The sequence below is a fragment of the Sciurus carolinensis genome, chromosome 11 (assembly GCF_902686445.1).
Source record: "Sciurus carolinensis chromosome 11, mSciCar1.2, whole genome shotgun sequence".
In the NCBI taxonomy this organism is placed as follows: Eukaryota; Metazoa; Chordata; class Mammalia; order Rodentia; family Sciuridae; genus Sciurus; species Sciurus carolinensis.
In genome coordinates this window covers 64,789,008-64,933,186 of record NC_062223.1, presented here as the reverse complement: position 1 = coordinate 64,933,186, position 144,179 = coordinate 64,789,008, and the positions used below count along the sequence as shown (strand labels likewise).

Genomic DNA, 144,179 nt, shown 5'->3' with positions numbered 1-144,179 from the left:
TTTGGACCAAGGACACCCCTGACTTATTTTATCCTGAGGTTGACCCCAGAACACCCTACAGCCTAATTTCCTTGGCAGGAGGGACTTCAGATAGAGAATGACATTTCCCTACTAGGTCACATTTTCTACCTTTGGGAACATGAAGACAGTCATGGACTGAACTGCCCCAGAAGTTAAAAATTAGTATGCAGCCTGCAGACCTCTTTTGTTGAAAAACTACACAGTGTTGACCCACACCATGCTTAGTGACAGTCAAATTCCCTACCAATGCTTACATATCAGATTTCGCCTAAAAAGGTAGGGTTTTGACACGTTGGGAAATCTGAAGATCAGGCAACACATGACCCACATTCCTCCATGGCAACTAACTGAGGAGGAAATGTCTCCTTTAGCCTGAGTATGCCCTCCCCAGTTTGACACACTCCCTACCACTCCCTTTTGGATCTTTCAATTAGGTTTACTCTGTCCTGATCCCAGCTCTACAAAAAATTTTGTCTCCCTATTCCTAAACACAAAGTCTTGCATAGAGAAGGATGGCCAAACAGAGTGGGATATGTGAATTAAAGAATTATTTATACCTCAAGTAATAATAATATTAGTAGTAATTAACAAGCACTTAACTTATACCAGGCACAAAGAAAAGCATTTGACCCTAGCTTTTTGACCTCAAAGATATTTTCATTCCCTTGTGCATTCAGACCTTACATCTTTATTCCATTCATTTCACTTCTTCTCTGTGCCACAAAAGATAAAATGACTAACGCATTCCATTTGTAATAAGCATTACCTGCTGAAATAATCTATACCAAGTAAAATGAGTGAGGCAAAATCTTCAAATAATGTAATTTGTTATTTACTCAAAAAGTGAACTCCCCACAAAAAAAATCACCTTTTAGATAATATTGAAATATTTATTTACATTAACGTGCCTTGTTTTTACTGAGATTTGCCTTTTTCTTGCATTTATAAGAGTTCTTGGCATATTTTCATTATAAATCTTGTATCTGTCACTTGTATTACAATTATTTTTTTTTCCAAACCAATTGTTCATCTATTGACTTTTTCTCTTTGTTATGCTAAAGTTCAAATTTTTGTATAGTTAGATGTAATTAACTTCTGATTGAAAGAATCTTCTCCCATCATCATATATTTTTAGAAAATCTAGGAATATGGCATCCTAAATAATCTGGCAAGATATTATTAATTTTCATATTCAGGGTTTTTTTTTAGTACTTTTTGTTTTGGTTTTGATTTATTTTGCTTTGTTGGTTCTGGGAATTGGACCCAGAGGTGCTTAACTACTGAGCCACAGCCACAGCCCATTTTTTTAAATATTTTATTTCGAGACAGGGTCTCACAGAGTTGCTTAGGACCTTGCAAAGTTGCTGAGGCTTGCTTTGAACTCGTAATCCTCCTGCCTCAGCCTCCACAGCCACTGGGATTACAGGTGTGTACCACCACATCTCTAATTTATGGAATATACATCCCATATGTGTCTTAGTTTTTATTCCAAATGGATAGTTAGCATGCTAGGACCATTTATTATAGAATGCACCCTTTTTCCAAACAACTAAGCTACCAACTTCTTAGTATACAAGATACTTATCTATTACAGGATCTGTTTTGAGCCTTTACCTAGTTATCTGTTCCTAAGCCAAAATGATATTTAATTCATAGTACTCAGATATCTTGTAAATTCTCATTAGTATTTTTATTATAATTTTCTAGACCATCTTTGGGCATTTATTCTTCTATTAAAAACTTTAAGACAATTTTATCAAACCATCCCACTCCAAAAGCCATTAGGATCCTAATTAGAATTGTATTAAAGTTATATATTAATTTTGGAAGAATTGACAATTTTTTAATATTGTCTTCCCACCTGAAAACATGGCATTTCTGTTTGTTTACATCTTGTTTTACATCCTTCTATAAAGACATACAACTTCTAGTGAATTATTTTCTTCACATAAGTCCTATGGCTTTCTTGTTCATTTCCTTCCTATTTTATCTTTGTTGTTATTAATCCAATACTTGCTAATATTTCCATTGGTAGGTGTTTATTTTTGTAAAAGATTTAAAATGTACTAATTTTTATATGTTAATCATTCATCTAGACACCTGGCCAAATTTTCTTATTAACTCTTGGAGGTTTTTGCTATAGCTTTCTGGATTCTCTATATGCATAATGATATGGTGAGAAGAGATTGTTTTCTTTTCCAATATTTTTACCAGTTAGTAATTTATTTACTTTATTTACAAGATCCTTCAGATGATTTTTTAATATTTTTTTTAGTTGTAGATGGACACAATACCTTTATTTTATTTATTTAGTTATTTTTATGTGGTGTTGAGGATCAAACCCAGTGGTAGGCAAGCCTCACACATGCTAGGCAAGCTACACCACCCAGTCCCCTTCAAGATGATTTTAAGCAACAATGTCAAGAGTGGGTCTTCTTGTCTAGTTTGGGTTTGAATTAGAATGATTTTACTATTTGACCATTTAGGATAATATTTGCTGTTTGGTTTTGGTAAATAATTTTTATTTTAGTGAAAGCCGATTAGGAATAGTTCCTAAATTTAATCAGATCTTTAAAACCGATAGGTTGATTTGTTTTTTTCCTTTATTTTGTTGATTAATTTCTCCTTTATTTTAATGATTATGTTGATCGATTTCCTAATAGTAACCAAGTTTTGCCTTCTTGAAATAAACTACACTTGTTTTATTACTCATAAGATATTGCTAGAATCTATTTACTGGTTATTTTATTGTGAAATTTTGCATCTGTATTCACATGTGATCATTTTCTATGACTTAATTAATCTAGTTCATCAAACACATAAATTATCTATTCTTTAAAAATGAGCTAAAACTCAGTTGTGAATCTGACTGGTTCATCATCTTCTTCAACATGGCCCTGTAATCACCTTTCTGATTTCCTGACAGTAGTTGGTGCACACACATTTTTCACTTCAGCTTATTACTTCTGAGGATTTCTATTTTTCTAGGAGATCAACTATTCTGTTTTCAGATGTTTGGCCGCAGAAATGCATGGAACACTCCTTACAATTACTTTCATCCTATCATTTCTAATTTTACAGAGTTTGCACTCTTTATTTCTTTAACCAGAGAAACAGAGTTTGAACTTCAGTCCTTGTTTCCAGTTCTAGTTCTCATGCCACCTCCTTTCCATACCCCTAACGGATAATTAAAGCTAAATCTGTAAGTGTAAATTATTTGGGCTTTCTTGATTGAAAAGATGAGTCAACTGATTATAATTATTCTAATTTTTACTTAAAAATAACTATCTTGGCATGAGTAGAATTGGCAATAACATATTCACACTGAGCAAGATCTTGGGGGATTTGAATTGTCTTCATTTAACAAACAGATTCATTGTTTCCTTCATCCTGAAACTGGTATTTGACCAGCACCAATAATTTAGAAGAAGGCAAAAATTGTCTTTGAGACTCTGAATGTTATTTAATTCTTGGAAATGGTATTCAAACTAACATGAGATTTCATTCGGTTTAATAAAATACTACCTAATTAGGAAGAAGCTTTACTATCTCTAGAGATATATTAATATCATTAAAAAGAACATATGCTTGAAAGTTGTATGTACATTTATAATTTTGTTCCCTTCTGAATGTGAAAGACTATTTAATTAAGATTATTACTATCTTTAAAGCCTTTTCTCAAAGGAAATGTTCTTCATTTTAAGCTACATATCTTCTTTGGGAAAAAAAATATTTTAAAAGAAATTTTGAAATTCTACAAGTGCATGGGCTCTGGTTGTATCCTAGGGAGGTCTCCCTTCTTCTCCCCCTCCCTCGTTACTCTTCCACAGTATAATATAAACTAGGGCACATGCATATGCTGGCTTTATTTCTCTCTGGGACAATTCTTTAACAATATTTTTTCATGAGCAAACTGGAGAGATAAACCAATGCCCCATATCGTTCAGATAAAAAAAAAAAGGGGGCGGGGGAAGAGCATGGGGCTTGGCAGGAGGTCAGAATAGTCCACCTGCTGCGATCCACACAAGGACACAAATTAGCACTCATCCGTCCATTTTGCTTCATCCTCAGTATAAGCATTTTCTCTGCCCTCATGTTCAGCATACTTCACCATTTGTCCCACACTCTTCTATTTCCCTTACATTTCAGAGTTCTAATTGTTTTTATTTCCCTACCCTGTGTTTCATCTGGCTTTTGCTGAAACTCTTCTCCCAAAGACCATCTTCCCCTTATTATTGGCTAAATTATGTCCCCACAAAATTCACATGTTGAAGTCCTAACCCCCAGTGCCCCAGAATGTGACCTCATTTAGACACAGAGCAGTTTCAGATATAATTAGTTAAGATGAGGTCATACTAGAGTCAGGTGGGCCCTAATCCAATGTGACTGCTGTCCTTATTTAAAAAGGGGGGAATGGGGATTTGAGCACATCAGGCACACCAGGAAAAATGCCTACTGAACATGAAGTCAGAGATGGAGATGATGCAGCTCCAAATCAAGAGGTGCCAAAGATGAACAGCAAACTCCAGAAGCTAGAAGAAAGGCATGGAGCAGACTCCTCCCTTGCAGTCTTCGGAAGGAGCCAATCTTGAGGACGCCTTGATCTTGGACTTCTAGCCTCCAGAACTGTGAGACAATAATTTTTGGTCATTTAAACCAGTTTGTGATACTTTTTTATGGAAGCTCTGGCAACCTAACATGTTCTTCCACATTTAATGGTATTTCCTCTATACTCTTTCACATTAACTTCTCACCTCAATTGAGAAGCTAACAGTAGCTACCAAGTCTTTCTTCCCTAATACAGAAACACCCGAACCCCAAAGTCCTCTCCTACAGTTTCCTCCTATCTTCGCTGATTTCTCTTCCTCCACTCCTAAAAATTCCAAGTTTGTGTCCATGATCATTTCCCTCTTTAGTGGTAATGTTTTTAAATAACTAACTTATTGGAAACTTTATATGCCCAGCATCCTTCAAAATATTTTTCATCTATCATCTGATTTAATACTTACTACCCACTCTAAATAAAATGGTGTTTTCTGTGTTATTTTATAGATGAAGAAACGGAGGTTAAATAACTTGCCTACTGTCATAACAGAGTCTGTGACAGAACTAGATTCAAATTCAGAACTATCTGATTCCAAGCCCAGAGTCACTTTCACACTACCTCTCACTCCCAAAGGAACAGGTTTCCCTTCCTATTCCAAAATCTCACTAAATTCCACCGCTTCGCTTTCTCCCTGGTGCATGTGATCCTGTAGTCTATATCCAGGGCCATCTCCCTTCCATACTGCAAGTCTGGATTTCTACCGAAACATCCCAAACTCCTCTTGTCCAGAATGGAACTCCAAATATGTTTTGCTTCTGTACCCCCAATTAATTCCACAGTCCTCCCGGCCACCCATGCTTAAAAACTCATGGCATTTTTTTTATTCATCTCTGTCCCCTGTCCCTTTTTAGAATCAGTGGCCAAGTTGTGTTGATTCTACCATGAAACATGTATTTAGGTTACTGTCTCCTCTCCGTTCCACTGGCCTAAACTATCCTAATAGTCACCTAATGTCTCTCCACATTCCATCTTTTTCTTCCTGTCATTCATTCTGCTTCTTATCACCAGCTCTTCCTAGAATACTCTTCAGGTTGCATTCATTTCATAGGTTTTGCTGTCTATGGGATAAGATCCAGACTCCTTACACAGGCAATAGGACTTGTTGGGATCTATCCTCAATCTATCTTCCCAATCTTCCCAATTGCATCAGATACAATTTCCAGCAGTTTTACACAGAACCTGGCTTTCCTGACATGGTTCCATCTGGCACACCTCTGCACTGCTAATCCCTTAAAGTTCATTTCCAATGCTTCTTGCTCTAAAGATTTACTCCAGATTTTTCACCAGCTATTGGATATCTCCCTCCTCTGAATTTACTTTACATTTTATTTACACTTGTCTTGAGTCATTATGATTTTCCACTCTCTATTTCAGTTATTTGTCCATATGTTATAAAATCCCAACCAGACCATGAATTCATGGAAGGCAGGAGCCATAATTCATTTTAGAATTTACTACAGCACTTTACACAGTATCTAGCAAATTATAGGTATTTATTGGCTTGGTTTTTAAAGTCACTGAGTAAATTCATTTATTAGCTAAGCTATCAAACTACTTGAAATTCACAGAGCTAAGAGCTTCTAAGCCTTTAAAGTAGATTCAAATCACCAAAATCACCAGATGACCTGGTCCCCAGATTTGGTCAAAGTTTGTCATTACCCACTAGCAACCCTGCTTTTTCTTCTGGGGAGCACTCCAAAGCTAATCCATCCAACCGGTTCCAAAGTCCTTTTCTCATCTTTCCCACCACACCCTGGATGGTAAGAACATGTCATTATCCTTCTTCATTGCTTGGTCTACAAGACGCTAGCTAAGTGGATACCTAAACCCCTTTGCAGTGATAACAAGATAACCAGTGCCAGAGTACTTTGAACTTGTCAGGTTCCATTCACCCTGTGGCCACAGGCCACCACCAGGAGGCTCCAGCCTGTCCCTAAAGACCAGCAGTTCAGCAAGGCCATGGGAAAAATTGAAGGGAAATCTCAAAGTCTTGGTTTTCAATACTAAATCATGGGAATGCTGTGCAATCCAATAGCTCCTCCATCCAAAGCACAGCCAGAGTGGGTCTGTTGGGGTTTGGATATGAGGTGTTCACCAAAAGAGACAATGCAAGAAAACTCAAGGGTGAAATAATTAGATGATGAGAGTTGTGACCTAATCCATGCATTAATTCACAGATATGAATTAACTCGGTGGTCACTGTAGGCAAGTAGGGTGTTACTGGAGGAAAGAGGTCAGTGGGGGCATGACTTTGGGGTTTATATTTTTGTATCCAGTGAGCAGAGTGCATTGGCATGTGCTCTCTCTCTCTCTCTTTCCCAGTTGTCATGTTCTGAGCTGCTTTTCTCTGCCACTCTTTTCCACCATGATGTTCTGCCTCACCTCGGGCCCAAGCTATGGAATTGGCCAACCATGGACTGAACCTCTGAAACCATGAACCAAAATAAATTCCTCCTCTACATTGTTTATGTCAGGTCTCTTGGGTACAACAACATAAAATCTAATGAATACAGTCTGAAAACCCAATGAAGAGCAACTATTGTCTAGTCCTTTCATATTTGAGAATACGGGTAGGAATTATGAGTCTTGAGATTTCTAGGCAAGAAAAGAAGAAACTAGTCAGAGGATTATCATATTGGATTTGACTATTTGAATTTTTAACTAGCTCTGATTATTTCTCCATAAGGCAAACAAGTCACAAAATTGCTAGAAATCCTACACTAGTTCTACCATATTATTATTTAGCAGTATTGTTGAGAATATTAACATTGCTGATAAATGTAAGAATAATTTGTTAAGCACATGCTATACACCAGGCATTGTACTTTACTTTGTGTAAAGTACATGAGGGTCAATTGACCCTCATGCTAACCCTATGAACAATTATGATTATTAGGAAACTAAGATTCAGAAGAAAAGTCAAGGTCAATGTCACCAGCTTCTAATGCCATGCATTCCAAGACAAGGTGGAAAACAAGAGAAGAGACTAAGAGATGAGGGAAAACAAGGTATTCACAGAGATCCACCAGCAGCTGGATTTTCCAGGAGATGAAAGCAAGAAGAACTTGAAGAAAAAGGGTGACCTCAAATGCCATGTTAGGCAATTGACTTTATCTCATAAATGACTGGGAACTTTTGAAATGTTTTAAGTAGGAGATGACACACCAGAATTGTGTTTTAGCAATTGTGGTGGAGAATGGATTGAAGGGGACGTGATCAAAGATAGACCAGTTGGGAAACTGTAGAAGTTACAATGGGAAGACATGACGACAGCTATGTGCCTTCTCAGTCTCTTTGATGATAGAGGGAAAATGTTGGAATAGATAAATACTTTACAGATGAAATCAGCAGGTCTTAGTAAAGCATTGCATAAGGTTTCAGATGATCACATCTCCAGTAAATTCTACTATGTCTCAGACTCACATACACAATTGTCTTTGGTTTGTTTTTGGACATTATGTAAAATTATGAAGCAAATACAGAAATGGACAAAGCAAAGTTTCTGATGACTTCAAGTTAGGACAGAAAACATCAAAAAAGAAAAATATCCAATATAGAAATAAGTGTTATACAGACAATTAAAATGAAGTGATACAGTAGGTTTGGTTTCCTTTAGAACAAAGTGGTCAGGGAAACGTCTTTGAGGAGATGCCATTCAGATTTGCAAAAACCATGTAAAAAGTAGAGAAAGTCGTATCTTTGGTTGGAAGAATCCAAAGCATTCCAGTGCAACTGGACAAGAATGGGAAAAGGACAAGAGAGAGCAAAGCAAAATCAGGGAGCTAGGTAGTGGCCAGAAGACACAAGACTTTGTAAGAAAGATTAACAAATCTAGATTTCATGTGAAGTACTATAGTTAGCTTGTGGAAGGTTTTAATCAAAGGAGTGACCCTGTCTAAATCAAGTTGCTAAGTGATCACTCTGGCTTCTCCATGGAAAATGTAGGCAGAACAAGTGTGAAAACAGGGAGACTTTTGTAGTTGCTCCATCAAGAAATTATATTGGCCGGGTGTAGTGGCACACACCTGTAATCCCAGCCACTTGGGAGGCTGAGGCAGGAGGATAGAGTTCAAAGCCAGCCTCAGCAAAAAGCGAGATGCTAACCAACTCAGTAAGACCCTGTCTCTAAATAAAATACAAAACAGGGATGGGGATGTGGCTCAGTGATCAAGTGCCTCTGAGTTCAGTCCCCAGTATAGTACCCCTCCCCTAGAAAAAAAAAAAGAAAGAAAAAATGATACTGACTTGGAGAATGGTTAATAGATTGAGGATCTGTTTTGATAGATTAAATGTGGAGAGTAAGAAAGAAAAGAATCAAGGGTAACTATTCTGACTTGTGCAACAAGGACAGGGAAGACAAAAAGGAGCAGTTTGGCAGGGAGAAATCAGGAGTTTCATTATGAATTTGTTGAGTGCCCATCAGAGATCCCAGAGACTAAGCCAGGTAGACAGCTGGAAAAACAAGTTTGGAATTTAGGAGAGATATTGAGGCTAGAAATGTACATTTCAAGAATGATCAGCTTATAGATGAGATTTAAAGTCCTAAGACCAGATGAGATTTCTCAGTGAACAAGAAAGAGCAGAGAGGAGGCCAAGAATGAGTTCTGAGACACACATTTTAAATTTGGGAAAAAGAGAATGAGGTATGGAAGGAGATTGAGGTGGAGAAGCCAGTAGGTGGGAAGCCAAAGATGGTGCAGTGTCCCCATATCCAAGTAAACAGAATGTCAAGAAAGGGAAAGGAAACAAGCCAGTGGTCCATGCCTGTAATCTCAGTGACTTGGGAAGCTGAGGCAGGAGAATCACGAGTTCAAGGTCAGCTGGGGCAATTTAATGAGACCATGTCTCAAAATTAAAAAAAAAAAAAAATTATAGTTCTGGAGATGTAGCTCATTGATAGAGACCCCTGAGTTCAATCCCTAGTACCAAAGAAAGAAGGAAGAAAGAAAGAAAGAAAGAAAGAAAGAAAGAAAGAAAGAAAGAAAGAAAGAAAGAAAGAAAGAAAGAAAGTAAGAAAGAAAGAAAGGAAGGAAGGAAGGAAGGAAGGGACCAATCGTGTTACATGCTATTGACAGCTCAAGTGGTCAGAAGACTGAGAACTGACCTTTGGGTTTCATAGCATTGGTGGCTATTGATGCATTTGATCTCAGGGTAATGGTGGGGACAAAGCTCAGATAGAGTTAGTCAAATGGAAAGTCAGGTAAGGAAATGGACAATATTAGTTAGCTTTCTGTAACTGCAACAAAATATCTGAGAAATCAACTTAAAAGAATTTATTTTGGTTCGTGATTTCAGAGGTTTCAGTCTATGGTCCGTTGGCCTTGTTACTATGGGGACTTTGGTGAGGCAGAACATCATGGTCCAAGTGAATGAACACTGTTCATGACAGTCAGAAAGAGGAAGAGGAGGACCTGGGGTCCCAAGTAACCTTCAAGGACACATCCCCAATGACCCAACTTCCCTCCACCAGGCCCCACCTCCTAATGTTTCTACCACTTTCCATTATACTGGTGACCAACCTTTTAACACATCCAAACCATCACGTGGCCTCACTGTCGTTAGCAAGAAAAATTACATACCAAAGAGGAGCCATGGGGGGAGGGGTGGCACAGGGCTTGAGGAGAGCAGTGAAACTAAGACCAGAGAAGAGCCTTGAAAGGGAAGCTAAGCAGGATGTGCGCGTGCGCACACACACACACACACACACTCACACACACACACTCAGATGAGGCTAGAGACCAGAAGTGAGTGGCATAGTCCATCTAATTTTATGTTTTCTTCCAGGAGCATTAGCAACCCTCAAACAGGAGCTGAGAAGACAGGGGTCACATCATTAGTTTTACAGTCAGTATTTTGAGGAGGATTCCAGCAAAAGGAGAGAAAAGTAATCCAGAGTTCTGACGAGGAAGCAGCTCAGAGAATCAGCCATGAGGATGCACAAGGAAAAGTGTCCAGGCAGGACTTGTGGGCAGGGACAAAAAGAAGAACTCTGTGGAAGAACAGGCAGGGAAGGAATGAGGTCCCAGGAGAGCTGGTAAGGAGTGGGTCAGAGGTGGGTTTCAGGTGCTAAAGGAAAAACAGGAAACTCAGTCCTACAACCACATGTGCAGTGGCTCCATCTTCGTCAAGGATATACTGGTGCTAAGACTGGTCCCCAGAGCGGTCCTATTCCTGCCTCTGCACATACAGAGACTGGCGGCAGAAGAGCTGAGCAAACTGTGCTGTTTTAGTCGGCTTTTTCATTGCTGTGATCAAAAGAACTGACAAGAACAATTTTCGAAGAGTAAAAGTTTATTTGGGGGCTCACAGTGTCAGAGGTTTCAGTCCAAAGACAGCCAGTTCTATTCCTTGGGGCTCAAGGTAAGGCAGAACATCATGATATGGAGGAGCGTGGTGGAGGAAAGCAGCTCAGGACATGATCAGGAAGTAGAGAGTTCCTCCTACTCCCCATGAACAAATTATAAAACCCAACGCACACCTGCAGGGACCCACCTCCTCCAACCATAGCCAACCAGCCTGCAATTACCATCCAGTTAATCCCTATCAGGGGATTAAGGCATTGATGAGGTTGAGGCTCTCATAACTCAATCCTTTCACCTTCTTGTATGTTTCACACATGAGCTTTTGGGTGACACCTCATATCTAAACCATACCATGTGCCTTGCATCCAATGGGTCCTGGGCTGTTTTTTTTTTAACAGTATGTGTGTTTGTTATAGGTAAGATCTGCCAACTAAGATATAGGGAATCTTTTCCTCACCATTAGAAAAAGCATTTTGTTTCAAGGACGATATTGAATAGGAGTGGTGAAAGAGGGCATCCCTGCCTTGTTCCAGATTTTAGGGGGAACGCTTTCAGTTTTTCACCATTTAGAATGATATTAGCCATGGGCTTAGCGTAGATGGCCTTTACAATGTTAAGGAACGTTCCCACTATCCCTATTTTTTCTAGTGTTTTGAGCATGAAGGGGTGCTGTATTTTATCAAATGCTTTTTCTGCATCTATTGAAATAATCATGTGATTCTTGACTTTAAGTCTGTTGATATGGTGAATTACATTTTTTGATTTCCTGATGTTGAACCAAACTTGCATCCCTAGGATGAAACCCACTTGATCATGGTGCACTATCTTTTTAATTTGTTTTTGTATGCGATTTGCTAAAATTTTGTTCAGAATTTTTGCGTCGATGTTCATTAAGGATATTGGTCTAAAATTGTCTTTCCTCGATGTGTCTCTGTGTAGTTTAGGTATCAGGGTGATATTGGCTTCATAGAATGAGTTTGGGAGAGTTCCCTCCTCTTTTATTTCATGGAATACTTTGAAAAGTATTGGAATGAGCTCTTCTTTAAGGTTTTGTAGAACTCAGTTGAGAACCCATCAGGTCCTGGACTTTTCTTTGTTGGTAGGCTTTTGATGAATTCTTCTATTTCATTACTTGAAATTGGTCTATTTAAATTGTGTATTTCCTCCTCGTTTAGTTTAGGCAATTCATACGTCTCTAGAAACTTGTTGATATCTTTGAAATTTTCTATTTTGTTGGAGTATAGATTTTCAAAATAGCTTCTAATTATGTTTTGTATTTCACTCGTGTCTGTTGTGATATTTCCTTGTTCATTCCGAATTTTGGTGATTTGGGTTTTCTCTCGTCTTCTCTTTGATAGTGTGGCTAAAGGTTTATCAATTTTGTTTATTTTTTTCAAAGAACCAACTATTTATTTTGTCAATTTTTTGTATTGTTTCTTTTGTTTCAATTTCGTTGATTTCAGCTCTGAGTTTAACTATTTCCTGTCTTCTACTACTTTTGGTGTTGGTCTGTTCTTCTTTTTCTAGGGCTTTGAGCTGTAGTGTTAGGTCGTTTATTTGTTGAGTTTTACTTCTTTTATTGAATGCGCTCCATGAAATAAATTTTCCTCTAAGTACTGCTTTCATAGTGTCCCAGAGATTTTGATATGATGTTTCTTTGTTCTCATTTACCTCTAAGAACCTTTGCCAATCATACTTCAGATAGAGCACTAATCTCCAGAATCTATAAAGAACTCAAAAAACTCAACACCAAGACTACAAATAACCCAATCGACAAATGGTCTAAGGAAATGAACAGACACTTCACAGAAGAAGACCTACAAGCAATCAACAAACATATGGAAAAATGTTCAACATCTCTAGTAATAAGAGAAATGCAAATCAAAACCACCCTAAGATTCCATCTCTCCCCAATTAGAATGGCAATTATCAAGAATACAAGCAACAACAGGTGTTGGCGAGGACGTGGGGAAAAAGGTACACTCATACATTGCTGGTGGGGTTGCAAATTAGTGCAGCCACTCTGGAAAGCAGTATGGAGATTCCTTAGAAAACTTGGAATGGAACTACCATTTGACCCAGCTATCCCACTCCTTGGCCTATACCCAAAGGACTTACAATTAGCATACTACAGAGACACAGCCACATCAATGTTCATTGCTTCTCAATTCACCATAGCCAGATTGTGGAACCAACCTAGATGCCCTTCAGTTGATGAATGGATAAAGAAACTGTGGCATATATATACAATGGAATATTACTCAGCCATAAAGAATGATAAAATTATGGCATTTGCAGGCAAATGGATGAAATTGGAGAATATCATGCTAAGTGAGATAAGCCAATCTCAAAAAACCAAAGTAAGAATGATCTCGCTGATAAGTGGATGATGATACATAATGGGGCGTGGGAGGGGTTAGTTTTAGGGTTAGAGTTAGAGTTAGGGAGGGGGGCAAGAATGGGGGAAGGAAGGACTGTAAAGAGGGAAAAGAGGGATGGGAGGGGTGGGGGGAAGGGAAAAAATAACAGAATGAATCAACCAACATTACCCTATGTAAATTTATGATTACACAAATGGTATGCCTTTACTCTATGTACAAGCAGAGAAACAACATGTATCCAATTTGTTTACAATAAAAAAAAAGAAAGAAAAAGCATTTTGTGAAATTCTTCTAAAGCAATACCCCATCTTGTGTTTTCATTGTTCCCAAGAGACAAGCTTGGGTTCATGAACAATACTCCCCTCCAAAAAATTGGGGACTGAGAAATGCTCCTTCCTTCCCACAAGTGGGGTCTTTTTGACCAAAATCCTCTCCATTAGGAGGAACATCTTTCCTCAACCTCAGAACAAATCAACAAACTCCACATAAGCCCGCATCTCTTTATGTGCCAGAGACAATTTGTCCCCAAATGGAAAACATCTGTATCTCAAGGTGAGTCTCTGCTATATTGATATTTTTCACTGCCCTGTGAAATTGGAAGGGAAACGGAGATAAGAAAATGCACTATTTCCTTGAATATAGGAAGTGTGTGGTTTGGATAAGTGGCCCCAAAGGCCCATCTGTTAAAGGCTTATTCCCCAGGGAGGTGGAATCTCTAAGAGGTGAAACCTGCTGGGAGGTGTTCTGGTCACTGGAGGTGTGCACCCAACTCCAGTGCCAGAGATCAAACCAAGGGCCTTGCATGTGCTAGAAAAGTGCTCTACCACTGAGCCACATCCCTAACCCCTGGCCGTATGCCCTTGAGGGGGGACATTGGGACCCTAGACACTCCCTCTTTTTTGCTCTTTTGCTTATCTGCCATGAGGTGAATGGTTTTGCTACATGCTTCACCACGATGCACAGAAGCTATGGGGCCAACTCACTATGAACTGAAACCTCCCAAACCGTGAGCCAAAATAAACTTTTCCTCTTTTTAAATTGATTGTCTCAGGTATTTTATTATAATAACAGAAATCTGATGAACATAAGTACTCAGTAAATATTTTGTATTGAAATGAATGAAGGAATGAATGAATGTCCTTAAGAGAAAGAAGAAACAAAAAAAGAGGAGAAGAGAGAGACATCAAAACCCTTGAAAAAAATTTAAACAGGGTCATTTCTACATTTTCCAAAATTTTCTTCATAATGTACCAGTGCACAATTTTTTTTACTACTTACTTAACTATTTTAGAAATAAATACATAACTGAAGATAATTACATTAAAAAAGAACTTTTTCTGGCATGATGGACAACTAACATTTCTATTTTTACTCTTACTTAAAATTAAGGTCAGCTGACACTGCTTTATCTATATTTGCTGATAACTCAATGTTAACATCCCAAGAAATTGCTGTTCCACATTATTCACAACAGCTCATATATAAAAATCTAATATAATCAACAGATGAATGGATAAAGAAAACATAGCGTATATATACAATGGAACACTAGTTAGCCTTAAAAAAAAATAAGGAAATCCTGCCATTTGCAATACCATAGATGAACCTAAAGGACTATGCCAAGTATTCTTTTTTTTTTTTCAATTTTAACTTATTTTTACCTTTCTATCTTTTTTTATTTTTTTAATAATTTCTTTACTTTGATTCATTGTAAACAAATAGGGTACAACTTGTTTCTCTGGTTGTACATGAAGTAGAGTAGTACCATTTGTGTAATCATACATGTACATAGGGTAATGATGTTTATCTCATTCTGTTATTTTTCCTTCCCCCACCCCTCCCACCCCTCCTTTTCCTCTCTACAATCCATCCTTCCTCCATTCTTGCCTCCCTCCCACCCCCCATTATGTATCATCATCTGCTTATCAGAGAGATCATTAGCCTTTGGTTTTTTGGGATTGGCTTATCTCACTTAGCATGGTATTCTCCAACTTCATCCATTTGCCTGAAAATGTCATAATTTTATTCTTCTTTATGGCTGAGTAATATTCCATTGTGTATATATACCACAAGTTTTTTATCCATTCATCAATTGAAGGACATCTAGGTTGGTTCCACAGTCTAGCTATTGTGAATTGAGCAGCTACAAACATTGATGTGCCTGTATCTCTGTAGTATGCTGATTTTAAGTCCTTTGGGTATAGGCCAAGGAGTGGGATAGCTGGGTCAAATGGTGGTTCCATTCCAAGTTTTCTAAGGAATTTCCACTCTACTTTCTAGAGTGGCTGCACTAATTTGCAACCCCACCAACAATGTATGAGTGTACCTTTTTCCCCACGTCCTCGCCAACACCTATTGTTGCTTGTATTCTTGATAATCGCCATTCTAATTGGGGTGAGATGAAATCTTAGGGTAGTTTTGATTTGCATTTCTCTTATTACTAGAGATGTTGAACATTTTTTCATATATCTGTTGATTGCTTGTAGATCTTCTTCTGTGAAGTGTCTGCTTATTTCCTTAACCCATTTGTTGATTGGGTTATTTGTATTCTTGGTGTAAAGTTTTTTGAGTTCTTTATAGATTCTGGAGATTAGTGCTCATCTAAAGTATGTGTGGCAAAGATTTTCTCCCACTCTGTAGGCTCTCTGTTCACATTGCTGATAGTTTCCTTTGTTGAGAAAACTTTTTAGTTTGAATCTATCCCAATTATTGATTCCTGCTTTTATTTCTTATGCTTTGGGAGTCTGATCCTAAGTCGACATGATGAAGACTTGGACCTACTTTTTCTTCTATAAGATGCAGGGTCTCTGGTCTGATTTCAAGGTCCTTGATTCATTTTGAGTTGAGTTTTGTGCAGGTGAGAGATAGGGGTTTAGTTTCGTTCTGCTGCATATGGATTTCTAGTTTTCCCAGCACCATTTATTGAACAGAAAATCTTTTCTCCATTGTACATTTTTGGCACCTTTGTCTAGTATGAAAAAACTGTATTTATTTGGGTTTGTCTCTGTGTCCTCTATTCTGTACCGTTGATCTACATGTCCATTTTGGTACCAATACCATGCCATTTTTGTTACTATTGCTCTGTAATACAGTTGAAATTCTGGTATTGTGATACCCCCTGCTTCACTCTTCCTTCTAAAAATTGCTTTAGCTATTCTGGGTCTCTTATTCTTCCAAATGGATTTCATGATTGCTTGCTTTGTTTCCATGAGGTACATCATTGGGATTTTAATTGGAATCACATTGAATTTGTATAGCACTTTTGGTAGTATGGCCATTTTGACAATATTAATTCTGCCTATTCAAGAACGTGGGAGATCTTTCCATCGTCTAAGGTTTTCTTTAATTTCTTTCTTTAGTGTTCTGTAGTTCTCAATGCAGAGGTCTTTCACCTCTTTTGTTAGATTGATTCCCAAGTTTTTTTTTTTTTTTTTTAGGTTATTGTGAATGGGGTAGTTTTCCTAAACTCTCTTTCAGAGGATTCATCACTTATGGATAAAAATGCATTAGATTTATGAGTATTGATTTTATATCCTGCTACTTTACTGAATTCATTTATGAGTTCTAAAAGTTTTCTGGTGAAATTTTTCGGCTCCTCTAAATATAGAATCATGTCATCAGCAAATAGGGATAGTTTGAGTTCTTCTTTTCCTATTTGTATCTCTTCAATTTCTTTGGTATAATTGCTCTAGTGTTTCAAGGATGATGTTGAATAGAAGGGGTGAAAGAGGGCATCCCTGCCTTGTTCCAGTTTTTAGGGGGGAATGCTTTCAGTTTTTCTCCATTTAGAATGATATTGGCCATTGGCTTAGCATAGAGAGCCGTTATAATGTTGAGGAATGTTCCTACTATCCCTATTTTTTCTAGTGTTTTGAGCAAGGAGTGCTGTATTTATCAAATGCTTTTCCTGAATCTATTGAAATAATCACGTGATTCTTAACTTTAAGTCTGTTGATATGGTTAATTACATTTATTGATTTCCAGATGTTGAACCAACTTTGTATCCCTGGGATAAAACCCACTTGATCATGGTGCAGTATCTTTTTAATGTTTTTGTATGCTATTTGCTAAAATTTTGTTAAGAATTTGTGCATCTATATTCATTAGGGATATTGTTCTGAAATTTTCTTTCCTCAATGTGTCTCTGTCTGGTTTTGGTATCAGGGTGATATTAGCTTCATAGAATGAGTTTGGAAGGGTTCTTCTATTTCATGGAATACTTTGAGGAGTATTGGAATGAGCTCTTCTTTGAAGGTCTTGTAGAATTCAGCTGAGAATCCATCTGGTCCCAGACTTTTCTTTGTTGGTAGGCTTCTGATGACTTCTATTTCATTGCTTGAAATTGATCTATTTAAATTCTGTATGTCCTCCTGATTCAGATTGGGTGGATCATATGTCTCTAGAAACCTGTTGATGTCTTTGAGATTTTCTATTTTGTTAGAGTATAGATTTTCAAAATAGCTTCTAATTATGTTTTGTATTTCAATAGTGTCTATCATGATATTTTTCATCCCGAATTTTAGTAATTTGATTTTTCTCTCTCCTTCTGTTTATTAGTGTGGCTAAGGGTTTATCAATTTTGTTTATTTTTTCAAAGGACCAACTTTTTATTTTGTCAATTTTTTGATTGTTTCTTTTGTTTCAGTTTCATTGATTCAGCTCTGATTTTAACTATTTCCTGTCTTCTACTACTTTTGGTGTTGATCTGTTCTTTTTCTAGGACTTTGAGCTGTAGTGGTAGATCGTTTATTTGTTGACTTTTTCTTCTTTTATTGAATGCTCTCCATTTCCTCTTAGTACTGCTTTCATAGTGTCCCAGAAATTTTGATATGTTGAATCTTTATTCTCATTTACCTCTAAGAATTTTTTTTATTTCCCCCCTGATGTGTTCTGTTATCCATGCATCATTTAATAGCATATTATTTAATCTCCAGGTGTTGGAGTAGTTTCTGTGTTTTATTTTGTCATTGATTTCTAATTTCATTCCATTATGATCTGATAGAATACAATATCTTTTTGTATTTGCTAAGAGTAGCTTTGTGGCATAACATATGGTCTATTTTATAGAAGGATCCATGTGCTGCTGAGAAGAAAGTGTATTTGCTCATTGATGGATGGAATATTCTTATATATGTCTGTTAAGTCTAAATTATCAATTGTGTTATTAAGATCTATGGTTTCTTTGTTTAACTTTTGTTTGGAAGATCTATCCAGTGGTGAAAGAGGTATGTTAAAGTCACCTAGTATTATTGTGTTGTGGTATATTTGGTTCCTGGAATTGAGAAGAATTTGTTTGACGTACATGGATGAGCCATTGTTTGGGGCACAAATGTTTATGATTGTTATGTCTTGCTGATTTATGTTTCCCTTAAGCAGTATGAAATGTCCTTCTTTATCCCTTCTGACTAACTTTGGCTTGAAGTCCACTTTATCTGATATGAGGATGGATACCCCAGGTTTTTACTGAGTCCATGTGCATGGTATATTTTTTCCCATCCTTTCACCTTTAGTCTGTGGGTATCTCTTTCTTTGAGATGAATCTCGTGAAGGCAACATGTTGTTGGGTCTTTCTTTTTAATCCAATCTGCCAGTCTGTGTCTTTTGATTGATGAGTTCAGGCCATTTACATTCAGGGTTATTATTGAGATACGATTTGTATTTCTGGACATTTTGTCTTATTTTTGGTTTTTAACTTGACTTGGTTTCTCCTTTATTTGGCTGTTCTTTTAGGGTAGTTTTTCCCTTTGCTGACTTACATCGTTGTTTTTCATTTCTTCCTCATGGAATATTTTGCTGAAAACGTTCTGTAGTGCCAGATTTCTATTCATAAATTCTTTTAGCTTTTGTTTAGCATGGAAGGATTTTATTTCATCATCAAATCTGAAGGTAAATTTTGCTGGGTTGGCATTCTTGGTTGGCATCCATTTTCTTTCAGAGTTTGAAAAATGCTGTTCCAGGCCCTTTTAGCTTTTAGAGTCTGGGTTGAGAAATCTGCTGATATCCATATTGGTTTCCCCCTGAATGTAATTTGATTTTTTTCTCTCATAGCCTTTAAAATTCTATCTTTATTTTCTGTGTTAGGTATTTTCATTATAATGTGCCTTGGTGTGGGTCTGTTGTAATTTTGTATATTTGGTGTCCTATAAACTTCTTGTATTTGATTTTCCATTTCATTCTTCAGATTTGGGAAATTTTCTGATATTATTTCATTGAATAGATTGTTCATTCCTTTGATTTGTTTCTCTGTGCCTTCCTCAATTCCAGTAATTCTCAAATTTGGTCTTTTCATGATATTGCATAATTCTTGGAGATTCTGTTCATGATTTCTTACCATCTTCTCTGTTTGGTCAACTTTGTTTTCAAAATTAAATATTTTGTCTTCAATATCTGAGGTTCTGTTCTAGGTGTTCTATCCCATTGGTTATGCTTTCTGTGAAGTTTTTAATTTGGTTTATTGTTTCCTTCATTTCAAGAATCTCTGTTTGTTTTTTTCAGAATCTCTATCTCTTTATTGAAATGATTCTTTGCTTCCTGAATTTGCTCTTTTAACTGTTGATTGGCGCGATCATTCAATGCCTGCATTAGCTCTCTTATTTCATCATTTGCTTCTCTGATCATTTTAATTATGTACATTCTGAACTCCCTTTCAGACATTTCTTCTGCCATGCTGTCTTTGGATTTTATTGATGTAGCATCTAGGTTTGTTTGGGACACTTTTTTCCCTTGTTTTCTCAAAGTGCTCATGTATCTTCCCCTCTAGGAGAGCAAATCTGAGGTATTGCAGTTTCCCCCCTATAGACTTATAGTGTCCCTGCAGGTTTCCAATAACTCACCTCCTAGTCTTCAGTAGCCTGAAGTCTTGGAGGAACTTGAAAATGCAGTGACTCCAAAAGGATGCTGCCCGTCTAGGGAGGGTGGCCTCCAGGTGGGGTATATTCCCTGCTAGTGGGCAGAGGTGCCTCCACATGTTGACAGATGGCCAACTGCAGGGGCACTAGACTGCAGGCTGGGGCCCAGATAGTCTGGGTTCAGCTCTCTGGTCCTCCAAAATATTCTTAAGAATAAATACTGTGTGATTCCACTTACACTTAGAATCTAAAATAGTCCAACTTGAGCTGGGTGCAGTTACACGCATCTGTAGTCCCAGCTACTCAGGAGTCTGAGGCAAAGAATCACCTGAGTCCAGGAATTTGAGGCAACCTGAGCAACATAGCAAGAACATGGCTCAAAAAAGATCTAATTAATTGATTAATTAAAATAGAATAGTCAGACTCATAGAAGCAGAGAGTAAAATGGTAATTGCCAAGGACTGGGGAAAGGGGAAATTGGAGAGGTGTTGACAAAGAGGACAGAGTTTCAATAATGGAAAATAAATAAGTTCTGAAGATCTACTGTAAGAGCTATTGTTAGCAACACTGTCATGTTCACTTAAAATTTTCTAAAAGCATAGCTCTTATGTTAAGTATTTTTACCACAATAAGTAAAATACAACATACTAATAATAAAGGGATGCAAGAAAGCTTGGGAGGTGGTAGACATGTCTATGACCTTGATGGTGGTGATGGCTTCACAGTTGTATCCTTATCCCCAAATTCATCAGTTATATACATTAAATATGTACAGCTTTCTACAAGTCAATCATATCTTAATAAAGTACTTCCTTACAAAAAGAAATTGATGTTTCCCCCTTTTCCCACCCCATTTTCTCCAATTACTACCCAAAATACTTGATAAAATTCAAAACGATGTATATGTGTTATGTACATCATGCCAATGTTGTTATTTTCTAACACAAAATAACACTTCAACCTAAAAAAGCGAAAATCTCCATTCCAACATTTGGATTCACTCACATTCCTGTATTTAAACACTGCTTCTTGTCATGGTTTTTACTTTCACTAACGACTCTTTAGGAATATTGGTGCCAAGTCTGCTTCAAAGGGAAAGAATGAAATCAATTTTGTCTGAATATATTTTATTTCATCTGTGTTTTGCAACTTGACACAAAGAGGCATATTTTCCTTTAGCTAGCTTCACTAAGGATGGTAGAAAGTATACCCACAGCGTCATTGTTGTCTTCTGTAAGGCTCACAGTCTCCAAAACATTTCTAGGAGTCACATGAACTTCATCACCAGCATCCAGCATGTTACAAAATACACTTTCAGCCATGACCTACTTTTTCCAGGCAAACTCAACCCCAGAGGCTGTTCATCCAAATTTACTTTCTTTCTCTCTCTGAAGAGCAAGAGAGTAGCTCTGGCTGAAGAATGAGAGAAATCTTACATCTGGCTGGCCTCTTGGGTGCCCACCTAGCTTCTGACTCTGCTGGAGGGTCTTGGGCTGCTCTGAAGGGAGATGGCTGTGCTCTTGAACTATTTCTGCCCTTGAAGATCTCTTCCCAACTTCTGCAGAATTACTGAAATATGACTCACTTTGCTTCTAACTCTGACATGTTTGGAAGTGGTTAAAGACAAATAACAACAGTGACTGCTGGGGACAAGTCCTGCTTCTTTTTTCTTTTATAGGTTTTAAGTTAGAAAAATCTCCAGACTGTAATCAAAACTGCTACCGCCTATTTTTTCAGGACTTAATGTGCCTGTTTGAGAAGCACTCTTATCTTTCAGGCTATAGACCCAAAATTCATCTTCTGAGTTACATGTTTCCAATTCAAGCACAGATGGACCGGGTGACAAAGGAGGCTCTATGCTACAAGGACAGCTGTTTATTTCAGGGATGGCAACTCCTAATACAAGGCCAACAATGACTTCCTTGTGTGCCCTTTCCTGCCTTTGGAACCTGCTAGGATCCCATCATCAAAACAGTATGAAGCAGTTCTAAGATCTTCATTGCAATTATCTCTGGAGATGCTGACTACCTGGTGTTCACTGTCCTCATGGAGACAGACAAGCATCTATAAATACGAGACCCTTTTGGCCTTGTCTTGGTTTTACTTTTCTTGAAAGAAATGGGATTTCTGCCAAGTCTTTTAGAAGTTAAGCTTGACACAGAGTCTTGAGGAATGCTTTTTCAATGTGCTTTTTCCCATATTTCCTTTCTTGTTGATAATGAACAAGAACGAAATGGAAAGAGGAAAAAACTAGATATGAATAAACGTCATTTTTGGTGGCTTCAATTTTGTCTAGATTCTTTTTGTCATGTTTAGAATGTCTGCTTTTAGGAGTTTTTTTTTTTTTTTCCATTTTCCTTTTATAAGACAATGGCATGAGGAATATTTAAGATACCTTTTAAAAAGTTCAAGTTTTCTGAAAAGTGTATTATGACTTTATTTTTCCTATGCAGCTGAGGCATATTTTGATAATCTGTGTAATTTTTTAGCTTTATATTTTCTCTGATGATGACTTACTCTTAATTTTCCCTAGAATTATTAGAACTGGTGCTCATCTGGTTACAACTCAGAATACTTCAGGCAGAGAAAAGTTGTCTTGATTTCTCCATGTAGTAAAGATATAACTAACTGGTCACTGCAGGCACACAGCCCTGCACTAGAAATGATCTATGATCAGATCTTGAGGGGTTTAGCTGAGGAAGGGGAGAGAGAGATCCTTGAAAAGAAAAATAATCAACTAGAATATGAGCAGGGGGTGATCAGACAATGAGAGCTATGTCTAAAAGTAGATCTGTAATATTCTTTTAATAAGATTACACACTGTACAATGATTTGATTGTAATATAAGTAGCACTGGATATGTCTAGCAACCCTACATGTCACATGATTCCACTGTAAGCAGCAGGGAGTTGATAGAAATGGTTACTTTAACCTCAGCTCAACTCTGTGGCGCTCGCCTATAATCCCAGCTACTTGAGAGGCTAAAGTAGGAAGCTGCAAGTTCAAGGCCAGCCTGGGCAACTTAGTGAGATCTTGTCTCAAAAGAAAATATAAAAGAAGGGGTTTGATCACTCAATGGTAGAGCACTTGCCTAGAATGTGCAAGGCCCTGGGTTGGATCCCATCCCCAGTACTGAAAAAAAAAAAAAAAGAAGAAGAAGAAGGAGAAGGAGAAGGAAAAGGAGAAGGAGAAGGAGAAGAAGAAGAAAGAAATGATTACATTCTTAAGCATGTGTTCCCCAAACAAAGTACCGACTGTGATTTGACTTTTAAACAGAAAAAAAAAAAAAAAGAAAAGTTTCTGTTGCCAATTTAGTGAAGTTGAAAGAGACTATTCTTATTTGATGACATTTATTAAGGTGGTCTGAGATGTTTTGAGTAGGAAAACAGAGGATCAGTGATAGAACTTCACCTGGGACCATGAACCTAAAGAGAAAAGTCAGTTTAAAACTGTAGACATATGCTGGACACAGTGGCGCATGCCTGTAATCCCAGGAGATTGGGAGTCTGAGACAGCAGGGTCTAAAGCCAGCCTCAGCAACTTGGTGAGGCCCTAAGCAACTCAGTGAGACCCTATCTCTAAATAAAATACAAAAAAGGATTGGTGATGTGGCTCAATGGTTAAGCGCCCCTGGGTTCAATCCCCAGTACCAAAAAAAAAAAAAAAAAAATCAGGTCACCAAAAACTGAAGGTGCCAATTTACAATATCAGCTATATTCATCTAGTAATGCATCAGAAAACCAACAAAACCATGCTCTGCTGGAAAGTTATGAGCAAAATCTACATAAACTTCACTCTAAGAACTGCATATCATCCCTGACAACAATTTACATTTGTACGATTTGTTTCTACTTTCAGAATACTTCCACAACTCATACCAATAAATGACAAGGTATATCATACAGTGTACCAGATGCAGTTATCATGCAAACTGAGGGAAAACAGCATCTGGACCATTAGGGAGTGGCTGTATCAGAATAGCTCTGTCTTCCACATGCTGAATTACATGATGATAATCCCCACACTATGAAGCAGGCCTCCAGTCAAAACAAAATCAAATCTGGCTGACAAAAACCAATGAAAAGACCAGGCAAGAAAAGCACATCGGGTATTTGAATCCTACTTCCAATCACTGGCCCACACAAGCAGGGGGAAGGAGTAAACACAGTGTACATGCCTGAATTCCACTGGTTAATTTAAACTGCACATCACTTCATCTTTAAATCTGCCACTCCAACGCATCAGGGCTGGCACCAGATACACAGACTGAGGTTTTCCAAAAAGGACTTAAAAGAAAGGAGAGAGAAAAGTCATGCACCAACATACTGAGCCTTGTGGAACCTCTCCACACAAAGGTAAACAGAACAGATCCCAGGAAAGAAAAAAAAAAAAAAAAAAAAACACACACACAGAGCAAACCAACACACAGAACAAACCTAGGAAAGCAAAGCGGCAAAGACGGTCTTCCAGAGCACCTCCTTTGCTGGGCTCTTTCTCATTTAATACTACCTTCCTATTTTCTCTAGGCTCCCTCACCCAAGCTTCAGCACTCCCCAGAGTCCCACCGCTGGGCCATACAAGTAGGATTAGACCTTCAGTATGAATCTGAGATCAGATATTCTTAATCAGAATGTAATGCCCAGAATTAGTATCTGGAAGCCACTTTAGAAGTCTTTTTCCCCTAAGTTTCCACCCTCTGCATCAATTTTCCTGTAATAATCCCACATGGGGTGTAGACTCTGAATAAACACAGCTCCTGATTGTAAATCAAGGCCTCCTGGGGCAGCCCCTTCCATTTCTGGATTGTTCTAATCATTAAAAGTTCTCAGTCTTGCTAGCCAAAATTAACCCCCTGCAGCTTCTCCACACGTGAGAGATATCAAACAAGCCTGTCTCCCTCCTGGCAGCCTTTCACTTTGTTTGAAGCCAGCTGTCACCTCCCCAGGGAGTACTGTGTCCCTGCTCTTTAAATACGCCCAACTGCTCTTCCTATGACATGATTTATAAGCTCCTAACCACCTTGGTCAAACTCTCTTGAACATGTTGCAGTTCAACAAAGTCCTTCTTCAAAAGTGTCATCCATAATGAACAGGATATTGCAGGAATGGCCTAAATATGGAATGGAAGCCTTTATCTACTGTTAAAAGAACTGAAGCACCAAGGATCACATGAATAAGAAGGAGCAGGGGTATTGTTGTTATCAGAATGGGGTTTTTCTTTGATTTTGGTTTTTGCAGGGATGTAGAAAAGAGGGCTTCAACCTGCTTTTCATTCTGAGATTCTGGAATTAAATTTTAAAACCGCACAAATGAAAAATTGGTTATGTGCAAGGCTCTCTGCTGGGGATGGTTAGAGAAATTAATAAATAAGAAAGATTCAACCCTGAAAGAGTTCTCACACACTGTCGACCCTTGTCTGGTCCCTCCCCATGTGACTTGCAAATCACACAGTGATTTTTAACAAGGGAGGTTGATTAACATGTCATCCATTTTCAAGTTCCTAGTTGGGCATCCATGTCAAGTAGGAGATGAGCTTGACCTGGCCCCAGAATGTCTGGTAAAGCCTATTCCCTGGAACCACAGCAGTATTTCATAGTCTAGCATTGCTCTCTCCACTGACTCCCACCACTCAGCCCGGTTCTTATACTCTCTGCCCCATTTTCCCAGCCTGGGAATTCTCCCTGCTTTACAAAACCTTTGGCAGGACACCCAGATACCACATAACTAGTATCCCTTCTTTCTGGTCCTGAGAGCTCTGAAAAAACAGGTAAGTTTCTTCAGTCTCCCTGGGGCACAGGGTTTTTTAGTCGTCCAGAGAAGCTCCAGCACCTAGCACTCATTTTCTTTGCCTAAATAACAATTTGTTGGTGAAATGCTAGGAGGTTTGCAGCCATCGTCCTATGATCAAAGACACAAAACCCAGGTTGTTCAGCTCACCAATCTGCCTTTTAGAGAATCGTACAACTGAAGTCTTGGAGATCATTCCTTTTACAGGTGACACAATGAGAGAATCCCAAGAAGATAACTGACTTTGAGGTAAGGAAGGAACTGAGATGGTAGGAAATGAACTGCCTGGATTCCTGACTTAGCATCCTTCTAAAATGCAAATACTTTGGGGTACAGTTGTCCCTCAGTATCTGTGGGGGATTGGTTCCAGGACCCCCAAGAATACTAAAGTCCTTGAATTCTCAAAATGACTTAAGCACATCCTCCTGCATACTTTAAGTCCTCTCTAGATTACTTATAATACCTAAGATAATGTCAATGTCATTTTATCCAAAAATAGACAGGCATGGACACTAACAGATAACCTGACCTAGAGTTCACTTAATCCTGGTAGTTGGTAACGAGACAACACAGAACAAAAATGAAATAATGGATTCATTTGTGATTTTACTGTTTACAAAATCCACCATGGTTTTTGAATCATTTTTAAAACTTCATTAATAAGGTTTATTCATATATAAACATTTTGAAATATTTTTCATACTGTTTGACCAATGTCCTAAAGAAGGGAATTAATGATGACCAGTCCCATATTCTGACCTTTAAAATTACAGGCTCAAGGCCTTAGAAGAGGGGCAATCATAGAAGACATGCCAGCTGCTGTGTGGCATTTCCGATACCAATGGACACCGTTATGATTAACGTTGTGGTATTCAGAGAAGCTGGCCTGCAGTGTAGACATTCCAGACCTAGTACTCTGGCCTGAAGGACCTGAGTCATGATGACTGGTGGAAGAGGGTGTTGCCCATAAGTTCAGGGCTAGTGGGCTGATGAATGGCCTCAGTCTGAAGCACTGGGTCTCTAACCCAGAGAGATCATTCGCTCCCAGCAAACGTCCAGCCTTTGGAGGTCATGGTTATCATTACAAACCAATAAACACATGAATAACATAAAACAGAGCAAAGGGCCTTTTTATATGCTGGAGATATTTAAAAACTAAGCTGCCTGTTTCCATGAGTACAGATTCTGTTTCTAGCATAAATCTCTCCTTAGCTTTCACAAAGCAAGCGCAGAGACCATTAAGAGAACGGTAATTCACCATCAGTGTTGCATTAAATTTTAACCACTGCAGTCATGTTTAGGAGGATATTTTCATTATAATCCAGTCTTCTCAGGACCTCACAACTTAACTTTGTTTAACACCCTCTTTAGGCAAATTATTTTCACATGGCTCTTATTTAAGGAATATTGACAAAAACCAGTCCTTAAGATTATTTAAATGTTAGAAAAGGCAAGATACACACACACAGAGTAATGTATGTTACATAAGGAAAATACTCAGCCCTGTAGGAAGGCAACATTGTTTGACCACTATTTCTTGGTTATTAAGCACAGCATGTGCCAGTGAAAAATGCTTATGGGGCCACTATAAACTTGTAATATGTGAAACGAAACCAAAAGCTGGTGCCTACTGGAATCATGGCCCTATATGTCTCATTTCTACCTCGCCTGTTCTTCAGAGAGGGGAGAAGGGAGGGAGGAAGAGGGAAAAAAGGAGAAAGAGGTGAAGTGGTTTACAAAAAGAGATGAATACAATGAAGGGGGCGTGATGAGGTGAAAAAAAAGTCAGACCGCAGTTATTTCTATCACAAGGACCATGGTAGTTACTGGATGAGACCAGGGATCTGCTCTCCCCAGGGACACTTGACACGATGCCATAACAGGCAGCAGGAAAGAGAAAACGTGTGAGGTCCTTCAGGAAAGCCAATGGTTGCACTCGAGAAACCCACTGAAGTTTAATCATGTCCTGTTGTTTGGGGCCAGTACACGGTGACATCTTAGTGACACCTTGTTGTGGATTGAATTGTGCTCCAGCAAAACTCATAAGTTAAAGCCCTAGCCCCCAGGGTGACTGTCTGAGGGCAGGGCCTTTAGTAGGGAAATGAAATTAAATGAGGTCACAAGGATGGGGGTCTTGGTCAGATAAAACTGTGGCCTTATAAGAAAAGGAAAGTATCAAGGTCTCCCCGCCTCTCCCCTCTCCCATGTGAACACACAACCAGAAGGCAGCCATCTGCAAGCCAGGAGGAAAGCCCTTACCACCTCACTAGAATCCAACCATGTTAGTCCTGGTCTTGGACTTCCTACCTTCAGGATTGGGAGAAAATTCTTCCTTTTGTTCAAGCCGCTCAGTCTGTACTATTTTGGATGGTAGCCATAACAAACCAATGCACACTTGGACATAACCCACCCTGTCACCCTTAAAACCTGAGAACACACTGTACCATCAGGTGTCAGGAAAACTGGATCTGTTCCTGGCTCTGTATTTCCTTCCACAACTGTTATGGAAGACAGCAGGATCTCAACTGTCCTATAAACTACAAAACAAAAAAATAATAATTTTTTTTCAATATCATGCATGGAAATTATAGATTTTCTTAAAAAACTATATGGTGAGTGTATTTCAATGTGTTTTTAACAAATTTAAAAAAGGTGGAGCATCTACACAGATATACATAAACTAGAGACTAGTAAGCATGGTACTTTAACTACCTACCAACTGATACTTTGGGAGAGTTCTAAAAATAAGTGTGATAAAATATTACATAACAAATTATAAGTGACACAAAAATTATAAGGATAATGTAAAGATGAAAATAATTTTAATAGATGGTTGAAATATGAATCACTTTTCCCCTACACATTTATGTTCTGAATGTTGGCAAGATGTTCTTTTTTGTCATTTTCAATTTTTTAAATAAATACAAAAGAACCTATGTAGAGAACCATCTTTTATGATCAAATTGACTATCTTTTCTTAGCTATTGAGAATTCCAATTGTGATTAAACTTTCATTTGATTGATAGTGCTGTCATTTTAAGTACACGGAGTCAAAAATGACTAAATCAAACCAAATGTTTCAATTTTAATGAGGTCTGAAAGCTCTCATTTAGCCAAATACCTTCAAAAGACTGTTGTTTCAAGATGAATATTTTGGGTAATTAAATCTATTCATCTTACTATGAATATCAAGATTGTAAAGCACTTCAAGAGAAAAACAAGAAAAAGGAAAGCATGCACCCCCTCACCAGAGCTGGATCCGGGTCGCCAAGTCTGGATAACAGATGCTTCTTACTATTTATTCATTCATTGAATCAATCCACATCTATTAATCACATATAGGGTCCTGATTGAAGACAGGGGTTCTAGAGCCAGTTTACTTGGGTCTAAATCTCTACTCCTTCTCCTCCTAGCATCCTGGTCCTGTGTCAGTCAAGATGAGTAAGGTTTGCTATGGTAACATTAAAACTTCCATGTTTTTTTCTTACTCCTGCTACATTTCCATCATGAGGGACAGGGAGCTGTGCTCCACATAATCCCTCAGGGACCCAGTGTGATGGAGACTCCAGCATCTGCTAGCTGTAGGTGTACTCTGACTTTTTTGAACGCCAGAGAGTCTCCGACCAGCAATTAAACGCTTCAGCAGCGAAGTGACCTGTAGCACAGAAATGACGCAGATCAATTCTATTCAAGTCAATGACCATTTTCAGTCGCAAGGCCACCTAAGGGCAAGAGGATAGAAAAGGGCTCCTCCCTAGAAAATGCCTGGAAAGAGAGGAGACCCAGGGAAGGACTGCCTCTGCGACATCTTAAGGCAAATGACTTAATCTCTTAGTAGTGCCATTTCTTCATTTGTAGAGTGAAAATAATAATAGTGTCTGTCTTATAAAGTTACTGTGACAAGGTCCCTTAGATGATAGAGATATCTTTTTCTTTTGGCAGGTGGGTGGTACCGGGGATTGAACCCAGGGGCACTCAACCACTGAGCCACATCCCCAGCCCTATTTTGTATTTTATTTAGAGACATAGTCTGAGTTGCTTAGCACCTCGCTTTTGCTGAGGCTAGGTTTGAATTCGTAATCCTCCTGCCTCAGCCTCCTGAGCTGCTGGGATTACAGGCATGTGCCACCATGCCCAACCATCTTCTTATTTTTATTTGTTCTTTTAGATATACATGACAGTAAAGTGTATTTTGACATATTATACACACATGGAGATAACTTCCTATTCTTGCGGTTGTACATGATGTGAGGTTACACTGGTCATGTATTCACATATGAACATAGGAAAGTTATGTCAAGAGAGACATCTTTGAGGTACTTTTAGTTTGCACACGATGAGTTCTCAGATCTCTCATCACACTCCTGTGTCTTTGGTTGAGTATTCTGCTGTCATTCACCTCTCATCTTGTGTGGTTGGGCAGATAGTAGCACAATCAGAGTGAGTATTCACTTCCAGACAAAAGTTATTTTCTAATTCCACCAACCGGATGACCCACTTCTATTACAGGTTTGAAAGAAATGACTTCAAGTACTGTGAAATAATGGTATTTTCCTTTAAAATAAATTCCTAATAAATAATTATCCACATGCTTTTGCATTGTATAATCCCTAAGAACCTTCAGGCAATCAGTAAAGATGTAGCACTATCTTATAACACAGCACTACATTAATAATAATTAGCCTTATTGAAATATTGTCAACAGAATCAGAATTAGCTTCTCAGGCACCAGCCTGGTTGTGACACCATAAACACCAGGAAGCCAAGAGCATAAGAGGATCTTAGGCCCAAAGTTCCCTCTCTCATCCATTTGACTCCCTGGCAAACTACTAAAAGGTCAGGGAGGGTGCTCAGACTCTCCTGTTGCTCCATTCCTGGGCACTGACAACCACCAGACACCTCACATGTTGCTTTGGCCCGAAGCCCACTGGCACCTCCGTGACACAGTAGTTGCCCTGGGGAGAGTTTAGGCCTTTGGTTGAGGCTCAGCTTCAATCTTGTCCCCAGCCTCGGGCTGTCTACTCAGACCTGCCCTTGGAATCCTGGGATGTCTCAGCAAGATCTGTCTGCCTCTCCACCACGCCTGCCGCGTTCAATTCTAGTCTTTCTTCCTCCTTTCCTAGTAGGTGGCGTGGAGGACGCACAGAACAGTGAGCCCCAGGGAACCTGGCCAGGGTGCGGCTATACTTTCCTCCATTGTGGTGGTTCCTTTAACTACCCCGTCACCTGATCTGAGGAGTTCTCCGCTTCCTTCCGCATGGTGTGTTTCTCGCTGTACCTGCAGGCTTTTGCTCTTTCCTTTTTTTTTTTTTTTTTTTTTTGAGAAGTACAGAATGTGTGAGTGTATGAGGGTGTGTGTGTGATCCTGTTTCTCAATATCTATATCATGTTTATTTATTAGTTCAATTATTTGCTTTCATAATTTGAATTTTGCCTTTTGTAACACACAACCTTTGATCTTAAATATCATCAAAAGCTTTGACAATTCATTCAAACAGATATTTGTTCTTGCTAATGCTGTGACGGTGATAAATCAGGTATTTCTAATAGAACTTACATTGTGTTGGGGTAGACCACACATTGAACAACTAATAACAGAAGTGTTTGATTATAGGGCCTGGGGTTGCAGCTCGGCACCAGAGCACTTGCCTAGCACATGTGAGGCACCACATAAACATAAATACATAAAGGTATTGTGTCCATCTACAACTAAATTTAAAAAAAAAAAGAAATATTTGGTTACAATTATGTTAAGAGCTCAGAAGGAGGAAAACAGATTGATAAAAGAGGATATGACAAAGCATCTGACTTGATCCAAAGTGGGAGAAAGGCTCCCTCAAGGGCATGCCATTGAGAGAAGCACTAGGACTGAGTTGAAAATAACTGGGCAAGGGAGGTGTGTGCAGTGGAGAGAAGAAGAAAGCATTCTGGGAAGTGGGAACAACATGTGCAAAGGCCCTGGGGAAGGGAAAACTGACTCCTCTCAGGACCTGAAAGAATGTAGCTGAATTGTAATTATCAAGGAGGAAATTACCCATGAGGAAGCTGGTAAGCAGAGAGGGGACAGACCATGAGGAGACTTGTTAGCCACGCTAGAGACTTCAATGATTGAGAAGGATGGTGGGTTGGTATTACACTTTGGATATGAGGTATCCCCCAAAGTTCCTGTTCAAAGCAGGAATATTCAGAGGTAAATGACTAGACTATGAGAGCCATAACCTAATCACTGACTTGGGTCACATTCCTGTTGAATGTTGGGCCTCCTAGTCTGGTTGGTTTTCTTGGGAAGTAAAGAAGTAGTTGGAGAATATGTTTGTATTACATAACTTAAATTGTTCCCCCCAATATAATTCCACTCTGCTCTTCCTCATTCCTGAGAGCAAAGGACGCACAGCAACTAAAACCACTGGTTGCAAGTGAGGTCAGACACAGAATCCAGCAGTTGGAAAGCAAAATCTCTAGCTGTCTTCGTTTTCTTCAACTTTCTGGAGTCAGATTCGTTTCTGGCTCTTGAGAAGGTCTGAATGGGGAAAGATGAACGGTGACCATCTGGTACTTCTGGGAAGGTGCCATTAGATCCTGAAGACAACACTGGGCTTGGAGTTAGGAAATAAGAGTTCCAACTCCAGTTCTAGCCCTGGCTTTCTGGATTGCCCTGAGCGGATGACTTCGCCTCTCTGGGCCTTGGCTTTTCAGCTGTGGAATTTGGGGTAGATTAAATCTGAGGTTGCCGTAACACTCATTCTATGATTCAAAGAGAAAATATGACGTCTCCCACCTAACATTTCACATACATAGTTTCTTTAATTACTCATTAGTTATTTTAACAAACAAGAACCCATCAAGTGCCAGTATTGAAGGAGTCAGGCACAGAGCAGTGAACAAAATCAGACAATATCCTCATGGAATTTATATTCTCATGTCTATAGCAGTTTTACACCAATCCTGGGTCATTGATAGGAACATCTTTAATAAACAGTTAAAAGAAGGGGTTTTATTTGCTTGTATTAAACATTCAATAAGGAAAATGGTTTTTCTTTCAATACTTCTCCCAGACACCACCTTCTTCCTCCAGGAAACCGTTCCTCTGAAAACTGCTGTGGGTTAGAGCATTTCAGGCAATACTATTTAAACAAAGAGTTCCCACGGAAGTTCTATGCTAATATTATTTATCTCTATCAGTCTGTAGACCCCTTGAACAAGTGACCACTCAGTTTCAGCACCCTTCCCACTGCGCTGAGCCACACAGTGCTCAGTAAATCCATAATGTGCCAAGCGGAGCTGTACTATTGGATCATGCTGTATCTGAAACCCAAGGCCTCGATGACTTACGTAGGAAGAGACTTTGAAACAGGATTATGCTATGCCTGCAGCTATCTGACTCCTGAACTTTGGCCAGGTTTCCTTTGCTCTGCCTGCCCTTTCTTGTTACTGCATTTTTCTCCCTCTCAAGGTTCAGCCTTGCTCAGGTCCTATTCCACACCCCTCAGCTCTCCACGGCAGGCTGCAGGCCCCTTTTCAGTGGATCTGCTCATACAGGAGCCGCCCAAGTGGGATGAACACAACACAGGGAATACCCTAGAAAATCCACTGAGGCATGAGAAGAAAATAATAGGAGATACATACATATGTGTGATATATATTTTTCTAACACATATATACACATGCATACATATATACATATGTACATACATATATACACACATACATCTTCACATACACATATGCATATACATAAATATATGTATACACAGCACATAAACATACATATGTGTGTGCTCATATATGCGTGTATATATGTACACATATATATGTATAAATACGTCTGAAGATGCACATGCATGCATGTATGTACATGTGCGTGCATATATGTTTATACACACAAACACATGCATGTACATGCATGCACACACAGATATGTATACATGTGTGTATACACATCTTTACTTTTTATTAAAAAAAGAAAAATTATATTTACTAACATTTTCTATGCAGACTGACATCGGCACCCCCAGGCACGCACGTCTGATGGCCATTGGACATATTATACCAGGTCACTTGAAGGGAAGGGCCAAGGGAGCTTCCACAGTGAGGAGAAGAGTCACTTTGAGTTCAGTGAGGTAGATTTACAGATTATGTTATCTGGTTTTAATTATCTTGCTTTCACAAATAGGAAAGTGACTCTAAAAAAGTTCTATAAAAAATAGTTGGAATATTATGCCAATAATATCAAATTATTGACATCTAAGGCTTTTATCACAGGCCAGTACTGTTCTAAATGCTACTCACTCAGTTAACCCTCCCAAACACCATTTTTTATTCCTATCCTAAACATGAGAAAACTGGGAAATAAAGAATTTGAGTTGCTAGTCCTTCAAGTCAGTATCCTTAACCACAACTCGACCCTGTCTGTAAACAGCAGGAAACAAGAAAATGGCAACTCAAGTGTTTCTTTTCCTGGTGGTCCAGTATCTCAGTCAGACATCTCAGGAAACTAAAAGCCACAGCAACATCGAGTCTGAGAAGGACAACAGTCAAACCAATTGTAACGAAGCCATCAAGATGAGAATGAAATATGAATTTGCATTTCCTATCTTTAATGATGAGCTTTGTCCTAAGTTGTTTAAGTCTTGGAATGTTAACCAATAATATTAGTACATGTTTTGAGTTTATAAATAAACCAACCAACCTATATTAGTGCTTTACTAAATAAGTCAAGTTCAAAAAACTTGGAGTGACTGCCTGAGAGATGAATGGGTAGCTCCAACTCGCAATGAGGCTCAGAGGTTTACACTCCAAAACATTTATGGTAGTTACTTTCTGGAAGATAAGATGGTGTGTGGAAAATAGTTTCAAGATAAAATTTCCACTTATTACTTGTAGACTTAAATAATATTGGAATTTCCTGAACTTCAATGAAATATTTTATAATGAAAATTTAAAGAACCTAATGAATTTCTATGTCTCTCTACTAGTAACCAAAAAAATGCCTAGCTTCTTAGCATGGCATTTAAATCTTCTGTCACATTCTTGTCCTCTTCTCCAGCTCTCCCAAATGGCTTTTGCCTCCAGGAATGTCTCCTGGCTGTGTCTCTCCCTGGGCTCTGAGCACTCAGTTTAATCTTGGCCATTGTGTTAGGTACCTGGCCCAGACTGGGTCAATCATAGGTACAGGGGCCCCTTTTCTCATTATAAACATTTTACCTATCATCAGAGGCACAACTCTGTGTCCAGAAAGAACCTGTTTCTCTACACTCAGGATTCAATGTACACATTGACAATTATACATTCCCAGCAGGCTTGTTTGTTTTAGTTGTGGTGAAGGCAGCCATGTGTGACCACACAAGTCGTGCAATGCCCATGGATGCCGGTCTATGGGTGAGTGGAGACTCACGCCAGCCCAGGCGCTGCCCACCAGGCTGTGAGCCCTGGACAGCCTTTCCTGCCTGACACACTGGCTAGCGCTGGTCTCACCAGATTTCGAGCTCCCTGAGAGTAGAGAAAAGTCTTAGTCATCTCTCTGAGTCAGTCCCTGGCAACGTGCCTTGTCAGAAGACTCTCAATAAGTATCCGTTGAACTGGGTTTCAGAGTCATTTCCAGACTTCAAATTCTGACATACTCCATCATTGTTAATCTCGTTTATTCAATTATGCAGGAAATCAGTCAGCACTCTTGACTTTACTTTCTGAAGCATCTATCACAATGTCAAACACCTTAGGGATATTTAGTGAACATTAATTTATTATGATAAAGGACCCTTGTTCACTTTCTGTTCTTTTCAACACATATTCTGACCTATTTTTTATGATCTACCTTCTAAGTTTTATTTATTGCATTTTATCTTCCAAAGAGCCTATGTGACTGTAGTGCTCACACGCATAATAAATTTTAAAGTTTTTGTAGTTAAATCAAAGGAGACATTGTGAAATTTATGATTCCTCATAAACAACAGTGCCATATAAACAGCCAGAATCCAATAAGTGTTGATTATTAACACAAATAGTGATGTTGATTAGGGAGAAAAGCCTATATTCTGCCTACAGATTAGAAAATGAGATAATAAATTTTTGAAATGTTCTAATTATCTGTGCATGCAGAAAATTTATCAACTAACATCTAAGTGTTGATTTCAAGTTTTTTTTTTTCCTACCAGAAGACTCATGTAAACTGATAAGAAGATATTCCTTTCCTCATTTGTAATGACCTGTGAAATATCTTGATGAACAAATTTGGAGGATATTATATAAAAAACTACTTGCTCGCTGGGCATGGGGGGGGCTCAGCTATAATCCCAGTTACTCAGGAGGTTGAGCCAGGAGGATAACAAGTACAAGGGCAGCATCAGCAACTTAGCAAGGCCCTGTCTCAAAATAAAAAAGACTGGGGTCTAGTTCAGTGGTAGAGTACTTGTGTAGCCTTGTGTAGCCTGTGTGAGGCATTGGGTTTGGTCTCTAGTACCAAATCCACACAACCACATACACACACACACACACACACACACACACACACACACAGCAAAAAAACAAAAAACAAAACAAAACAAAAAGCCCCATGATACAACAGCAAACTACATGAAATACAAAATGAAGAGAGAGGAAGACCACGAAAATGATAGAATCTCTTAATTACCTTTTTAATTTTCACTTTTGGGTGGAGGGATTTATAGTCTTCAAGAAAAGGCCAACTACAAGGATTAAATAACTAAATATTTAAGGAACAGATATTTCTATTCTTTGTGGGGTCATTTAGTCTAGTGGAAAGCTCCACATAAATCAAAGGTCAATTTGAATATTTAAAATGTAAACAATCAAGCAGCAAAGTCTATTAGCTGAAATTTTAAAAGAAAGTTCCACAGACTTTTGTTTTTTTTTTTTCAGTGTTCAGTTTCCTTTAATGACCCCCATCTCCCTGAAGGGCAGTTGCAGGCAGCGAGGCGATGGCAAGAGATGTTCACTTGAAGACCTTGCCCTGATTGAAGGCTTTGCCCACATGCTGGAAGGTCCTCTCCCAGGAAAAGTACTCTCGAACCAGCGTCTGGGTCTCCTCACTGCCAGGATCCAGTTTCCGCCAGGTATATGACTCGTAGTCCACCTTCCAATCTGGACTCAGCGGAAAGGCAAGCTCCTGGCCTCTGAAGACCCAGACTCCAGAAATGGAGCTGCTACTGTTGGTTCCAAAGAGGATGACACTGGCAAAGGCATTCTTCCTGGGTTTGTCCAATCGCTGAAACATTCCAGTGATGAGGTTGCAACTCATGAAGGTCTGGGTGAGCTCTTCAGGGAAGCGGTACTCAGCGTACCACAAGGACCAGCCATCCTTATCAAAATGCTCCCAAAAATATGGTAGAGCCACAGAGAGCGTGTCTTCATTGGAGTATTTGCGTTTAAATTCATCCAACACAAAGGCACTCTTAGGCAGGTGAGCAAAGGTGTCCTTGGCTTTGGGCTCAGCAGCCAGTGCCTGCTCACATTCATCCATTTCCCTCTGGAGCTGGGGCAGCTGCCTTTTTCTCCTCTTTCCGCTCAGCCTGGGGCTTCTGCTTCTCTTCCCGTGAACCCTTCTCTTTCCGTGGGGTGTCCTTTTTAGGCTGGCTTTCTGCAAACTTCTTAGCATCAAACTGAGCCATCTTCTCACACAAGATGAGCCCGGAACTGGGGCTGGTTAATGCAGGTGAGGAACCAGCGGTTGGTATTGGGAAAGGCCTGGCGGAAAGAAGGCTCCAAGACCTGTTTATAGAGCCACAACAGGGTGCAGACAACTGTGATGTCAGCCAGTGTCACTTGTTCGCCCACCAGAAAAGTCCTTGTCTTCATGTGAGCATCCAGCAGCCCCAGAATTTGCCTCACCTCTTCCTTTGCATTCTCAGTGGCCTGTTTGTTGTGGTGCATGATGCCCAGGGTAGGGAACACCCAGGTACTAGCTGGAGGCACTATGTCACTATCAGCAAAGCTCACCCACTGTACTACCTGGGCTGCTGCCTCTGGAGGACTTCCCTGCAGCTCCTCATTGCTTACATAGTAGGCGATGGCATTGCTCTCAAACACACAGAATCCATCATCACCCTCAAATGCTGGAACCTTGCCAGCAGGAAATTTGCGGAGAAATTCAGGGGTGCGGTTGGTTTGGCCAAAGTGGAAATGGGGTGGTGCGGAGAGCACGCGGACCTGAGCCCCACTGTACTGAGCAGCGATGAGGCCTGGAAGGCCCTCCAGTTTTCGGGATATGTGTACAGGGTCCCAGCCGCCATGGTGATTCCGCAGAGAAAGCTTCCACGGACTTCTGAATAGCCAACTTGTTAAAGAGTAAAGTGATAAGGGGTTGGAGATATAGCTCAGTGGTGGAGCACTTGCCTAGCTTACGCAAGGCCCTGGATTTGATCCTCAGTCCTGAAAAAAAAAAAAAAAGATTAAAACGATTAGTCATTACTTTCCTCTATTACTGGTAGATTATACTTATCACAGAACCATGCAGAAAGTTAAAAAAAATAACAGCTATAGAAGTAACCTAGGCTTTTCCTATGATAAAAGTTGGAATGCTTGGATTCCAATACTGGGTCCACCATTTATTCATCTTGTGGCCTTGGTGGGTTATTTCTCCCTTCCTGCTAAAGCACAGGAATTTTAATGTGACAGTGAAAAAGGAAAGATCCCAACTAACCCCGTTTTCCATTGACATTAAATCCTCCATTCCAGTGACTCCGAGATAGTGCCTGTAACTATTTCTGGTGAGGGAAAAGGAAAGGACAGCCTATGCTGTTAGAGATTTCTTTACCTATACTGATAAACATATATAACCCCCACCTTCTAGTACACAAATGCTACATATATTATCCTGCAACTTTCTTTTTCTCATTTATTATATTTTGGTTTTCTTTCTATATTACTTTTTAAAAATAAACTCATTTTGGCAAATTTTGGATTTATAGAAAAGTTGCATATGAACATCTTATATAACCAAGGTAAGATTATAAAAAATTAGAAATTAACATTGGTACATTAATATTAATTAAACTCTTTGCTTTATTTGAGTTTTACTAGTTTTTCCACTAATATCCTTTGCTTGTTCCAGGATCCAATTCAGCGTACCACATTGCATTGAATCTATATCAGTTTTCATTTTTCTACTTTATTCTATTTTAATAACTGTTTAGTAGTATATAGGTATTAAATAAATTATAGATTTATAATTCACATGATCCTATTGACAATTTCCATATTGCTCCTAGTTTTATTGTAAGCCATGATGTATTGAGGATCAATATGTATGTGCCTTTGTACACTTATGCTATTGGATAATCTCAAAAATAGAACTGCTGGGTCAAAAGATATGTTTTTGGAATTTCAGTGTGTTTTGTCTTCAAGATATTTGTTCGGATTCATATTCCACCAAATTCAAATGAGCATTCTTATTTCCCCACAAAACTTATTAATCTGAGAGTGAAAATGGCATTTTGTTGTTTTCCTTTGCAGTTGTTTAATTGAATAAAGTAGAGCACATGTTCAGATGTTTATTGTCAATTTGTATTTCCTTTTATGTAAAGTGTCAGTTTATCTTCTTTAGCTATTGTTCTATTGAGTTGTTCTTCTTTTCCTTATTGATTTATGAGAGCTCTTTTTACTGAAGAAATTAGCCATTTGTCATATTGTTGCAAATATTTTCCCAGCTGATATTTTGTATTTTGACTTTATTTATATTAATATTTTGCTACACAAGTTAAAAATTATTAATTGGCATCTTTTCTTTTATACTTCTGGGTTTTATTTTTGTTCCAGAGCAATATTATTATGAAAGATTCACTTTTATAGACATTATTTCTAATCTTCACAATGCTATAAAGCAATGATTACAACCCATCCTTGACATCCTCAAGGAATATTGAGCCCTCTTCAAATGCTAAAACTATAAACATTATTGTATCACAAAGATCTTATGAAATCATTTCAGAAAGTTAACACCATACCTCCAACTTTATCAGATTCCTCCTTATTAACTTGAAATCTGAGTGCTTGCAAAACCCTAGAGAAAGCCAGAATGGATCTCAGTCCATTTGTCTTTGGTTGCTCTGATATTAGGGTCTCCTCCTTGGATATGTTTGCCAATCATTTGTTGATGTGACCTTCTTCTTAAACCTGTTGAATGCACTGACCTATAAACTTTTCCTTTATGAACATTTTCAGGTCAGAAGGAGGTGAGCACTTCTGTGGCAATGACACTTATTTTTATTTTATGTCAGTAGATAAATTTAAGGTCCTTGAACTAGTCTTTTTCTTTGAGGTCAAAGTGGGTTCAGAGCTCCACCAACTTCCTCACTTTATTATTTCTTAAGAATAGTTATACATGTTCCCATGTAAACCAGGTTTCTCCTGGTTTACATTTTATTGATCATCATGGTTTATATTTTTATCTTCACAACAAAAGTTAGTCATCTTTTCAATGTTGAATCTAAGTTATAGATTCAACTGAGTCACACCCATCGTAAATACAAGATATTGGCTAATTTTGCATCTCACTTTTTAATTTAGCTAGAGCCTATTTTTTAAAAAGAAGATTCATCACTTTATTAATTTACTTAATCTTGTTACTAATAATTGAATTTCTTTTCACAGACATTTTTTTCTTTATAGAAAATGTCAATCATTTTCAGGGAGATACTTTGTAAGTGAAGAAGAGTAGTCAACAATAAAACTTTGAAAGTTTAGCTGCTAGATGATTATTAAGATTTAACCCTTAGCTAAGTGACTAGTTTGTTTATTCATTTAGACAACAAACATTTGAAAGTACCTATTATATACCTGGAACTGTTGGGACTGTGTATTTCCTGTGTATTCTGCTGAAATAATTACACCCAGCATGTATTGATTGTTTAGTACTATGCGATGCAAGCAGCATGTTGAATGCTTTAAACACTTTATATCTATGTTCTCACTTGTAGGATGGGGGTAAATAGTACATATGCATAAAATTGTTGAAAAAATTGAATGAAAAAACAATATAGGTAAAGCAGCTAGAACAATCTTAACTTTATAGTTTTGTGAATATTATTTTCTTTACTATTTAATACAAAAGACTTGAAAAGTAAGGCTGCTATTATTCCCATTTTACAGATAAAATGGAAGCTTATTGAATTTAAGAGGTTTATCCAAGGAAAGTCATATAATTAACTATAATAGAGGTAGGATTCAAAGTCAGATAATATATTTTCAGGATATTCTTTAAACTACTTAGTTATAGGATCTATATTTTGGCTAATGCATAAAATTCAAATTTCTTCTCTAGCACAATTATAGAATGTTCCATGCCATGGACTTTTCTGGTCAAAACTACAAATATTAAATTGGTAAATGCCAAGGACTCACTTTATTACTCCCCTATTCTAGTTAAGAGAATGGAGATCCAAAGAGGTCTTACACGGAGGAAGTGGCAGAGCTTGGATCTCAAAACACATCAGCATGGCTCCAAAGCCATATCACCTAGATTTTCTTTCTAACCTGTTCAACTGAACATCCACGGGGGAAAAAAAAAACCTAGACATAGACTTTAAAACTTATACAAAAATGAACTCAAAATGGATCATAGACCTAAATTTAAAATTAGAAACTATAAAACTACTAGAACTTAACATAAAGGAAAATCTTGATGACCTTGGATAGGTTGCTAATTTTTTGGATACAAGACCAAGGGCGTGATAACAGAAAAAAAAAATTGATAAGCTGGATTTCATTAAAATTTAAAACTTTTGATCTGTGAAAGGTAATATCAAGGAGATAAAAAAAAGACAAGCACAGACTAGGGGAAAATATTTGCAAAAGACACACTTGATAAAGATGTGATCCAAAATGCACAAAGAACTCTTAAAATTCAGCATAAGAAAATGAACAATGTGATTAAAAATGTGCAAAAGAGATGAAGAGGAACCTCATCAAAAAATAAATAAATAAATAAATGACAAGTAAGCATATGAATACATATTCAACATTACATGTCATTTGGGAATTGCAAATTAAAACCACAGTGATTACTACTATATACCCATTAGAATAGCCAAAATACAAAACACTGACAACAGCAAATGCTGATAAGAATGTGGAGCAACAGGAACTCTCATTCACTGTAGGTGGGAATGCAAATTGTACAGCCACTTTAGAAAACATTTTGACAGTTTCTTACAAAATGAAATATGCCATTACCATACAGTCCAGCAATTGTGCTCCTTGGCATTTACTCAAATGATTTTAAAATGTTCACTGACACAAAATCATGCACATAGATGTTTAGAGTAGCTTTTTTTATAATCTCCCCAAATCATAAGAAACCCAGATGTCTTTAAGTAAATGAGTGGATAAATGAACTGTGGTATGTCCAGATGATGGGAAATTATTCAGTGTTAAAAAGAAATGAGCTATCAAGCCATGAAAAAACATGGAAGAAACTTAAATGCATATTAAGTGAAAGAAGTCAATCTGAAAAGGATAAATACTTTATTGTTCCAACTGTGATATTTGCAAAAGATAAAACTAGGAAGATGGTAAAATGATTCATGCTTACCAGGAGTCGGGGGAAAGAAGGGAGGGATAGGCAGAGTGCAGAGAATTTTGAAGGCAGGGAAGCTACTTTGCATGATAGTATAACAATGTATGTTAGATTAGATATTAGATATTCATCATAACCCATAGAATTTACAACACCGAGCAAGAGTCCTATTTTGAGTCAAAGATTTGGGGTGTAAAGATGTGTCAACATAAGTTCATCAATTTTAACAAATGTACCACTAAGGTGGGAGTTGTCAATAGTAAGGAGGCTACGTGTGGACACTGCATGTACCAGAACTCTTATTTTCTGCTGAATTTTACTGTGAACCTCAAACTGCTCTAAAAAATGAAGTGAATATATTAAGTTTAAAAATTTAAAATGAAGAAACTGATTTTGTTACATAAATACTAACCAAATAGAGATTTTGCTATTTTTTTTTTCATTAGTGTCCCCTCCCGCTGTAGGATCCAATTCAGGGTACCACACTGCATTTAGTTGTCTTATGTCTTCAGTCTCCTCTGGGACATGACAGTTTCTCAGTGTTTCAATGTTTTTTTGTGACCATAACACTCTTGAGGAATACTGACTATCCTGAGGAATCTCTCCCAATCTGGGCTTATGTGATTTTTTTTTAATGTTTTGACTAGATTTGTCCCATGAACATTTTAAAGTGAAAAGAGAAAGGAAAATATTTCCAAAGAAATTAGAAGGATAGAGCAGCAGCCTCTGAGTCACACCAGTCTGACTGTGGCTGGGAAAATGGGGTGTAAAAGGAAGAGCAGTAGGTAAGTAGAGTAAGGTGATAGGACTGCATTACATTGGGTTTAATAGGCCTTGGCAAGGAATATAGATTTTATTCTGATGAGATGAGAAATCTTTGAAAGATTTAAGATAAGGGAGGGACATAGTATAATGCATTTTAAAAGATCACTCTGGTAGCTATGTGAAGTATGGATTGTTAAGGGTTAAAAGTAGAAGCTGGTCTTCACAGCAAAGGAAACAATCAAGGATATGAATAAAGAGCCTACAAAATGAGAAAAAATCTTTGCCACCCGCACCTCAGATAGAACATTGATCTCCAGATACATAAAAAACTCAGAAAACCAAATAACCCAATCAATAAATGGGCAAACTGAACAGACACATCACAGAAGAAGAAATACTAATGATCAACAAATATATGAAAAAATATTTAACATCTCCAACAATTAGAGAAATGCAAATTAAAACTACACTGAGATTTCATCTCATTCCAGTCAGAATGGCAATTATCAAGAATACGAATAACAGTAAATACTGGTGAGGATGTGGGGAAAAAAGTACACTCATACATTGCTGGTGGGACTGCAAATTGATGCAACCACTATGGAAAGCAGTATGGAGATTCCTCAGAAAACTTGGAACGGAACCACCATTAGACCCAGTTATCCCACTCCTCAGTATATACCCAAAGGACTTAAAATTAGCATACTGTAGTGACACAGCCACATCAAAGTTCATAGCAGGTCAATTCACAATAGCTAAACTATGGAACCAAACTAGATGCCCTTCAGTAGATGAATGCATAAAAAAATGTGGTACATACACACAATGGAATATTACTCAGCCATGAAGAAGAATGAAATTATGGCATTTGCTGGTAAATAGATGGAACTAGAGGCTATCATGCTAAGTTAAATAAGCCAATCCCAAAAAACCAAAGATCAAATGTTCTCTCTGATATGCAGATGCTGACTCACAATAGGCGAGATGGAGGGAGAAGTGGAGGTTCACCAGATTGGACAGGGGAGAATGAGGGGAAGAGAGGAAAGATGGGAATGGGAAAGACAGTAGAATAGATTGGACATAACTTTCCTATGTTCCTATATGAATACCCAACCAGTGTAATTCCACATCATGTACAACCACAAGAATGGGAAATTATACTCCATGTATGTATGATATATCAAAATACAATCTACTGTCATGTATAACTAAAAAGAACAAATAAAAAAATAAATAAATAAAATGCCATGAGTTGGGGGGGATTTGAAGCTGGGAAAACAGTGAGGAGGCAACTGCAATAACCTAGGAAAGAGGACAGAGTGATTGGAGTGTAATGGGATATACTTCAGAGGTGGAAGCAGTAACGAATACTAATGGACTGAATATAACATGAAGAGTCTTAAGTTTGGGGCTTAATAGACTGAATTGATAATTTATTGAGATAGAAGAGAAGTGATGGGAGGTACGTTAGAAGAGGGAGGTGGGGGAGACTTGGATATTAAACTTCTGTTTAGGTTCAATTTAAATTTGAGATGTTTTATAACTTTGTTTTGTTTACTTAAAACCAGAAAAAAATATTAAGGCTTATCCATATGTAATTATATAGATCAACACTGGTATCTCATTATTCCTGAGTGAAAAAACGTGAGTTCCGAAACACAAGATAATTCTTCCATTTTATTTCTTTTTAGTATATTGGAATTTGTTCCAGTTAATGTGAGCTGAGTTGAACAGATTTAACAATTACACTATTATTTCATTAAATCAACCCTTACTAAAATGAGAGTGTCTAAAAAAAGATTTCTGGAAAGGAATCATGAGTTGAATACAATAGTGCAAGTCTAACCAAAAAGATGATGATAAGAGATGACATTTCTAGCATGAGCTCTGCAGAAGCCACTTTGCTAGTAATGGGGATGATATTTTGAAAACAGAGATGTGGAAATACTTCTATTATGTGATCTGGTATAAAAATGCCGTATCTGTGTTGCTCAAGGCTGGGACCAAGGTAAGGCAAGTGAGTCATTTACCTCTGACACAAAATTTAAGGTGGCACCAAAATTTCAGTAGTCAAGATAAACAATCTTAGTGCAGTATTTTAAAATCCATGATGATGGAGATTTAAAATAAAGGGAAGATCACTACTCCCTCCAAACTCATACATGTGTACTTAAACTGGAAGATGGAATTTTTCAACCTATTAAGAAATCCTCGGAGTAATGTATTCATAGAGTTTTGAGCCTGTTGGTTAAAAATATAAAAATGCAAACTGTTCTGGTTGAAATTAGAGAAGATGAAAATTACTATTGAATTTCAAACAAAAATCTTTGCATGTTGGTGGATGGAACTGATAGAAATGAGTACTAGAATTTGTAAGAGCAAAGATGCACTCCTCCCCCGAGGAGGTAAATTTTTGTGAGTTACCTGTTTCAGCTTATGACAGCCATTAAAACCAAGTACAGAAATAGCCTGGATGGTCAACCAGATGTTTTAGTAATTGTTTCATAAAGTATTAAAGATTTTTTAAACCTAGTCAATCATAGTTCACTAAATATTTTAAGCGTGGGGGGTAATAGTTTTTAATACCATGAATATTTTTACAACAATTATTTTAATTGTTTATCCCCATCTTATCATTTTTACATTTCACAAATGTTTTATACTGTCATACACAGCAGATGTGTATAACTTACATAAATATGTGGATATCATACAATGAAAAAAATTTTGGAGAACACAACACAGGTACAGGTAGTTGATGCCATGGATGTCAGGAACATAGCAGGATTATATTATTTCATCATCCTGTAAGATCACTGTACCCATGGAAATCTTCATGAAGGATGCCTCACTGAGTCTTCATAATGCAAGGAGTAGGATTAGGAAAAATGACTATTCCACAATTGTTTAATTTAACACATAGCACAATGCTTACTGCCGGAAAAGATTAAAGTTCTCCAAATACATTTTCAAAGAAGATTATAGGTTGAAGTAGCCCCATTCTCAGAGGCGCTCTCAGTACCAGACTTGGCCCTGTTGGAGAAGGCAGTTCTCAGGAAGAGGGCAGGGGAGCGCCTCTCCAATGGAGTGGAGGAGGCGGTGATTCAGGCTTCAGGGGCCTGGGCCTGAGTGTCCTCTCCTCTAGGGGAGTAAGAGGGGCAAATAAAACGCAGCCCTTCCTGACTCAAAGGCTAGAATCAGGAAGGGCTGGTCAGAAGCCAGGAGGTAGCTCCTGTGGTCCTGGAAGAGGCCAGGGCTATTTGAAAAGGGGCTGATGTTCAGGCGCTAGTCATGAAGAAGCGAGGAGAGTAGGAGTGGTAAGGTCAGAGAGGGGCTTTGGGCTCCAGTCTTTCCTAAGATGCATGGAGTCCCACAGCCCGAGAGGGCACGGAGGACTCCGGGGCCTGTCCTTTTCCTGCCGGCAGAGGGAGTCCCGGCATGAAAGGTCCAGCTTTCGTCCAAGGGAAAGCGTTTACGTAGCCCCACAACCGGTTCCGTACACCCTGGGGCCGAGTAAGAGACGAGGCGATTAAAAACGACCGAGGACTGCCTGGGCACCTCGGGCAGCAGGCGCCGGGCCGGGCGCCCGACGCGCCGAATTCTCGCGAGAGCGGCCGCCGCCATTTTTCCATTGATTGCAGCGGGCTGGGGGAGGGGCCGACGACGAAGGCGGCGGCAGCGGCGGAGCCTGGGGTCGGTGTCTGCGCGCTGGTGTCTGAGGCCCAAGCCGAGGCCTCCACGGTTGCCGGAGCGCAGGCGGCGGAGAGGATGACTGCCGCCGCTCTTCTCTCCTGAGATAGAGAGCCGCCGCCACCCTCTCCCTCCCCCGGCAGGGCGGAGAGGAGCGGCCGGAGTCTGAGCGATGGTGCCCGGCGAGGAGAACCAACTGGTCCCGAAAGAGGTGAGGGGCCAGCGGCGGAGGCTAGGCCTGAGGCCTGCGGCCGCTCGAGGAAGCGCAGGCCCGGGCGAGCGGCCGGCCGCGGGTCCGGCGGGAGTGCGCGCTGGGCGGTGGGCGACGCAGGAGGCGTGCGGCGGGGTAGACGGGAGCGGCGAGCAGTTGGGGGGCGGCTGGATGCCCGCGGCCGGGAGCCGAGACCGCCCTCGGGGTAGCGGGGTGGACAAATAAAGGAGCGGACGCAAGGAACCAGCTCCTGCTCTGCGGGGGAAGGTGGCCTTTGAAGTCCACATTGTACTAGTCAAGCCGAGAGAGATCATTTCAAAGAAAACATTCTGGAACACTTGCCGATGGGCACGACAGGGTGACCGTGCTTCTTCTGGTTTTGACAGTGGCCGTGTATAGCTTACAGGGCTCCTGAAATCTACACCCAAGTTGAGATCTGTGGGAGGGCAGAGTTTACTGTTAGGACTTTTTTCAACTTCTGTTGCTTCGTAGTACTATTGGCCTACCTAAATGGGGCCTACCAGAGATTCTTAAATTAGTAAATAGATCTTGCATGTAAAGGTAGGAGATAACCGAGCTTTACCATATGGAGAGCTGAACTACTTTTAGATCCTGGGGTTGTATATATCCATTTGGGTGACTTCTTAAATTCTTAAAAGCAAGTGAAATGAGAAGCCTCGACTTCTTGGGTTCCCTTGAATAGTAGTAGAAGATTAAGGGTAGAATCTTGCACTGGCCAGTGAATTTCAATATATTAATAGTATCTCTGTTGGGCTTTATAAATATCTCCAGCGCATTCAAACATGTATTTTTAACTGGTGATCATCAGGCTAATGCTTTGGATTTTTATTTCTCATATATTTTAAATAGAGGCAAGTGTTGAGTTGAAATTAACTATGTAGGATCCTGATATTTATGAGTGATCATACATTCTTCAACTTTTCTGCCTTTTTTAGTTGCTTCGTGGCAATTTCTTTGCTATATAAGCAAACTCAAACAATGCAAAAGTAATATTATTGGAGTTATGATACAAATATTTTCCCAGCTTTATTTATCAGATGGATGTTGATAGTTGTTTTGCAAAGAATTGTTTTTTTTAAAGCAGAGTTTTGTGTCAGTATTTATTCATCAAGCATCACTAACTCTGTGCAAAGCAGATAAACAGATGAATTAATCAGAAGTCTTGCCTCGGGAGCTTTTTAAGCTACTTAGAAAGGGAAAACCAGTGTTCCTTGAGCTCCAATCAGGGGCGAGGTATTTTATATTGCATAAGTAACCCTTGTGCAAGGAAGGAAGTGATAGGTGCTAAGAGAAAGGTAATAAACATGTATTTCCTTTTAGAGGTACATGTTGCTGGTTTCCAGTCTTATGAAAAGCAGAGTTAAAATCCTTTCTTAATTTTTTGATTATTTAGAAAATATAATGTAGGTGGAATTTTGCTTTAAGAAAACCCACCATTAGATTTATTTCCCTAATTGATTTATAGAAATCTTCATACAGTTATACAGCTTCACAGGAACTTATTTGTGTGTATAAAAACTGAGACTGCAATGCTACTGCTTTCACCTGCTGGAAATGTAAAGATTAAATGCCTGTATTTTAAAATGAATTTCCTTATCTGAGACTTGAAGCTCATCATAACGTTTTCTTTCTACTTTTTCTGGATTACATGCCTTTATTTTCTATTCCTTATTCTCATCTGCAGTTGTCTTTTTCCCTGGTTCCTTTCATGATTCCTGGAAGCCTGCACTGTACTCTCAAATCTGAAGACAGTCACTTGAAGTCCATGCCTCTTTTAGCTAGCCAACTAGTTTTTTCTTTGATGGCCATACTCTTCTCCTCTTCCTTGGATATTCTGTAGCATTTGGGGTACTTTCTTTTTAAAAAATCACGCCTGGATTTTAGTAATCTTCACATTCTCTTTACCCATTCATTTCGTCAAGGCCTTTCTCTTCTTATTTGTGTTCTTAATTGTCACTTTTGTTTGATTTTTGTCATTCCCTGACTGGTTCTTTTAAGTAGTAGTGGAATTATTAAATGCTAAAGCTAAGAGAGTATAGTGAACGTCTAGTAAGTTAAACCCCTTCACTTTTCATATGAGAGAATTGGAGCTAGGAGGATTGAAAGTGACTTGGTGTGGGTCAGATAATGAGTAAATGGCTGAGCGAATACTAGAACTAAGTCCCCTGCTACCATTCCTTTGATTATATTCTATGGATCCCTTCATGTAACTTTGAGGCCCTGTAAGAATAGTTTATAATTACCTATACCATGTGAAAATAACTACCAAAGTTAAAATTTCAAAATTTCCTGCATCTATCATAATGGTTATTATTAACAATCTGGGGAGGTTTTTTTTTTGTTGTTGTCGTTTGTTTCTGTTTTTTTTTTTTTTTTTTTTTTAATTTGTGATGCTGGGGATAGAACCCAGAGTCTTGGTGTTTGTTAGGCAAGCATTGTACTAGATCCCAGCCCTGGATCTAGATCTTAATTAGGTGTGTGCTTGCATGCGTGCATGTATACAGTTGTTGATGAATTATATATTATTCTGGTCCCTGAAACGGGAGGACAGTTCTGCCTTAGAGCACTGCTGAGGAAGACAGCTTGGTGTATAGGGGTTGGCACACTGTGGCCCACTGCCAAATCCAGGTCACAACCTGTTTTTCTATGGCTTTTAAGTCAAGAGTGATTTTTACATTTTCAAATTATTGAAGGAAAAAGAAAATCAAAAGACTAACAATATTCAGTGACAACATGGAAATATATGAGATTGAAATTTCAGTTTGGAACATAGCCATGCCAGTCATGTACTATTTTCTATGACTTCAACAACAGAGTTGAACAGTTGCTACAGAGACTGTAAGCAGGATAAATTTGAAACTACATTGCCTGGTATTCAAGGCTCAGTACAGTTGGTTCTGGCCATAACCTGCCCTTCCCCAGCTTATCTTTTTTCCCATGAAACAAGATTTTAATGTAGCTAAACAGGTTTCTCTCTAACTTGATTTTCATTTCTGTTTGTGCTGTTCTCCCTTTCCTACTTCTCTCCTCCTGTTCAAAATCTTCATACACATTTTTTCCATAGGAACCTCAATATCTTATTTATTCTAAAAAGCCTTTTCTGATCATTTTAACATCAGGGATCTCCCCCTCATAGAAGACCTTTATGTATGAATAGAATTCATTTGGCATTTAATAAATAGTGCTTTGAATGGAATTTATTTGGCAGTTAGTAAATAGTTTGAGATACCTATTATGGTCTGAAATTGTAGTATACATTTAATATATTATTTGTTGTGAATTCCTTGATAGCAGAGCTCATTGTGTTTCTCCATACTTTTTGTTTTTGTATGTCATAGATCTGGGACAACAGATTCAGTAAATATTCATTGATGTCGTTTTGGGGTTAGAAGGAAACTTAGAATTCAACCAGTTTTCCTTGGCTTGGAGGTTTTCCATAGCATAATTGACAAGCTTTTTCCAACTTTATGACTAATCTCTGATAACATCTTTTTCTTAGAAGAGATCTGTTATTTTAAGTTTTTGTATTGAGAGAGGTCTAGATATTTATACTGGCATCTTTTGATAGTTGTCTCTGGACAGCATAGAAATCTTAAAGCATTTTCCATAGAGATAGCTTTCTTATTGAAAATGGAAGAAGAGAGCAGGAAAGCTCACCATCTCTATTTTTGAGTCTGAATGGCTTTAGTTAGTTCTTTCTCAGGTGCTTTCTTCTGGAAATGATCCAGCATTTTTGGTATTCCTCTTAAATTGTTTTACTCAGAAAAAAAAAAAGCAAAGAGAGTATGGTCTGTTCACTGAAGAACAACAAAGCTTTTTTTCCCACACTGTTTCATTTTGCTCTGTCTTTGAGTTGTGGTATATTGATACTGACTTTGAGATTGCTTGCTTTTAGTATCACAATTTTAACTATAACTTCATTGTTATTTTATTATTCTGTTTCCTTTAAGAATTTGTGACTTTATTTGAGTACCCAATGTGTATATTACTGTCCTCTGCGACATAGGGGAAGTTAGAATAGATGGCCTTCATTCTTATTCATTCTGTCAAGTGTTGTATAGTATATTTAAGGATAAGGTATATATTTACTGATGCCTCTAAAATGATACTTGGACTGCATTGAGCATATAGAGAAGATAGAAAAAATGAAAGAAACCAAGTAGAAATATAAGTTTTGTATCTCAGTGAGGTTTTTCCCCCCTTCTTTCTTCCTTGCAGTAACTACTAATTCCATCTGGAACTAGTTTTGTCATCTTATGATGATGACAGTAATAACCAATGTTTATTGAGCATTTATTTAACTGGCAATATAAATAAATTGGCATATGTTGTGTGTACTTTGTGTATGGTAATACAGTTGAGCTTCACAAGTTAATAATAATATAAGGGAAACATATTTGAAAAAACCTCAAACAATAAACAACTTACTTTTCACCTCTATTGTCAGATTTCTTATAAAAATCTATTCATCAATATCATGAAACACATCAAATGAATATTCTTTTAATTTTATTTCTCCTCTATTTAAATTACAGTGGTCATTCTTGGTTTTGCTGATCCTTACAGAATGACCCTTTGTCTTAAATTTGAGGTATTCTTTCTTTACCAGTAAGAGGCATATCAAGTTATACCTATCAGTGTCTAACATAAATTGAAGTGTTTAATAAAATTAAGAATTTTAGATATCATTAGAAATATTCATTTAATAATGTGAAAAAGCTGAATGCAGAGTTGTATATGATTCCAATTTTGTCAGAAAAAAATTATGAAAATTTAGGGCTATATGCTTTGAAAGAATACACAAAATATTAACGGTATTTCTGGATGTCTGGATTATTGTACTATCTTATAGCTTTATAGGTTTTGTCTGGTAGTTATTTGCATAGTGTTATATTTATATATATATGTATGTGTGTGTGTATGTGTGTGTGTGTGTGTGTGTGTATATATCCCCCCCACATAATGGGGCTTGAACCCAGGGTCACTATACCACTGAACTTCATCCTTAATCCTTTTTACGTCTTTACAATTTTTGAAACAGGGTCTCGCTAAGTAGCCCATGCTGGCTTTGAACTTGTGATCCTTCTGCCCCAACCTCCCAAGTAGCTGGGATTACAGGCATGTGCCACCATGCTCTATATATATTGTCATTTTTTATGGTCAGTTCTCCCCTCCTGCCCCCTGCCCCACTTTCTTACTCTGTGTATTTGCCCTGATCTCTTCTAGATTCAGATTTTCACTTGCATACTGGTTTTCTCTATTTGGTTGTACTCTAGAGTTCACAAATTAAATATGGTAATATAGAGCTTATTTCTCTTCTCTCCTTGTCACTTTCTCTCCAACATTAACTTTTTTTGTTCTATTTCAGTTAGGGTTATCACCATCTGCTTATTTGTTTAATCTGGAACACTGTTCTGATTCTTCCTTTTTTCTTTTTCTCACATATAGTTCATCACTTAGAAAGGTGTCTTTTGTAACTTTATCATTGTGTGGCTCTGCCTCTATCTAATTGTTTTCTCACTCAGATATAGCCCTTCTACTGGTCACTCTGCTTCCAGGTTTTTTTCTTTCCTACCATCCTCCCTACAACTATCAAGGTTACTTTCTAAAATAGATGAAATTGTGACTTATCTGCTTCATAGTTTCTAATTATTATCCTGTGATTACAAATTGAATAATAGGTGTTATTTATAAGCCCTATGTGTCAGACACTATGCTAAGCAGTTTACATATATTATTTTATTTAATCCCTATAACAGCCCTTTAAGGCAGCTGTTAATCTTCATTATCCATTTTACAAATGAAGAGACTAAGGCTTAAAGAGGTTAAGTAACTTGCTCAAAGATATATAGCTGTTTTTGATTCTAAATCAAAGTGGCTTTAACCAGTAGAAGAGACTATCATAATCTGGCCTCAGTTTACTTAAAAAGAAAATTTTAAATTGAAGTTATACATGCACATATTTATAAAAGCTAAGTAACTATGCAGAACTATTTATAAAAACAGTAATCCTTGGCAGGTTCTCCTCCCCCTCATTTTGGTTTCCCCAAAGGCAACCACTTTCAGCTTAATTCTTTTGATACTTAGCTCCATATTTTAAACTAACATTTTGATGGTGCTTCTTGATTTTTCAGTTTGAGGTATAATCTAACTCACTTCCCACAATGGTAAATGACCCCAACCCAATCACACATAGATATACTTGACAATCCTGCTCAGTCCTCCCAATATTGCCATATTGTAAATTGTTTGGATACATCAATATTTCAGAGTTTTATATCATGTAACTGTAAACTAGTCTCAGCTGAACCATTTAGTTTACTGTTATTTTCCTTTGCTGTAAACATTTTGTTTTCTCTGAGTTAATATTCGTACAATTTGCTTCATTTAGTTTTCTGTATACTTGTTTAGCTAAGTGGTTCTCAACTGGGAGCCCCACCCCCTTGGCAGTGTGTTGGGGGAGGGGGAAGGGAGTGTGCTACTGACACCTAGTGGGTAGAAGCCAAGTATGCTGCCAAACTTCCTGCACTGCCCCTGTAGCCTCCCACAACAGTAAACCCTAACCTACAATGCCAACAGTGCCGCTCTTGAGAAACCCTGATATAGCATAAAATCTCTCTCAAGTGTATAAATCTCCTCTTATATCCAAATCTTCCAATTTTAACATCGTAAGAAACTTTCTCAGGGTCTTTTTACCTGCTCCAACTGAACTTGTTGGATCTACATCTGTGCAGCTGTTGTCTTGGATTTGCTTTACCTCTGGGCGCTTGGTGCTTCCCTTCAGTGCCTGTCTTGTATCACTAGCGCCTTTTTTGTTTACTTTCTCATTTGGAGGACAACTTTCAGTAGCTTTCTAGAGGGGATATAATTTTTTCAAGACCTTGCACATCTGAAAATGTTTTCTCCCTTGTTTTGGTATAGTTTGGTTGGGCAGAGAATTCTCAGTCATGAATTGTTTTCTCAGAATTTTGAAGGATTTCCTCTGCTGTCTACTGTTGGCTATTGAGACATCAGAATTCTTTTTCACTATTTTGAAACATTTTTTGTTCTCTTTAGAAGCTTGGAGAATCTTTGTCTTAAGAGTTCTGTACTTCCTCTATTATATAATTTAGTATAGGTCTCTTTTTATCCATTCAATTAGGTTTCAGTTAGCCCTGTTCAATCGGGAATTTATCTTGTTGGTTTTAGAAAAATTTTCTTAAATAATTTCTTTGATTTCCTTCATTTTCTCTTTTCTCTCTTATTGTTTACGTTTTAGGCCTAATGACTTGTTTCTTTAATTTTATTGTCTGTTTTCATATATTTTCCATTTCTTTTTTTTCTCTTCTTTATTTCTGATGGATCTTCTGCAACTTTACTTTCTAATTCTTCTACTAAGGTTTTATTTCTGCTGTAACATTGTTATGGTTTGGATGTGAGGTGTCCCCCAAAAGCTCATGTGTGAAACAACGCAAGAGGTTTCAGAGGAGAAAATGATTGGGTTGTGAGAATCTTAACCCAATCAGTGAATTAATCCCCTTATAGGAATTAACCTCTCGGTAACTGAAGTGGTAGGGTATGACTGGAGGTGGGAATTGGGGGCATGGCTTTGGGGTATATATATTCTGTATTTGGAGAGGGGAGTCTGCTTGCTGATCACTCATGTTCGTTGCTTCCCTCTGCCACACTCTTCTGCCACGATGTTCAGCCTCACTTTGAGCCCCAAGGAATGGAACCAACCTTGTGTAGACTAAGACCTCTGGAACCGTGAGCCCTTAAATAAACTTTTCCTTCTCTGCAGTTGTTCTGGTTGACTCCTTTTAGTCATAGCAGTGAAAAAGCTGACTAAAACAAATATGTATAATTTCCAAGCACTCTTTTTTTCTGGAGGAAAAAAAAATAAAAAAGAAAAGAAAAAAAGAAAATCATACTCTGTATATATTTTATGTATGCAGTGCTTTCTCTCAGGAAAGATTGGTAGTTTTATTCTTTTTTTCCCTCCAAATTTCCTTTTTTTCTGTTTGCTTTGGGTTTTGTTTTTTTGTTTTCCATCTTAAACACTTTCCTTGGTATCTGATGATCCTTGAAAGTCTTGTTTATTTAAGGAGGGGCCTTAAAAACTTGAAACTGCCAGTGAGTATTTATGATTTGACCTGTACAGTGATATATCTGGATAATTTCTATGTGTACTCCCAGTGTCTTAGTCTGTTTGGGCTGATATTTTAAAAATACTATAAACTAGGTGACTTATAAACAACAGAAATAAGCTTCTCACAGTTCTGGAGGCTGGGAAGTCCAAGATCAAGATACTGGCAGTTTTGGTGTCTAGTGATGGCTGCTTCCATGTTCAAAAAGCACCTTCTCACTGTATCCTTACATGGTGGAAGAGAAGAAGGCACTCTCTAATGTCTCTTTTATAAGGGCACTAATCTCATTTATGAGGGCTCTGACTTATCTCCCAAAGGCCCCACCTCTAAATATCATTGGTGAGTGGACATGACCATTCAGACCCATAGTTTCCAGTGACATATCTTTCTTTTTCTTTTGTGCTGAATGGATTTCTCCGAAAAGTTTGCTAATCTTTTGTCAGGAGGGAACAAGCTTGGGAGTTAAGTAAAAAAGAGGAATACAGGTCTTATCACTATATGCAGATTAACTTCCCTTTACTTCCCCAGTTTTTAGCGTGCACTTTCAAATTCAATGGAACCTGATTTCCTCTAGTTTAGGTATACCCTGTTTTGGGTGTTCCAGAAATAAGTTATTTTGTCAGGAAGGACTGAAGAGTAGAAGGAATCTGAGGGTTCTAGCTGCTTCTTAGAATTCAGTTGTTTTCCTTGTTGGGACTCCTGGGCTATCTGAAATCACCAGTTCCTGAGACTTTTCCTGAGTTTTTAAAATTGCAGAAAGAATAGAATTCCTGTATACCCTTTACCCAGCTTCTCCTTTCTTATTCACCTTATGTGATTGTAGAATATTCTTAAAAGTAAGAATTAGCCTTAGTACAGTACTGTTAACTACACTACAAAATTTATTCAGATTTTATCAGTATTTTCACTAATGTCCAAGAATCAAATTCAGAATCCCTTTTTGCATTTAGTTGTTATGTCTTTCTTCTGTGATAACTTTTCAGTCTTTCCTTCTTTTTCTTGATTTTGGTACTTTTGAAGAGTACTAGTGAGTTGTTTTGTGGAATGGCCCTCAATTTGGGTTTGTCTGATTATATAATATGAATCAAAGAGAAGGATATCACAGACATGTGAGTACTTCTCCGTGTATCATATGAGGGGGAAAAGGACATGATGTTGCTATATCCTAATTATCAACCTTGAGCACTTGGTTAAGGTGGTGTCTGCTAGGTTCCTCCACTGTGGCTATTTTTTTCCCCTTTAAAAATTACTAAATACTTTGAGACCATATAGATAATTGTTTCTTCTACCCTTTAATTTTAACATTCATCTGGGGATATTTTCTACATCATTATTAGTTCCATTAGTAATTTTCTATTTCCCTCACTAGTTTTACATTATTAATTGGAGTCCTTCTGTGAGGAGGAATTGTCCCTTCTCCTCCACTTGTAGAATTAACAGATATTTTTTTCTTAGGCTTGTAATCTAATAACTTTTTTTTTTTTTTTTGTTATTTAAACTGCTGGTTTGGCCAGGGGGAGCTCTTTCTGGTTGCTTGCTGAGTACTTCCTTGCTTTCTGGTACCACATAATACTTCTGCCCATCTTAACATTCCCCTGCCCCAACCCTGAAATTAACCCCTTACTTAGGGAGTTCATTGGTCTTTTGATTTAAATTATATAAATCAGGTTTCTGACTTTCCTACAGGATAATGTGGGATTGAACTTTCTCAGCTGCAATAATCATTACTTCTTGTTCTGCTTTCCAACTTCTCAAGTTGTGTTTCTGTTTCTTATGGGCTTATGCTCTGTAAAAAAATTTCTTTATTCTTATTTTAGAAATATTTGGAAAGCATCAGAGCCGAATACTTGTATTCGATCTATTATCTTTAACCAGAAATTCCTACTTAATGTTTTTGTCTTCTACCCAAGTCAGTTTTATTTGAACTACATTCCACTGCATTAGTTGCTGTTCCCCAGATGTTATTTGCATTCACATGTCACTTCTTTGCCCTTATCCTGAGTGAATATTATGAAGTATTTTTTTATTCTATAGTTTTAAATGTGTGAAATTTTATTTTTACATGAAGATATGCTTTAAGTACTTTCTTAGGTTCCTGTCTCTTTTTAATCCTCTCACAAAAATTTTTGTGTGTCTTGTACCTAGATACTCTAGTTTTTGCCAAACTGGAGGGGAGAAGGTTCAAGCATTTCCAGAATAATAGAACACTGTGATAGCCCAAGCTGGAAAGAAAAGGTCATATTAGCAATAGAAGGTTGCAAAATAGAGAACTTTAAGTATATGTTTAAATACTTATTATAAATTAATGTCTCAAAAGACATCTAGTAAAAATTCATTGGTATTAAAGATTTTTTTCAGTTCAGGCAACATGTGTAGATATCATGATTTGTAGAGGTATGTATATTCTTTTATGAGATTTATTACCTAGATTTTAAAGTGTTCTCCAGGTATGACTGCTTAAAATCTAATGTACAGACATTTGCCATTGTAAAAAGCTTTTTTCAAAATGTGTGATTGGTGGTGATGGCAAATGATTGACAAAAATGGTATGATCTTTCACATCAAGATTCTTAAAGAGCATTTTTTTTTGTTTTTCCTGAGCCTAGTGTTCTGTTGGTATAGGATGAGAAGGGATGAATATAGGTGTAGCATATGTAAACAGATAACTCCTCTCTGTCCTACTATATACTTCTATTTACTTTGTAGATGTGGAAACAATAATAATTACCCTGTCCTTCTGCTTGATGAAACTAAAACTGAACCATGCATACATAAAATAGCCATGGATATAAATGTTTTCTTCTTCGGAGAACTGGTGCTGACATAATCATTGAGAGATTACTATTTATATGAAAATTACTGAGACATAAGCCTCAAATTTGTTTTTAGATGGATCAATACCTTTATTTTTTTTTCTTACCATCCTAACCATTTTTTTTTTTATTTTTACAGAACGCATTTTGATTCATTGTACAACTTTCATTTCTGTGGTTGTACGCGCTGTAGATTCACACTGTTTGCATAATCATACATGTGCTTAGGGTAATATTTGTCTCATTCCACTATCTTTCCTTCCCCCTCCCCCCTCCCCTCCCCTCATTTCCCTCTACATACCAACATTCTTCATTCTTCCCTTACCACCCCCCCACCAACCCATTATGTATCAGCAATCCACTTATTGGAGAAAACATTCAGCCTTTGTTTTTTTGGAATTGGCTTATTTCACTTATATGTCTTAAATTTTGATGTTCTTTAAATCCCATCCAAGCTAGGCTTGGTGGCACACGCCTGTGTCCCAGAAACTCGAAGGCTGAGACAGGAGGATCACAAGTTCAAAGCCAGCCTCAGCAAAAGCAAAGCGCTAAAGCAACTCAGTGAGACCCTGTCTCCAAATAAAGTACAAAATAGGGCTGGGGATGTGGCTCAGTGGTCGAGTGCCCCTGAGTTCAATCCCCTGTACCCACCCACCCCCCAAAAAATACCTATCGAAGTAATAAAATGTAACCTCTTTTACTTCCTACATTTAATCTTTCCTGATTCCTCTCTCATCCTCATTGTATTTTCCTGACTTGGAAATCCTGTAGCACTGTATTTTGGCATTTGAAAAATTATTTCCCTTTATTATAAAAGTTACTTGTAATAATACTTTTAGGAGATTAGAAACTCTTCAAAGTCAGGCTATCATAGTCAAAACCCCTATGTTCAAGCTATGTGACCTCTGGCAAGTTATTTAACTTCCTAGTATCTTAGTTAAAGATAATAGTAACTATCTCCTAGCATTGTTGGGAAGATGAAATGAGTTAATACATGTAGAGTGTCTTGCAGGTAAGTACTCAGTAAGTGTAAGCAATTACTACTTTCTGTTACTACCTTCACTATTGTTCCTACCCTAGATCTTACCCTGGGGCCAGCACAGTGTGATGTACTTTATACAGTAAATATTTAATTAAATGAAAATGAAGTCATATTTTAGTTGTGTTAGTCATTTGAAATTATAGTTCTGATTATTGTCAGCTAAATATCTTAATGTTTATAATACTAATCCTTAATGATTTGATAGGTTCTCTTGTATGATCAAGTAAGACCTATTTTTGCTTTGAAAACTGCAACATATAACAAAGTGAAAACATTAAAGAGATGTTTGAGCTAATGAGATTCTGAGGTCCTGGAAAATTAAACATATCAAATATGTTTAAATAGTTGTCAAAATAAGGTACTAGATTAACAAATTACTTGTTTGTAAAGATTGACTATGAAATGTTATTTTAAAGCAGGATGATTGTTAAGAATGTTCCCAGTTTTTGTTGTTGTTTTGGTGAGGTCCTGTTTTCCTCTTAAATTGCAGAACCATTAGAAGACTGAGCTCTGATTGAGCAGGGAGGGATACTTTGATATTTGGCCAAGAATAGGAGAAGCAGGAGACATACTTGTAGATCAAATAAACTTCTCAACCCATGTTGTTGGGGGAAGTCATAGATAGAAAAGAAGAGAGGGTTAGGCTAATATAGGGGAGGGATATTTACATCTTTTTCTGGGAATGAGCAGAAAATTTCCAGAAATTCAGACATGACCTCCTTTTATGGTTCTTTCTGGTAGTCTTGGCAATTTTCAACTGTCATGGCACTGGTGTGTGTTGGGGGGTGGTCATTTAGCATACAGATGGTATTATAATGAAGTTAGAGGTTGTCTGGCAGTTACTTTGGCTGTTATCTTAGACCCAACTGGTTTTGGCTAACCTACCTAAAGAGGAACTTCTGGCCTTCAGGCATCCTGTCCACAAATATAAGCAAGATTAGGGACTGGTAGAAGTTCAGCTAAGTCACCGAGACAGTATTCTGGATAACAAGAATAGTTTGTTTTGAGAGAACTTCATGTGCTCAATAATTCTGATTTTTCTGTAACTACAATGGAATTGTTGACAGGGATAGATGAGATCGTTCTTGTCAATTGTATTTATTGATTGTACTTTAGATTTGATGCTGTGTAACTGCTACAAGAATTCCAGCCTTTCCCCAAAAATATAAGGGTACTGTGCTTATATTAAATACAGCAAATTTATAGCAGAGAAAAATTAAATAAGGACTATTAAGTGACATAACTAAGTAAAAGATTTGAAATTTAAATCTTTCTAAATAACTAAATTCATTACACTTAGTAAATTGATAGGTTTGCCTTTAGAAAAACCAGAACCTCATTTATGAGTTGAAATTTTTTAGTATAACCAAAGTATTATAGTTTGACTACAAATACCTTTATTTTTCAAATGAGACCTATTTTTGTTGAATCCTGAGTATACTTTAATTTTTCTTGGTACAAATTTCCATGGTTCCTGATTATGTGGAATCATTGAACTTATAGCTGCTAAAAACCAGAGTCAAAGATGAGTAAGGAAGCTGAAGAGAGCTCCGTTTGGAGATCGCTCGCCTAGCATGTGAAAGGACTGTGGTTCAAATCCCCGGCCGCTCAAATGGGGGAAAAAAAGATGAGTAAGGAATAAGTCTAGTTCTAGATTCTGGTCTAGCCTAATGGAAGATTCAGACATATGATGAGAAAAATGTATAATAGAGAAATAAAGTGGGGTTATAGAGGAGGAAGCAGCTGGCTTTATCTAGGTAATTCTGTGAGATTGTAATATTTGAACTAAATCACAGAGACTGACATTACTTATGTCTTGAGAAGGAGGTTAAGAACTTTTTATTAGAAGTAATAACATTTAAAATACAAAGTCTGTAATGCATTTTAGAAAGTGGCAAAAAAAAAGTAGTGTAAATGCTTGGGCAAGGGGGAAACCCTTAATGCATTGTTTTGGCAGGTTGTATCAAAAACTTCCAAAGGCCTACAAAGAATTGAGATTTTTGTGTAGATAGTAAAGGGCAAAAATGTTTCAGATTTCTTCTCCAGAAAAAGTTAACAGATTTGCCTATAATTTTTATAAAGTTTAATTGCTGAAACTTGTTCATGGAATCATTTTTTACTTATCTAAAGTAAGTCTCATGTTAATAGAAAAACTTATACATAACTGAAAATGAGAGAAAATTTTGTTCTAATACCTTATTCTCTTACTTATTTTCCTCCTTGCAATCATCTATGCTTTTTTGTTTCTTAAAAACGAAATGTTTCTTTTCATTCTTAGTATTAGTCTCTTTGGCAGGATATCCTTTGGCATAATTGTTTCTTAATTTGACATGGATAACTACACAGGTTAATATCCTCACATAAGCTAACTAGCTTGACCTCTCTTGCCTCTAGAAAAGTTACAGTAGCTATACTCTGGGGTTGTAGACCTTTTATAGCAGTTTCTCTCACCTGCTCCCTGAAGGGAAGTTTGCAAGTGAAGTTTAGTGTACTTAGGATAGCCTCTGATTTTCACAGAGAGCAGTAGTGCAAGGCTTGTATGATGTGGTTTCTTAACCTTTCTAGTATAGGGCACATTCTTGTTAGTGGTTTCTGTAGCTGTTGCTTCCTGAGTATTTTACCACTGGTCTATTTGTGGGCATTTGTCTTGGTAGGAGCCACAGTATAGAGAACTCCGTGTTTACCTCTCTTCGGGTGCTAAATAGTGATAATTCTGGTCTGGTAGTAGTAGCAGGGCAGTAACTGAGAATATCAAAAGGAATGTTTTAAACTGGGGGATTAATGAAATCTTCCTAAGTATATCCCTAATGTTCCAGGTAAAATTAAGACTAATACTAAGAGCAACCTTGATTACAGTCCCAGTTTCAGGTTGCATTAAAAAAAGTAGAATTTTTTTATGACCCATTTCCTAAAAGATAAAATATAGTGCTGTAGTAAATATAAATATGCTATCTATGGACTTACATATGTTTCTTTCATTTTATAAATATAAAATGTCTACTCCTTTATGTTTGGCATTTTAATTTTATTGCCTTAAATTTTAAGTGTACACTAGGTTGCAAAATTTATGATTTTATGTCTATTTATAATACTTTGTGATAATGAAAGGAAATTGGTAAAAATTAAAATACCTAACAACCAGTCTTATTAAAAGATATCTGAGAATATTATTGCTTCTATTTTTTTAAATATATTTTTATAACTCTTGGTATATATACACAATGGAATATTACTCAGCCATAAAGAAGAATAAAATTATGGCATTTCCTGGTAAATGGATGGAGTTGGAGAATATCATGCTAAGTGAAATAAGCCAATCCCAAAAACCAAAGGCTGAATGTTTTCTCTGATAAGTGGATGATGATACATAAAGTGGGGTGGGGAGGAAGAGAAGAATGGAGGAACTTTGGATTGTGTAGAGGGAAATGGGGTAGGAGGGGGTAGGGGAAGGAAAGATAGTGGACTGAGACAGACAGTATTACCCTTTGTATATGTATGATTACATGAATGGTGTGAATCTACATAGTGTACAACCATAGAAATGAACAGTTGTACCCCATTTGTGTACAATGATTCAAAATGCAGTCTGTAAAAATAAAGAAAATAAAGAAAAATAAATAAATATACTTTTTATAACTGTTTTGTTTATTTATTTTTTTAATGTGCTGAGGATTGAACCCAGCGCCTCACACGTGCTAGGCAGGCGCTCTGCCACTGACCCATAATCCCAGGCCCTATTCCTTCTATTTTGACATTTCAAATTCATGTATCTTGAAATATTTATTATTAGCCATTAACATAATACAGATATGATTTAAGAGTTCTAAGGAAAATAGACATGACATGCAAAATGTTTCTATAATGGAGTAATATGCTTTAACACTAGAAGGGAGCTAGAGTTGGGTGTACAACCCCTTCATTTTCTAAATAAAAATACTATATGAAGTACATAAAAGTTCATAAGATTTGGTACCAGGTAGAAGAGCTTGAATGCAACCTTTCTTTAAAACTCAGGTTTACTGAGGTATAATTTACTTGTAGTAAAATTTACCCTTTTAAGGTACACAGTTCTATAGAGTTGTATAACCATCACCATAATCTAATACAGAATATTTCCATTACCTAAACAAGTTCTTTCCTAGTCAACCTCCTTTCCCTACTGCCAGGTTCTGGCAACCACTAATCTGTATTGAGCCTAATCTAACATACCTTATGAGCAAGCGTTCTAGGTTTAAAGTTTCACTAGGTACTGACAGAAGAGGGAGCAATGAAAAGAATATTCTAAAGAAGTTCATGATGTACACAGGAAGGTTATATTAAATGGTACCATCTATAATTTGGTAGGGTTGTCTTAATATCTGGTCTGATTACAAAGGACAGTGGTTAGATAATCAAAAATCTGTGGTTGGACTTTGCCTTAGTTGTTCATTTTTCTGGGTTGTCTTTTTTTTTCCTTATCTGTAAAATGAGGGAGTATGACCATATTAGTTTTAAGTTTTGTCTCTAAATTATATGTCTACATAAGCTTTATTTCCATGTCAGTTCTTATTTGTGAGAAACCATGCTTTGGATTCAGAAATCCAAAGATCTTTGCAAATTTTTCTCATCAGATAAAATTCCTTTTATCCTCCTTTTACCCAGACTGTCTCAAAGATTGTTTCTTGCAATTTTAAATATTATAAATTATAATATAAATTTTATCATAAGAATTTTTATTTCCTAAATCTGTTTTAAGGTCAGTAACTTTATGATAATACCTTACTTTTGTATGGTATTACATTATTATTATAACTTGAGAACATTTTCAAGAAGTTCTCTTGATAGTCAGAAAAACTCTGTGCGGAGGGTTTATTCCCTGTGAGAAAGCTGAAAGTCAGGGATTGACTTTGTGGTTTAGTAGTGATTTGTGTAGGATTACATAGCTAAAAGAGTAGTAGCCACTTTGACCTAAGGATTCCAGTCTAGATCTTTCAAATCTACAGTACAGTTAGTCCTCTTGCACTATGGGTCACTTCCATACAAAATACCATCTTTAAGTAATTTAAAATAACAACAATTTTGAAGTGGTATGGTTTCAGGTTCATAGTATTGTAAGGATGTAATATTTTTACTTTAAAATTATTATCCATGCTTTTAAATAAAATACATGGTAAAATAAATTTAAGTTTTGATTTAGTAAGAATAAAGTAGAACATTCAAAATCTGTAAACAGGTCAGTTGTATCACAAGCTGACTCACTGCTTCTTAACAACAGCCCACTCGAAGAAGAAATCATAGCTGTAATTAAAAATAAAGATAACTAGAATAGTAAAGGACCTATTATTTTGCCTCCTGAGAATAGTTTTAGTTTCTAAGTTTGGATACCTACAGTATATTTTTAGTGAGTTACACATGACCAATACTAGAACAGCTATTAAAAGGAGTAAGGCAGAGGTGGGAGAGTATTACATACAACTGACAGGAAAAATAATGCTGTTATAGTTTTAATGCCAAAAAATGTCAACATTATAAAGTAGTACTTAGGAGACGACCTGTGTTCAAATGTGACCTTAGGTGAGGCAGTTCAGGTTTTTGCATTTCTTTTTCTTCATTTGTAAAATAAGGAGCCTGGCCTAATGTCCAAACGGTCATGGTCATCCAGTTTTAAATATAATTTTATGGCATGTATGATTGATTGGTTTTTAACTGTCAACTAAAATATGTTCATCATAATTAAATAGATTGTAAACTGTTCTTTTAAATTCTGAAACTTTACATTTCAGTTTTCTACTAATGGAATGAGTGCTAGGTTAATTTGTTGCAACAATTAAAAATAAGTTACATAGAAAAAACATTTTGTAATTATAATAGTACTATGGGGTTCTGGAAGCTTTTTTCGGAAATATTTTAGAAGAAAATGGAATGCAGTTACTTGAGGAACACCCTAATATTAGAGCACCAGAAACAGGTATGGAAATATATAATTTTATAAAACGTTTAAAATAGACTTTATTCAAGTCAACCTATTAAGTTTTCATTACTTGCAATTTTTTTATGCTATATGATTTGGAAATGTCATATATTAACATGTTAATTATGTTATAACGTGTTCTTTATTAGTTGAAATTCAGAAAAATCCATACCATAATACCTTGTACAACATCTATTATTATGAAGGAGTTACCCAGAATTTGTATTAACTGAAATAATAAAATAGAATCTATGTATAATTTCTTTACTGTTTGAACTGATTTTTAGAATAGGTACAAAGTTTTCTTTGGAAAAACCTTCACATATGAAGATTTGAATTTTATGAAGGAAATTAAAGCAGGGAATGATTATTGTTAACTTTCACCTAAATAGCAGAATTCTTATTACACTAAAATTTTTCAAAATTTAAAATCAGCTTACAAAATTGGCAGTTTCCAAAGCAGTTTCTAGAAATTTACTTAAGAGTTTTAAGAGTATATTTTCTTTTACAAAAGCATCAGCTATGACACATGAAATTACTTTCCTGAATGAATATATTTTGTTTAGAGAATTATGTAAAGGATTTAGATTTTCCATTTAAGCATTTGTTTCTAATAGTAAAGATTATAAAATTGTAATTTTCATTTCTTAGCTAAGCAGTACCATGCATATAAAAATCTGCTTATAATTTTTACTATATACATTTTAATTTATGTTCATGTTAATCTTTTATGATTTGTCTGAAATATTTATGTATTCCTGACCAGTCTTGTTAAGTCCTTTGATGTTTGAGTGTATAAATAAGAGGAGGTAAATTACATTTAAAAAACAAAAATCATATAAATCCTAGATATGTAAAATAAACTTTATTTGAAAAATTTGAGCCTAAAACTAAGTATTCTGAGTATAATTTAACACTGGTGACAAAGCTAGGGACAAGAACTGAACCGTTTAGGGGAAATTGTAGAGGAACACCAGTGGGGATGGAGTTGAAGATAAAGTGGATAATAAAGTCTTGAATTTCTATGTTAATTAATTACAGTTTGCATCATTTTTCTAATATATTGAGTCCTAGAACTGTTTTATTAGAAATGCTTGGCTATTTACAAATGCTGTGATTTGAATTTTAAATTGGCTGACTCGTGGGAAACATGATCTATTTTAATGATGTATTTTAACTTCAGTTTTCATCCACCTTAAAATGGAAACCTTCAAAACATGAAATCACAAAAATAGAAACACCAGTTTAATTCTCTAAAGTTTAAACATTGAAAAAAATTAAAAATTTAAATGATTTGGATCAAATTTGTTCTATGTATCCTTATCTTTTATTTACAGATTTGTTTCTAAATTTACATTACACATCTGCTCGAATAAAATGTTTACAAGTCCAACTCCTTAAAAAAATTACATTTGATATACCAGCTAACTTTATAGCTACATTTTAGACTTCAGGTGGACAAAATCAGTTTTAAATTCTTAAAATAAATGTTTCCATATGGTCCTTAGGAAATATTAGGACATTTATAGCTGTTCTATAATTTTTACTGCATACATCAGTCTTTTAATATTATTCAAGAAATATTTGCTTATATTTTCAAAATATCTACAAGTACATACTTAGTCGTTTGATTATTTCCCACTGTGTATTTTTAATGTTAGTTTTTAAATTAAATGAATCATTTATTTACTTCGATGTTTAAATTATTCCAGATTTGGCCAATGAGAGCCCTTTCAACTGATTCTTATGTCTTCTTGACGAATACCCACCATTCTTTGAGTTTAATTTTTGTCTGTACAAGGTATTCCAAGCTCCTCTTATATTTTCTCAGCTATTTCTACAAAGAGCTCTGTGTCCTTTTTTGTTGCAATTTGTATCTAGAATCCAAAATATGGACACTAGATGTGTTCATTGTTACAAGGATGTCATTGCTTCTAGTTCTTCTCAGTGGTAGGAGCTGGAAAATATGTGAATGAACGTTTGTAAATGTGAAGTCTGTATTTTATATCCCCTTTTTTGCTGCATTTATTTATATATACACTCAAATCATATGAAAATATACAATATAACTATGGATAGTATGTATTTGTAATGTAAAACTGTTAGAAACCCAGTTTGCATACAGTTATGCTACTTCCACAAATTTACAGTGATAGCTATTTAATTTAAATTTTTTAATTTTTAAAATTGTGGTAAGATACACATAACATGAAATTTACCATGTTAACCTTTGTGTGTGTGTGTGTGTGTGTGTGTGTGTGCGCGCGCGCGCGCGTTTTGCTGGCAAAACACAAATCCAGGGCCTCAGACATGCTAGGCAAGTGTTCCATCACTGAGCTACATCACCAGCCCCAATTTTAGCCATTTTTTTAAGTGTACAGTTTAGTGGTAGTAGCATATTTTTGTGTTATCAGCATCAGTCATCCATAGAACTTTTTTATCCTGTAAAACCCAGACATTATACCCATTAAACAACCCTCCATTTTTCCCTGCCATTAGCCATCATTATACTTTCAGTGAAACTTGATTTTTAGGTATTGCGTGTAGGTGAAATCATACAGTATTTGTTCATTTTTTGACTTTTTTAGCTTAATGCCCTTGAGGTGCATCCATGTTGAAGTATGTGCCAATATCTCATTCCTTTTTAACACTGAATGATATTTTGTTGTGCATGTGAGGAAATATCCATTCATTTTGTTTTTTCATTCTTTGATGGATACTTAGGGTACATCTCTACCTTCTGACTATTGTGAATAATGCTGCTATGAACATGGGTATACAAATAATCTGTTTGAGTTACTGCTTTCCATTCTTTTCTTGTGGGATGGGGGGGTGGTACCAGGAATTGAACTCAGGGGCATTCGATCACTGAGCCACATCCCCAGCCCCAGTGTATTATATAGAGATGGAAGTCTCACTGAGTTGCTTAGTGCCTCACTTTTGCTGAGACTGGCTTTGAATTCGAAATCCTCCTGCCTCAGCCTCCGGAGCTGTAGAACTGTTTTTCATTTTTTTAGTTAGATTTGGAAGTGGGAATTATCAGATCTATAGTCAGTTTAAACACTCATAGCTAGTTTGGAACACTTACTGCAACTTGAAATGATTTAAGTTGATTACTTTCCAGCATCAATAATGGTCTAAAAGGAGCCCATAGACCTGAATGATAGCTCATGATTTGTCTAGCTTTTTGTGAAAATAACTCAAACACAACATTGAGTGAACTTTGAATTATGGTACAGGGTTTTGCACAGTATTAATCAGGGTAGTAGTCTAATCACTTATGTAAAATAGTATTTATGCATTATCATAATTATATTTCATTTTTAATTCAAAGTTATTTCTTAGCATTCTTATTTCTTTTTAGAGATCTTTTTTAGCTAATATTTCAGATTAGGTCTGCTGCCAACAGTTTCTTAGTTTTTCTTCACCTGAGAATTTCTTTTTCTCCATCATTCCTGAAGGGTATTTTCACTGGACATATAATTCTGGGTTGATAGATTTTTTTTTCTTTTTCTTTCTTTCTTTTTCCCCCCCAGCATTCCTTTGGTCTCTGTGGTTTCTAATGTGAAATTTGCACTCATTTGCATTGTTTTGCCCTTGTAAGTAAGATCCCCCCCCCCCCCCCCCCCCCCCCCGCTACTTTCTGCGCTCTTTCTCTTTGTTTTTAGTTTTGAGGCATTTGATTACGATGTGTTGACATAGGTTTCCTTAGCCTAGTTGAGGTTTGTTCAGCTTCTTGAATATTTAGGTTTTTGTCTTTTGCCAAACTGGGGGTTTTTAGCCATTATTTCTTTGAGTACTTTTTAAGCCTGCTCTCTTTCTCCTTTCCTTTCAGGACTTGAATGATGTGAATGTTTGGCCCTTTGTTATAGCTCTGCAGGTGTTTACCATTGATCTATTTTTCCTTTATTGTTAAGATTGGGTAATTTGTATGTTCATCTGCAGGGTCATTGATTCATTCTTTGTCATCTTTCTTGTGCTATTGAATACACTTCACAAGTTTTAATTTTATTTATTTTATCTGCTATTTCTTTGGTGAGACTTAATGTTTCTTCATTTGTTTTGTGTGTTAGTAATTGTGTAAACAGTTTTGTAATGATTGCTTTAAAATCCTTATGACAAAAATCCCATCACTTGTGCTATCTTGGTGTTGACATTTGTTGATTATTCTCATACAAGTTGAGATTTTCTTGGATCTTGGTATGACAAGTGATTTTTTTTCTATATTCTATATTCTGTACTTTTTAGGTGTTATGAGACTGGATCTTATTTTAATCTTCTGTTTTGGAATACCTCCCATGACACCATACATATAGAGGAAAAAGGGAACATTTCCACCACACCCAGCTAATGGTATACTATGATTGCTTGATATTCAAATACTTACGCATAGATTTTTAACTTTCTCATAAGTTACCCTACTAATTGTCTTCTGTTATATCCTCATTACTTATAATATTTTCCTGAATATTCTTTCATATTCATATTTACACACTATATAGACTTGTCTCCTTTCATAAAAATTTAAAGATAGAATTATATGTCAGATTTACTTTTTGAACAAAAACAGCAGACTTTTGCCTATAATTTTTAATCTTGTTTGGCTCTGCCTTTTAAGGTAGTTATGAAATTCATATTGTCATTATTAACAGTTCCTTAGATTCTTCTTTAAATCTGATAAGTCTTTTTCATGGTTTCATCTAAATAATTGCTTAAAATATTGAACAAAACAGGGCCAAGGATAGATAAATCTTTTGGATAATTTTTTAGGTATGATTTCTACATAGAGATAATTCTTTAGCCACATTTTGTCATTTTATGTTTATCAGTGTTGTGGGTGATTTTTGTCAGATGTGCTTTTCTAAAATCAAGATATTTTATGTTTTTAATATTTCTTTATATATCAATATATTGACATATCAGTTTATATATAAAAAGAAATAAGATTCTAAGAAATTAATAAGATACATGTTCTTATTGGATTCATGTTGACTCTTAATTATCTGCTTGTTTGTATTTTTATTTAATTTTGTTGTGAAGTATGGGACATGTATAAGAGAGTGAATGAATATATTAAGTACAGTTTAAAGAATAATAATAAATACTGTAATACTTGTGCCAGGATATAAGACATTACTAGTATAGAAATTCTTTATGAATCCCTTCCTAATTGTATTCCCAATTCTATTATTCTAAATTTTTATTAATCTTACTTTTCTTTTATTTTCACACTTGCTGTGTCAATAATGGTCATTTAAAAAGAATTTTGAGCTTTGTATAAAGAGAATCATTTTGTGGGTATTTGTGGTATATACAGTATTCTATGATTTGGCCCTTTCACTATATTTATGTATATTACAGTAGTTGGTTCATGTTTTAGGGTTATATAGTTTTCCATCCTCTGAATATATTACAGTTGATCCATTAAAGCACATTTGGGATGCTTACAATTTTATGCTCTTGAGCAATGTAAGTTGTGAACACTTCTATACATAGCTCCTACTACTTGGGGCAAGAGTTTGTCTAGAAAATGACAGTAGATGGATGGATAGATAGATGAATCTGCATCCTGACAGATGGATGGATAGAAATTTTTAGTGGTGAGAATGGTGGATTGTAGGATAAACGTATTTTCTGTTTTATAGATAATGTCAAACTTGTTTTCCTGGAGGGCTCTATCAGTTTACATTCACACTAACAGTGAGTGAAAATTCTTGGTTTGAAGTGTGGTTTTTAAGATGTCTCTTTTGCTTGTTAATAATCTTGTGCATTTAAAATTTCGTGAATTATTCATTCTATTCTGGGAAGCTTCTTTTGGCCATTTTTCTTTTTGGATTGCCTTTTATTGATGTATGAAATTATTCTGGATAACAGTATTTTGTTATATTTGTTGTAAATATCCTTTGCCAGTTTATTACTTTTCAGTTTTTTTTAAATCCTGAAGACTTCAGTTTTAATTGACATTAATCATTCTTTTTCACATTTGTGCTTTTAACATACTTAAAAATCTTCTTTCCTAGCCTAAGGTTTTAAAAATGTTCATATATATTATCTTTTAAAGGTTTTATAGTTTCGGCTTTCATATTTAGGTCTTTAATTCACCAGAAATTGATTTTTTTTTTTTTTTAAACACACAGCATAAGATGTGACTCAAGTCATCTCCCCACCCCCACCACCTGTGTATACCTTATCCTAGGACACTTGCTAAAAAGCTTATCTTGTTGTCTGGTTCTGATGTGAAGATACCTTGCTTCACCAATAAATCACTTCTAATTCCTTTAGCTTCTTATTAATTCTTGGTAACATGTAAGACAAGTTTCTCAACCTTATTTTTTAAGGAATTGCTTGGTTATCTTGCAGCTTTACATATTCGATTAGATTTTACAATCAGCCTCTTTGTCCCCAAAACATGCTTTCTTTCAGCTAGATACCATACTTTGGGAATTTTACCTTGATAGATGCCAGGGTTTTTTTTTTTTTTTTTTTTTTTTAAATTCCACAAAATCTGTTATAAGATGTAGTTCTTTTAAACTTCAAGAGACTGGATAGAAATAGCCTTTTAGATTTAGCCTCATTTGATCCCACTACAGAGTGCTTTTATTTGATGTCTTGTATGTTAGGAGAAGCTAGAAGGAACCTACCTGATCTCTATCAGGTAGCTTCTTCATACACATATGATGTTGAGTTCAGCTGAATATGCAAGGAGCATCACTCTGCAGATCTCTGTGCTTTCTTCTCGAGTGTTTTCTGCCCTGTGGAATGTAACCAAACTGCATCTTCATACCCCACTAACTCCTAACTTAATCTTTTTTGGCTGGAGAAGATTGGTGAATTCTGTCTGGTTTCTTCTTGAAAGGTGGCATACCTTGTTTGTTGATGCTTTCACAGGAATCATTGTCCTGAGTTGCCTGTTGTTCAGTATTTCCAAATCATTTAATATTTTTTATCTAGTTTTTTAAGTTGTTTAGCTGAGGAGGATAAGTATAGTCTGCTATTTCATTTTTTTCTCAGAGGACAAGTTTTATGGAGGTAGACAGTAAACAAGTAAAATATTAGTAGATATATCAGGTGTCTGTGAGAACTATGGAAAAACCCAAATGAGGAAGGGAAATTAAGAGTACCAAGTGGATTGTGCTTAAATAAGGTGGTGAGAGAGGGACCTGATTGAGAAATGAGCTGTTCTGATTATCTCTCTTACAACAATTCATCCACAAACCTAGTGACTTTTGCCAAAAACAATATGCAGTTTGGTTGAGAATGGGCCCTGACCTCTTGTTTCTGCTGTGCTGGCTGTCAGCTGGAGGCAGCTGAGAGGCTCAGCACTGGATGTGAAGTCTTTCTTAGCTGTACTGCTAGTTGACATTGGTTGTCAGCTGGGATCTCATTTGGGCTGTAGATGGCGCACATCTACACATGGCCTTTCCATTTGGCTGCATGGCTTCCTTATAGAATCGTAGCTGGATTCTAAGGGCAAGCATCTGAGGAACAGCCAGGAGTTGTTACTACTTTTCCTAGCCCAGTCCTGACAGTCATTTTATAGAATAGGGAGTCACTAAGGTTGACCCATATTAAAAGGTACTGTAATTAGACTCCTGATTTTTGCTGGGAGTCATGTGTAAGAATTTACGGATATGTTTTAGAGCTACCACAATATTTGAGCTAAGGAGGTGAGGCTGTCCAAAAGAAAAGTAATACAGGTACATCACACAGAAATATGAAGACCAGGAGGAGGCCTCATAATTTAGATTTGTTTGTAATTTAATTCCCACTGTTCACTTGTCATCTTTTTGAGGGTAAGGGCTTTGTAACCGTATAGGCTATATTCTAAGCACCTAGAACAGTTTTGACAGTTGATTGCACTTCATTACTGGTCTGTGAAAAAAAGGACTATATCTGTATCAAAAATCCTAAACCTGAGTATGTAGTCTTTGATCTAGTAATTCTTTCCTTGGGAAATTATCTTAAGGAAAAAATTGTGTAGACAAGCAGTGCTTGAAATGAAGATTCGAAGGTACTTAGATGCCTGTTAATAGCAGATTAGTTCAATTATAGTTTGTCTATAATGAAACACTGCACTTTTTTTTGGTCTTGAACCCAGGAGTGCTCAACCCCTGAGCCACATCCCCATTCCTTTTTTTTTAAAATTTTGAGATAGGGTCTTGCTAAGTTGCTTAGGGCCTTGCTAAATTGTTGAGGCTGCCTTTGAACTTGGAACACTGCAATTTTTAAACTAAATGTTTTGGCACAGGAGGTAAGTGAACATTGAGGGGCAAAAAAGAGAATTCAAATAGTGGTGTATAGAATGATCCTATTTGGTTATGAATTAATAATATCTACTAAATACATGTATAGGATGGAGAAGATTCTGGTAGGATGTATATCAGATTGTTAATAATTACGGTAGAAGTTGTTTTAGAGGGTTTTTTAAAAAAAAACTAAATATTGCTATTAGAATTAGATTTTATTGTACAACCAAAATAACCGTTTATATCAATATGTTGGTTTCTTTTTATTAACCAAAGGAGGATGGAAATAAATACGTAGAGTAAAAAATATAGAACATTTTAAAACCAAGATTTTTCAGATTATCTCTTGATTATGGGTTACTTGTGTTTCCTTTTATATGTTTGCTTTCTTAATTGATAAAAAGCTTGTCTTACAGTAAGAAAGAGGTTTATATTAAAGGGAAATAGTTTTAGGGGATAATGTTAAGCAGCCTTATTTTATGAGTAGCTATTGTGAAAAATCCAAATTTATAAACTAGCAAAATCAGGGATCTCTTGATTTCCTGTAGAAGTAACTGCTAAATTTTTTTAGTGGATCGAAAATATTTTGCGACTTAACACATTTGATTTACAAGCAATTCTTAAGCTACCTTTCTGTTAAAATATGCCTGTGTCCTATATTAACATTATTCTATATCATTATACCAAAGATTTTTAGTAATCATACAAGAGTGAGGCTAGCATAAAAATTACAAATGTGAATAAAATCCTATGTGGTATACTAATACTTTAATACGTATTGTATTACATTAATGTCTGTGTTATTGCTCTCATATCACTGTCTTACTCCTCTATCTTATAGAAACAATTTGTAATTCATTTTATTCTTATATACCATAGGATGTATTTTGGAGATGCAGACAAAATATCTTTGATGAAATGAAGAAGAAATTTTTACAGGTAGTCTGCTGATGTAATTGCTTTAGTGTGATAGTCAGCAGAGCAAGTAACAGCATGTTAGTATTTTTGCTTAATAACAACGCATGTCTTAAATTTTATGCTTTTTTGGCTATTTTATTTCTTTCCAATTTTAATAATAGAAAGTCATCTTCCATGAATTTGTCTGGTAGTCCCTTGCTTTTCATAAGTGAATGATATAAAAGCCATTGAATCCTTTGCTTTGACTTTGGATATGTATTTAACTATTTTTTACATTTATATTTATTCTCAAAAAAACCTTTTTTTAATACCAGGGATTGAACCCAGGGATACTTGACTACTGAGCCACATCCCCAACCTCCCCTTTTAAAAAATATTTTATTTTAGAGACAGGATCTTGTTGAAATGCTGAGGACCTTGATAAGTTGCTAAGACTGACTTCGAACTCAAAATCCTGCTGCCTCAGCCTCCTGAGCAACAGGGATTACAGACATGCACTACCACACCTGGCTATTTTCTGAAATATTAATAGTGCTAGAATTTAAATGATCTAATAATTTACAAAGTTACAACTCAGAAATCTTATATGAGGACTTAAATAAAATTATCACCTTCCAGATAGCCTGTGTGAATTACAAACCTGAACTTTACTGTGTTATAGTATTCTAGTCCAACCTTTACATAATTTTAATTTTCCTTGGATCCCTTTAGCTCTAAGTTATTTGCCCAAGGCTCCTTGATTTAATCTCTTTTGTGTTCTCCAAGTATGGTAAGAGACCACTTAGATAAAGACCACATGAATAGTGTCAGAGTTGACTGGGGTTTGGGATAGGTGGAGAGAGGATCTTAAAAATCTTTTTCTTTGATATAAAGTGGTACCTTCATGAGTAGTCCAGTGACTATCGATTGTACAAATTAAAGTAACATGGTCTGAATAGGGCTGATAATTTTATAAATTTTAATGGGCACAAAACTTCATACTAGCAGTTCTCTTTTTTTAATCTGTGACAGTATATTAATCATTAACTGTGGCTCCAAGGCTTAATTTCTTTAGCTCATTAGAGCTTCTGTACCAAGAAGCAGAGAAAATGAATTTTTGAGTGTGTATTTGTTTGCAACCATAATATTCTTTCTGATATCCTCAAAAGGAAGGCAGTCTTGAGGGAAAATGGATTGACTACTGAATATTGAGGTAGAGGTTACTTCATAATATTTTTATTTGTTGTCTTAGGCTTTTATTTTCTCAGAAAAAATTTACGTGATAATTTTAAATGTTGTTTAATGTTAACTTGTTTTCTACATGCTGGTGACATGTTGAACACATAACATAGTTGTGCACTTTGTGTTTTTTAATAAGAAACACCTAGGAACTATTTTATTAAAGAAAAATTATGTTGTTAACATCTAAAAACTCAGATTTGAATTTTAGAACTACAGGAAATGGCAGGAAAAGGAAACAAGATGACTTAAGAGGCAAATGTACTTTCAGCAGGCTCTAAAATTTCTTGGAAGAATGTTCTATGTCAACCAGGTCTAGGTGTTCCTAGCTAGCAGCAAGTCTGTCTTTGGAAGAAAATTATGCTTCTTTCTGTGTTTTTATCACATTCTGTTTTTACCTTATGTCAATAGGATTATGGCTTTTTTTTTTTTTTTTTATAGAATTCTTTCTTTAAAGTTCTGCCAGGAAATCTAACTTAGTTTCTGTGATGAGCTTGGGCATCACACTTAGCATGTACAGTGTTAAATATGACTGCTGTTGACTTTCTGTCCTTATTCTCACAAGTGTAATAGTACTGTGAGTTATCTATAAAATAAGTAGTTTAAATTTTATGATTTATACTGTATTTGTATTTGGTTACATTTTTTGGGGTGGAAAACTTTGTGCCCTTTTAAAATATAGTAAATGTTTTCCTAAAAGGAACATGCTTTAGGTTTTTCTCTTTCCTTGAGTTCATAGAACTCTTTAAACCAAAAAATTTTGCTCCCTTTTCTAAATCATGATATATCCTCAGAGGTCTTTTCTTATATGCTGGGTTTAACACTAAAATGGGCTCCTTCTCTCCCACCCCTATCACCACATCTTTCTCAATTAATGTCTGCATGTGCTTAATTGTATTTTGCTGTGTTTTTGTTACCTATTGCTATGTAACATACTACCCTAAAATTTAGTGATGTAAAAGAACAATTAGTTTATTTACTCACAATTCTGTGAGATGGGATTTGGGCAAGGACTGAGCTGTTCAGTTCTGTTGCATGTGACGTCATTACTTGGCTCCATTCACCTGTTGGCTGGTTTTGGATGGAATGTCAAAGAAGGCTTTTCTCATACATCAGACCCGTCAGTGCTTCCATTGAATGACCAGTTTCTCAATGGATTGTATGTTGATCCGAGAGCAATTAGATTTCTTTCTTGTTGGCTGGCTTATAAGAGGAAGGGTTTCAAGAGGTACAAAAGCAAAGCTACTGGTTTCTCTGAAGGCCCTGCCTTAAGTTACAGAGTATCACTTTTGTCCTATTCTATGGGTCCTGGATACTTATACTGCCAGTCCAGATTCATGGGAAGAGGGAAGAGAATAATGAAGAATTTTTAGCCATCTGTAATTGCCCTGACAATATTTTTTTTCCTCTGGGCATAAGTAGGATAAATCTGGGATAGAGCCTCTAAGAAATTAAGATAGTTGCCCTATTTTTCCAATTTTAAGAAATACCTTTTCCCATTTAAATGTTTTGGAATGTTATATTGCAGAGGATGGGTTTTTTTCCCCCTCTTGAACACTGTAGTAAAATTATTGGTACACCTTATTGACGATACCTTAAAATGGGAAAAAAAAAGTGTTTTGTCAGTTCCCAGATTAGGGGTGGGTAAGGAGGAAATTTCACTTCTGTGATTAGTGTAGGCAAAAGCGATTCTGGAAATTAGAAGAAATCTATGAATGGTAGCCACATAGTAGATTTAATTATAGGTGAACTGAAGAATGGACCAGAGGTTGAGTATCAAGTTATAGTGTAAAAGTGGCTAGCCTAGGACTTTAAGGAAGTGCCTTTTGTTTATTTGTTTAAATTATATTAGAATTGAATTCAAGAGTAAAATGTGATTGGTCCAAAAATTTTATGTATGGAAACAGACTATGCAAAGTTTTATGTAGGCATTCATCGTAGAATTATTTTTTAGGAGCCTAATACAGTCTAACCTAAGAGCCATGGAAATAGAATTAAGTAAATTATTATTAATCCCTGTATTAAAAAATACTATTAAAAATACTGTTCAGGTGTTAAAAGGATGAGTTAGACCTGACAAGAAAGGATTGGAAGTTGCAAAACATCTTGAATATTCTAATTCATTGTTTATGTTTAAGAAACCTGCATGTATATAGATATGTCTGTGTGTGCGTGTGTGTTGAGTTATGAAATTACTGGTGATTTCCATATTTTCCTTTATGGTCTTACTATTTTTTAAAAATTGAGCATCTTTATATGCATAGGAAAGAAAGGTATAGTCATTTTTTTATGAGTTAGGAGCACACATTAAGATTAAATTTTGTGTTTACTACAGCATGTAGTCTTCAGATGGAATTCTATTGGGGGGTAAGTTCCGTACATGTTTAAGTGCAAGAAGAGCAGTTTGGAGTGCTTATGCTTTGCACTTGCACGTTTAGAGAAAGAAGCAGGAACTGGCAATGTCTGGCCATGTAATGTTGGAACATCACCATTGTTATGTATATTACTATACAGCACTTTTAATTTCCAAATTTTTAAGAAAAGTCCTCTTTGGACAGTGAACTCCAGCCCATCTGAAGCTTTAAAATCTGGTTGCTGCAGTGTTTTGTACCAAAAATACTTGAATTATTCAAATGTAACTTACCTCTGAAGTTTACTATTAGAACTATAAAAAGGGATCTTTGGTAGTTGAAATTATTGAGTTTATCACTCCTTTACTACAGACCAGAGATTATTTTTAAAAACTCCATTTTATGTTTCTTTTTAGGATTCAAATGTATAATATAAACATTATGTGTGTTAATGTACACCTTACATTTTTATGTGAAACCTTTTTCCTTTTTTTGAGAAGAATATTAATAATGTTCTTTTTTTTACTATCCTTTTTATTTTTCAGAAATATGTTTCTCATTTTCATTTTTAAGAGAGTTATTGTTGGTAATTAAATATTTTGATTTGTTTGAAATGTAGTGCTAGCCAATCTGTTTTAAATATTATCCTTTTATACCAACTAATTTCTGCTCTGAACTAATTGAATTAACTTTAACCACATGATCCTTTGCAAACTCCAAATTTTTCAGAAACAAATTATAATTGTATTATTTCACCAGACTAAAAATCTAGTGACTAACCTGTTTTCAGTACTAGTCAATGTAATAATTATTTAAAACTGGATAATACAGAAGCAGCAGAAGGTTGGGGTTGATTTTGTTGTAAAAAAGAAAGAAATTCTAACTACAGTACTAACATATATAGATCATATTTCTGAATGGCCTATGATGAGCTTGGTCAGTCAAATGACTGCTACACCTGATTTTCAGAAAAAATAAGAGATTTACATCTCCGGATTTGTATATTAGAATATGCTTTAGGGTTGAAGAAATATTAGATTGAAAGAAATTAAACTTCTCAGAAGCCCATTGTCATAATTTTCATGTAAGATATTCTGATTGTTGTAGGCAGGAATAAAGAGAAGTTCAAGGGATATGTAGAAGGTAGAATTGATAGGATTTGATGGTAGTGTCAGGTGAAAAAGAGGAATGAGACAGGAAAGTACTTAACTCAGCTTTCTGGTTCCAACAGTTAGGTAGATGATGGTGCCATTCCTTGAGGTGGCCATCACAGGAGGAGATGGAAAGAAATTCCTTTACTCAAGTATTTGATGTAATCACTACCTCTGTGGAAAGTGGAAAGAAAAGACCTGTTTTTCAAGTGCTTAAGGATGGACATAGCTTCTTTGAGAAACTTCTTTTATTAAATACCTTTGTCTGGATAATTACTGAATCATGCACTAGATTCAAAAGGAGAAAGGAGAAGTTGTGACCCTAATTCATTTCCAAATTGGTAATTGAAAACCCTTCTCCCTGTTTCCCCTTCTTGTCAGTTAGTTCAGCTCCTAACACATTGATATGTGGAACTTTTTGGACATCTGGAATATGGTATAGCAGCCTAAAAGGTTAGGGGATTTTGTGACCTTTGGACAATGGTCACTTTCTTTGTTTCAGGAGACCCAGAAATGCTTGGTTTGACTGTGTTAGCCTGGTAATGACACATTTTTAAGGATCAGATTTTATAATTTTTAACTTAAAATCATCACAGCCTGTTGACTATTGCTTTACAGGCTTAAAAGTAAAAGCAGATACACAGAAGAATGACTTTTGATTCTGAAAGATGCCCCTGCTTTTCCAAAATAAACATCTATGGTGCTTCTGTTTGACATATTAATTGGAAGGTGTTTTAGACCTAATAAATAATACTAGTATAGAGAAAATAATTCCTACTTTTTGGGTTCTTTGAAATTTAATCATGAAGATTTTTTTGAATATTAGAGTTACATTTCTTTAAAGATAAATGGTATTTAAAATATGTATTTTTTAAAATTTCAGATAGAAAATGCTGCTGAAGAACCTAGAGTCTTATGTATAATACAAGATACTACTAATTCAAAGACAGTGAATGAACGGATCACTTTAAATTTACCAGCATCTACTCCAGTCAGAAAACTCTTTGAAGATGTGGCCAACAAAGTAGGCTACATAAATGGAACCTTTGATTTGGTGTGGGGAAATGGAGTCAATACTGCTGATATGGTAAAACCCCAGACTTAAAGCATCTACTCTTAAGCTGCTGATAATGTCACTGTAACCATTTTTGTTGTTGTCACTAATAATTTTATTAAATCCTGGATATTAACAGTATATTTAATATCATAAACACAAGTATAACAGCTGCAGTTAAAAGTGTGTGTGCAACTCAGTAACTGGATCCCTCTTCTTCCCTTTGCCTCCATTCTGGATTCAACATTTGTTGTCCTAAAGTTTGCATAATGTCATATCATCAGTTTTTTCATTCATGAAAGGTGACTATCATAATATAGTGTCAACTAAAGAAAAATTTACTAAGTGGAATGATGTTCATTTTATATTTTTCAATGAAAAAAAGTATGTAAAGTTATATGTATTTATGATCCTATTTTTGAAATAAAAGGAAATATGTACATAGAAAAAGAAACAATTGGAATAATATATACCCCAGTGTTAAGAAAGGTTATTTCTAGGTGATTTTTATTTCTTTTTATTTGTGTGTCTGTGTGTATTTCTGGGTAACTTTTTAAAGTATGTATATTTTTCTGTATGAACATACAGACTTTAACTCTCAAGCACAGTATCTTTTTTTTTTAATGGCTGCCTTGCTCTCAGGTATCTTTGACAGTATGTTTCCTTATTTTAATCTTTTACTCGTTCTATTAACTATTTTCTTAATTATTTATCTTCCTTTATTGTACTTAATTTATTTCTTTCATAATGTAGTATTTCCTCTAATGTTTAGGGATCCTTGTTTTCTACTCTTCTTTATATTTGAGAGTCTTTGTTAACTTCTGTATGGATGCTGATTAATAATTTACCATATTCAGTTTCTGGTTTTTATGAGGAAGGGGTGGGACATGCTGCAGGCTATAGTGTGTTTATCATTTGTCCTGGAATCAGCTAGTTTTAACTGTGGTTTTGAGGGGTGATCAGTACCTAGCTGGATAGCACTGCTCTGCCCTTCTGGCACAATGCCCATGCTCATCTCTGACAGGCAAAAGGTACTGTCTGTCCCTTAGCCAAAAGAGGTAAAGAGAGACTAAGCTGATCAGAAAGACTTTTCCCACTTGCTTACTCTAATGGTTCTTTGACCTTACCTTTTCACCTTAATTTACAGTTCCCTACCACCTTTATCTCCACAGTAGTCTTCTATAGGCCTTTTGGGTTGTTTCCTTTAGTGTTGTTTTTCCATAGATCCCATCCGCTTTCTGTTTTTTAAAGTCTCAAGACTTTTGGTTTGCTAACTTTTTATTTTCCAACTCTGCTGCTAGATTTTTCTTTTAAAAACTACTTTCTGACATTGCATGGAATTTAGAGGAGGAATATTGATAGACACATACATGTAGGTCACCATTTGATCCAATCCTGTATTCATTTTTACTGTGAAAATAAACAATTGTAACTACTAAAAAAAATGTCCTATAACTCTTGATAGATATCTTTCCTTGGGCCACTTTCATAAAGGAACTAATCCCATTCATGAGGCTTCACCTTCAAGACCTGAAGACCCCACCTCTTAATATATTTAGAGATTAAGTTTCAACAAATGAGTTTTGGAGAGACACAAGCATTCAGATTATAGCAAAGACTGATCAGTTTTGCATGGGAGAGTTGTGAAAGACACTTTGGAATCATATCTCATTTGCATTATTAGAATTGTATTCTAAATAGTCTTTTTGTTTCCTATCTCTCAATTTGATTTTACTTTGCATACTAGAGGTTATGATCTGCAGTTACCTTAAATCATAACACTCATGTTAACTTTTTAGTTCAAAAGCCTACAATCATTGCTCACTGCCTACTGCTTAAAAATTAGATTCCTTGAGTTAACCTTTAAGACAAACTGTGATTGGTCCTTTAAATCTTTGGTTAACTCCCAGATATTAAGCTAATTTGTTTTTTTAACATGAATTTCCATATTTTTCCATCCACATTCTTTGTTTATATTACCCTTTTTTATCCTACGTTATTGCTGCTCTGTTTTCTGAGAAGATGAAATTGTATGTATATCCCTGTGGTATTTGGAGGGCATAGTTTTAATTGACTCCTCAGAAGAGTCAAAGTTGTTTAATATTGCCTGATTCATCTTTTCTTCTTTCTTTTTCTTTTTCTGCAATACTGGGGATTGAACCTAGGGTTTTGCATATGCTAGGCACTGAGCTATATCTCCAGCTCATACCACTGAGCTATATCTCTAGCCCCCCATGTTTTTTTTTCCATTTCAGTTTGAGACCAGGTCTTGCTAAGTTGTGCAGTCTAGCCTTGAACTTGTAATCCTCCTGTCTTAAGGGTTCTTTCTGAAGATTATATTACATTAGTTACATTTTAGTGATATTATATAATTATTTTGATTGGATTGTTGTTGGGAATTCACACTATATACATCAAAACATTTATAGTTACATAAAATTTTCTTAATTTTCATGAAATTGATACTGCATACATTTTAGAAAACATAGAAATAGAATGTTTGTAGATTTTTTTTGTGTTTGTGTGTGGTACTTAGCATTTTTTCTTACTTTACCTTTTCTGTCTTCAGTTTTTTAGATGTTGGGGAATGTGAACTTTTGGGATAACTGCCAGTGTATGCATGGTCACTGGGCTTAGCCATCCCAGTTTATGAGTGGATGAGTTAATTCCAAGACTAGGTGAACAGAAATGTAACAGAATCATAACTGAAAAAATACTGTTTAAATGTATATATGTGTGCATTTACATATTTTGCTTATTGTTACAATAGTCTTTCTCATCATCTGAGATACTATGTTCTATACCTGTAGGCTCCACTAGATCACACCAGTGACAAATCTCTTCTTGATGCTAATTTTGAGGCAGGAAAGAAGAACTTTCTGCATTTGACAGATAAAGATGGTGAACAGCCTCAAATACTACTGGTGAGCAACTTAGAAAACCTATATTCATAGTTTTTGTCACTGTCACCTACTATTGGGAATGTACTTCTCCATAGGAAAGAGGAAAGATATGTTTTATTATTTGTGTAAAAAATTATTATTTTATGTTAGTTTGCTGTAAGCGTATATGAAAACATGGATGCTCTTGAACATCCATGGTACCATTATTTGTATATACAATCTGTTGCCATAGTCAGGTAAACATGGGTTGCTGTCTTCAAGATCACTACCACATGAAAGATAAGGATAGGTCTAGAATAAGTTAAAATGCTACAAAGATTTCCTGTGTCTCAATGGCCTTTTGGTTAAGCATTCACTTGGTTCCTATCGTCATTTTTTGTCATTTTGTGTATGCGTGTTTATGTGGAAGGCCAATTCTATTCCCACTCCCCACCCCACCCAACCCCATTGCCTTTTTTGGAATAACTAATATGTAAGTTAGATGCTTTGTTTCTATATATTCTTTTAATGTTTATGCTAATTTACATTTATTTTAATAAGCTTTCCTATCTAGTCCTATAGTGTCTATTCTAATAACTCCAAATTTGAGGGATATTTTCTCAGAGTTCTGATTTTTGAAGGTGTTGGGGGAAACTAAAAACTATTAGAAAGTAAGTTTTGTTGGATAGTTACATGTATGTGGGATAAGAATACATTATAGAGGATGTGAGTTTAAAAAGATTAAGAAAACCTGGTCTGATTTAACTTATTTACTCTTTCACTTACTGGGAAAGCTAAGGCTCAGAGTTTATGGATTAAGAGACTTTGTCTTTAGTAAAACTTAGCTCAAGAAAAATTTTCTATTTGATGCTTTTTATTTACAAGTCTCTTTGGAATAAAAACTTATCTTTGGGTGATAGATAGTAATTAAACAGAGTACATCCATACTGAAAGCCCTTCCTTAATCTCATTATTTATTTTCATAGCATCACGAGATTTTGATTAATGTGAGTGATACCAAAGTCTAAAATAGCTATTAGTTTAGAGATTTTTAGATTCACAATTTGGGGATTGATGTTTTAAAATGCATAGTAATTATTCTTCAACTCTGTCTTTATTTCTTGTGCTGTTTTTGTTCCTTAATCCTTTCAACATTTTCCATGTTGATAGAAAGTTTGTTGTTGGAAGCCATGGGTTACTACGTCTCATCCAACAATTACTAAATATCCCATGCCTGCCAGGCCTAACTGGTAATGATGATGTAAAAATGAGTGGTAGGCTTTGTCATCAGGGAGTTCATAGTGGTACATTTGCTCTGTTAGCACCAAAAATCTTCTTTTATTGTGTAAACAGAACATTTGAAAAAGAACTTTAAAAAATTGAAAGGGACAAGAACACCTCTCTAAAGTGTTTTATATCAAGCATCTTCCAAACATTATAAGAAATGGTAAGTGTATGCATACTTTTGAATGTCTTGATTGGAACAGTAATAGGAATACCATATCTTTTTTATTGCCTCAGCAATTAGTATGTCTTTTTTTCGTTGTTTCAGCACATTTATTATTCAGTAAATATTGCTTATGTTGCCTTTTAGGAGGATTCCAGTAACATGGATGACAGTGTTCATGACAGGTTTATAGGTCCACTTCCAAGAGAAGGTTCTGTTGGCTCCACTAGTGATTATGTCAGTCAAAGCTACTCCTATTCATCTATTTTGAATAAATCAGAAACTGGTAAGATTTATTATTGTTGTTGTTATATTTTCATAAAATCATTGTAGATTTTATTAACCAGAGTAATCTTAGCAATTTTAAGCCTAATCTCCTCATCTTATGGGCAAGAAAACTGAGACCCAGAGCAAGATTACTTACTGGCAGCAGTAAAGTTTGAACAAGAATGTGGTTTTCCTTTCCTCAACCCATTGTTGTTTTTACTATGTTGTTACTGCTTGTTTATTAATAACCTAAAAGATAATTTGATATTGTATTTTGGAAGATTTATATATATATGTAATTTTATGTTTTATCTCTAATCTCAAGTTTTTGAAGTTGACTTCTTCTGAAAATGAAAGTCTTTATTATCTTTTGAATTAGAATAGACTCTGAGGAATATACTTCCATTTTGAAGCAGATGGACCATGTTTATTTTATTGAACCTGTTGTGTCTTGTAATTTAATCATGTTTGAAATGATTTGCATATTTTAAAATTCCTGTTAACTTTATTTCTAAACATGATTAAAACAGATTTCTGAATTTTTTCAAATTACAGAGCTAGTAAAATTGCTTTATTTATATAAAGGTTTTATTCATTTTTATATTTGAGGTTGGTTATTTGTATAATGAATGTAATCTAGATATTTAAACATTTCATGTTTCAACAAATGTTTTCAGTATATATTATTTTTCATATTGAAAAAAACAGAAATTGGGGTTCAGAGAAGCCTTTGAACAGCTAGTTAATGGCATTTTATTCTAGATATGGCTTCAGAACCTTTACTCTTAACTCCAAAATTGATGATTTTGAATATTTTATTAGTAAATGCCTACTATGAAAAATACTATGGAATTACATTACAGGTTTTGTTTTAATGTGATCTGTAATCTTCCACTTACTGTATTCTGTAATTAGCATAATTTCTTCATAGCTTATTGTTTTGTAGGCTTAATGGCTTGCTTTTTCTGGAAATACAGTAAAATCTGTTGGTGTTTAGTATTTGGGGTGATTTATATCAATTGAACGTTTCACCATGTACCTCCAAGAATAAGGGAATGCAAAGTTATCTTCCATTTAAAAGATAATAAAATTGTTTTGCATTATATGGTCTAGATTCTCAAATTTCTATTTCTTCAAAAATCATTTAGGGGATACTCTTTTAAAATGGTTTCAAGACACTACTTCCCAAAAGTCTAATGTAGCTTCTCAGAATTAGACTGAAAGAAATTTCATTTTGTTTTAAATAAGCACCCTAGATTATTCTGAGACAGTTGGAGTGCTTTGATAAAGTTACAGGTTTAACAAATAAGTATTTTGAAATATTTGCTATGTATTTTGACAACTGATTCTGTCCTTTATAAAAGAAGTGTTTATAGAACACTGTTGTGCTAGGTTCAACGTTCTGTGGCTCTCTGATGGCCTGTAAATTCCTTAAGATGTACTTTTAAAAAGTGTTCTTTGTACAAATGTAATACATGCTTTTGTCACACTGTAAAATGAAAGAAGTAAAAATCACTGACAGCACTACTAGCAGCAACCACTTTTAGTGATTTTGCTTATTTTTACTTTGCCTCCATGTGTATACTTTTAAGAAAATGGGAATCATATTATGAGCAGATTTTTGATATGAATTTTCTTTCACTTTATACTATGAGTAGCATTTTTCAGTGCTACTAAGTAGTATTTTAATACAGTGTTTAAGAGTCTAAAAATAGTATTTATTTCATTGTGTGGGTGTAGATACCTCTATTATTCTTGTGATAATAAGAATTCTTATATCTAAGTTTTTTATTTTCATTATTTTCAATAATCATTTCTGATTATTTCCATAGGAAATATTATTAAGCAGTTGAATTAAGTTGAACTTGATTTTGTATTTTTATAAGCTTTTAATATACATTGTCATGTAATCATAGTCTTCATCCCATTTAGTTTTCCTCATGTACCTCTATTTCATTGCCTTTCCCTCCTTGTATATTTCTTCTGGATTGCTGCCTTTCTGAATTAAAATAATCTATAAGTATCCTAAGGGGTTGTTGTTCAAAAGTTACTTTGTTAGTCACTATTGAATTTGCATTCCCTTAAGAAATTATAAATTTGGCACCATTTATGAAATGTTTTCTTTACAAAATGCTCTCATGATTTCAGCTCAGGGCTTTCAGAATACATTTCTCAAAATTGCAGGTGGAGTGAGAACTTAATGTATTCTTACCTGTCCTCTTTGTCTGCCATTTCTCTCTGGTAGCCAACTATTGTTGATAGGAGACTGTGGGAATAGGTTGTGAATTTCGGGACTAAGTTTGGTAGATTTACAAGTGGTTAGAAATGATACGTGTCTTTTGTCAGTTTATTTAGTTTTTAATTCACAAGTAATTAGAATCTTTAAGTCCATGATACATGTCTTTAACAGTTTTCTTTTTCCTACCTAAGAACCTGGCCTTGTTTGCTTTCTCCTTCCTTAGTTGGTTCTGTATAGCATTTCTTTATACGTGCGCCCTCTACAGGCATATGTTCTCACATTCTTCTTACCAGCTTATACTAAAAATATTGATTCACAATTATTTTAGTTATAGAATCCACTTGATGATAGCTGTCACTGGAAGTTTGATTTAGACAATACATAATGACCAGATTTATATAAAATTCTTTTATCTTATTAGCCTCATTAAAATTTCAAGCTTTCAAGGTACAATTAAGAGACACACTTTTCCTTTTGTTTAAATGTACTAAGACAAGTAAAAAGGACCTTTCTATGTGCTTTTTATTGCTAACAGCAAAATAAAGAGCAATAGGCAAAAATTTATTGATATTACTGCCTCCTGTCAGTCTTCCCTCCTCCCTCTTATCCTGTTATTTTAAGTACAAAACCAGGTCACAAATAAGTGGTGCATGTTTGGTCTTTAGGTACACAAAGACTGTATTATTACTCATTTACCTTTTAAGGCTCCAAGTAGTTTGACTGTCCCTGACTGTTGAGGAACTGGAAGGAGATGGAAAAGGGAAATCCCAGGCAGGCTCAGCTGAGAAGGAGGCACAGAGCAACCTGGTCTCCAGGCCAGATAACTGTTTGTGGAGGAGAGTCTGTTTATACAAACTAAGAATGAAATAATGCTTTTCATTATTAATAAATAAGCCAGATATCATACAAATTTATGTTACTTGTAAGTCATGCTGCTCCCTGATGTGCATCTGCTGCTGTGCTTGGTAGTAATATGAAAGAAAAAAAAATCAGATTTGACTCCTGCCCTTACAGTCTGATGGGGGAAGACATATAAGTAAAAAAATAAATAAAGACTCTAATATGGATTAAGGACAGTACTATGAGAACAATTCGGTTGAGGTGGTCTGGAATTGAAGCAGTTTATAATTATGTAATAACGTAGGGCAAAATAAACTCTTGTAATCAGTTCTTAAGGATGAAAGGCTTAAGAAATCAAAACTTGAGTCTTAGTAAAAGACAGATATAGCTTCTTGGTCTCTTAGAATCCTACAAATGCATCTGGTATGGATCTATATCACTCTGCATAGCATAGCATGCTTACCTATAGAATTTCATACTTGATGAGCTTGTTAAAATAGAAGAAAGCACTGTTTTACTTTAGAGTCTTAGCTTTTGTGAGTTAGCATATAATGAACATACCTGGTATGTTGTTAATTTTTTTGTAGAAATTGGCTTAAAGGGCTGATAACAAGAGTAATTAATTCAGTATAACCTTCGTGTGTTGGGAGTACATATTTAAAGTGAATTTGTTGATACTTTTTCATTTTAACCCACAGTTTTTAGGTTTGGGGAAGATTATTTCTATGCCAATAAATCATACTATATTAGACATATTTCTCTTAAAATTTTATTGAATGCAAGTAATACCAAATGTATCTGTGGACATATCTATAAAAGAGTGACTTTTAAGAAACAAGGTTTACATAGCTCACATATTAGAGAAAAGGGGTCTTTATTAGTGTAAAGAATAAAAATGGAAATAATTTCCAACTGAGTAACCCTAATCTCTGAATTTTTATTATGTTTTAAATTCATATTGTTTTCTCTTGTTATTTTTAGTCTAAATGCTAATTTATGTATATTTGTATTTTCTTTTTGAAGGATATGTGGGATTAGTAAACCAGGCAATGACTTGCTATTTGAATAGCCTTTTGCAAACACTTTTTATGACTCCTGAATTTAGGAATGCATTATATAAGTGAGTATTTAAAAATATTTTGTATGTAAACTTAAGAATGAATATACAGTTTTTAGCTAATTTTAACTTCTTGTACTTATTTGTAAAGTTTGGAGCATTTCTCACTTCAAATTTTTTTATTTTTCTTTTCAGTTATACATGACAGTAGAATGTATTTTGACATATCGTACGTACATGGAGTATAACTTTTCATTCTTTGATTATACATGATGTCAAGTTACACAGGTCATGTACCATATATGAACATAGGAAAGTTATGTCCAATTCATTCTACTGTCTTTCCCATTCTCATCTCCCCTCCCTTCCCTGCATCCCCCTTTGTCTAATCCAATGAACTTCTCTTCTTCCCTCCTCAACCCCTTGTTATGTGTTAGCATCGTGTATCAGAGAGAACATTTCAGCTTTTGGATTTTTTTGCATTGACTTATTTCACTTAGCATGATTGCAGCTTCTTGACTATCACAAAGGGACAAGGATCTTGTGAAAGACTGACCTGTGAAAGTGTTTGGGGAGAAAGAATCATAAATGTGTAGGCAACAAAATTATAAAATTTAGGGTAGTAGGGTATTTAGGTAAAATTTAGGAATCTTGCTTGTAGCTTTCAACATTTTCATAAAGAAGTTAATAGGTTAATCAATTGACTTTTGAGAGAATTTGAATATGTAACACATACACTCACTTTTTTCTACATTTTAGTTTAAGGGTTCAGGTTTTGTTGTTTTGTTTTTTTTTAAATTTGCAAACTGTTTCTGATTAAAATACAATACAGCATTCTGTTCATGTGTGCTTCATCACTGCACTTGAACCCAGGGCTTGTGTATGCTAGACACTCTACCACTGAGCTATATCCCCATTTTTTCCCAGCTCTTTTTTTAATCTTATTGTGAAAAAGGGTCTCTGTGTTTTGAAATACTAGTTACATCAGATACTTTAAAGAGTATCCTAGTAGTATATTTAATATACCTTCACTACAATTTTCTTTAAGATACCTATAAATTTTATTTTTTAAAATATGAGTAAACAGATTTTTCCTTTTTTTGTTACTTTAGAGAAACATCTTTGAAATTACAGAAATTTATACTTGAATTATTTTTGAAACTTATTATTATTGGTTGTATTGCTTAAACATCATATTACCAATAAACTTGTCACCTGAATTTACTTGTGAAAGTCGACATGTTTTTTATTCAATAAGTACTTGTTGCCCAGTAATATTTATATGGGGGGCACTTGGCAGAGGAGTTTGAAATGTGATCTTTGTTTTTGAGTAGTTTACAGATCTCTCCACAATAGCAATATATGTATATGTGAAATAGTTTAAATAACATTTGAGGGCAGCTAAGTGCCATGAGAATTTGGAGGAAAGGGAGATTAATGAAATTTGACATGGCTTCATGTAGAACTTGAGTAGATCATGAAACTGTAGCTATGGTTTGGCCAGATTGAGAAGAAAGAGGACATTGCAGACAGAAAGATTATCAAAATTGAGTAATAATAAGTTCTACCTAAATGTTTTATCAGGTCTGTTCTGAGTACTTTATTATATTTATATGTAGACTTACTTATCATAATTAACTATGAATTATGTACTGTTTTTATCCCCATTTTACAAAGAAGGTAACTGAAGGCACAGAAAAGTTAAGTACTTTGCCCAAAGCCACACTGTTAGAATTGGTACCCAGTAGATGTCAGAATTCACTAACCTAGTCTTCCTGTACTGTAGCTGATGTAATAAATACAGTGTGTTGCAGGGACCTTCAGGGGATCAGCATAATCAGAGTTTTGTCAGACTACTGGAAGATGAGGTTAATATATGGAGTGGAGCCTGCCATCAAAACTAGGAAGACTAAGTAGTCAAGGATGATATGCCTACTTTGGCGAGTATTACATAGGAATGGGGAATCCCAGGATCTTGTTTAACTATGAGGTCTAACACCCTTAAATTGATCTGTGAAATTATAGTACTGTGGCAAGAAATAGGATAGCCAGGACTTCATTCAGCAAACATGTATTAGACAGTTATGTGCCCTGGATTCTATTGGGCACAGAAATTGCAGTGTTGAGTAAGACAGAGTCCCTCCTTGGAGCTTTCTTAGGTAAATATAAATCTATATAAATAATAAATAGATTATTTCATGCAGTCATGTATGCCATGAAGATGTACAAAGCAGAGTGATTTGGAGAGAGTAAATGTCAGGAGGTCACAGGAGTTGGAGTTGGGTCACAACTTTGGGTAGGAAGTTAAGAAGAGAAATACCATGTGACTAACCTTCACAGGAGATGACCCTGTAAAGATCCTGGGAAGAGCATTCAAGGTATAAGAGCTGCAAGTGCAGAGAAGCCTTGGAGGAGCCAAAGAAATCTGTTAGAATAGAGCCTAATAGCAGTGTGGGGGGTGTTGAGACATAAGACATAAAGTCAAAGAAAAAGGCCACATGCCTTGGAGGCAGAAGAGAGTGAAGTATAACAAGTGGCAAAACAAATCCTGAGAGCACTGATGTTGTTTCTTAATGTAGAACTGAGAACCTTGCTGAACTACACAGAGTAGCACTAGCATGAAGGGATAGTTTTGTTTGTTTTCTTCTGTACTGTATTGATTAACAGAGACCCCTCAGTTTTGATTTAGAGGCTTGTGATGTGTTAAATACATTGTTTTAGGAAAGTTTATGTAGTGCATTGTGCAAGATTGATTTGAAAGATAGAGAGCTCTGGAGGGATCTGACATTAAACCAGGCATGGATGCATCAGAGTCAGAATGAGGATGGCCCTAGTGGTTACAGACATAACTTAGCAATAAACTTTATTTAGTAGTAAAGGAAAAGGAAGAATCAAATGTGGCACCAAATTTTCTAACTTTAGGTGACAGAAGTAATAGCAAGTAATGGCAAGATTTAAAACCTTTTTAGGTATTTGTACCAGGAATAAAGGACAGATAAGAATTCAATTTCATATTACAGTAATTCCTCTTCTCCAGTGAATTATCCTTGCAAGAAATTTAAGCACTCTCTATAACTTCATTGTTCCCTTAGAGCTAATGAGAGAATTTTAGATCCCAGTAGTGTCAATTCTAAATACTTTCCATTGAGGATAACCAGAAAAAAGGGAGCTAGGGACAAAATATAAAAGAGGAAAGGGTTAAATTGGATGTGATATCAGATAAGGGATGGGGTGTTTGCAGGAAGCCTTGAGAAAAAAAAGTGAGACACACTTCATTGATATCTGTGAGGCAAGGGGTGAGATCACAGCTAATTTTTAGGTCCTAAAGTAAGAAATATATTGAACACTTTATTAGAGGACTGTACTTTTTCAAAACTGAAGAAGTTTGTAAACTAGTCAAGAAGAATTAATGCTCAAGCCCTCTTTTGAAACTAGTAAGCAAAAGAATGAAAAGTAAAAAATAATTTATTGCTAATTTAAAATCTACAGTATCATTAATATTTTTGCTTTCAGTATTTTATTGAATATAGAATCATCTTGAGAACTTTTGTGGGTGTAATAGCCAACTTCAGTCCCCCAGTGTTATTTCTGTCACGAGATCAGAAGTTCTTTGGTTGCAGTTCACTTGCTATTGGGACAATCCCTATCTAGGGTGGCCATTTATAAATTTGTGAGAGTAAATATCTTGAATTATATTATTTATTTATACAGCATTCCCTTTTTCTTTTTTTTTTGCGGTACTGGGGATTGAACCTAGGGCCTTGTGCTTGCAAGGCAAACACACACTCTACCAACTGAGCTATCTCCCCAACCCCAGCATTCCCTTTTTTAAAAAAAAATATTTTAGAAATTTTCAAACATTCAAAAATAGGGACAGAGTTTAATGAATCCCTCTGTACCCATTACCTAGCTTTGAATATTATCAGTTTATGAGTAATCTTTTTTATTTATAACCCTCTACCCTGATTACTCAGAAGGCCCATCCCTGTTGTATCATCTGTAAATTATATCACAGCTCAGTGAACATTTCCCTGTTTGTCTCAGCTGTTTTTTTTAACACATTTAAAGCTAGATCCAAACAAGATTCATGTATTGCAATTGATTGATTAGATTCCTAATCTATTTAATCTTTTTAAAATCCCCATCCATCTTCCATGTAATTTATTCCCTGAAAATTTATGTATTGAAAACTGATGTTCTTTGTACTACAATTTTTCCACAGTTTGAGCTTTGATAGTTGAATACCTTCATGTCATTTAATATGGTTCTGTATTTGTTGTAAATTAATAATTAGGACAAGAGTTTAAATCAGATTCAGGTTTGACAGTAACTTTCAAGTTAGTTTTGCCTTTAATTCTGAAGCTGTTACTGCCTTATTCATTTTCTTGTTAATTTCTAAAGTTTTGAATTTATAAATTAAAGAAAGACTAAAGTTTCACTAGGTATTATTAATTTCAGGTTATATTCAAACTCTATATCTCCTAGAATTAAAATCTTTTATTATTATAATTTTCATATTAATTCTGCTTTTAAAAACTATTTTATAAATAATTTTCAAATATTTCATTTTAATAGGTGGGAATTTGAAGAATCTGAAGAAGATCCAGTGACAAGTATCCCATACCAACTTCAAAGACTTTTTGTTTTGTTACAAACCAGCAAAAAAAGAGCAATTGAAACCACAGATGTCACGAGGAGCTTTGGATGGGATAGTAGTGAGGGTACTAATTCTCTTATAATAAGTATTTCTAATATTCAGAGGGATTTTGGAGGACAATAATATTACACACATACATATTAACAACTTGATTTTCTTTAAGCCTTATTTTTGCTGGGATTTAAAAGTAACTTGTTTTTAAATATTTAAATTCTGAGGGGTAAATTTTTGGTCAATTAAATTTTCTTGTAAAATAAGTTTACACTCCAATTTTGTCAACTTAAACTAGAAAATTTGAAGATTTTTAACCTTAGATTTTTTCCAATTTATTTCTTAGCTCTACAGTCACAAATAAATCCTACAGCACCAGAAAGTTTATACTTTTTATAAAATACCGAGATCTCTTGATTATTTTCCTTGTGATTGTCTTTTAATGACTGTTATATGTATTTTTGTGTTCTTATAAAATTTAACATTTTAAAAAGCAGACATTTCTATATTCCTGCCTATTTGTTTTTCAACAACAAATTAATGATGCATTATACTGTTTACTGCTATTTTTAATTAGATTTTATCCTAAAATAGCTTGGCAGCAGCATGATGTACAAGAACTATGCCGAGTCATGTTTGATGCTTTGGAACAGAAATGGAAGCAAACAGAGCAGGTAATTCCTCTCTCTCAAATTGAGGGGTTTTTTTTGTTTTTGTTTTTGTTTTCCTTCTAATTAGTCATTTGTTACTTTAAAATAACTTTTATTCCATTGTAATGTTTTAAAACTTGGGCAGTTAGTCCAGTGGTTGAAGCACTGAATGTGGAATTGAAATTACTATTTTCTCATTTGGCCATCAACTGAGTCATAAACATCTTCATTAAACCACCCTAGACCTACGTTTCCTCATTTGTGAAATAATAAAGTTGGGCTGTATGATCAAGAAGGTCTCCTTTAGCTCTAAATCATATAATTAATTTATATATTTATACACACACACATATATTACATGTGTATATACACATATATGTATATGCATAATTTTGGAAGGGTGATTTTGAACCATGGTTTCAGATAGTTACTAAGTAAATTATGTCTTATAATCTGTAACATTCTGAAATATATTCATTAAACATTATTTTAACTAATGAAGGGTAGACATATGCTTTTGACGTTTAAAATCCTCATTGATCTGATCCTACTTTTATTCAGTGGAAGGAGAAGTAGGTTAGGAGTGGGAAGAACATTAGATACATCATTGGAATGAGAACTGAGCCTGAATTAGATGGGACTCAATATCTGGGAGGGTTTTATTATTTATTTTTTATTATAATAAAGTATTACAGGGATAAAAGAGGAAGTATAAGGTAGCTTAGAGAGTCTGATTTCTGATTAGAAGTCTTTCAAAGAGTAGGCTATGATCCATTAATGGGTTTTGAAGTCAGTTTAGGGAATCTATACCAGGACTTTCAAAAATGGAGCAGAATAGAAAAGCGTAAGAGCACATCACATAAATAAATAAGGGGGTAAGTACTGTTTCATAAAACTTTGTTACAGTTCTATGTGCAAGTTTGTAATATAAGTAGTTTCCTTATGGTGTTTTGGTATCCAGTGTTTCAAAAACACTGACTTGAACCTCTTTAAAATACCCTCCTAAGTGCAAAAGGCATAAACACATGACTAAGGCAAGTGAATGAAGAAGGCTTTATTAAGTAAATAGTTTTATAATAGACAGCAATGATGGATCCATTTTGTTTTGTTTTTTGTTCATTTTATATATACATGACAGAGTGTATTTTGACATATTACATGTACTTACTTTATAACTTATTCTAATTAGGATCTGGTTCTTGTGGTTGTACATTATGTGGAGTTTAACTCTTGTTGTATTCATGTGTGAACATAGGAAAGTTATGTCCGATTCATTCTACCGTCATTCCTGTTTCTATCCCTCAACCCTTTCTTTCATTCCGCTTCGTCTAATTCACTGCACTTCTGTTCCCCCAGTTGTTTGTTAGCATCTGCATATCAGAGAGAACATGTGACCTTTGGATTTTTGGAATTCACTTATTTCACTTAGCATGATAGTCTCCAGATCCATCCATTTACTAGCAAAAGTCATAAAGTCATTCTTTTTTATGGTTCAGTAATATTCCATTGTGTATATATATATATATATACACCACATTTTCTTTAGGGTTTATCCATTTTGAAGGCTTACAGGCCCTAGACATTTAAGAAATGTAAATTTATGAAAAAAATAAATTATGCTATGCTTTCTCTCTGATCTGTTCTTACTTAAGAGATAAAGTATTTTAAGTTCATTTAGTGCTTTAGTTTCTCAACATAGTCCTGTGGGACTTTATTTTAGTATCTTTTTATAAATGGTATTAGGGACTCTTTCTTCTTCTTAGGTCTGAAGTTACCCTTCCTCCTTGTTACATCCCTCTCTGTGGGTCACCACTTCGATTAAGATCAGCCGGGCATTCCTCCTGAGTTCCCAAGTTTTGGTAAAAGAATCTAGAGGCAAGACATTCATATGGAGGGTCCTTACTTAGGGAGTTGCCTGCCTAATTTGAGCCAGAAGAGCTCCAGATGGCTAAGTTTGGGGACTAGATGAGAGATCCATTCTTTTAGGTGAGGATAGTAAGGGAGATAAATTTTAAGATTTTAAAAAAATTTCTTGACATTTATAATGTATGATATTTCTCCTTTAAATTATTTTATGTATGTTATTGAAAATTAAGAAGTTTTATTTGTATCAGGAACTAGATAATATGATTTTATAAATCAGAAGGTGTTATTGTGAGATTATTAATATGCATATGTGAAACTATAAAAACAACCAATGTATTTATCCATAATATTATTATGCCTAAAATGATAGGTTAGGATGTATTCTCATCCTAATGAAAAGAGAATATGATAATACATTGGTAACTGATATTGTCAAAACCTAATTTAATACTCAAATTTTTTAGTTATATAGAGTATTGAAATAGATAATTTTTGTAGTTGAATCTTAAATTAGTATTGATCTAACTTCATTGATTTTTAGGTGATTTTTGTTAAGCCTTGAATTTTTTCTATAAAATTTTAGTTAAATCTTATATTAAAACTTTTTAAGACTTTAATAGTAAAAATCAGTATCCTTTTGTAACCCATTCTAAAAGGCATGAATTATTGTGTATTCACATATCCTAAAAATTACTTTTAAAGAATACTTTTAAAAATGTAAATGTTCTTATTTTTAGGCTGATCTTATAAATGAACTGTATCAAGGCAAGCTGAAGGACTACGTGAGATGTCTCGAATGTGGTTATGAGGGCTGGAGAATCGACACATATCTTGATATTCCATTGGTCATCCGACCTTACGGGTCCAGCCAAGCATTTGCTAGTGTGGTGTGTACCTTTCAGCTGACTGCTTGTGTATCCTTACACAGAATACATAATAGCACAGTGGTATAATCTCTTATATGGTAAGTATCATCCTAGATACACCTTCTTGGGTTGTTAGTCATTCCTGCATTTAACATAGCAAGATCTAGAAGATACTTGATCCTTCAGTGAGTCCTAATAGTGCATGTATTAAGAGAGAAAGTGAATGCCCATGTACTACCTCATGGCTCAGTGTTTTATTTTTTTCTCATAGGTAATTAGATAATTTCACCTTTATTCTTTTTTTAACTACTAAACAATCTATAAATGTTATTTTTGTAGCCCTTTTTTGCATTGTAAAGTACTTTTTGGTGGGGTACTTGTTTTGATCTGTATGCTTTTAATTTTGGGAAAAAAATAACACCTTGGGTTTTTAATGACAAATACCATATTTTTTAAGAAATATCTGTATTCTAAATATTTAATTTAAAAATACATTGTATAAGCCCAGATAATTGAAGAATCAGAACTATCTAAATTATTCATCTAAATTATTATTAATTTTTAAATTTATTATTATTTTATTTATTTATTTTTTTTTTGTGGTACTGAAATTGAACTCAGGGTGCTATTTCACTAAGCTACATTCCCAACCCTTTTTATTTTATATTTTGAGGTTGGGTCTTAGGTTTCCCAGACTGCCTTTAACTTAAAATCCTCCTACCCCAGCCTCTTGAGCATCTGGGATTATAGGTGTGCGCCCCCATGCCCAGCTACCTTAATTATTCTTTAAGTATCTAATTGTGGGATTATCTAAGAGTTTCTCATTCCTCCTCTTGGCATCCATTTCTTATTGTTTTATTTTCTTATTATATTTTATCTAAACATATGTGTGCTTACTCAGACAAAAGGAGAATGATGGGAGGAGTTGTTCTTTAATAATGGTATTCAGAAACCTTTATTTGAACTAATATGTGTCAGGGGAAACTTTCAGCACTAAATAAAACATTAAAAAAGTAGAATTTCATCATATTTTCATTTTGAGTTTAACTTACACTGTTAATAAGCTAATGGTGGCTCTTAGCTAAAATTAGTGTTTTAAAGATATCCCATACTTTATCTTCTAAAATAGTGTCACAAGTGTGATTTTAGTCCTCTGCCCTGTAAGGCAGTTGATTCCTTCTACTTTTTTTTTTTTTTTTTTTTAAGTACTGGGAATTGAACCCCAGGGTGCTTAACCACTGAGGCATAACTCCTACCATTTTTTTAATATTTTTTATTTAGAGACAGAATCTCCCTGAGTTGCTTAGGGCCTCACTCAGTTGCTGATGCTGGCTTTGAACTTTGTGATCCTTCTGCCTCAGCCTCCAAAGCCACTGGAATTACATGAGCATGCCACCAGGCCTGGCCTGCTTTTTTTCCCTCCTTTGGCCATTGAGAAATAATTAGCAAGAAGTTTTAGAATCAGTCAGTGGGAATTCTAAATCAGTATCTAAGTAAAAGACCTTTTCTGCATAATGTGAGATCAGTTCTCTTTACCTTCAAAACTTCTCACAGTCTGCTTCCTGAATATATGTAACAATTTTTGTTAAATGTTTAATAGTACCCTTTGTAAACTGCCATTCTAGTTTTATTAAATTGGCCTTGATTTGGATGGCTACTTTTGTTTTTCATTTTCATTTTGTTTTACTTAGTTATGTTTTTTTGAACTTTATTTTGGCAGTTTGAGGTAGAAATGATATACTGAAAAATCACTAAAAAATTATTAACATTTGTCTTTTAATTACTGATTTCTTAACTAATTTTTAAGTATTGGCATTTTTCTGACAAAATGTACTAGGGAAGTGTTTGGTAGTTGCAAGTGATGACAACTATTTTTTCTACCTTATGTATTAAAGTATTTTTTGTGAAAGATTTTTCAGTTTAATTTTTTACACATTAGTTGAATATTGAGGAAGATAGATTTTTTTGTACTATTATGTTGGTATTTTATATTTGAGCACTCAGCAAATACAATTGCTTAACTTAGTGTTTATTTATTTATTTATTCACCTGCTGATTTGCCTCCCCTGTGTTGAGTGTATTATAGACATAGCAGTGAAGTGGTTTGGAGGATACTTTTGGAGAAGTAAACAGTATCAGAATTCTAAATCTCCAAAGGTAGTATCCTCCACCAGTGTTATGGTTGGTGATGATGGCGATGGTGGTTCAGTGAAGCAGTATTAGAGCAGGTTTATGATAGACATGCACTAATAGGACTTGCAGAAGGGAACTTAAAACTTCATACTTTGCTGGAATCCCTGTGGGAAATTACAGCAGGTGAAACTACCCAAGATAGGGGTTCTAAGGAGGATACTACCTTCAGAGAAATTTAGTTAGAGGTAAGTGATTTCTCATTACTTTTGGATTTAAAACTTATAACCTACACTTCTTCAATCACAAATATATAGCATCTAAAATTAATTTTATATCACTGCTTGCCATTGTGTATTTTGTTAATTCTGTGTTTTAAAAAGAATTTGATTTATAACTTGAAAAAATCTACTTAAAAGAAGCATTATAAAATTGCTAATTTAGGCTCTTAAATTTGGCCTTAATTTTAATTCAGTTTTTGAAACTTATTTTCCTACCTTTATTAGTGAACTCTAATATTTCTGTCTTATTGGATATATGCACACATATACTAGTATATACGTGCACATACAGCATTGATGATTATGATGCTTGGTTTATTGTATGTTCTGTTCAGTGAGCCACAGTATTTTGGCTATGTGTATAAAGTCTGATTAACCTGATATTTAATTTCAGACAATTAAATAGTTTCCATTAAAAATTAAAGTGTTAACTTTAAAATATCTAACATTTTTAGTTATATATCTCTATGCTCAAATAAATTAACTTGAAAATAAAATTTAAGATTAAAATGTGAATGAAATTATCACTTAGCTAATTTATCATTTTCACATCTATAATCATTTTTTAAAATTTTCAGCATGAGATTATTTTATAATGAATGCTAGGAGTCTCTTCCAATTTTAAAAAAGGTCATTTTTTATTCAATTGTTTTTTAATTATTAAAACTGGCACTTATTAAATTTATGATCTTCATTTTATGTAGCCAAGTAGGGAATCCACATTTAAGGGCTTTTCTACCATTCTGTATCTTTCAAATTGAGTTCTGCTCAACAGGAATTTCTAACAGGATTAATAGGTCTTCCTGGAAAGACTACTTTGATTAAATACATTTATAACACTGTAACTATAATCTTCTTTTGGAAGATCACATAGTTCATTTTAAATGCCCCAGTGAGTCCTGTAGTACAGAATTTTGTTTAGATGTTTTTGACCTAGCATTTTCTTTCTCTGAGGTACATCTGTTAATATCTCTGGGTACATTAGGTTCTTGAATAAATAATATATTGTGGAAGCTCTGCATTAGTTGATTTAAATACTGTCTCCTTGGGATATTCAAGGGGAGTAAGAGTTCTAAAATATGTGTTTAGAGCTATAGTTATAGTCTCCTGTTTTATATATCTTTTTAATCCCCCAAAATTAGTAACAGCTGAAGAATTACTTGCATTATTGAATTAAGAAAATTCTCTTAATAATTTTTTAGGTAATTAGAACTTTCTGTATTTAGTATGAATGAACTATATAAAATTAATCTTGAGTTGCTTATTAATCAAAGTAATTTCAAATCTGCTTATTTCCAAGCGTATTTGAGAATGTATTATAAGAACAAAATTCTAAATACATTCTAGTGATACATAGATATTAGAAATTGAATTTTTTGGTTAATTACAGAAGTGTATTTTATAAATGATATAACCTCATTTCTAAGGAAATTTCTAAGGAAATTCTCTTTTTAACTAAAAATTTGGACACTATCTTTTCATGGTTATATTTTGTCATAGCACATATTTAGTGTCTACTCTTAGCAGATCCTGTTTTAGGCCATTTTTAAATGACAATATGTGTTCAAAAGTCTGAATTGAATTTAGCTGCACGTAGTTCCATAAAATGCCTTTGGAGAGCTCAGATGATATAAAAGACTTTTGTTCCCTAAGCAAACATTGCTTAAGGTTTGGTTTAAAATTTGAATGGGAAGTTGCTAAATTAGCAAGTATTTATGAAATCAAAGCATTTTAAGTATTTAGTTTATACAAGTTTATCACAGGTCCTGCCCTGATTAACAGATGATTTGGTTTGGATATAACTCCTTTGGATGAAGGAGTGGTCCAAATTTTCCAAATATGTAAATATCACATTAAAAAAAAAAATCTCTTCCACAGATTCTGCCCTCATTTTTCCAAGAATTTGTGTGGTTGGACATAGTGGGAACCAGTTTTTTTTTTTTTTTTTTTTTTTTTTTTTTTTTTTTTTTTTGGGAACCAGTTTTAAAAGTGGGGATTTCTGCTTTCAGGAAGATGGAGTAGATATATACATTGCTCTATTCCTCCCACTAAAACAACTGAAAACCTTGAACAGTATATATAACATAAGTAGAAGAAGACTCTGAAAGGTGGAGAGAAGGCATACAGACTAGGGACCTCAGCACCCAAGGAATAATACGGTGGTGAGTTCCCTGGGTTTTCTTTTTGCCTAATATATCCCAAACTTGGAGCTGAAGAAGTTTGCAACCTGGAAACAGCAATGGGTGCAAACTAAAATATTCTGCGCTCTTTAGCCAAAGAACCAGGAAAAATTGCAGCGGCAAGTCAGAAAACTTGTAGATAGTCATCACTGTCCTTTAGCCAAACACCAAAGAAAACCAGTAATTTCACCTCCACTGTTGCCCCTTAAATGGAGATCCTAGACTTTATAACTAACCTCATAACAATTGAAGAAGTCTCCTTGACCACCCCATTGTGGTGGTATCAGAGAATGCTGAGTAGAGAATCAGGATTTTTATCTCACCAGAGCAGTATCAGACCTCCTCGGCCTCCTACCCATACTGGAAAATTGAAGCGTTGCTCTTTCCCTTCCCCAGTACAATGCTGTAAGAAGAAGCCTAATGGAGAATTAGGACTTTTAGCCCCTCTAGGGTTATATGATAAGCCTCCTCCTACTTATAGTGCCAGTGGAGTCAATAAGGAAGCATTTTAATAAGACACTCCTGTCTAGCAGTAATGAGGAACCCCTGCTAAGCAGAAAGCCAAGACTTCAAATCCCATTTAGGAATAATGAGACAGGGACGTCTTCCCCAGCTGAAGCAGTGTCAGGAATACAACTAAACCAAAAGATTTAAATAAGGTCCAAAATCTCATATTGAATATCAAAACATTCATATTTCAGTTTTTAAAAATTGTGTATAGTAAGAAGTCTTAGTGCAAATTAAAAGCAAAAATCACGTTTCTGAAATGACAGATATGAGAATTATCTGAGAAATATTTTTAAGCAACCATCAATAGAAATACTTCAGTGAGCAATTTCAAACCCACTTGAAACAAATGAGAAAACAAAGTCTCAGGGAAGAAATAACAGATCCAAAGAAATGGGAATTTAAAACAAAAAAATTAATGGATAGCTTCAACAGCAGCATGCAGGAGACAGAAGAAACTCAATTAACTTGAAGATAGAACAATTGCAGTTACCCAGTCTAAACGACAAAAGGAGGATAGAATGGGGGGAAATATCTGGAAAAGTTATCAGGGACTTCTGGGACTATAACAAAAGGTAAAACTTGTGGCATTGAGGTGCTGGGAGGAGAGGAAAAAAGTACTCAAAGAAATAGTGGCCAAAAACTTCCTGAATTTGGCAAAAGGCACAAAGCTTTAGATCCAAGGAACTAATGAACCCCAAACAGGATAAACCAAAGAACTACATTAGGTCAAGCTGTAGCAGTCTTCTGGAAATTTAAAATATCTGAAAAGTAGCAAGAGAGAGAACATGCCTTTCTTATAGAGGAAAAGCTCTCTGATTTCTCATAAGCACATTTTTCATTAAAAATTATGGAGGCCAAAGGAAGGGGCACGTTTTTTCAAGTGTCAGAAGAGAACTATCATCCACAGTCTCAATGAAATACCCAATGAAGTACCCAGTGAAATATTCAAGAATGAAGAGACAATCAAGATATTCTCAGGGTAGGGAGATAGCTCAGTTGGTAGAGTGCTCGCCTTGCAAGCACAAGGCCCTGGGTTCAATCCCCAGCACCCAAAAAAAAAAAAAAAGTTATTCTCAGATGAAGGGAACTTGGAGAGTTTGTCATCAGCAGACCTGTTCTTGAGAGCTTGTTTGGAGGTTCTAGCAGGGGAGCACAGCTACTCATATACCCTTGACCGAAGAATGGTCCCCTATTGGGGAAGGTCGTCCTCTTCGACCGAACACGCAGCTTAGGGAGGGACGCACATGGAGCGGTGAGGGAGGAAGGGGAACCCGCCTAGCCAGCCAGATCAGCCAAATCAACCCTGGCAATCAATGGGGTGACAGATGTCACAGCCAGATCGCCCTCACATCCCAGACCTGTTCTTAAAAAAAAATAAATAAATAAGACAGGTCTGTGGACAGAAAGGGAAATTATGAGGGGAAGGCATCTTGGAACATCAGGAAGAACAATGTATGCAAAAATGTGAATAAACATAGTAGGTTTCTTCCCTTACTGAGTTTTCCTAATTAGATTGATTAGACCAAAATTATAAGACTGATATGATTCTCAGTGTATAAGAAATATTTAAGACAAATTTATTGTAAATTAGGCAGTGTCTAAAGACATAAAGGGAGATAAGATTTCTACACTTAAACTGATAAAAGAGTGGCACCAACTGACATCAGATAAAGTAGATTTCAAAGCAAAGAAAATTACTAGAGACGGGTATTGAATCATGTTTAAAGAGGTCAGTCCACCAAGACAACAATACTAAGTTTGTATATACCAATTAACAAACAGAGCTACAAAGTATGTGAGGCAAAACCTTCAGAACTGAAAAGAGAAACAGACAAATCTACAATTATAGTTGTAGACTTCAACATTCACTCTTACCAACTGATAGATAGAATGAATAAACAGAAATAGCAGTTACTGAAGAACTCAAAACCATTATCCAGCAGGATCTAGTTGACATTTATAAAATGCTCCATCCGATGAGAAGAGTATACATTCAAGTGCCCATGAAATATATGTTTTATGGCCTACTCTGGGCCATAAAACAAATCTCAACAAATTTAAAAGAAAATCATAGTATACATGATTTCCAACCACAATGGAATCAGAATAGATATCACTAACAGGAAACACAAACATCTCCAAAACATGAAACCTAAGCAACATACTTCTAAATAATCCATGGGTCAAAGAGACAGTCTCAAGGGAAATATAAATACTTCAAACTGAATGAAAATGAAAATTTACCAAATTTCAGACAGCCAAAGCAGTGTTGAAAGGAAAATTTATAGTATTGAAAGTTTAATTTAAAAAGAGGAAAGTTTCAAGTTAGTAATCTTAAGAGTCCACCTAACTTGGGAAAAGAAGAGCCCAAAAAAAAAAAAAAAAAAAAAAAGTAGAAGGAATGACAAGAAAGTAGTCAAAATCAGTGACATTTAAAATGGGAAATAGTATAGAAAATTAATAAAGAACTAATTCTTTGAAAAGATCAGTACATTTTAAAACCTATAGCAAGACTGGCAGAGACATTAAATTTCCAGTATTGGGAATGAAAAGGATATATCACTACAGATCTCATAGATAGCGAAACGATTTAAAAAGGGAGTATAATGAACAACTTCACACACACAAACAACCTAGTTCCCCATTCAGTAAAATGAACTGAGAACTTCAGAAGCATAAGCTGTAACTCAACCAATATGAATTAGATAATTTGAATAACCCCATAACTGTTAAGCAAATTAAATTCATAATTAACAATCTCTTGAAAAGGAAGTCTGCAAATCTGGATTGTTTCACTGGATATTTGTACCACACATTTTAAGAACATTGAATACCAGTTTTACCAGTCTCTTTCAAAAAGAGAGAGAGGAGGGAATCCTTCCCAATTTGTTTTATGAAGCTGTTCTTATCCTGATACTAAGCCAAAGACAGTTTGTGTGTGTGTGTGTTTGTGTTTCCTTCATGCATATGAGAATCCTTACCAAAACATTAGCAGCTAGAACTGAGCAACATATAAGAAAGAATTATACCCCAGGCACAGTGATGCACACCTATAATCCTAGCAGCTGGAGAAACTGAGACAGAAGGATCACAAGTTTGAGACCAGCCTCAGCAATTTAGTCAGATCCTGTCTTGAAAAATAAAGAAGACTGGGGATGAAACTCAGTGGTGTCCCTGGGTTCAATCCTCAGTACCCATTACCACCATCAAAAAAACAAAACAAAACCAAAAAACCTAACTTCAAGAAAATAACAAAATTAGAATGCCGTAAACTCAGTACTCCAGATTTAAGAGTATTCTGTCTCAATACGTTTCTATTGCTAATAAGAGCTCCACAGACAGGGTAAGTTACAAAGAATAAAGGTTTAGTTTGGCTCACTTCTGGTTTAGGGTTAGGGGTTGCATCAAGTGATGGCCTTCATGCTGGCAGAGTTAACAGGCAGTGCAGGGCATTACATGGTGAGCAACAAGACACATACATTGCTGGTCTTTCTCTTCAGAAGCCTCAGTATTCAGTCATGGGGCTCCACTCTGATGACCCTTTCTAAACCTAAGCACGTTGCAAAGTCCCCACCTTGTAACATCATAGATGATTAGCTTCCATCTTAATACCTCAAGTTGGAGATTAAATGTCAATATGAGTCTTGGAGGGAACAAACCATATTCAGACCATAGCTCTTCTCAAACCAGCAAACCAAAGCCTGGTATTCAAAAGTCAAGGGAAGAAATGAGTCAGAAAAACAGGAAGAAATGCAGTGAGCATCCATCAAACTCAAGAAAAGAAACTGAAGAAAAGAAAATTATAAAGGAGAAATAAATTACAAAGTGATCGAGAGAGTGCAAATCTGAAGAACATCTCATGAAAATGAGATGAAGCAGCAAAAAGGATCTCAGAAAAAAGTGAAAAAGACGACCAGCAAAGGAGCTCCAGTTTAATGGGAAAAAGAAAAATCATGAAGTGGAAGTAATGGTTAAATTGTAATTCAGAAGAACTTTCTGGGAGTGAGGAAAATATTAAATACACCTTTTAAAGGACCCACCATGTACCTGGAAAAATTGACCTAGGACAATGAAATCTGAGACACAGTAACTTTTTTAACTTGATAAAGTAAATTGGGCTATCATCATACTTCTGAAGGTAAATCATAGCAATAGAATTGCAATTTCAAGAAATTCAAATTATAAGCCAAGGGTTTGATATCAAGCTGAGTTTTTCTTCAGTTATGGTAATAAGAAAAAAGCAAATGTGAACATTCTAGAACTCATTGGATATTGTATTAATGAGCAATTAAGTTTATTAGCATATGGGCTTAATCCAGCCAAGAGATGAGTGGGGAAACTTCAGCAAAAGAACTGTTAATACACTTACATGTAAAAATTAAAGACCAAATAAAACAAGGGTGGGGATATAAGTAGAAGAAAAATATGAAATGTTATAAATAGTCAGAAGTACAAAGAATATCACATTTAGAAAAGGGAGAAAGTAAAACTAGAGTAAGATCACAGACTTAGGTGGTTAAAGACAAGGGATACTTAAAACTGGCAGACGAGAAAAAAAGTTTAAGATGAAAATGGGTAGGGGAACAAAAGGAATTAAGAGCATTAACAAAAGAATAAAGGCAAAAGTAACTACTAGAACAAAATTCCTAACCTTGCTAAATTCCAAAGCAAATGTTTAAAAAGACAAAAAAAAAAGGTAAAGGAGCACAGTAAATAGTCATGGAATAATTATATAATAGTGACAGATAACAAACATACGGTCAAATCAGTATGAATGGACTTAAATTGGTTATTAAGATTTTTAAGCAAATGCCATTAAAATTTGGTTTAGGCAAGAACCTTGTAGTGAATGCTAAAATCAAAGGTGCAGAGTTTGGCCCTTGTAGTAATAATCTAGCAAGGAATGTGTAAAATGAATCTGAAACAAATAACATCAGACAAACCCAAATTGCCAGATTGCAGAACACTGTATAAAGTAACTGGCTGCTTCTTCAAAAAATATCAGTGTCATGAAAGAAAGGTAGGCTTTGAAACTGCTTCATATTAAAGAAATCTGAAGAGACAGGTAATTTGTGACTCTAGATAAGATTCTGTACTAAATAGGGAGAAATGCTTCAAAGGGCATTATCCCTTTGTATAATGATTGATAGAATTGAAAAATTGACTGACAAAAGTACATTTTCATTATTAAATTTCTTTAAGTTTGAGGTAAATTTCTGAAGTGGTTTAGAAAAAAATACATAATAATGTTGGTGTGAAGGGGAGGAATGAGGCAAAGGTAGCAAAATCTTTAAAAAGTTGATGAGTTTGAGTATTTTAGTGTTCTCTAGTCTATCCCTGTCTATGAACTATATAAGCCAGAGACCAGTACACACATTAGGTTAGAAACGTAGAATTTAAGTTACATAATTTTCTCAAATTTCTCCCTCCCCTCTTTTAAAGTATTGTTTTATCAGTTCAAATTACTTGTATTTGGAAGGCCTGGCAAATTTGGCATCAGCCCATTTAAGCTATAGGTGTGATGTCTTTCAAAACTTCTTTTTCTCTGTTAAGTTTTCACAGAATTTACCTATCTGCATTCTTAGAATATGCCTTAAAGAAGAAAAAAAATTGTTTTCTAAGTGTGTCCTTTCATATGACCTCCAGTAAAATGCTTGGTCATGTGGAAAAACCCTACAATTTATTTTTTCTCCCCTCTTAATACTTCCTTCTGGTATGAGAACAATATAAAAGATGGAATGAATTTAAAAGCTTTTGGCTATCTTTTCATATTTTTATTTTGTTCCAAAGTGAGGCATGTCAAACAATATGTGGATAGTGTTTTGATAAGTCTTGACAGCTATTTTGCATCTAAGTGTGTTTTACTTGATCAAGCTCCTTTAATTATCTTTTGAGGAACAATTTGTTCTGTATCAACAGAAAGAAGTTTTGAGAATACTTTGTCTTAATTATTCTGTTTTTTTCTTTGTATGTAATAAATATTTGTGAAGGAAAGGGAGAACATCAAATGAAATTTGAGATTATGTACTCAATCTTAATATGTTATATTGACCAAGTTTTTAATCATGAAAAGCCAGTGATTAAAAAATGATCTTATGTCTAGTGATTCTTTAACAGTATTTACAGTGAGTTTCTTGCTTCTGTCTTAAGTTTCTACAGAGAAGAAAAAAATCACATGACTCTACTAGAAGAAAAATTCAAGAGCTTTCATACCTTTTTCAATAGAGCAGTATCTCACATGCAGTGAGACTTCACCATGGTTTTCAATCTTTATATCTAGTGCAGTAGGTTATTACTTCCTGATCCTGACTATCTTGTTTAAGAATGATTATATGATTTTTAAGCATATGGATAGTGTGAATTCTTCAGAGGATAATGTTATTTACCGTACAATTTTTAAAAGTTCTGTTGTGAGATTAAAATGCATATAATTACATTTCTAAGAAGTAGAGAATTACTTTTTAATGTAAAGACCAAGAATCCTTTTTTTTTAAGACTATTTAGTCAAATACCACAATGTAAAGTCACTAAAAATTAGGTAGAAATGACTGATATGCAATACCAAGAAAAACAAGTTTTGTACAAAAAGAAATGCTATTTTTAAATTTAAATTTTATAGTGATACCACTATTTTGCTGTTGAAAACTTTTTTCCCTTGGTGCATTTTGAGGTCCTAATTTTCCAATCATTCTACTTATAAACTTTTTGGTAATTGCAGAGTTTTTATATTTTAAGACTTTTTGTTAACATTTTAAGTAATTATAAAACAATTATATTTTTTTCTAACTAGGAAGAAGCATTACATGCATTTATTCAACCAGAAATCCTGGATGGCCCAAATCAGTATTTTTGCGAACGTTGTAAGAAGAAATGTGATGCTCGAAAGGTAAATGCCATGTTCAGTAATTAAGAGATCAGTTCTTAATTACTTGATATAATATTCAATATCCAATAGAGTCCCTTCTTTTTGTTTCTTTTTAGGGTCTTCGGTTTTTGCATTTCCCTTATCTTTTGACCTTACAGTTGAAAAGATTTGATTTTGATTATACAACCATGCATAGGATTAAATTAAATGATCGAATGACATTTCCTGAGGAGCTAGATATGAGTACATTTATTGATGTTGAAGATGAGGTAAATATTTATTATATTTCCTTGTTATATTATATTTCTCATAAATCTACTTTAGGTATGCATGTTTTTAAAAGAACTGTTTAAATTAAGTAAATTAAGAGTAGATGCCATGGGGCTTGGGTTGTGGCTCAGTGGTAGAGCGCTCACCTGGCATGCGTGAGGCCCTGGGTTCAATCCTCAGCACCACATAAAAATTAAAAAATATTAAAAAAAAGAGTAGATGCCATTTAGATGGTCACCTTGATAAAAGCTTTTCCTTATTTTCTAATGCAAACTTCTATTAAAAAAAAAAAAAAAAGAATTACTTTGTATAAGCTTTTCCTGGCCACCATAAACTTCACTTCTCGTTTGGGCAAAGTAATTTATGATAAGTCTTTGAAAAGACCATAAGAATCTCACCTCTGGAATTTTTTCTTGATTTCGAGTAATTGTGTTTCATAATTTCTTAATAATTGAAACTCGTCTACCAGTGGGCTTTATTTGTGTTTCTGATATGTACTAAACATGGAACAAATACATATGAATGAATAAATAAATAAACTAAATGGCATGAACTTAATTTCTTGTATTAAACAGAGTATCTGAGGTATTCTCACTTAAGGTTTACTAGCTCTTAATTGGTTAAAAAGATATGAAATGCATTGTGCTCTGTTTTTCTTTTTTAATTAGCTGTTGTAAACTTTAAATAGGTTGATTATGGGACTTGGCCATACACATGAAATGATCATCATTTCTTTTCTACTCAATTCTTTTCTACTCAATTTCTTTCTACTCATTGATCTCCCAGAATTCCTCTAGCCTTATTCAGTAAAAGATGTATATTCTCTTACTCTATTCTTTTCAAAACTCTTCTGATTTTATTTTATGAAATATTTATGATCATTTAGCATAGTGGTTCAGAGTGATTAAATCTTTTTTTTAGTCTCAAAACTACCATGAAACATTTTTTTCCTGAATTGATTGCTATATTTATAAAAATGCCTTTTCCTAGGAGCTCAAAAATAATTTTAAACATTTATCAAGTTTTATTTAGTACTGATAAGCACCAGTAGGCAATGTGGTATAAAAGAGCACATGTTTTGGGCTTAGCTAGATGTCAGTTCAAAGCCTGTAATCCTAGCTGCTCAGGAGACTGAGGCAGGGGAATTTTAAGTTCAAGCAGCCTGGATAGCTTAGTGTGAGACCCTGTCTCAAAATAAAACTTAAAAAGGGCTGGAGATAGAGATCAGTTGTAGAGTGCTTGCCTATCATGTGTGAGGCCCTGGGTTCAATCTCCAGTACCACCAAAGAGAAAAAAGAAAAAAAATAGTAGACGTTAGTTCTTATTCTTGTCTTGCTTCTTCCTAGCTTCTTGACCTTAGATAATTCACATAACTTTTCTGAGCCTCATTTTCCTTGTCTGTAAGGATAATAATTGTTTTTTTATAGCTATTTTACAATGATGCCTTAGATGAAGTAGATTTTTACTAAATGGTAACAATGGCCAGATAACTTTTTCAAAGGTTTAATTTAAAATATTATCTCCAACACTTTTAAATTAGCATAAAAATATGCTAAATTTTCAAAGGTGATATTATCTTTGTAGAATTTCTACTTACATATAGATGGGTATTAGATCCATCTTCTGTTTATGCCTAGTGTATTTCTTGTAAAGGGAGATCTTTTCTAAGGGAAGGAAACCTAGGTATAAAGTTTGATAGGTTCTTATAAGGAAGTTCTCAGTAGAGTTCTTGAGAAAAGATATATTTTGGCTTAGTTGGAGGAGTTTCAGGAATGATCTCTTTTGACTTAAATTTCTGAAATTGGTTTTCACCACCATTTTTCCTTGAACCAGACTTTCTTGAGGGAGAAAGACTGCACACTTGGTGCAGTTCCTACAACAAAATTGTTTGGAAAAAAGTTTGTTATTTATTGCTTGGTTGATTCCAGAACTTCTGTGCAGTGCCTTATACATATCAGGAGTTGTATCTTAGAGAATTCTCAAACTATTTAAATAAAAACATTTTTAGGAGTGTCCATAAAATATTAAAGAAAAGGGTTGTTTGGGAATTTCTAAGAATTCTTCAGTTGAATTTGTTTGAATGTGATTCTTTAAAACCATAAAACGTAGAAGTTATTTCTGCCTCCTGTACACTAGAATATAAAGTTCTGAGGATAGATATGATATCTTGTTTTTGTTTCTAATTATCTATAACACCTAACGCAGTGATAAACTGAATTGGACTTTTTGTTCAAAAGAAGAGAAGATATTCTCTTGGGATTTGAAAACAAAAGGATCTCAGTTTGGAGCGTAGGTTATCTACTTTTATGGATTGTGCTGAAAGAATTGATAATTTTGTGTTGTTACTGTGCAATGATAAACATAATGGGGTTTAATAGAATTCTAAATCACTAATTTGTTGTTCAGATTTTAAGATAGAAATGCTATTAAAGTGCCCTTTTTACTTGTTTAAAGTTTAAGAGAAATTTACTTAAATCCTTTTATTACTAAGGATATATTAAATTATGTGAAAATGTTAGAAAGTAGGTAAAAAGTTTTGATGAGTATATTTTCATTTATTTGGCTTATAATTGTAAGATAATTTTGTTTTATTAAGAAATCTCCTCAGACCGAAAGTTGCACTGATAGTGGAGCAGAAAATGAAGGTAGTTGTCATAGTGATCAGATGAGCAATGATTTCTCCAATGATGATGGTGTTGATGAAGGAATCTGCCTTGAGAGCAATAGTGGAACTGAAAAGATTTCAAAACCTGGACTTGAAAAGGTACCTTTCATAGTTTGTGTGTTTTGTTTTTAGTGCCGGGGATTGAACCCAGGGCCTTGTGCATGCCAGTCAGATTCTCTACTACAGAGCTATATCTCTAGCCCCTTGTATTTTATTTAAAAGAGAAAACAATCTCTGAGTTTCTTTATAATTATGTAGCTGTTTGAATAATAATATACTTCTTAAAGTTACTAGTTTTCTATGTATATGTGCCTGTATATAAGATCATAATTAAACTTACGAAAAAACTACTTATTGGTAGGAACATTAATTTCTGGGAGATTGATCTATAAACTATGCCCCCCGACAAAAAAAAAGAAAGGATGCCCAGCAACCAGGAAACCAAGATCCTAGAACTACCGCTAACTTTAACATTGCAGCGAGTTAGCAAACTTATGTATCGTCTGAGTTTTCTTACATAGCAAAATGAGTGTTGGACTTGATCTGTTGATTTGAAAATTCCTGGCCATAGGAACACTTTTGAAAGAGTTAATGACAGAATTGATCTTTTTGAGGTAGCAGAAAGCCAGAGCTCTCAGTCTTCCTCTACTCTCCCCTAATAGTCCTTAGGCACTTTTGGAAAATTATATAATCCCATGGATTATAATATGAAAACCACAGAACTGGATAATCTCTGAGACAGGATTTTCTTTATGCTGTGTGAATGAAGATTTTATCAAACCATTTCTTTCACATTGATGTATTCTGCTTTATTGAGGGGAGGATTACAGATAAAAATGTCTTATGTGTGGTGTGAATAATCACTTGAAGTCTCAAATCTTACAGTCATATTAAATATAGAGATTTGGGAACAGTATTTAAGAATGGGTTTTTACTAGAACAGATCTGTTATTAGATCAAGGCCATTATCCTCACCACTGTCACCACTGCCATTTACTTTTGAAAATTGCCTCATTCAGCACAGAGGTAGGTAAGCAGGAATTGCTATATAATGAATAATCAGATATAACAATATAAAGAACATTGCATTATAGCAAAAGTCGGCAAACCATGGTTCAAGAGCCCAATCCAGTCATTGGCCTGTTTTTCTGAATACTCATGTCATCGACAAATAAAGGCAGTTTAATTTCTTCCCTTCCAAAGTGTACGCTTTTTTCTTTTCTTACTGTACTCAGTAGGACTTCCAATATAGTGCTAACTAGAGGTGGGGAGAGACAACATCCTTGCCTTCCTCCTTATTTTAGGAGGAGAACTTTTTGTCTCTTACCATTAAGTTTAATAGTGGCTCCATATTTTTTGTGGGTATCCTTTGTCATATTAAGGAGGTTCACCTTCATTCCTAGTTTGTTTAGAGGTTTTTTTTGTTTGTTTTATCAGGAAGGGGGATTAGATTTTGTCAAATGTTTTTCTGCATTAATATGATAGTTATGTAGTTATTCTTTTCCTTGAATTGCTTTAATGTTCTAGTATTGAACCAGTTTTGCTTAACTGGAACAAATCCAATTGTGTTATGATATGTAATTTTTAGATATTGTTGAATTTGATTTGCTAGTATTTTACAGATTTTTTACTTGTGTTCATGAGACACATAGGTGTGTAGTTTTCCATTCTTGTAAAATGTTTATCTTGTTTGAGTAATGCTGGGCTTATAGAAAGAATTACATAGTGTTCCCTCTTTTTGGAAGTGATTTTAGAGAATTGGTATATTCCTTCCTCAGATGTTTGGTAGAATTCACCAATGAAGTAATTCAGTCTCCTTACTAGTTGCACATCCATACATTTTGATATATTGTGGTTTTGTTTTCATTTGTGTCAAGATATTTTCTAATTTCTCATGTGACTTTTTGATTCTTTGTTTTTTAATTTCCTTATGTTTGTGAATTTTCTGCTTTCCCTTTTTAAACTGATTTCCACTTTCTTTCACTTTTGAAGAATTATTTCTCTGAACATATAATTCTAGTCTGCTGGTGATTTTTTTTCTTAAACACTTGAAATATTTCACTATCCTCTCTTCTTGCTTGTATGCTTTATAATGAAAAGTATTCTATAATACTTATCTTGGTACCTCTGTAGGTAAGGTGCTACTTCCCTCTGACTCCCTTGAAAAGTCTTGGTTTTATGAAGTTTGAATATGATAAGACTAAATGTGAAAAGTTTTTTGTGGTTTTTATTTATTTTTTTTTTTGGTGAGGGAAGGGTAATTTATCCTGCTTGGTGTTTTCTGAACTTCAACTCTGTTGCTTGGTGCTCCCTATTTTGTGAGTAAAGTTTTATTGGAACAAGCCATTCCCATTGTTTATATATTGTCTCTGTCTGGTATAGTGCCCTAACAGAACTGAATAGTTGTAGCAAACACCGTATGACCCACAAAGCCTAAAATGTTCACTATTGGACCTGAGTGTGAGAAGTTCAAAGAATCCCAGGCTTTAGTTCTGACATTGCCATTAACAAGTTGTATCACTTTTGGGCAAATCATTTAGTCTCTGTGCCTCTCTGTTAGCACATTTTGGAGGAATTTGGACTAGGTCTTTACTGTTGTCCTACCCAGATCTAGACATTTGTAAATTTGTTTGCCAATACTGTGTTTGAAGATTTATGCCCTTTTTATTTTAGAGCAATGTATTATTTTGATAATGGTATTAAAATAGAATAATAGGATATGTTTTTATGTAATTTTATTTACAAATTACCATTCTACATTTGGATAAAGTCACTCTTAATCCGTTTTCTATCTCTTAGCAATCAATTTTTGATTTGGAACTAAAATTGCTGCTCTTGAGAACCCTCTTTCATATAGACTTATTTTGTTTATGTTTATGTATTGTTTGTGATATGTTTATGTTTGTACATGTTTGTTTATGATGTGGTATCTTGTTTCTGATAAGTATGTTTATGTAATTCTGATTTGGAAGGTGATTCAGTCTACCTTTGTAATCTAGAATTTTCTACCTTCAGAATTTTCCAAGGAGATAATTATATTTTGGCTTTGCTAATTATAATGAAACTTTTAAAATGTATAGATGCAGCCTTTTAAAAATACAGGGTGTCTCCATATCATAAAATATTTTTCATATCATTCAAACACATCCAGAGTTTGTCTGTCATCTCACTTTCTTTAAGGTTATTTTAATCTGTTTCTTCACAATTTCAAAAGGTAATTTTTAAAAGATCTGATGTGTGAAAAACTTATGATGATAAACTACATATTTATTTACTAATTCAAAACACTTTGATAGTATAGTTGTAAATTTTATAAGTTGTTCAATGCTTTAGAAACAAATTCTGAATTGCAGGTAAATTCGGAAACCTATGACTAATCTTAGTTTTAGAAATAAAATTTAGCTACAGAAGGAAGTTTTCAGACATATTCAGAATTTGTTCTAGAAACTTCAATATTAATAATTACAGTCAGTTCAAAGTTATTTAAGATATATTGAATGTTATGAGACTTCTCAGAGGCACAAATGCCTTTACCTAAATAATTAAAGGAAGGGCTGAGGCTTTAACAGCTCAGTGGTAGAGCGTTTGCCTCATGTGTGAGGCCAGGGTTCAATTCCCAGCACTGCGTAAGAAGAAGAAAAAGAGGGAAAGGGGAAAGGAGAAAGGGGAGGGGAATTAATAAATAACAAGCAATAAGGTGGGAGACACAGAAGAATAGAAATTGAATACAGGGAAGGGAGGGGAGGATAGGAATGGGAAAGATAGTAGAATCAGACATAACTTTTCTGTGTTCCTATATGGATATACAACCAGTGAAACTCCAAATCATGTACATCCACAAGAATGGGATCCTAATTAGAATAAGTTATACTCTATGTATGTATAATATGTCAAAATACACTCTGCTGTCATGTATATCTAAAAAGAACATTTAAAAAAACTTGTTTGGCAGTAACTGGGGAATCTTCTCTTATCAAACTGCCTTTTTAACCTTCTTACATTCTTTTTATTTCCATCTTCTTCCCTGTCCTTTTTGTAATAGAATTAATGGTCTGCAAGATCTCTAGTATCTCCAGCTGTCTTAGGACCTGTAAAGTATCCCAGCTGCTGAAAGAAAAGATAACCATAAATATGAGACAATTCATTTGTAAATCACCTCTTTTTAAAATAAATCTTTTTATTCCAATTTTCTTTCAGAAACAACTTCAACAATAGCCTATTTCATTCCAGTGAAGAATTGTTTACCAAAGAAGACATTATTAAGAAATAGTTTTAATTTATTATAGATACAGTAGAATTCAGGATTCATTCTTAACATAAGGGAGAGATATCAGATTAACAGATCATTCTATCACAGATATTACATAAGTACATTAGAAGATGTTGCAAATAATTACAACTCTCAGCTCTTTTGTAAGGGAAATAGAATCTTATTTGAATAAAAAAACTATTTCATATGAGATTTCTTGATGTTCACTGTGCATGTTTAAAAAAAGTGTTGCACTTAGCTTGTGCTTCAAAATTTCAGGATGTAGTTCTTTAGTTTTTGTGTAAATTAATATTTATAGATAGATATAGTTCCAAAGGTTATCGCAAAATTGAAATGTGAAGAAATACTCTGAGTGAAACTTGTGATATATATTTTTTTTTTTTTGGGGTGCTGGGGAATCGAACCCAGGGCCTTGTGCTTGCAAGGCAAGCACTCTACTGACTGAGCTATCTCCCCAGCCCGAAACTTGTGATATATAAAAGTTTTTGGTGACTTATCATTTTAATTTTATCTTAGAGAAAAATTAACCTATAATAAGTAGGACAACTCACATGGTACTTTGTTTTATGTTAATAGAGAATAGGAAATAGTCAAATAAGGGTTCGTGGTTTTCCTCTCCTCTGAATTACTTTTGTTTTTTTCTCCTCAGAATTCCTTGATCTATGAGCTCTTCTCTGTTATGGTTCATTCGGGGAGTGCTGCTGGTGGTCATTATTATGCTTGTATAAAGTCATTCAGTGATGAGCAGTGGTACAGCTTCAATGATCAACATGTTAGCCGGGTAAGGAGGTGTCCTTTCAGATTACCGAAAGGCAGGAGTAGAGTTTATATAAAATGGAAGTGTCTGTATAGTGATGTTTCTCATGATCCACTTCAAAATAAGTCTTTCGTTTTCAGTGAATTTCTTGCTTTTGCTTATCGTAGTTCTTTGTTTATCTTGGTGAATGTTTCCCAAGATAGACTATCAATTTTCCTCTTGCCCTAAGCCCTCATATGTGCTCCTTCTTGTGTCATTAGGAACACTGGAACTGACTGGCTGGTAAGCAGCCACTAATTATCATTACATTTTTTTGAATTAGTATCTTTGTAGTCCATTTTCAGGATCTTGTATAGCATTTAGACCTGTAGTTAAAAGTTTGGATTACATATTGGCCTTAATTTAGTGGTGCCATAGATTTTACAAAACAATATAACAACTTTTTAGATAACACAAGAAGACATTAAGAAAACACATGGTGGATCTTCAGGAAGCAGAGGATATTATTCCAGTGCTTTTGCAAGGTAATTTTTAGTGTTTATAAGTTTGAATTAATTCTAGCTTCTCTGTGTTTTTTATCCTCAGATATTAACCCCCATGATGCAAACCATATATGGGCCAAATCCAGTCTGTCTCGATTTTGGAAATAAAGTTTTATTAGAATACTGACATAGTCTTATGTTTATATATGTTGTATTGTTGCTTTCACACTACAAGAATAAAATTGAGTAGTTGCAACAGACCATCTGACCTACAAAGCCTAAGGGGTTTTATTTCCGGCCCCTTCCAGGAAAAAATGTGCTGATTTCTGACAATTCTCTTGTCAGTACATGGCTTTGTTGAACATTTTGCTGTGTTACCAAGAGGAGATAAAGAATTTTTCCATACATGTGTCATTTTAAAAAAATGTAGATTTTCTTCTTTCTGGAATATTTTAAACTTTAATATATCTGAACAGTGGTGTGGCTTTGTGATTATTTGAAATTTAAAAACCCACAATTTTAAATGAATATTTGTTGCTTGAAAATGGAATCTTTACTTTTTGTCCCTGTTAATCTTTTTTTGTTTCTACTAGTTCCACAAATGCATATATGCTGATTTATAGACTGAAGGATCCAACAAGAAATGCAAGTATGTTAACTTAGTTATTTGATTTTATTTTGATTTTAGTATAAATTTGTTTAAGTTTTGCAAACCCACATAACCATTTTTAAATGATAGAACAGTTGGATTTTTTAATACTTGAAAGAATTACAAGACTTACAAATTTAGTGGTAAAAAACTTGGGAAAAGGTTGAAATGTTTTTTAGTACACTAAGAAACAAGTAACACTTATTATTCCTTAAATACATTGGATATTTATTTGGAGTAAGTTGAATTATGTGCACTTAGGTATAGTGATAATAATCCCAGCCCTGTATAGCCATCAAAACTCACCAGCTGCATGTCCTCGAGCAAGTTACTGAACCATTCTCTTTCTTTACACATCTGTAAAATGGGTTAATACTAGTATTTTTTATGGTTGTTATAAAAATGAAATAACATTTTAGGAATTTAGCATCATATCTGGCATGCAATAAAAACTCAAATGTAGCCATTATTTTCTTCAATTTCAAGACTTTGGGGTGTGTTAGTATGTAAATAATACTTTGAATGGGGTCCTTCCAAAACCTGAAACACTAGAAACATTTTAGGAACTAGAGTTAAATATCTATGGTATTTTATTAAAAGCAAGTAAGTTTATATGAATCTTATATAAATCCTTTATTACATTTTAATTTTAGTAAGAATCCCAGAAATAATCCTAAATATTAAGCATATTTTATTTTTACTTTTTGGTAATAATGGCTTTTAAAATTACAGTTCTTGTTTTTTCTTGCTGATTTTGACTGATTCATGCAGAATTGTTAATAGGATTGTGTGTGAACATGTAGAGATGGTGTGTTTGCCCACATTCATTTTGTAATTAAAAACATAAATCACTGTCTTTGACTTCAACATACTTTTTTGTTCAGAAAACTACCATATTAGTAGTAACTTGTTAACATTATAATGTTTTTGTTCATGTTTTTGTAAACTTTCATCAGATTGTGGAGTCAGTTGATAGAGGACTCAGAACTTAATCATTTTTTACCAAAAGTATATTCTAGGAGCTGTTATACAGTAACTGTTAATAATTTAATATAGACACAGGATTGTAAATTTTGTGTCCTGTGCAGACCCAGCCTTTACTCCCAACCTCTGGTTTTGTTGTAACGCACCAGAGGGCGCTGTATGATATTTAGTGAATAATTTTTAATTTGTAACTCATATCTGAAACCGTTGCATTTTTACCTTTCACAGAGACATGATCCTTTTTATATCAGTTCCATTTAATGCCACCCATTGACTCTATTAAATTATGTCTTAAATGTCATATTGTTACTTGTATTACTTTGAGTCACATGTGAAGTTAAAATCATTAAAAGCTTTCTTAAAAATAATTCATATGGGACTGGGGATATAGCTCAGTCAAAGCCCTGGGTTCAATCCCTAGCACTGCAAAATAATAATAATAACTTGTATGTAGGTCTTGATAATATTTTGCATGTACTCTTTTCTTTTAACTGGTTAAAAGTAGCTTCAGAAATGAGAGTCACTTTTTTTTTTTTTTTTTTTTTTTGTTCAAATTACAGTATGCAGAGAGGAATGTAATAGATGAAGTTTTCAGTTTGGTCATTCAGCCAGCCTTGTTTGGTTAGAAAGCAACTGAAAGATTACTTCAGGAACAAAGAAAAGATAATATTATTGCAGAATAAATAACAAGTAGCATTGGTAGTAGTAGCAAATACTACAATAGCAGTAGCATTTATCAAATTTTATTTTATCCCCGTCATTAATTGTATAGGGTAGAGACTATGAATAAGCTAAAGAAACCTGAGTCTGGAGAAGTAAACTTGCCCACAGTCACACAATGTGATGGTGATGGCATAATTTGATATCAGAAATGGTTTTGTTTTTGAGTTTTAGAGAACTTTTTTACTCTACATAGTCTACATACTTAAGGTCTCCTGGAGTCAGAAGCCATTTTCGATGAATATATGGCTTTTTAAAATATGAGACCTGACTAGGAATACCTCTTCATCTTTGCCTAGAAGAATCCCATGTTCCAAGCTGAGAAAAGAATGTAACTGAAATATATTTCTGTGAGTACAGAGTAACAGGATATGCCAGGGAGCATAGTAGAACAGCATGAATAAAAGAATCCCAATTTCAGTGACATGGTTTTACCCTGTTTTTATTACTGATAGAATTTCTAGAAGTGGATGAATACCCAGAACATATTAAAAACTTGGTGCAGAGAGAGAGAGAATTGGAAGAACAAGAGAAGAGGCAACGAGAAATTGAACGTAATACGTGCAAGGTTAGATTCCATCGATTTACTTTTAACTGAGAAGTGTTATTTAAATTTCCTTCTATTCTCATAACTAACTCATTGGATTGATTCTGTAGACAGTTATGCAATCTTGATCATTAAGTAATGTACCAGCTTTACTACAGAACTAAAATTGATTTTATTTGATACATAAACCCAGTAACATGGTGATAGCGCTTGGTCCTGGTAAAGCTGCAGTGAGGTAGGCATTCTCATATCCTGATACTCAATTGTTAAAACCTTTCTGAATAGAAAATGAGTAGTATTTATCAAAAAACCTTAAGCAAATTCATATTCTTTTATGTAATTTTTCTTATAGAAATATTACCTAATAAAAGGATATTTCTTGACTGGAAGCATATTCATCTCAGTATTTTCCGAAATTGGAAACACCTTGAACATTTATCATAGAGGAAAATTGGAAACAACCCGAACTTTTATCATTAGGGGAATGATTACATAAATTATGATATATGCTTAGAAAGAAGCATAGAGTTGTTTAAAATTAACTTTTTTAATTCTTTTAAGACAGTCTCAGCTGGGCACAGTGGCATACACTTGTAATCCCAGTGACTTGGGAGGTTGAAGCAGGAGGAGTGCAAGTTCAAGACCAGTCTCAACAATTTAGCAAGGCTCTAAAGAACTCAGCAAGACCCTGTCTCTAGAGTGAAAAAAAAAAAAATACATAGTCACTAACAATTAGTGAAAAGTATAGTTATAAAGAGAACGAGCCCAATTAGATTTAGATTTTCTTTTAAATGACAGTATTTTGACAATTAGGAAAAATACTATCTACAAAAGAATTAAACCTTGACTCTTGACCTCCTAAGTTAATGATATTTTACATTTTCTAGATAAAATTATTTTGTTCACATCCTATAAAACAAGTAATGATGGAAAATAAATTGGAGGTTCATAAGGACAAGACATTAAAGGAAGCAGTAGAAATGGCTTATAAGGTATGTTTAATTGCATTTATTTATCTTTTTGTATTTTGCATTTTAAATAATTGTTATTTACTATTCATAGCATTTAATTATTGATCAAGTTATATAACCCAAATTTTCATTATAGTTAATAATAATATAAACTCTTACAATAAATTCAACAGCCTGTTAATTCACTTGTCTCTTAATCTTCTTTGGAACATATACTTGGCTGATTTTGAGAATTTCCTCACTCTGAGGACTGGGGATATAACTCGGTAGAGTGCTTGCATCACAAGCACATGACCTGGGTTCAATCCCCAGTACCACCACCAAAAAAAATTTCCTCACTCTGAAAGCCAGTTAATTAGAATTAGAAACAAAATATTTATTTGTTCTTTTCAGTCATTTAGTAGATATTTATTAAGTAACTACTATATGAGGTATTAGAGATACTAGAATGAAGATATGATTACTGCCCTCATGGAGTATATAATACATTAGAAAAAGTAGTTTTTAAATCCCAATTTGCATTGATTTTATTTTTTAGATGCTATAAACTAAATCAGTAGTATATTGAAGTAATTTATTCTAAGACCTTAACCAGGCTAGGGAAACTTGGGGAACAATATTTCAAGTAGAGAGGACAGCATACATAAAGCTCTGAGGTAAAGCAGTGCTTGGCATGTTCAAGAAACAGAAAAAAGGAGTATTGTTTTTATGTTATCTTGAATTAGAACATAGACTAAAAATAAATTATAGAGACTTTGTAGAATGATATTGCATTTTGTTCTAAGAATTACCAAAGTTACTAGAAGGGTTGAAAAGGCAAATTAAGAAGCACTCTTTCACCAGATCATTCCAAATATCATTAGTGGTTCTTGACAAATGAAAAATTTCCCTTTTTCTTCAAAACTGAATAGAACTTAACTAAAATTAGGCATTCATTACCTAGAGAAAAAATTACATACTTTATCATTTTGTATATTTCATTTATACGATCAGTTAGACAACTAAAAATAGCTCACAAGAGAGCTAACACTGTTTCTCAAAGTGTGAACCAGCACAGCCTGTACCAGAATCACAATAAAAATAATGTTGTTATTAAAATGCTAATTTATACAAATGAATCAGAATTTTATGTTTGAGCTTGGGAATAATACATTTTAGACAAGTATCACAAGTGATTCTTAGGCATATTAAATTTAAGAACTGTTTGTACTATGTACCTGGTCTTATATAGCACTTACCAGTGTTGAAATTTTACATTTTGTTGTGTAGCTATTTTAATTAATTATTACTGTTCTTCTCTAGACTTTAAGGGTGAATACCATTCTGGTTTTGCTCACTGTTACATTTCTAATACACTTACCAGGTATATAGGAGAGTCCAAATTGAGAGGGTATGTAAGTGAATAAGTGAAGGAACAAACAGTAAGATGAATGGATGACTCTGGATTTACCTCATTGTAGTGAAAACCTTTAAACCGGTATTGGACTTAAGGATCATTACTGCAAAACAGTGGTAAAACCAAATTAGACTAAAGTGGAAAAAAATGTCTTAACAACAAAACAGTTTTACATAGTAAGGTCAATCAGTGATATAGAAGTTATGGTAGTTGATATTCCATCTGTTTTGAATGCAGGAAGAAAAAAACTATCTTGAAAGTAGGAAGGAAAGAAGCAAACAAAAGAGAAGTCAATCTTATATACCCCAAATAGAGCTTCCTCTCTGGGGATGGGGGTTGATGAATAGAGATCAAGGGGTACACACTAAGGCTTTCAGATACTCCTTTAAAATCATAATCACAACCCTTAATGGACATTGAATACTTCTTAGCAGTCCTACTGTGTTTCTCCAGAAGACTGGTTTCCCATTCAAGAGATGTTACCTCCAGGGTACATTATCTACTAGTGACATGAGCTAGAGGGAAATCTATAAATGCAATTCTCATGCCATGCTTTGTAGGTATTCTGGAGACTGATAGTAAGGGGTACATCCATAGAAGAATGGGGGTAGCACTCGGAAAAAATAAAAGCCATAATCTTTATGGCTTTAAGAGATATACTGTTCTCCTGTCTTTAGTAGGATATTGCTAGACAATAGATTGCAACATATTGATTTTGAGTCCATCTAAACTTTAGAATGTTAATTTTTCCATATAAAAAGAAATCTTTATTGAGGGCACACCTGGAATGTAGCCTTTCAATCACCTCTTTAAAAACCCTTTGTTCAAAGGTTGGGGATTTAGCTCAGTGGCAGAATACTTACCTGGCTTGCTCAAGGCCCTGAGTTTTGTCCTTGGCTCTGGAAAAAAATAATAATAATAATTAAAAAATAATAACCCTGTTTCGCCTGATGGGGAGAATTATAGATTCTAGGACAGGAGTCCCCTGTGTTTCTTCTTTGCTAGCAAAGCAGTAAAACTTCGTTGTCCTTTATCTCAAAATTAATAAATAAATAAAAGTCTTTGAAATATATTAGTGCATAGTACATGATTTGAAACATGGTCATTTAAAAATCACATTTAAGTTGTCTCCATAGCTTTGATGTCTTTGATTCAGATCATAAATACATAGGTTTTATTGTTTGTTGGGACTATCAACTAATTAATATGACTGTTACACACAAAACTAAAACACTGTTTTCTTTTTTCTTACTTGGGTGTTTTCTTTAGATGATGGATTTAGAAGAGGTAATACCCCTGGATTGCTGTCGCCTTGTGAAATATGATGAGTTTCATGATTATCTAGAACGATCATAGAAGGAGAAGAAGATACACCAATGGGACTCTTTCTAGGTGGAGTCAAGTCAACGTAATTGTTTGACCTACTTTTGGAGACAAGAAAGCCTGATCAAGTTTCCAGTCTTACAAACCTGGAGGTAAGCAATTTTATGCTATTTTAGTTATACTGGAATTCCATAAGAAAATGTTCTTTTTTTTAGAAATGTATATATTTAAACTTTTAAATATATTTTTAACATATAGAATAATTGAAGTAGTTAGCAAAAATCTTGGAAATGAACAACAGCAACAAGAAGTCTGCAGTGGGATTTTTCTTCTCTGCTCTGTAGTACCGAATCATTTTGGTACTGAATAATCCTGTGTGCCATAATCTTCTGAAATTATCAGCTAACCTCTTAGGAGGATCTCGCTCTTCCTCTTACCTTGACCTCTCTTCTTGCTCCAAAAAAGTTTGCTGCCAGAAAGTCCAAGAAGTAGATTGTTTTTATGGTCTCTTTGGAGGAGGTGGATTCCTAACCCTGTCACTGTCAACATTTGCAGTTTTCTCTAATCTCTACTTCTACAGATCCTAGGGACTTTTTGCTCTCTTCATGAAATCTGTCATATTCCCTCAGTACATTTGCTCTTTTCTTTGAGACTGACTTGGAAAGCAAAATACAATGCCTCTAGTTTCTCCAGAGTAGTCCCTGAAGAGTTACATGGTCTTTCTCATTTCCAGAGTTTTCTTACTAGAAAACTGTATATAAACCATAATAAATAGGAGGAAAAATCCAAGCATTTAAATAATTTTGCAAAATTCTTACTATCGTATCTTGACTCTTAACTCCCTTCCATCAGTGGTAAGTCAAAATTCAGATTTATTTTCTTTACTTTTTATTCCTGAAAGTTGAACTTAGAAACCTTATTCTGCCCTTTCATATTCTGTTACTCTGTGAATCCCGCAGGCCTTCCTGTTTTATGAAGGCTCTTCTTTCCAAGGTACTTTAAGTGTAATATTCTTCCATGGAGCTGATCTTTCTCTCAAGTGGGAAAATTTCATTTTTGAAAATTTGGTGCCTTTTGCAGTTGAACTCTGCTCTTACTATAGCATTCCTCTGAAGAACTTTCTGAACAAGATAGAAAAAAGGATGCAATTAAAGAATAACATGAGTCAGAAATGAAGTCAATTAAAAGGAAACTGTAAATGTAACTATGAATTATAAGATGTATGAAGTAATTTCCATTATTCCTTAATTATCAGGATCTTAGCAGAATATTTTATCATTTAGATTTAGCAACATGGAGAAAAATCTAAGCATTGACATGTGAGGTTAAAACAGAATAACTATTAAATGCAGTACTTGAAGATCATTTATGTTTCAAGGGAATAAAAGTTTAGTTATAACATGATCACCTAAAAACAAAGACAAGTTTAAAATGTAATGTGAGGATTTTAAGTGACAAAATAAATAAATCAGACTAGTTTTTGTGTAGAATTTTCTGTGGGAATAGAGGAGAAACAAAGAGAGGAGAGGAAGACTTTCATTATGAGGAAAGTCTAATGGTTTAATGAAAACTGTTTAAAAGCAATTGGGATTCTATACATGTCCCCCTTAGTATTTGTTTTGCAGTCTCTAGATTTATACTTATTTAGTGTTGTGGTTTTGTTCTGTATTTGGAACTTTAGATTTGTATATTTAATGTGCTTAATAAATGTGACCGGTAGTGTTATATTTTAGAAGGAAACAAAGCCATGTATTTTTAAAAATCACACTTTTACTTTTGCAGGTAATGTGTAGTGCACAGGACAAACTAATACTTCCTAGGGAAGACTGCTATTTTTAAGCAATCTGGGAGAACTTTTTAATTAACCTCATTTCCTTGTGTGTCTTTGCTTGTGTTGTGATAAATTGTGAAGAAGTTTTTAACATGTTATGTGTATAATGTACATTTACATATTGGTAACTAGAAAATACTCTCTTTTTAGATATTAGAAACAGTGTTAGAAGCACACATCTATTAGAAACACATTAAGAATGCAATGCTCATATGCCATAGATTTAAAAAAATAACCTCCAATTAGTTTTTATGTCTTCAAATGTGACCGAAGTGATGGTGAAAGTTCATGTTGTTGATCTAAAGGCAGAAACTGTAGCTGCTCCCATAACTGTTCGTGCTTACTAATCAGCAGTTACAGAGTTCAAACCGCTAATTTCAAAGGTAAGTTTTCAAATGGTCAGTGACTATTTTTGAGGGCCTGCTGTTTACGAGGCCTTGTGGGATAGTATACGTGAAATGTAGGATCTACCTTATACAATTTTTGTAGTTAGAACACAACTGTAGTAGGAAAGAACATTTCAGAAAGAAGGAACAGATTGAGCAAAGTGTGGAGGCAAGAAAGCAAGAGGCAAATGCACATAACCAGCACTTGTAAACCTTGGGTGAATCATTGTGAAACAGACCTGGAGATCTAAATTCAGTTTATTTTATGGGAGGCTTTAAACAGCAGAAGTTTGGGCTCTCTTTTGATGTAGGCAGTAGGGAATAGATTTTTTATTTATTTTCTTTTGTTAAGTACAGAAGTAGTGTGAACAGATCTGTGTTATAGATTGAAAAGTCTGGTGACACTAGACTGGTAGTCCAGATGGATTGAAGGAGAGTCGGGAATGGGAAATGAGGAGGCTATTGAACTAATTCAGATGAAGGCATATGGCTGGAAATTAAAGAAAGTATAACTTGTGATAGATTGTGAGAGTGATTATATAAATAGATTCTGTAGGACCTGTAATTGGTGAAGGTTGACATAAAACAGGAGCACAGATGACCCAGAGAGACTTCAAACTTCAGTGACAGAATCAGTGATATATTAATAGCAGTAGAGGAGTGAAGTGGGGAAGCAGGCTTGACAGGGAAAGGGATGAGTGAAATATTGGCCCCATTATGCAAGTTAGTATTAGAGAACATAGGCTAATTTCTGAATTTTTGGACTGGAAAAATATGATGATGGAAACATCCAAATTTTCTTGGGAAAATGGGCTGGTCTACTTCAGACATATGGTTACTATCCTTTCAAGGGTCGTATACGTTATAGAACCTTGAGCGCACAAACAGGCAAAATTTTACAGGGTTCTCAAACTCCTGGATAAGAACTCTCAATGTAGTGAAAATTGTTCAATAATTGGAAATCAGGAAGTTGAGAGTAGTTTTCAGCTATGTATCTTATGGTAGTCTTCTTTTAGCTAATTATTTGGGAGTTTTAATACCTGTAGAACAGGGTTATCATAAACATTAAAAAACAAGTGCTTTGTATGAAAAAATATTAAATATATAATAAGAATTGGTGGCTATTATTTTGTTAAATACAAAACAGTGACTTCTAACACTTTTACCAAAGTAATAATACTCAGGAAACAAATCATGTTGCAAAATTATATTTTATGATTAAATTGCTAATAAATACATACTATATTAATATAATTGCTCTTCATTTAAAAAGTACAAATGCCAGATGTAAAGAATTTCAGTTCAATCTACAGTATAAGCACTCAGATAGGAGACATACACACACACACACACACACACACACAGAGATACAAAGTACCAGTCCCTTCCTTGATGAAGCTCATAACTTCGTTAGGAAAAATATGTTTAGAAAATAAATGGAGTTGGGCATGGTGGCGCCTGCCTATAATCCCAGCAGCTCTAGAGGCTAAGGGGAAAGGATCAGCAACTTAGCAAGGCCCTAAGTAACTCAGTGAGACCCTATCTGTAAATAAAATAGAAAATAGGACTGGGGATGTTGTCGGTGGTTATGTACCCCTGGATTCAATCCCCAGTACCCAAAAATAAGAAAGAAAAGAAATGTACAAGATATTGTAGCAGCAAATATCAGGGGCTTTGTTTTGTTTGTTTTTGGTGGTGTTTTTGTTATCTGATACTGGGGATTGTATACAGGGGTGCTTTACCACTGAGATACACCCCCCGTCCTTTTTAATTTTTATCTTGAGACAGGGTCTCACTAAATTGCTGAGACTAGTCTAGAAATTGTGATCTTCCTACTCAGCTGCTGGAATTACAGGTGTGTGCCACTGCACCCCACACAAATATACTATTTTAAAGTATAAGTAGGCTACCTGAGAATTAGGTGTTCATAACTGACACCATTAGTTGTATTGAAAACAAATAGTTTTTAAATTATTTTTATTTGCTCATTTCATATGAAATTGATAAAATGACTCAAAAAATTAAGGATGCAGAACTTCAGAGTAACTTAGTATCAATTTAATCTCACTTTAAACAAATTAAAACTGATTTAGTAGAAATATTAATTCATTCACAGTATATAGCAGAACCCATCAAAAAACCAAGGCATTTTAACTGTTGGTTTGATATCAACTCTCAAAGTCGGTTACTCATTTCCTTTGAAATCACATCACTTCCTCTACATGACAAGTTTAAGAGAAGTACAGTCTTTAGCAGAAAACTACCTTTAAAATAGTTTTAGAACATACATTTACAAGAGATATTTGGTTTCCTAATTTATATCTTAATTAATGGATGTGACTGATAATTTTTTCCTTAGATTCTCCAAAATTTTTAAAAACTTTGCTAAAATTATTTTTCTCATAATTTTCTCTGATATTTTTAAGAACTCAGCAGTGTCTTGTTTCTCATATTTCTACATCAAGCACAGAAGTACTTTTGAATGAGTACTTTTTTATTAAAATACTTTCATTGTAGGCCATCCATTTACCTGCTGAGACCATGAGAATAGTACTGGAACGCTGCTATAATGATTTGCGTCTTCTCAGTGTGCCCAGTAAAACCCTGAAAGCTGAAGGTTTTTTTAGAAGTAACAAGGTATGTTCTTTTTTTTTTTTTTTTTTAATTACTATTTTCTTTGCTATTAATAAATGAAATGAAGTTCAGTATTACACAGTTGGCCTCTAGAGCTGTCCATCATGTGTTTGAAACTGACCTTTAAAATTTGCACTTTTCCCAATAATTACCTTCCTTGGTAGTCAGGTCAGATTAGGCTTCTTTCTCTCTCTGCATCAGTCTTTCTGTGTGTCTTCTTTGTGTGCCCCACCACCTGGAATGTTATTTCTTCTCTCTACATTTGTTTTTCAAGCCTCAGATTCATCCTCCCTCTTTGGTGAAGGCTTCATTACTGAATCTACCTACAATGATTAGGTCTTCTCAATTTTGTTCATCTTTGAGCTTCTCCCATAAAGGTAGTTCTTTTTACCGAAAGTTAAAGGCAAGCCTAGTATACAGTTTGGGATTTACCCTTTACCTACTCATTTATCTTTGTTGGAAAGAAGAAAGTTCATCTTCATCCTCTTGTATCTCTTGATATCCTTTGTTTCATTATTTATCATTTTCCATATGTATTTGTTCCTAATGTCATTGTTTCATGCTAGATAAATTGTGTCCAGATTTTTTGTTTGCCATCTTTTATTTATCACCTTTTCCAGTCTCATTCATCTTAGTACAGCTTAAGTCTTATATCTCACTTAACCATTTTCAGTATTTTTAAGTGTAATTTTCATTCACCTCTATTCTAATACTTTTCTGTGGATGTGTCTTTTTTAAAAAAAAAATTATCAAGTAGTTCTGATTTGTAACATTTATTAAGTAATAGAGTTAGTTTAATGCAAAAATCATACTATTGGTAATTGCCAATTTTGTGTATGTGCATTTGCTTTTTTTAAAATTTTTTGTTATGGAAAATTTCAAACATACACAAAAGCAGAGAGACCAGAGTAATGACCATCCATGTCCCCATCACACAATTTTTACAGTTATCAACTCTTGTTTCATCTGTATTTAACTACTCACTTCCTTCAAATTATTTGAAAAACATCCTCTGCATCATGAACATGTATCTCTACAGGATGAGAATTCTGTTTAAAAATTAACTATAATTACATTATATACCTAAAAAAAGTTTAAATGTTTTGAACAATATCTAGACCATGTTCCAGTTTTTGTGATTATCTTATAAAATTTTTTTCAAATATAGGGAAATATTGGGAAACAAAGTTTATAATGTATTTCTTAAGACATAATGTATTTCTTGAGCTATAGATTTCCCTGTGTTGTTTATGTTTGCTTCCTTGCACTTTATTTGTTGTAAAACCAGATCATTTGCCCATAGATGTCTCTAAAATTTGGATTTCTATATGTTTCTTATCTATATTTATGCTAAACTTTGACTTCTTAATAGGCAGCATTTATTATGTAAAAAGTTTCTAAAAATGGGCATCCAGTAAAGAATGTGTACGTGTTTGTGTCTGTCCATGTCTGCCCATCTTGGCATAGTTTTATGGCTAGTTGCAAAGACCAGCAAGCTTAATTTAGTCTCCAAAACAATGCAGTGTTTATGCATGGCTTTATATTAATGTTATTCTAATGATGAACAAAAATATCATTCACATAATACATTATAACTCTTCAACTTACTATTTAGGTGTTCGTTGAAAGTTCCGAGACTTTGGATTACCAAATGGCCTTTACGGACTCTCATTTATGGAAACTCCTGGATCGACATGCAAATACAATTAGGTTATTTGTTTTGCTACCTGAACAATCCCCAGGATCTTATTCCAAAAGGACAGCATACCAGAAAGCTGGAGGCGATTCTGGTAATGTGGATGAAGATTGTGAAAGAGTCACAGGACCTGTAGGGAGCCTAAAGTCTGTGGAAGCTATTCTGGAAGAAAGCACTGAAAAACTCAAAAGCTTATCGCTGCAGCAACAGCAGGATGGAGATAACGGGGACAGCAGTAAAAGTACTGAGACAAGTGACTTTGAAAACATCGAATCACCTCTAAATGAGAGGGACTCTTCAGCATCAGTGGATAATAGAGAACTTGAACAGCACATCCAGACTTCTGACCCAGAAAATTTTCAGTCCGAAGAACGATCGGACTCAGATGTGAATAATGACAGGAGTACAAGTTCAGTGGACAGTGATATTCTTAGCTCCAGTCATAGCAGTGATACTTTGTGCAATGCAGATAATGCTCAGATCCCTTTGGCTAATGGACTTGACTCTCACAGTATCACAAGTAGCAGAAGAACTAAAGCAAATGAAGGGAAAAAAGAGACTTGGGATACAGCAGAAGAAGACTCTGGAACTGATAGTGAATATGATGAGAGTGGCAAGAGTAGGGGAGAATTGCAGTACATGTATTTCAAAGCAGATCCCTATGCTGCAGACGAAGGCTCTGGGGAAGGACATAAATGTATGTACTTCAGAAGGAAAGGCTCTTTGAAACAGCATCAACTTTTTTCTCATTTCATTACAGTTTTTAGTTAAGAATTGGATACTAGCCAGTCATGGTGGCACACACCTGTTTTTAGACCTCTTCAGTCAATACATTAGTCAATAATTATGTCAACTCTGGTGAATTTTTTTTTTTACAAAAGATATTCAATATTAGCAAACAATAATGATAAAAAATACCAAGTTAAAAAAATGAGGAATAGTTTAAAAAATAAATGATATCTGACTCCCCCTCCCCCCCCCCCAAAAAAAAGAACCCAGATGCTTTAGAAAATTTGATATTTGGTGTCTAGGAGTTTTTATTTTATTTTTTTGGTACTGGGGATTGGACCCAAGAGCGCTTAACCACTAAGCCACATCCCCAGCACTTTTTATTTTTTATTTTGAGACAGGCTCTCATTAAGTTGATTAGGCCTCACTAAGCTGCTGAGGCTGGCTTTGACTCCCAAGCCCCTGGAATTATAGGCAAGCACCACCATACCTGGCCCCAGGAGAATTTATTTGTGCATTCTCTCTTGTCTCTCTATCCCCATTGCAAACAACTTTCCCTCACCCCTAAAAATCTGTAAGTGAGAAAGTCGGGCAAAGTACAAACTAGAAGCTCTGAATTGTGTAAATCCCAAAAAGATGAAAGAGATCTGCCAGTGTGGGCATGTGAGACAAGCAGTAACAACAGAAACATGAATATATAGCATTCTGTGAGACCTCTAAAAAGAACATTTGAAAAGAACTTTTATAGAACCTCAGACTAAAACTAGCCAAAGAATTAGCAACACAACAGAGTTCAAGGTACAATTTTTTTTTTCAAATGTAAAAGAGAAATAGTTTTCTGAATGCTTTTTCTCCCTTAAATTTCCTCTGAAATTAAGACTTCGATATTCTTATTTGACAAATAAGAAAACTCAAGCTTTCAGAGGATGGATAACTTGCTCAAAAGTACATACATAGCTAGTGAGTAGTGAGTACTATTACTAGAATGTAAGGCTTCTAATTGAATGCACATGCTTTTACCTTTGGGAGAGAACCCCGCTTTTACATCCATTCATCCACCCACCCCACCCCTTTTGTTGTTTCCTGAATTCATTCTAGATACCTGCATAGCTATTAGAAGTACAGACAACTAAGATGTAACCTTATGCTGCATCTACCCAGGGAAGAGGTGTACAACCAACCAAAAAAAAAAAAAAAAAAAATATATATATATATGCATACATACATACATACAATATGTGTGTGTGCATAGTGGTATGAATCTTGAAGTGGTAGAAATTATAAAATCAGTACTAAAAGTACATAAATTTGTGCTTTTGGTTATTTATGTCCAAATAACACTGGAATCATATGACATCCATACATATAACTTTGAGCGAGTCAGGTGTGGGAATGTGGATTGGTAAGCCAAAATGGAGACAGAAATTATTATTATAATAACACTTTGTTTCTATGGAGCTTTTACTTCATCAGGCTCCTCAGCATTATTGCATTTTTATTCTCTTAACAGCTGTGTAAAATTGTTACCATTAGATAGTAACTGGCTCAAACAGGTTAAAATAGTTTGCTCGAGGTCACACAACTTGTATATTGGCAGTGGTAGAATCAGATGCTGGTATTCTGATTATGAGCCACCACCCCATAACTGCTACCACTGTTTCTTACATCATAGTAGTGGAAAAATAGCCATGGCTGCTTTGCTTTCTTAGCATAGTAGACAAAGACACTGGAAAAATTAAAAGTAGCTCCTCTTTAGGAAAAGATTGTTCTTTTAAATGGTCTGTTTTAGAATGATTTGCAGAAAATTTGGATGATTATTTCAGACTTAGGAAGAATTCAGTTGGAAATACAAAGTTTGAAAAGTCTCATTCCCATCATAAACCTTTTTATTTTCCTTATACTAGGGATTAAACCCAGGAGCACTTTACCACTGAGCTATATCATCAGCCCTTTTTTTTTTTTTTTTTTTCCTGAGTCTTGGTAAATTGCTAGGACTGGCCTCAAACTTGTGATTCTCCTGCCTCAGCATCCCTAGTTGCTAGGATTGGCATGTGCTATTGTGCCCAGCTGATAAACTCTTTAAAAGGAACACCACTGGCTATTTTAACCTTTTTGGAAATTCGTACAAGGCTAATTTACCAGTATTCATTGAAATAATAAATATAATGAAGAGACACCAACTGCTACAGTTTATATAGGGTTTCAGAAACCATACAGAAAGTTTGGTTTTAAAGGAAAACCCTTTAAAATGCCTTTTTGTGTTCAGAAACTGATTCAGAGAAAGGGGAAGAGAGATAATAACCAGGAGCCAGGTTTTTCAGAGTGGGTACTAAGCCCAGTTCATCATAGTTCCTCAATGATCTGAAAGTAGGTACATAGGAAAATGTGTGAGCAGCAAGTAATAGTACAGATTCCTCACAGAGACAAAATGGCCAGGTATAACAGGTAGACAAAGAACTTGATACCCAAAGAGTGATATATTGTATGCAATATAGGCATTTCACTTAGGTAATAATCAAACAGGTCTTTAAGCTGTCAGTTATGACCCGGGAATTGTTTAGGGAGTTTCTGTAAACCATTCTGTGGAAATACTTTACTGGTGGTATCTAGTTTTCTCTAGGCCCTATATATAAACAGAAGGTCCAAGGTACTAAAATTATGATTGTAGTGCATTTTTACTGAAACATTTATGTGCAGTTTTTCCTCATTCAAGAAATAGATATTAAAAAAAGAAGAAAAAAACCCTGAAGATACTTTGAGGTTATGTTATAAAGAGACTGAATTCTTCTGTCTTTTTTAGGGGTAGACAAAAAGTGTCATCTCTAAAACTAAAATAATTGTAGCCAATAAATTAGCAATTCTTGGCCAGGGCTATGCTTAGCAATTTGTATTGACCCAACTGAGATATAAATACTATAATCCCCATAGTACAATGAATCTACTTCAAATACAGAAAAATTATGAAGTCAAATTTAAATCTATGAAAGTTAAATATATGAAGAAGAACCAGGAATTCATTCAGGCCAGGCCTTTTAATCACTTGGTTGTAATCACCATTTTGAATTGTATCAGTAACCAAAAATCATTTCTATCTTCCTGTGATACAATATTACTAGAGGTTAAGTGAGAAACCAAAATGGCAATATTATCTTATTGTTATTGTCATAAAAAGACTGATGTTAAGATTATGTGGGAAAACTGAGACTCTGAGAGATTAGATGCCCTACCTGCAGCCATTTGTAGAACTAAAGTGGCAAAACTGAAATCTAGTCATAGCACTGCCCCTGCTTTTTGGCACCAGAGATTGAACCCAGGGGTGTTTAACCACTGAGCCATATCCCCAGCCCTTTTTTATTTTGAGACAGAGTCTTGCTTAATTTCTTAGGGCCTCACTAAGTTGCTGAGGCTGGCTGTGAACCTGCTATCTTCCTACTTCATCCCCCAAAGTCACTGAGATTATAGCTGTTGTGCCACCATGCATGGCTAGCCATAGACTTTTGATGTCTAGTCAAGTAATTTTTCTATTACCGTCTACCCTCAAGCTGGCTATCAGAAGCTCGTTGGCCAAAAGTTAGATTATTAACATTTATGGACACTCCCTAAAGCTTAGAAATTGACATTTTAAACAAACCGAAATAAATGGCTACCTCATAAGGTACACAGTAGCTGGTCATGGTGGTGCACAGCTGTAATCCCAACTACTCAAGAGACTGAAGATCACAGGTTTTGAGTCCTGTGAGACCTTGTCTCAAAAAAATATGAAGGGTTGGGGATGTAGCTCAGTAGTAGAATGCCCCTGGGTTCAATTCCTACTACAGAAGGAAAAAAAAAGAAAAGGCATATAGTAAACAAAGTTCATCACCTTTATATTTTCCTCTAATTTGTAGTCATCATATTTTCTATAACGTACCTATATTTCACAACCAAGAAAATAGTCATTTTTCATTTGAAAAATCCACTCAAAAAAATTCATATATCCAAGTGGGAATGACCTGAGAATGTAAACCAGGAGTGGTTTAGGGTCTCATCCTTTACCCTTGTCATAGATTTTGTAAAAAAAAAAAAATGACCTACCATCAAGGGAGTCTCAGGAATGTAGAGGGACCATGGGTCTGAGGCAGCATGGCAGTTCTTATACTTAGCACTGCCTTATTAGAAGAGAAAGAGATATCTAAGTTAAGTTTTTGCTAGAATATGAGGACCAGGATAAATGGAACATTCTGGAAATAGCCTCATGAGTAGCTTTTAAAATAAGGGACAAAAGATTGAAATGATTAAACACTAGAAAAAATATAGCCTATCAAAGTCGGTTGTGGTGGCATACGCCCGTAATCCCAGTGGCTCGGGAGGCTGAGACAGGAGGATTGTGATTTCAGAGCCAGCCTCAGCAATGGTGAGGTGAATGGTGAGGTGCCAAGCAACTCATTAAGACCCTATTTCTAAGTAAAATACAAAAAGGGGGGGGGGGGGGGACTGGGGATGGTGGTTTATTGGTCCAGTCCCCTGGGTTCAATCCCTGGTACCAAAAAAAAGAAAAAATATAACCTATCAAAGATAATCATTTATGATGCCAAGGAGTTTGAGTTGAAACCCAGGGTAAGAAAGAATTTCTGATCCAGTCAGATTCAGTTTCTGTTACAATCCAAATATGTGGTTAATATATTAGTCTTAAATTTTTTTCTGGTAGAAATCCCAGAACTACATAATCTAAAAGTGTTGTTGGCATTTGCTGAATTCCTGGCACTCTGCTAAAGGCACGATAAATGAATGAGTTTTGAATTCACACTACATGGCAAGGCAGGTACTAATATTATCTTCATTTTTCTCATGAAAAAACAAAAGTACAAATGCCCATGACCTGTTTCACATCCCATGGCTGGGAAGCAGAGGAGGCAGGTGGAACCCAGTCAAAGCCTACCTACACTATTACTGTCTGGAACTTGCAACGTGTATTTTGAAAGAATCTCTGGTTTTGAATTCAGCAATTAAGTAAATAAATAAACACTTAAATATCTCAGAACATTTAAAGCTGTCATATATATTCAGTGCCCTTGATTTTTATTCATCCAATATAGTATATTATCTAAAAGTATGAGAGGTACTTTGTCCTGATTAGTATATAATAAAAAGTATATGGTCTGTTTCATTTATGCTCATAGAGGTTTCTTTTACATTTTTGTTCCTGTTTTGTTTTAATTTTTTGTGCCTAGGGTTGATGGTTCATGTTGATAAAAGAATTACTCTGGCAGCTTTCAAACAACATTTAGAGCCCTTTGTTGGAGTTTTGTCATCTCACTTCAAGGTCTTTCGAGTATATGCCAGCAATCAAGAATTTGAGAGCGTCCGACTGAATGAGACACTTTCATCATTTTCAGATGACAATAAGGTTGATTAATCATTGAGTAATTAGAATCTGTTTTAAATGATAGGTTTGAGAAATACCTTGTGCTTCTTCATAGTAAGGTGAAGTAGATACCTTAAGAGTGTTTTTTCTTTGATGTTTATTTGGGGTGTTTTAATTATTGTTTTTTCTTTATACATCCAACAAATAGTTGTTAAATGTTAACTGTGCATCGGTTACTGTTCCAGGTACTAGGGATTCAGAGCTAAAAAATATACCTGTTCTCAAAGAACCCATAATCTAGGGACTTTTGGAAAACAAAATTCAACAATGAAGTGAGAATGGGTTATCTTTCTGCTGAGACAGTATATCTAAAAAAATATTTTTTAATTTATAGATTACAATAAGACTGGGGAGAGCACTTAAAAAAGGAGAATACAGAGTTAAAGTGTACCAGCTTTTAGTCAACGAACAAGAGGTAAGTGATGCATCTAAAAAAAATTTTTCCTACCTTTAAAAAGAGGTTTATTTGTGTTTACTTTCTTGGAATGATTTTAAAATGTACAGGTGGATAGCAGCTCACCTGTAAAATCTATAGGTACTTTAATGTCCAGAGTCATTTTAGCATTTAACAAGTATTTATGTGATATTTATTAAGTATTTATACTCTAAGTGCTTCCAAAAGCTAACTCATTTAATCCTCATTAGTTAACTCCATGATTTAAGTGCTATTTATTATTTCCACCTTATAGGCAAAGAAACTGGCACAGAGAAGTTAAGTATCTTATTCAAGGTCACATAACTTATAAATGGTGGGATTAAGGATCTTATAAAACTGGTTTTTAGGGAATAATCAATAAAATATTTTAAGTTCCTGTGATGTACAAGACTTGTGGCTAATATCCAAAAGAATAAGACAAATATCCTATTTTCAGAATGTTTATAACATAGGGAATCTAGACAAATATGAAAACTATGAATTTTTCATAAAATACTTCTATTCATTCAGCAAATACTTCATCAAACATGTTTCATGTCTCTTATTTGTGACCCATTATAGTCATTTGACTTGTATTTCTTCTGAGTTTGGGGTTTGTGAATACTGTATTTCTTTTCAGACAGTTAATTAATGTGCTTATAGATTCAGTATGCGTTTCCCTCGTTTTAGTTCGTGAAAGTGGTTCCTTTTACCATCAAAATTGTGATCATTTGGGTTAGGGCTGTTGCTCAGTGCTGGTAGAGTTAGCATGCCCGAGGCCCCAAGTTCAATCCCCACAGCTACAAAAAAAGGAAAAAAAATTGTGATCATTTTATTTCAAGAAGGAAAATATGAGTGCATTATCCTAGTTAATCTTCACAGTGACTCAATGAGAAAGATACTATTCCCAACTTAAATGAGAAAACTGAGGTACAGAGGCAAGATAGCTGAGCTGGTGAGTTCTGGAGCTAAGATTGAAAACTAGGAAAATAGACTCTTAAACTCAGGCCCTTCATATATCATTAAAAAGTACAAATAAAGTGTCTTCATAATCCTTATTTGAATATGTAATTCAAGCTCTAATTATTTATGTTTATATTCCCAGCCATGCAAGTTTCTGCTAGATGCTGTGTTTGCTAAAGGAATGACTGTGCGGCAATCAAAAGAGGAATTAATTCCTCAACTCAGGGAGCAGTGTGGTTTAGAACTCAGTATTGACAGGTAAAGCAAAATTACAGTGTCACCAGCAGCTTGAAGAAAGATTGTTGTATGGTCAGTGGATATAGACTGGTATGATTTTCTGAAACTGGAAGAATTAAAAATTCCTCTGCTATTCAGAATTTTAATAGTATTAAGTAGCAAATTAATAGTATTAAGCAAGTATATTAGAATTCTATTTGAATTTCTTGTGGAGGATATTAAATTTGAAGAGCATTTCTTTACATTTTTCCCAAATTTAATGAACGTCCATTTGACTTTATTTGAGCATAGTTTTTCTTTTGTGTCAGATTGACATCATTTTTTTAAACTAAGAATTTAAAATTATACTAGTTTTAAATATGTTATCATGTTTGTAGGTTTCGTCTAAGGAAAAAAACATGGAAGAATCCTGGCACTGTCTTTTTGGATTATCATATTTATGAAGAAGATATTAATATTTCCAGCAACTGGGAAGTTTTCCTTGAAGTTCTTGATGGTATTAGCAATATTTTTGTGGAGAAATATATTAGAATACCCTAAAATTAATAGAAGCCTATAGTTTTTAATCACATAATGAGTTATCAGTAATCTAATATGCCATGTAGTATTTTTATGACTTTAAGGATAAAGATACCATTATTATGGATTGATGCAATACCTGCTCCTATCCCATCCCTGAGAGTTTTATTTACTTTACCTGTGTCCTAATATAACTCCTTAAGTTACTTTTAGAGAATGTTTAATGTCTTTTACCTTTCTTCTTTTTCTGGGCCCCATTTTCCTTTTAATATTTCTTCTGTTTTCTAATTTTGAGACTGTTAATTTCTTCTTTTTGAAAGTATATTGTGTAGAAAATTCTGCTTATGTTTTCTTAGCAGTGTTTGTTATTTTGTTTCTTTTTCATTATGGCTTATTTTGTATTGAGGATATGGTACTGATAATTGATCAAAGATTTTGAGAATAAGGACTGAATTAGTTCCCTAGGCTGCCATTACAAAATACTATAAACTGAGTGACTTAAACAACAGAAATTTATTATCTCACAGTTCTGGAGGCTTGAAGTCAGAGGTCTAGTGTTGGCAGCTTGGTTCCTTCTAAAGTCTTGTAAGGGAGAACCTGTTCTATGTCCCTTCTCTAGCTTCTGGAGGTTTGTTGGCCATTTTTGGCATTTCTTTAGCTTGTAGTTGTAGTAGCCCAGATCTCTGCCTTCACCTTCACATGGTGTTCTCCCTGTAGGCTTGTCTGTACCTAAGTTTCCCCTTGAAGATGCTAATCATGTCCTAATGACCTCATTTTAACTTGATTACTTCTCTAAAGACCCTATTTCCAAATTAAGTTGCTTTCTGAGTTACTTGGGATTTGAACTTACGTCTTTTTGAAATGAGACAACCCGTAACAATAACCTAGAAGAGCCACTTGTATTTGTCACACCTCTTGATTTATTTTCAGCATCGAAACATTTAAAATACTGTTTTTGGAAGAGGTAGTGGAAGGAAAGTTAACTTTGGGGAGATCTTATTAGTTCTATAATTTTTTTTAACTTTATTGTTGTTTAGGAGGATTTTAATTTTTTTCTATAGAAATCAAAATACCAATTCTAGACGTTATTTATGTAAGACTATGATAGTCTTTAGAGTGTTCAATTGTCCAAACATATCCCCTCTTACAGGCTGTTTCAGTTCTAATTTGGTTTAAATATAAATAGTTGGAATTTTGATTAGTTGAAAAGTTAACTGGAGAGGCAAAGAACTTCTAGGCATTGTTTGTGTGGGCAAGTGCTCCAGATTGCAGTTTCCTTCTCTGAGTGTCTGGACGTTAGAGAATAACCACTGTGTCGGGGCAGGGACTGTGAAGGACATAGAAATCACACTTGGAAGGAAATATGGAGATAATGTATTGGCAGAGATGTTAGCTATCTCTAGTACTGGATGGTGGGTGCCTGCATCCGTATCATTTCAGTATATATTTTATCCTCAAAATAATTGAGTAAAAATGAGTCATGTAATTAAGTCCAAGAAACATTTACTCAACTGTATTCACCAGATGCTGCTAATTCCTGGTACTACAAAAAAAGATAGTACCTATGTAACATGATGGGTACTAAGGGACCAAATCAATGGGATTTGCTTTTGTATACACCAGAGAAGCAAGGGACAGTTGAGCTGGATTTTGAAGGATAGCAAAATTTGGGAGTTCATAAAAAGAGAAGGTTTAGCAATAACTGACATGGAAAAAAAAAAGAAGATAAAGTGAAGATGACTTGATTATGATTTTAGGTTGGGGTAATAGCCATTAGAGAAGCAAATATTAAAGACCCAGAGAAGGAAGTATTGATAAAACAGCATCCAACAGGAGTTAGGAGGGAGTGAAAATTAGAAGTACTAGCAGAAGGATGGCTTGTAAAAGAGCACAGTCATCTTTGGAGAATGGGGGAAAGAGAGGAAACATTTCATTCTCAACTCCTTGGGATAATTGATTTTTTTCGTGCCTACTTTTTAAAGAATAGCACTCGAAATCAATCTTTTTGTTTAGTGAGGCACTATAGGGAAGTCAAATCATGAACCTTTAGGGAAAATAGAATGATGGGCATGATCTTGCATATTCTTAGGGGTAGAGAAGATGAAGTCCATGTCGCAGCTTGCTGTTCTGTCACGACGGTGGAGGCCTTCAGAGATGAAGTTGGATCCCTTCCAGGAGGTTGTGTTGGAGAGCAGTAGTGTTGATGAGTTGCGAGAGAAGGTAAATTCATTTTCGTTCATTTTAAACAAAATGAACTAATACACAATTTTCCTTGGTTGCCAATAAGACAGGCTAGCTAGGCTAGGAAGTGAATACCAAACACTGTTAGCACCGTCTCTATTGGTCTCTGATACATTCTGGTTGCTCCTGAGAGCTCCTGATGTTTTTAGTATTACTTTGACTCTTATTCATCTAGAAGTGAACCTTCACTTTCTTTTACCTGAATCCAGCTTTTTTAAAATAATTAGGACTAGTTACAAGTTAGTAAATTGCTGTATGTCTTAAAAAAAAAAAAAAAATCAAATGAAGTAAAATTTAGAAATGAGTTCAAATGATTCAAATGAAGGTCTGTTTTGCTTTTTTTTTTTTTTTTTTTTTTTTTTTTTTTTGGTGCTAGGGATTGAGCCCAGGGGCTCACACATGCCATTCAGCACTCTGCCACTGAGCCACAACCCCCAGTCCTGCAAAGGCATTTGAATAAACATTTATTTCCATACTTCATACCAGATACAAAAATAAATTCTAAATGCATTAAATATATAAGAAATAAAGTAAAATGATAAAGGTACTGTATCAAAATATTAAAAACATGTTCATAATGCTGAAGAAAGATGTTTGTAAGTATAATGTCAGAAGTCAAAGAAAGAAAAGAAACACTACAGAAAAGCTTTAATCATCTGCAGAACCACAAACAGTATTTAAAAACTATATATAAATAAAGATAAAAGACAAGAAACGGGAAGAAAACTATTTGAAACCTGTATGAAACAAGTTGTCCATAAGAAAGATGAACAGGCAATCACAGAAGAAATACAAATTAAAATAATATTTTTCACCTCTTAACGTGAAGATTTAGAAAATTAAAAAATACCTGGAGTTCCCAGGGTTTCAGGGGAAATGGTCAATAGCATACCCCTCTGATAAATGTTTAAATTCATAGACTCTTTTTAGAGTTCATTTGGGCACTATCAAATTCCACATCTAGGAATTGGATCTGTGAAGTTATTCTGTATCCTATTTTTCTACATGTGCTATATAAAATTGTACTTATAGAGATATCTTATAAATATAATTGTATGCATTATAGAAATGTGTGAATGAATTTATTTATATATAGAAGACCTGGAAGAAATGTATTTACTTGATGCTTCTGGGGCTTAGCATTTGCATGGTAGCCAGAGGAGAGAATTGCACTTTCTGCTTTTTCTTCTATTTTCTTCTTTTTCCTTTTCTTGATTACATCAAATATTACCTTTTTTTGGGGGGGGGGGTAAGCAATATGTGGGATAAAAGGAAAATAAATTCTAAGTTTTTTTTTTAAATGAACTTATATAAAACCTTTTCTTTTACAGCTTAGTGAAATCAGTGGAATTCCTTTGGAAGATATTGAATTTGCCAAGGTAAGGTCTCAGAGTGTTAAATCTGTGTATTAATACATGATAAACATGGCTATAGGCATGATCTATTCATTCAATTTTTTCTCCATAGGGCAGAGGAACTTTTCCCTGTGATATTTCTGTCCTTGATATTCATCAAGATTTGGACTGGAATCCTAAAGTTTCTGCCCTGAATGTCTGGCCTCTTTATATCTGTGACGATGGTGCAGTCATATTTATAGGTAACATTCCAATGTTTTTTGTTGCTTGTAATGATAAAATATTTTTAGCATACATGAATATCTTATTTACCATAAATTAATGTTATTTTGATAGAGAGTAGTACTAACCAATAGAAATGCAGTGAGAGCCACACATGATAATTTGAAGTTCTAGTGGACACATTAAAAATAGTAAAAAGAAAAACAGGCAAAGTTAATTTTAATAAAATACTTTTAATCCAGTACATCCAAACTATTATCATTATAGCATGTCACCAATACAAAAATTATTATGGAATAGTTTACATTCTTGTACCAAGTCTTAGAAATGTTGTATATTATGTTTCCAGTACATCTCAGTGTGGATCAGATACATTTTAAGTGCTCATAGTCATTTGGCTAGTGACCACCTAAGGGGATAATGCAGATATAGAGAAATAATGATAGTTTTTGACAAGCAATTGTGGGTTCAAACTTAGCCTTTTATTTACCTAGCTTCTCATCTGTAAATGATGACAATGATATTTTCCTTTCAGGATTTTAGCTAGAGCTATTGTACAGTGCCTGTTATACACAGGTGTTTAATAATGATAACTATTAGTACTTTTAATAATACATAGAAATTATTCTTTGTCATTTGGAGAAGTGAGCACAGTGCTAATATGATAAACAAATTAAAAAATCTAAGATTCCTTAGTATATGAGATTATATACAGCCTCACCAGGACAATCAGGATGCTATATGAGGAGCATTATAGCATCATTCAGGCATAAATTAATAGAGGGAGTTGGATAACTAGACTCATATGTAATTCATATTTTAAATAAAGGGATAAAACAGAAGAAGTAATGGAGTTGACAGATGAGCAAAGAAATGAACTGATGAAAAAGAAAGCAGTCGACTCCGAAGACTGGACATCGTGTAACATACTCACCTCGTAAAGAAAAAGCACTAAAAATTTATCTGGATGGAGCGCCAAATAAAGATCTGACTCAAGACTGACTCTGCTAGTGTAGCATTTCCCTGAGGGATTTTTGATTTTAATTAGATGGCTCACTACTATGGTGTAGTGCCATTATGGCCGGACATGGTTGGGGTAACCCAGTGACACCAGCACTGATTGGACTGCCCTTCACCAATCAGAAGCTCAGTGCCCAATGGGCCACTGTTTTGACTTGGAATCATGTTGTGCACTATAGTCAAATGTACTGTAAAGTGAAAAAGGGATGTGCAAAAACAATAAACAAAAAGCAAAACCTGCTACTAGAAAAGGGGGAGGGGAATGAGGTAAACTTCTTTATTGCGGACAAATGTGCACATAGCCGCTAGTAAAACTAGCCTCAAACAGGATGCTCATAGCTTAATAATAAAAGCTGTGCAAAGGCCATGAATGAATGAATTTTCTGTTTATTTCACTGATACACACATACCTCATTGACAATTCAGAAGTAAATGCAACGTGTGTTGTCTCTCTTGGAAAGCAGCAAAAATAGGAGCTGAAGAAAGAAATTCTTAGAAGGAGTTGTAACCCAGAAAAGAATTGTGAAGTTGTGTTTTTATTTTGTTTCATTTTTTGCAAAGTATTAAGAGTATTCTGGAACATCAAAACATTTCCCTTAGACCTATCCCAGCAGGTGGCAGCTCAGATTGCTGCAGTTTTGTAATTATAACTGATTGTACTTAAGTTATGGATGTAGAGAATATGTTTCACTCGTCATTTCAGCATGTAAATAAATTATCCTGTTGAGTTAACA

General features: G+C 35.0%; 2 protein-coding genes across 2 annotated transcripts; one reads left to right on the top strand and one right to left on the bottom strand.

The window, feature by feature from the left end:
- Positions 1 to 36,831: 36,831 nt before the first annotated feature.
- Positions 36,832 to 38,192, bottom strand: LOC124959018 (elongation factor 1-gamma-like). Its single transcript, XM_047517669.1, is given in 4 exon segments — positions 36,832 to 37,427; positions 37,429 to 37,587; positions 37,589 to 38,141; positions 38,144 to 38,192. Coding segments are annotated over 4 exon segments (1,293 nt in total). The 3' UTR covers positions 36,832 to 36,895.
- An 8,515-nt stretch (positions 38,193 to 46,707) lies between these two features.
- Usp47 (ubiquitin specific peptidase 47) lies at positions 46,708 to 143,812 on the top strand. Its single transcript, XM_047567660.1, is given in 32 exon segments — positions 46,708 to 47,141; positions 74,219 to 74,278; positions 79,861 to 80,064; positions 82,842 to 82,955; positions 84,508 to 84,646; positions 88,730 to 88,826; positions 93,339 to 93,484; positions 94,006 to 94,085; positions 96,665 to 96,814; positions 108,685 to 108,780; positions 108,876 to 109,028; positions 111,626 to 111,793; positions 116,614 to 116,745; positions 117,169 to 117,245; positions 117,797 to 117,852; positions 120,012 to 120,124; positions 120,991 to 121,095; positions 123,740 to 123,821; positions 123,824 to 123,919; positions 123,922 to 123,945; positions 125,898 to 126,007; positions 128,528 to 128,647; positions 130,260 to 131,037; positions 136,280 to 136,455; positions 136,808 to 136,888; positions 137,994 to 138,109; positions 138,466 to 138,584; positions 140,697 to 140,827; positions 142,180 to 142,227; positions 142,316 to 142,443; positions 143,252 to 143,320; positions 143,322 to 143,812. Coding segments are annotated over 32 exon segments (4,113 nt in total). The 5' UTR covers positions 46,708 to 47,102; the 3' UTR covers positions 143,428 to 143,812.
- Positions 143,813 to 144,179: the final 367 nt, after the last annotated feature.